This window comes from Protopterus annectens, chromosome 1.part2 (assembly GCF_019279795.1).
Source record: "Protopterus annectens isolate FY-2018-M chromosome 1.part2, PAN1.0, whole genome shotgun sequence".
In the NCBI taxonomy this organism is placed as follows: Eukaryota; Metazoa; Chordata; order Ceratodontiformes; family Protopteridae; genus Protopterus; species Protopterus annectens.
The window spans coordinates 1,043,935,354-1,044,079,532 of NC_056727.1; positions in this window are offsets into that span (position 1 = coordinate 1,043,935,354).

Below are 144,179 nucleotides of genomic sequence, written 5' to 3' on the forward strand. Positions count from 1 at the left end.
CAGTCAATAACTCCAAAAATGTAAGTTAGGACAGGAACAACAAATTGGTTTATAGCTTGAACTTTGTTCCTAGCTGTCAATGCTGTTTTCAGGATTAATTTAAGTCTTCTAAAATATTCCTTACTAAGTTTTATTCACATTTGTTTATGTTTTATTTTGGATCCTTCATCAATTCCCATATATTTATATACTTGTTCTTGCTCTACTTCTTTTATATCACATTTGTGTCCCAAACTAATGTTTTTTTGGTGCTGTAGCTTTCCTGCTTTAAATGTTGCTTTTTCACATTTATCAAGACCAAATAACATTCTTATATTAGCTGAAAAGGTTTTAATTACTTGCAGTTGTGCTTTCGGTTCCTCATCTGATGAGCTATACAGTTTTAAATCATCTACAAAGAGAAGATGAGACGTCTTTAACTTTGTTGCTTTTGGCGAACCAAATCATAGCCATAACTTAATCTGTTAAATAGACAGCTTAATGGGTTAAGGACAAGGTAACAGAGCAGTGGTGACTGAGAATCACCCTGGAATACCCCTCCTTGAATTTTTGTCCCTGGAATTATAATTTGTCCTTCATAATGGCTTAACTGCAAAGTGGTTTGCCATGTTTCATGGTTGCTGTGATGTGGTTTATCAGCATAGGGTGTATCTTATACATTTTAAGCACTCTTTTATCCATGAATGTGGGATACTGTAAAATGCTTTTTTGTAGTCTATCCATGCCATACTTAGATTCCTCCCCTTTTTACAGTTCTCTAACAAATTATCCTTTGTCCCATATGACTTTCTTTTATTACCTTTTTGTTCTGTTGCCGTAATTGAGTTTTCTTCTAAATGACTATAAACTGTATTGGTATCATTTCTGGTGTATAGTTTATACATGATTGGAAGGCAAGTTATTGGTCTATAGTTTTTAGGGTACCTTGCAGGTTTCCTCTTACGTAGGAGCATTATTTTTTCTGTTATTAACCAGACTAGTATCTGTTCAGGATGTACATATAATAAGTCATGACTAAATATTCGTGCAAAGATCTTAATACTTTTAGCCAGAAGTTAGGTACTGCATCTGGGCCTGGGGTTTTCCAATTAGAGGCTTTTTTAACTTTGTTTCAATCTCTCTGGCCACTACTTCATCCAATCTCATATCTTATACCTTTGAACTTATTATTCTTTCTTTTGTTTCTTTTATATATTTAGCATCTTTGTTATGTTCTACAGGATCTTCATCGACACTGTACTTCACCAAAATATATCTATTTCTTCCTTTTGTTGGCAGTCTTTTAATTCCTTTCACCTTGTTTCCCAATTCTCTATAAAACTTTTGGGGGTCATTAATAAATTGCTTATTTTGTACTTTTCCTTTATATTTATATATGTATCTTTTAAGCTTTTCTGCCTGTGCTGATATTTTTAGTTTATTATTTGCGATAGTGCATTATAAATCCTGAATTACTCCTAAATGGCATGGTATTTGCCCCCACAGTCTGCAAATACTGCATGGCTCCACCACGTATTATACATGGGAAGTTATCATATACTCTGTGCCCTTCATATTGTGATAATATGGCGGACTGTCATGGTCTGTTGTGCAAATTAGCTGTTCCTATATGATTCTATTCATTTTCAGTATATCTGCCATTGCATTTTATAATTAGTAGCACTAAGATATTGAATACTACTAATCTAGAGACACATATTGGGCTGTACTAATTTTAGTAAATGTACTTGTACATGTCAGTACTTTTATTTAGCTGTATGCAACAACTGCAGTTACTGAGATATACAATTAAATTAAGGGACTCCCAGCATAAATTTTCAGTATCAGGCTTTTTAACAAATTACCCCCCCCCCCCAAAAAAAAAGTATGACATTCAGATTACAGAAATGATTTTTTAATACTTTGCTAGCTTCCACCTTGAAACAACCTTCATATGACTAAATAGTTTCATATCATAAAATTCACATAAACAGTAACACACTTCTAACAGTAAAACCATATGGTGTCCACATGAGAGTCACAGAATTCATTCCACATGTTTTTAATGCAGATTTGATACTGAACTAAGCCTGGGATGGTGGCATGTGGGAAAGCTCTGACTCCTGCCCATGAAAATCATGTTTGATCAGTGGCTTAGGTATTTTATGTCTAAGGCAGAGGACAGACAGGCTACTCTTGGAGGAAGGGTAAGGTGAAGCAGAACACATAAAGGATACATCCCCTGGAAGCCCATTCTGTGGCAGCCTTTGGATCATCAAGACACTGAGTGTTGTTAACCTTTGATTGCATGTATTGCATGTATGTAGAAGCATGCACTTGCATGGTGGAAGACATAGTGCATCCCACTGGTGATGGGGTTGCTTGTCTCCCCAACCAGAGATGAGGATAAGGTCACAGATGTGCCCTCAGTTGCTGAAATCCAGGTGAGGGCACAAACAAGCCTCGCTGATACCTTATAATGCTTCCCTGGAGAGCTCTTGTCCCTGTACAGTGCTCAGTATGTCACTCATAAAGAGGAGCAAATGAGCCTAACCTGATAGAGGAGGATTTGACGGTCACCATGGGGAAAAAGACAAAGAGAAAAAATAGATTATATTCATCTAGTCATTAAAATCAGGTAGGTGATATGCATCTACTAATACATCATAGTTGTGTAATGATTAAGATATTTACGTTATAGATACAAGGTCCAGGGTTCAAGCCAGATCTCTGGTTAATCTCTATATTGAGTTTGAATGTCACTTTTATATCTGTGGAAAGTTATTCCCATCCCCCCTGAAACAAAATGCCATGTTTCAAGGACTAAGATAGCAGTCTTAGACCCACACCTTCCAGTTGAACTTCAGAGATCTGACTAAAGAATGCACACAAAACCCATGGAGAAGTGGGCAGCGGTGCTTCTTGGGGAAGCGTTATATCGAACAACTACCTTAGACATCAACTATTGTGTACAGTATCCTCTAGGTAGGAGAACATAGGCTGTGTGCCACCTCATTGCTAGCCACTATGTAAATATTGGTTCTAGGTGATTTAGTTTTGTTGCATAATGTTGTCAAAAGGGACATAGGCATTTGCTAGTGGTATGAGGGTTGAGGAACTTGCCTGCCTTGACATATGCCAGGGACACCTTTCAACTGAGTGATGAGTTTATGTTTTCTATTGGCCAGCCAATGCTTTCTGTAAAGAGCTGGGTAAGTAAACTGCTGGCTGGCTTGTTTACAGCGCTCAGGCTGGGTTACCTGGGATAGTTCTGCTGAGAGAAAACTGAACGTAAAACTAATCAACTCCCAAAAAAGAAGAAAAGATCACTACACCAAGAGTAGTTCATTTAAAAGGTGCACCTTGGAACTAGCTGATGTGATAACAAGGAGGACACAGGATATTCCATGCATCCAGGAGAAACAAAATGAAAACTCCAGCAAAGCTAGAACTTCCACTGAGTGACCTCCCAAATCTCAACTGAAAAACCAATCAGTAAAAACAAAATGTGTATCATTATGGAATAGCAGCACAGAGAAGTTTATTGACTTTGGATCCAGAGCCTATTCCTCAGGGAAAGGAACAACCAGAAATGGTGCAGCAATTGTGCTGGGAGTAAGTCTTCCAAAGACAGTGAGTGATGTCATCAGAATCTTTGATAGACTCATGACAATCAGAATACAGTGTAAAACAGAACAGACTTTTTAATCTAGGCTATGCTCCACAGATATGTGATGGTGAATTAAAGAGGGCATTCAGGTAACTGTTTTAGGATCTTCTCAATAAAGCATGACAAAAATTAGATGGCTTGAAAATGGGTGAATGATCGTATCAGGACAAACATCACAGGATATGATGATTGTCTGTCCACACGGTTGCAGCAATTAGAATAACAAAAGAGAGGCCATCATTCTAAACATTTCTTTCTCAGATGGATTAATGGTGGCCAACACATTGCCCAAAAGAAGAAGCAGTCACAAGATCACATACAAGACTGGCCAGAAAGAAACTCAGGTAAACTTCTTCCTGGTATGGAAAGGGCATTAGTGTAAAATTAGAGATTGCTAGAAGATCCCTAGTGAAATGGTTACCCCAAGTGTAAGCCAATGGTGACCTCATTAATTTAGAAGCAGTGGTCAGAGAAAGTTCTAAGGTCAACAGAGAACTGGGTGAGGATCTGGAAGTTGACTGGAGTGAAATCGCAGAAGTTCAAGAAATACTCAGGGCTGTAGCACCTCAGGAAGAAAAGACAATAGAAGGAGCTACGTAAAAATGGCAAGATATTAGTACAGCATGTGAGATGATGTTAGAACAGATCTAAGGCTGATCCAGATGTGGGAATAAGGTACATAAGGAAATCTGGTGGTTGAAAGCAGATTTCCAGGATGTTATTAAAAGAAAAAAACGAGTAGAGAATGACTTAAGAGATAGAAAAGGTGAACCAGACTAAGAAGGAATACTAGTTTGAGAACAAAATGATTCAGAGAGAATTCAAAATGAAAAGAAGAACAAGATGCCAGAGAATCTTTACCAAGTTCTGGAAAGTGACTTAGCATATGGCACAAAGAATCTCTATCAGGTTGAAAGGCATTGAAAGAAAGATGAAGATGGAGAAAGTTAGTAGACAAAATTCTTAAGGAATGCCGACAACAGTCTGTCCAGTATACTAAAGGGCATCAAAAGTATTTGGTAAGAGTCTTGAAGAATTTTTTGAATGATGCAAATCCCAGAGAAACTCTAATACACATGCCCAGGGCACAAAGAAAGGGGTTGGAGACCCCCATAAAAGACATAAGAAGTGCCCTAAGGAAAATGAAATCAGGAAAAGTGTCAGGCTCAGATGAACTCAGAGGCAAATATGATCAAGATGTTAAAAGCATTAGGAAAGAAAGGACTCTTGAAGATATTCCTCATATATATATATATATATATATATATATATATATATATATATATGTATATATATATATATGTATACATATATCTATATATATATATATATATATATATATATATATATATATATATATATATATATATATATATGTATACATATATCTATATATATATATATATATATATTTATATATATATATATATATAGTTATATATATATATATGTATATATAGGTCTACCTGATAACACCGACATGCCAAAACACCAACGAAATAACCGACTCGAAAAAAATGACAAAAAAAGAAAGTTCAAAAACACGAAACTTCACATGCCCGACAAACCAAAATCCCGACAATCAACAAAACAAATACCTTTCCCGAAAAACACACACACAACACAAGCACACCAAAAACCTTACAAACCTACACTAAACCTTACATACACAACTATCTATGCACTAACCTTAACCCAAATCCTAACCCTAAGGTCCGTCACTATCGCACACTTACCTTACCCGCACCCTAACCCTAACTCACTTAACCTGCCCCTAAACATGAAGTCCATCACTATCGCACACTTACCTGGCCCACACCCTACCCTAATGTCTGTCACTATCACATGCTTACCTTACCCACATCCTGACCCTAACGTCCATCCCTATCGCACACTTACCTTAACTTGTCTGTGTTCTCAGCGTCGGTCTTCTCCGTTGTCGATCTTCCAGTGTCGGTGTTCTCGTTGTCGGCGTTGTGCACTTTCGGCATTTTCAGGCAGACCCATATATATATATATATATATATATATATATATATATATATATATATATATTTATATATAAAGAGAGAGAGAGAGGCATATTTCTGAAGAATGGATAATAAAAATTGTCATGCCAGTGTGGTGCAAGGGGGTTATTCACAACTGTGGGCTGCATAGAGGTATCCAATATATGTTACATAGCATGAAAGTACTAGAAAGGGTGACCAGTAATGAATACACAGAATAACAGAAAATAAGATAGGAGATGAGCAGCTGATACTTATATCAGGATGTAATACAACTGACCGATGTTTGCATCGATGCAGGTATTAGAAAATAAGCTGGAGGTCAGGAAAGAGCCAAGTAGACATTCCTAGACATGGAGAAGGCATATAGCAAGGTCTCAAAAAAGCTGAATGTGGCAGTCCTGTAATGGTTTTGGATCCAAGAAACACTGATAGAATTAGTGCAGGCTATGTAAAAAAACTTAATGACACAAATGCTTTGACTCAGAGAGGGATTTTATTTTTTTCTTTTGTTGACCAGGTTAGACCCACTGGGCTAGTAGCCTCTTTTCAGGGGAGACCTGAGGTGGTATTTATACTAGTAGGGGAAATTTGGTCAGAGCATTGGGGAACCTCCCCTACTCTTTTTGATACGTGACATGGGATCTTGTATGTCCACAAGAGTCACCACCAACTCCAGCAGATGGAGGCTCAGTTTAATATCTCATTTGAAGGATGGTACCCTAAAGAGTGCAGCACTCCATTATACTGCACTGAAGTGTCAGCAATCAATCTATCTGGTATAGGAATTGAACCAATAGCCTTCTGCACCAACTGAATCCTGCACTATGGCACTGTACGAGCACATCCATTCATGCATGAATCATGCCATCCCAAATAGAACCAAGACGTTCTCCTCCAAAAAACGGAAGACAATCTTGTGGTCCCCTGCCATAAACAAACTATACAACAGAAGAAAGAAACTGTTGCAGAAAAGAGGAAAAGCCCAGGATACAAAAAACTCCCTTACCAGCCTCAGTAAGAAGCTGAGATCCCTCATAAAATCCTCCAAAGCTAGTTACGAAAATAAAATTGCCAAAGATTCCAAAGGCACCACAAGGCATTCTAAAGTTATGTCAAGAATATAAATGGCAATGCTCAGATATGCTCTGAGCTACAACAGAATGGCATTAAATATACTGATCCCAAGGATATTGCCAATATCCTGGCAGATCAATTTAGTGCCAACTTCACCACCCTCTTACCCCTAAAGGGCCCATCTCAATAACAAAAGATTGCCAAATTCCCGTAATCACGGCCACACAGGTAGAAATCGCACTCTCCAAAGTTAAGAACACAGCATCCATGGGACCAGATAACATCCCAAGCTGTGCACTACATGAACTACAAAATGAACTGGCACCTCACCTAAATGCCATGTTTAATCATAGCCTCACATCAGGCTTCATGCCTACTGAGTGGCGCACAGCGACAGTTATCCCACTCCACAAGGGAGGATCCACCTTGGATACCAGGAACTATCGTCCCATCAGTCTAACGAGCCTGATCTGCAAGGGCATGGAACCCATTATCATAGAAATTATAAACAAAGACATTGGCAACCTTCAAAAACTGGACCCCACTCAGTTTGGGTTCCTGAATGGCTGATCTTGCCTCCTGAACCTGACTGACTTCTTCGAATCAGTCTTCAGAGCTGTGGACGAGGGTAAGGCAGTCCACACAGTCTATCTGAACCTTGCTAAGGCCTTTGACACCATCCCCACTCTGGAATCATAGATAAACTTACTAAGCTGGGCATAATTCCTTATGTCACTCGATGGGTTGCCAACTGGATTACTGACAGAACCCAGACTATAAAAGTAGCAGACTCCAAATCCAGCTCCAGACAAGTGACAAGTGGGGTACCTCAGGGTTCAGTCCTGGGACTGCTCTTGTTTGGCATCTACTTCTCTGAAGTACAGGCCAACACTAAGGAACTCTGGCTAACAAATTTCACAGATGACTGCAAACTAGGAGCCATTATTGAATCCCCAAATGATGTGGATATTCTACAAAAAGGCCTTACTGCCAAGAAATGTATAGTTATCCCCTTTGGGAAAAAACATGTACTCATGAATTACCACATAGGTGGCAGTACACCAAACACCAAAAGTGTGATGATAGACTTAGGGACACAGGTGAACAGTGATCTCTCCTTCGATAACCACATCACCACAACAGTCAGGAAATCCTTCTATGTGGCACACCTCATCATTAAGGGCTTTTCATCCAGAAAAAAAGGAGGTCATTGTCCCACTGTACTCATACCTCATTAGACCCATTATAGAGTACAACGCCCCATTTGGTATGTACCTCCAAGACATCTGCAACAGCTGGAAAGGCTGCAGAAAAACCTCACTAAAAAAATCACATGCGTAAAGCAGATGCTCTATGCTGACCATCTAAAAAAACTCCAGCTATACTCTTTGGCATATTGTCTACTTAGAGGTGATCTCTGCTTAACATACAAGGCCATGTCAAACCCTGAGCTGTTGAACATGCTCCACTCAAAGAAATCCCAATCCCTCAGAGCCACATGCTCTAGGGATCTAAACCGTGTCATCACAATGAACAAAACATGCTGGAGGGATAGGTTCCTGACCCAGAAACTCCCCATACTCTGGAATAGACTGCCCATACATGTCAAGCAGACCGCCTCCTTGGCTCTCTTCAAAAGGAACCTTGACGATTGGATGGGAGATAGGAAATTCACCCTGGAAATTACGTCCGTTGCCCTGCTAGACAGGGCTCCAGGGAAGTAAATATTGTGGGAAGAAATATCCAGAGAATTTTTATGGCTAGGCATGTATAGGCCCTAGGGCCAATAGCCTAGTACCAACGTATGAACCTATGAACCTATGAAATGCAAGTGTAATAACTGTTGTGCAAGTGACACTGCTCCTCAGTGGGAGTGGGTGCACATTGGGGGCTCATCTCTGAGCTCACTGTTGTTCAAACTGGTCGGATGGGATGGATCAACAAACGTGTTGTATACAGACAATGACTACAAGCTGACTTTGATAGGGGACTAGAATGCAGAAAAAAGGCATAAGATGAAACAGTATAGACTAGTGAGTGATCATGGTAATACATGTGGGAACCCAAAATAAGATAAAAACTAAGAAGGATAAACAGTGGAAGAAGTTAACAGCTTCAAGTATCTGGGGGCCTGATTGAAGAGAAGGAAAATCTGCATTAACAGGTCAGAGCTAGAAGCAGGGGTCCTACAACCTGCTGGCACAAAATGTCAAGAGTCATGTGTTACTGAGGGATCCAAAATAGGATGAAAAGTAAGGTGAATTAAACAGTGATGTGACCAGTGTTCATGTACGCTACTGAAACCTGGGCAGCAACTGAGGAACCAAGACTTGATGAAGATGAAGTGTCTGAGATAGGTGGTAGCTTGCACAATGTGGGACAGACAAATAAATTGTCATAGCAGAATGGAACCTAAAGTAACCTCAATTGCCGATGAGTTTTAGTAGAACAGATTATGGTGGTTTGGTCACATCCAGGAAAGCAAAAGTAAATTTGGAGAAGCAGATTTGGGAGAGAAAGGAAGAAGGCTAAAAGAGCTGAAGTTCTCAAGTTGATACATGGATGGACTGCTTGAGAGCAGATCTGCCACAGTTTGGTATTATTTGAAGAAGCAAGGGAGTGGTTTTGAATCAGGATGGATAACAAGAACTGATGCAATACCCCACCCAGTGTAAAAATGGGAAAATTAGATTGAAATCAGTAGTAAACAGTTCTAGATTTGTATCATCTCAATGTGGTTTTCACATCAGTAATTAACTCTGTACAAAAATACACATTTGTTTAATGCTATATAAAACCTTGAAAACAGAACCATGTTTTTTTTTCAATTTTCCATCTTCATCATATGCTAAGACAACATTAGGGATTTTACATTGTCCAGTAAATGTATTCTGAAAAACAGTCCTACATTTCTCAGCTTCTGCACTCATAAAACTATAGACTTGAACTGAACAAACTTAAGTGAATTTATTGGTATCACTGATCCCTCCCCAAAAGAAAAAGAATGCATAGTATCCTGCCATATATGTTTCACATGTCTTCTGTGCGGAGTCTGCAAGTTCTCCCTGTGGTCGTGTAGGTTTCCTCCCACATCCCAAAGACATGCTGTAGGTGTATTGGACATGCTAAATTGGCCCTAGGTGTGAGCATGGGTCTGTGTGTGCACTCTGTGTAAGGTTGGGAACTGGGCTGGCAACCTGACACTGTAAAACTCCACTGCCAATCATGAGCGGACAGGTGATCTGCTGTGGTGACCCCTAATTGGGAAAAGCCAAAAGAAGAAGATCATGCAACAATTGATCATTCCAGTTATCTTTGTTCCTGCACACAGCTATTTCCAGCTATTTCCCTACATTCAGTATCAAAGAATCCCTCAAATTTCTTAATATTACTTATGTCATCAGCATAAGTTATAAAATGTATACAGTTACAAAATGTATGCTCCTCTAGTTCTGTATTTAATAAAGAGTTTGGATTTTTTGCAAACAACAGGATAAATCATTCAATTAGGATATCACTTATATAACAATAATTTGCAAATAATGGGATAAATCATTCAATTAGGATATCACTATATTAAGAGGAATGGAACAGAATGTATTTAATTATCTTCATAGCTCTAAGAAGCAAATGCTGTTGGTGGTATAACATAGGATATTTAATGCTATATACAATACAAAATATTTGGAATTATCTGTCCAGTGTTGTTCTGCTATCTTTTGGACATCCTTAATAGCATGCACCCAGGTCTGCTAACACTGCTTTTAATTGCCAGTACTAGATTGAATATATTCTGTCTGGTAGATTAAGAAGCTTCCAACCTGTACCACTGGTGAGTCCCAAATCGGACCTACAATTTTCACTTCTCTTTCTTTTTCTTTCTTTCTTCCTTTCTTTCTTTCTTTCTTTCTTTCTTTCTTTCTTTCTTTCTTGGAGGGTACTCCCTTTTTTAGCTTCTCAGCTACCTGGATCCCATATAGGGTGAATAGCAAAATCTTTCTTGTGAAATTTTAATGTAATATGCAGTAGAGTTTAGATCTCTTTCAAAATGTAATGATGTGCTAAAGAAACTCAGTCAGGCCATACTAATAATAGTATGGCAATTCTTCAGTACTTTTTGGAAACAGAAGAACGATTTTTGACAAGAAAGCTGTAGGTGGGGGTGAATTAAAAAAAAAAAAAACAGATATTATTATCCAAGCATTCTGAGACAATTACATTAGAATCAATGTTCCTGTTGGAAAACAACTTCTGGGTGGAGTTATCATTTTCATGGCTGAAACTCTGGCCAGAAAGAAAAAACGTTTTTTTTTTTTAAATCCCGAGTCATCTAGTATAGTTATTGTGAATTTTTTCTAGTGAGTGCATGGTCAGATACAACTATCCAGACAGCTATGTACTTAGGCTTATCCTTTAAGGTCAGTAAGAAATTTTGTTTGTGAGCCTAGAAAGTGACAAAAATCCTGACTGACTGCTTAGACAGCTGGCTAGTACACTTGAGATTACACCTCTGTGCTATATAGTTATCAGCCAATTAATTGGATTTATAGACGTTATCCTTTCCAAATGTAATTCCCTTTTGTTTCCATGGTTGTCTTTGGTATGTGGCCAGGGTTATTGGTTGCTAGCAGGACTAATGAGGGAGTGAAGGTAGCAGCTTACTGTCATACAGCCAAAAAAGCAAAAAGGCAAAATGTGGCATAAATGGTGCAGTGGTGCAGTGGTAGCATTGTCACCTCACAGCAAGAGGCTCTTTGGTTTGATTCTCAGCTGGGGTGCCTTCTGTGTGGAGTCTGCATGTCCTCCCTGCATTCATGTGGATTTCCTCTGGGTACTCCAGTTTCCTCCCATGTTACAAAGACATGCGTCTGGAGCATTTCTCCCCAGGCTTCTGCTGAAATTTGGCTCATTCCAAGTTGGACTTTCTCCGTTAACAAATGTAAAATAAATAAATGTTAACCCATTGGTACAGCTCTAGACAATGGGTTTATAGCAGCTCAAACATAGGTGAACATGGATCCTTGATGCCACTGTTTTTGATCAAATTCCATGAAAACTCCTAGAATAGTGTGTCAAATGATTTGTGAAAATCTGCTGGAGGGCTGACTGTGGTGTTTGATTCTACCCGGCAAGTTGTATAATTAAAGCCAGACCCATATGAGAGCTAGGTCCTCTTTCCTATGCATTGTAAAACCACATTTTGTTGCAGCTAAAGGATAAAAGTTTAAGAGTTAGATCAGGAAGAACATTCTGAGTTTTTAAAAGTATTAGTGAGATGGGATCATAACGGACTGAGAAGGATTGATCATTATTGGGGTATCACAGCATTCTCTGCTGGTGTGCAATTGACTATAATTCTCAAGTAGTACTAATTGTTACTGCAGAAGGGTTTTTATGATTTGCATTTGTGCAACGCTAGATAATTATTTTTTTTTTATAATTACTCTTTATTATATAATACTCTGTGAAAACATCTGCATGTCACTGTCTTTCTCGACTTTCTTTTTCCTGGGCTGAGTTTGAAATGGGTTCATTTAGGTCACTGCTTTATCACAGTAAACAAAAATATAAATAGACAATACATAAACAGACAGACCTTTGCTCTTATAAAAGACTAAAACCATTTGTGACAGATGTAAATATTTACTCAAGCTGGAGGCATGGCTTTCAATAGATGTAAACCTGTAGCAGAAACTAAACCGCCACTGTCTGCTGATTTTTTTTTTGTCTGGGTAGAAGAGGATTCCTCCTTTATTAACATATATGGGTTGTATAAAGGATCACCATAATATTGTCAACATATTGCAATTAGTAATGTGAACAATTACTTGTAGGCTCAGTAAGGTGCTACTGAGTCATACTGTCTCTGAATCAACAGCTCACTTATTTAGAATACATTTTTGGATATTTATTTAGGGATTTTTGTTTTTTATGACATTTTTTTATATATTAAGATGCTTTATTTTTAATAATAAAATATTTATAGCAATACCTTAAAAGGAAAAAAATAGCAATAGCATTTGTACAGGATAACATACCAAAATCAGTCCATTACACTATTTGGAGTAATAGGATCCTTATAACATATTCTAAAACTCATGAACATATGTATTGAGGGATTGTGCATTTCAGTTTGCTGTATTTTCTAATTGAAAACAATAGCCTTGGTGATGTGTGCCTGCGATTACTGATTGGCTAAAATTGGCAGCTAATGCTCAGCCTCAGAGATTGCTGCCAATCCCTTTGACATGCAGTTTTATATTTTGTTCTTCCTGCATCTTATAGTCATAATGATGTGGCGACCCCTATTTAGTTTTTTATCAGGTTTCTTCTGTATTTTAAAAATGTATGCATTTTATGACTTTTTTAATGTGATAATACTCATTGGAGATTTACCAGGATGGTCACAAACTTTGCACACATACATGAATTATCAAGATATCTCTGCTATCCCTTTATCAAACAGTTATAACAGTGAGAAACTTCTGACTAATTCTGCACATTCTTATTTGGGCAATGCTGACAGAATTGTTTTGTGTTTTAGCTTTATTATTTGATATGTAAACTTGTTTGACATATATATATATATATATATATATATATATATATATATATATATATATATATATATATAGATAAGGACTGTTTTTGATGCCTATCACAAGAACACACTGCATAAGTTACTGGTATTTGTCTAGTCCTATTTTTCATGTTATCTCATTAATTTGTATATTATATACTGTTACATGCACTGAACCAAGCCATGTCAATTTAGGCAATCTTTCATATTGAGAATGTGGGTTTCTGTCACATACAGCTTGAAGTTGGGAGGGTGGCCTAATGGTAAAGGTGTTTGTCTTACAAACACAAGGTGCAGGGCTTGAGTCTCACAAGGGATAATTTGCTAGGCTTGCAATGGCTCGTAAGGGCTGTTAACCTAGTACTAACCTATGAACCTAAGTTTCTTGTTTTTATTAAACAGACTGCCTATATGGCAAACCCAACAATCAGGCTTATTTCTCAACTTATTAATATTATGATGATGGATGGGAACAGACTCCCTGACCGTACCTTCCAGCTCTCTGGAATGTCCCTAATTTGGCCTCACATTTTTCCCCCCTACTCTCATAAATCTTTTGAATTTCTGGTAAATTACTGAGGATTACTGCACTTCCTACTGATCAGACAATGCATGTTGAAGCACAACCTGTTGTTGTTTAGCTTTATATGTGGATTTTAAGTGGACTGCAGTAATATTAAAAATGCCTCTTTATGGGTCTTTGTTCTCCTATCATTTTTGGATTTTTGAGCAGAGATAATGAGATGTATTTCCCTGATTAACAGAATTCAGAGGAGTATGAAACAGCTTTAGGTACTGAGTTACTTGGAGAACTATATCATTTGTAGTTGTCAAAAACATCTATAAAAAGGCAGGGGTTTAATTGCTTTGGGATGTTTATTTCTTTATGTGGGATTCAAAATGTGTTTGATGGGAGAGGGTTACTGCAAGGGATTTGGATTTTAATAAGGAAGTAGTGACCTGAGAGGTAGTAAAGGTATAAGATGAGTTGGATAATTTGCTACGTACAAAGTTAAGAATATTATCGCCCTTGCTGGAGAGGGGAATCATTTGATCAGTTTGATCAAGGGAATTAACACTGAGAAAATTAAAGAATTTGAACATTTATTTCTAGATGAATACATATGCCAGTTCATAATGGAGTAGATGAACTCACTCATAATAAGTGTATCCAGCTGGACAAAAAGGGTTTCAGTCTGTCTCAGAAAATCAGCATGTTCAGAGGGGGCTTACTAATGGTATGGTAGGCTGTTTCAATCAGGGTCACCTGGACCTGTACAAATTCCAGTACAATGTCCTGTATGATTTACCATGGTGCAACAAATTGCCCAATAAATATGGCTATCTCCTTCACTCTCTGTAGATGTAAATACATGTAAATGCATGGCAGGAATTGAACCCTGGCAAAGAACTACCATTGGTTCATAGGTTCATAGGTTGGTACTAGGCTATCAGCCCTAGGGCCTATAGAAGCCTAGCCATAACAATTCCCTGGCTATTTCTTCCCACACTATTTACTTCCCTGGACCCCTGTCTAGCAGGGCGACTGATTGATCCCTGGGGTGAATTTCCTTTCTCCCATCCAATCGTCAAGGTTCCTTTTGAACCATGCTTTCAGAACAAAACAAATATGCAGATTTTCAAGGAACAGGGAGACCTTAATTGTGGATTTTTGTGTGTTTGTTTTAACTTCTAACACTGATCTATACTGCATTGATACTGTCCAAATTAGATTTTTTGTGTACATGATCTGAGCTTTCCCTAAAAAAGGCACTATGAGGCAGCAAAGGCTTTAACCAATAAGAAAAGCCTTGTCATATACAGGCATATGCTGTAAACCCCTGAAATTACACAATTTAGCAAGAAAACTGGTGAAGCCAATTATTTTGACTTTGAAACTGGGAATCATTCACAGTAATGGTAGAACACAGCCTACCACCAGTAACTCTCCTTCACTGCAGACATAGGAGAAAGGCTCAGTAGTGTCTCTCTCTCTCTATATTCATCCATTGTAGAATGCCTAAGGCCATTTACTCATGCATGGACAATTGCAGTCACTATATCATACTTATATTTAGTATGGTAATAGGCCCTGAGAGTCCTAGTAGCATTCCTAATCCTAGCATCAGATAGATACCTTTCTGCAACCCTCTCTTTGTCCTGACTTGTGAGTGCAGTGTCAGAGTGCTTAATTATGAAATTATCAGTTGTATCCCTCTGCATTCCTATGGAACTTTATGTTGGCTTTCAGTTTTGGTTATTCATAGCACGCACCAACTGAATGGTTTTAAAGAACTCTGTTGAATTTGAATACAGCAAAAATGCCTAAACAAATTTGTACTGCATCTCTGATGTTTTAAAATAAGTAAGTTAAACAATTTTGCATTTCTTGCATTATTGTTCTTTTTGGCAGAATAGTTGTTTTTTAGTCTGGGGTTTCTGCCTTGGTATTTACTGGTTATTCATAAAACATACATGTGAAGCCCGGCATGACTGAGACTTGTTATCTGGGAGGCGTAGGTGACTTATCAAGAATTTTTAACATCTTTGACATATATGTGTGCAATGTTTGTTGCTGTTTACTAACATTAGGAATTCTTAAAGGACAGCCTCTAACCAAATATTTACAGCTGAAACATAATGAATGACAGGTATTCAGCAGTATTTTCTTTCATCATTTAAAATTATGGTCAAAAAGATCTCTGTACCATCTACTGTACTCATTTTGCCTGGTCTCTACAACTAAGACCTCATATTTAAGAAACCAGTTTTTCTAAAACGAACTTCAATAATTTTGGGATTTCCAATAGTGATATCTGTAGCCTATGAGAGAAGTTATACTAATACTTTCCACAAGAAATAACAATTAAATTCACTACTGTATCTTTCATCTAGTCAACTCAGTATATATATTTTTTATATTTTTTACTTTTATTTATATTTGCTGACCAGAGTTCAATCTTTTCTCTCTCTCTCTCTCTCTCTCTCTCTTCCTGTCTCTCACTCACCAGGATCGCTGTCACTTGTAGGTTGTTTCTCCCAGCTTTTGTTTTAGAGCAACCAGCTTATAACCAATTATTTCTAAATTTCCAAAAAAACTCCAGAATTTGCTTCCACACTATTTCTTTCTTTCACTTCAAGAGCATTATCTACACAAACCAGCTCAACATCTTTTCCTTCTTCATGATCCAATATGGGTAGAACATCACTCAATTTAGATTGAACGTTTTCAAACTGTAATAAACTCTAAACCAAACAACAAGGCTGGCGACTCCCTCGTCTCTAATATTGTTGGAAAAACCTGGAATCTCCTCACCAGTGAACTTTCCTCACTTCCTCACTATCACTCTTGAAAAACAAAATGAAATTGTTCCTCAGAACACACTGGTTATGGCCCTGTACTAAACCTGACTAGTCATATGTCTCTTCATACTTTGCTCTACCTACCCTATCTACTCATAAACTGTTTTTCTTTCCTTATTGACCACAATACTATCTCCCTCTAGAACTTTATATATTGTACCAATATGCTATATTATGCCTGCATTCTGCACTGCTGAATTTAGTGTGTTAACCTGTAATATGCATTGTAAATATGATTCTTGTTTAATGTTGCTTATTTATTAGGCTGTTGTTTTCATTGTTCTGTCTCGGAGCTTATCTCCCCGGGCCTCTACTGAAAATGGACATGTATCCAGTTAGACTAGCTCGCTCAACAAATGTAAAATAAAATACAAATAATAAAATAAATAATAAGACTATCGGCAGTGATTTCTCAAGAGTTACAGGAAGGTGGTCATATCTGAACTTGCCCTACAGTATGTTTATTTTAATTAAACACATTTTCAAATATGTGAGTCACCAACACGTTTGAGCTTTCAGTGCATTCAGTATCCATATTGTACATCTTTTATATTTCTGACGGATATCCCATACATACCGAACAAACTACACAAAAAACGCTTTTTGTTGACTTACATGAATATACATTATATGTTATATAAAATTTTCTGCAATCTTACTGGGGGCAACTCTACAAATGCATTTTTCCTGAAGCATTGCAGACGTCCTCCATTGTAAGATTTCCTTATATTTGTCCTCCTCAGGAATCTCCATATCTGACATCTTTTTTTGATCTCAGATAACAAACTTCCCTGGCAACAAAAGCAAAATCAAATAACAGTAAGTCATATTTGTTAAACTGCTGTGTTTCCATTAGACTTCTTATGTTTCCCCAGCATATTATTTCAGTCATTTACCTACATTTTGTTCAAAAACCTACATGAGACACCAGTCTCCTTAGGTTTAACTAGAATCTGTTTTTGACTAACTTAACCCATTCACTTTTCAGCTCTTAATCTGATTTTGTTTCCTCAATATTCCTTCTACTAAAGGTCTATGTCTCTGCTAGACTGACACCGATGAGCTCTTGATATTTAGATTTTCCTCTGAATTACATATAAATTCCAAATCTAGATTGTATGCCAGCAATAAATATTTACTTTCTTCCTGGATTAAAATGAATGAAGTTACACATCAGTTTCTACAGATTGCCCCACAGATGACATAGTGGGATATACCATTTCCATAAAATCTATTGATACTGCACCTACAGTTTTTTTAAAGTTTCTTCTCGACAGTCATCAAGGCCCTGGATGAGGGGAAAATCTCTGCAGATAGCTGACCTAGACTTAGCCAAGGCTTTTGATACTACCCCCCCCAATCAGGCATCATTGACAAACTTACCCAGCTAGGTATCAAACCTTATATTGTTAGATGGGTCCCTAACTGGCTCACTGATGGAACCTATATAGTCAAAATAGGGGAATCTGCCTCCAGCAGCAGACCTGTAACCAGTGGTTCTCCACAAGGATCAGTCTTGGGATCTCTACTATTTGAATCTATTTCTCTGAAGTACAAGCTAAAACTAAAGATCTGTGGCTGGCAACATTTGCTGATGACTGTAAACTGGGAATGGTCATAGAATCTCTAAATGATGTCAGCATCCTACAAGAGAGTCTTACCCAAACAAATGAGTGGTGCCAAAGTCATGGCCTTAAACTCAATGCAATCAAATTCATTATCATCCCTTTCTGTAAGAGTACGGTTCCTGCTATCTACCACATCAATCGCAAAACCCTAAGTATGTACTCAGTGATGAGAGACCTAGGCACACAGGTTAACAGCAACCTTACCTTTGATCACAATGTCTCCACAGTGGTAAGAAGACCATTCTATATTGCTCATCTCATAAGTAAGGGCAATGCCTCCAGAAACAAAAGAAGTTATAACCTCCCTGTACTCTTCCCTCATCAGCCCAATAATTGAGTACAACACCCCTTTTGGTATGTACCTTTCCAAACACCTGCAGCAATTAGAGATTCCTCATAAGGAAAATTCACGGTCTTCAGTATCTGTCCTATGTGGAACGTCCGAACTCACTTGTCACTTTATTCTGTTTCATACAGACTACTGAGAGGTGATCTCTGTCTTGCATATAAGGCAATCACTAACCCTGCTTAATTGGAAATGCTGCATATCTGCATGTCCAATGGTACATGGGCTACTCACTCTAAAGACCTTAAACTAGTATGTGACAATAATAGAACCTGCTGGAGGGACAGATTTGTCTCTCAGAGGTTACCATACCTTTGGAACAGACTCTCATTTCATGTTAAACAGGGCACTTCATTGGCCATCTTCAAACGCAGTCTGGAGGATTAGATGGGTAACCGTAAATTCACCTAGGGGATTCCACCTGTGTCCCTCTTGGATAGGGGCAATAGGTGCTGATCGTGGAAATAATGGTATAATTTGAATTTGGCAATGCTTGTAGGGCCCTAGAGCCATTTGCCTAGTAACTTCCTATGATCCTATAGTTTCCCCACTTTGTGGTAATTTCTGTATTGCTTATAATGAGTTCATATCACATTTTCAGGCCTAGGCATCTATATCATCCCAATCCGTCTCACATAAATTCTCACTTGCACTATTGTGAATTACCACTGAATAATGAAATATACTTTACTCACGTTTTAGACACTTTTAGACATTCTTGAACAGTGAAATCGACTTTAATCATCTCTTTTGACATTTTTTGAGATAATACATTCAATACTATAAAACCCTAGTCTTATTTTGAGCTCCTTCTTATGTCAAGTAAATAATGCCCTTTCCCTAATTTTGCATATTTGAGAAAAAGTGTCACAGCCTCCTCAATTTGTCTTTTCTTCCTTGCCTGTGCCGCCAACACTGTCAATAATCATCAGAATAACTAAACCATTATAAAGATTTTTTCTTGCCTCCTTGGACATTATTGCATTTTGCTAACAGGTGCTATATTACTGATTTATTCTTCCCTTTTTTTCTGCTTCCTTAACTTTTTGTTCTGTGGTCTCATTTTCATGTCTAATTTTCCATGGGATCCATATACTTCTCAGAGTGGCTTTTTGTCTTTCCTACAGTACTTGTTTATATCTCAAGTGACTTTTCCTCTTGGAAGACCTCTTATAAGGGATCCTAACCTTTGTAAGTTATTCCTTTCCTAAGACAACATTTGAAACACTCTTTATGTAATACTCTACCTTTTCTGAAGGCCTTTCCTTGATAAAATGAGGTCTGGTCCAACTGCATATGGTGATCCATTGGCTTTCTTTTGCAGCCACTGTGCACAAAACCACTACTTCCTCATCTGACTGTCAGGTACACTACAAGACATGATTTCTGTTACTCCAACTAGCTTATTCATTATAATAACTGGGATTAAGGCAGAAGGCATTTCTAAAAATCAATTGCTTACTTTCCAGTTAGTTTTGGTGTTTTGTTTGTGTCTTTCGGCTTTTCCCGGTTAGGGGTCGCCACAGCGGAACTCCGGTCCGCTAATGATTGGCAGTAGATTTTTACGTACTGGCTTGCCATGCCTAATGCACAACCTTCAATGAAGGAACGCCCATTCACGCATGTCGCTACACAGAAGACGCTCTAACTGAGAATCGAACGGGTAACATCTAACTGTGAGGAGACAACGCTAGCAAGTTGCATCAGTCCTTCTATATAATTTCATAAGCCTTCATCGTTTTGATTTTGGATTTTCCAGGTATTCGGAATTTTCAGTTTGGCACATCTACAAATGAACAATACTCAAGGCTGGTCCAGAGATGCAAGAAGTGATTGATTTATTTATCACTGGACTAGAAAGTAGATGCATCTACTGCAAGAATTCAAATATCAAAGTCAGAACCATGTATAACAGAAAATAAACACTCAATGTTTCAAATGTTAGAAGCCCATAACAATGAAAAATAGCAACATATCTATGGTTGGCTAGAAACTCTTTACAGAGAAAACACTAACATCTAATCTATTTTAACACACCAACTGATAACAGATGTTGTGGTTTTGAAGAGGACACTGCAGCCCTGATGTATGTGGGCAATTTGATATTTTTGCCTTTAATCGTCATATGAATGCACATGCAGACAAGCAAAAATAGACACACACACACACACACACACACACACACACACACACACACACACACACACACGCACACACCTTCTGATTTATTCTATTTATGCAAACATTTAGCTCATGACAGTGTTTCCTTTGAGTATATGTGATTTTAAAAGGAAACAGGGGGCACTAGAGTATGGGAAGAGTGCTTGACCTATCATAAAGCACAATGTACAATGTTTCCTAAACTCTGTATGTATGAAGTAAAGCTTCTGTTCATGGTGTCTTTCCTTCCTTATCTGGACTACAGTTGTTAACTGTTCATCTGACAACTGAAATATATGCTGTTATTATTTTAAATATCAAGCATATTGCTTCTTTTGTCTCACTATTGCATTTTTTTGCAAATAATATAGACCAAATGACTACTTCGAAAGATTTTGTGTCAAATAAACTACATCTAAATAGCAAAACATAATTATTGCATGCTCATTCATGTTGTTAGAAAATGCAGGTGCTTTAAGAAATATGGAGGTTTACTTGGACTGTAGGTTTTCAAGAAGTAAGTATACAGGAAGCTTGGTAATACTCCTGCCTGCTCTTTATTAATCTTTAAGTAGGAGCTTTTTTATTTAAAGATGGTATGCATTAATCAATGTTGTTAAATATTTCTTCCATCTACAGTTTATGTTTAAATGTAATAAAGCATTAACTATGAGATAGTTAAGTCTATAATAAATAGGTATGTCATATTGTGATATCACAGCATGCAGCTTTTGTGCTTTGCTATTTTACATTCTCTAGTATTTATTTTGAATAGAGCACAAATATAATATAGATATAACACACAAGAGTATAAAATCAGCAGTTTTTAAAGTTTTTAAACATATTAAAATCATCACCATAGTTTATAATGTTTCCTGAAAAAAAAGTTACATACATATATTTAAGTTGAATTGTAGGTAAAGAGATATCTGTACACTTATTATCCATTCTTTTCTCAAGCTAGAGATAGAAAGCTGTTGAATCAAATATTTAAGGTTGGCTAAGGAGTATCAGGAGAAGAACATTGCATTATACAGCATCACAACTTTAGACTGACATTTAAAAATAAAACATGCATACATGCATACAAACCTAAAACATCTCTGATGGATTCAGATCATGCATATATTACACATTCAGAAATGTAAATAGAAACCAGGCATTACCAGTTGGTGTATCCATGATACAGTCAGCATACTTCACTTCAACAAAATAAGTAGTTACACTGAAATATGGATATGAGTGGATATTGAAAGAAGGAAAAATACACCTACATTTTATTTCTCCACTAGTATATGCAACTAAACAATATCCTGCTAGTATAAAATATGGTCACAACAACGTCCAAGTGTGACCAAGAAAAATGTAAATCGCTACCTTTAACACTATTTCAGTTGAAAAGTGATCATCTTGCATGTACAACCCAATAATGCAAATACCATAAGTTAATAAAGTGGCATGAATCCCACTTAATGAGTGCTACTGAAAAGGATAACCACATGCAAAAAATATGCATATATGCATTGCACCCATAATCCATTCCCTACAGACTTGAGTCAATCAAAGAGGTATACTTAACAACAGAATCTAAAAGTACAACAGTACTATTTAAAAGAAAATATTCTAAACATATTGTCAGAAATTACATTGGCAGTATAGAGTATTAGCTTACATCATCAGTGTAACAAAGAAGAAAATATAAAATGTTTCTTAAAAAACAGGCATAGTAATTAAATGCACGAAAAATAAAATATTCATTATGCAAATCAGTTGGACTGCATGCTAACTACAATATTTATATAAATATTAAATGTTTATATTTTCTTCAAGCATTGAAGAACATTGAAGAAAAGAAAAACATTTATAATTTGACAATATAAATAGCACAAACGAATACAAATTATCATTATATAATGGCTATAATTCTTATCTGTGTTGTGGTTTTGGTTGGTGATTCAGGCTATACCCTCTTGAAAAAAATCACACTTGTTATTCGTCAGTCTTGTGTTATCTACTTTATAATGAAGAACAACTTATTGTTAACATCACTATCCAGATTTATGCGATTTAAAGGAATCATTACACATTATGTTTTTATGCTGGCATTTTTCTAAAGTTCTATATATTTCAGACTACAACAGAACTTAAGTTGATTATCTGATCAGCTGCACCAAGACCATGCATTGTCTGATTCAATGACCGTGAGCCTCTATGCACATAAATAGAAAGAGAGAGAGAGTGGGAGAGAGAGAGAGAGAGAGAGAGAGAGAGAGAGAGAGCAACAGAGCAACATAGCAAGAAATAGCAGCTCAGCAATAACCTGACAATATTTCTTTCAGTTGTATCCTATGTGGCCCCATATAAAAATACAACTTGTTAATCACAGCACTGCACTCCACCTGCAACATAATCCATTTCCACTGACAGACTACAAGATGATGCTTCGAAGGATATACATATCAGACGTACTGTTATATTACAAATCACACAGATATGGCATTGTCTGTGCACTGTCATACAAGTGCCTTCTACCATCAGGTTGCTGCGCTGATCCTCGCCATCAATGACATATCAATATCAGGAGTGTGGTAAGTGAGATCTGAGCATTCTTGTGCACTGCAGGAGATGCAGTGTGCTGACCCATGCCTCTCTTTTTCCTCACTGCATATGTGCATGTGTATTTTGCATTTTGGAATGAATTATGTGTCCATTGCACAGTTTTAGGGAGCTCAGTAATTGAAAGGTGCAAGCTCCCCAATGTGGGTTATTTCAAATTCTCCTCAGCAAGTCTTTCTGAAAACTGAAAGCATCATGTAATGACTTAAAAATAAGTGAAGCTGGTACTAGTTGGCTTGCTGGAATATAAATGGGCTCCCTCTGTGAGTGCAGTTGGTTGAGGGATTTCCCAATACTAAGGCTACATCTCTGATAAAAAGATAAAGATTTTGAAATAATTTTCCTCACAAGCCAAGTATTCTTCAATGGTAATGGACATGTGTTACAGGTCTCTTGTTTGGACCATTGTCACTGTGTCATACCTGTGCCTGGAATCTCTTCAAAGACAGTTCATTTAAAGAGTGGTTCTCTCTATCTGGTTGTATTCCATGGAAGTGTTTTGCAATGATCTTCTCCTACTCATACAGGCATGACGCTGCCTTAGCTGTTTATTTATACAGCATTTGTCATCTACTGAATTTAGACTTATTCACTAATATCCTGTTGTACCTTTCCTACTTCTTGTCCTTCTTTTCCTCTTCGTCAGGCCTAACTTTGCACCCAAACACTTCCTTAATCTCTTCTGATCTTGTCAGCATACCACCCCCTACTTAGTGCCGCTAACATCAAAGGCTGTGCTGTATAGGTTCTTTTTCCAGAGACATGCTAAAATTCACTTCTATGGGCTTCAGGGTTCTGTTTTAAGTTTGCCATATACATAATGAACCGCTTTGTGTATCATTCCATGGATGTCGAGTTATGATTGTCAGTGTGATGAATGAGCTGCCATTTAATGTCTGTGAGGAGGATAAATGCATGTCGTATAAGGCTTGTAATAGTGTCTGTATACCATGTGATTTCTCATTTGCATGTATGTAAGCCTCTATTATCCCTACCACTAATTACAGTTCAGTACATCTCCACAGCTTTACCCACTACTGCGCCCAACACAGCGTAATGTCAGCCCTCGTGCAATTCCATTACAGCTATCTGCTTGTCATTCACCCAGACAGACATGCTGTATCTGCATTTATCTTCAGCTGGCTGGTAGATGCACTAATCTGCTGTTACAGCATACTCTTTTGTACTATACTGAACTATTCTGACCTGTATTATTCATTCACATCCTGTTCACCACTTGACTCTTCTCACATACACTGACACTCACTGAACAGGAGTTTATGTAACCTTTTGTCACTTTATTGTTTGTGCCAGTGACTACTTGTACACTGTAAGTGAGCATTGTGAGTCTTTCCAGAGTATGTAGTACAAACAACTGTGATATCATTTACCCTACTGAAAACACAAATGCTAATATGCTACCATATGGAACTTGCATTTTGTTTGTTCTTAGCAGAATAATACAACACGTCAGCAGTGCAAGGTGGAACTGAGTGAGGGTAATACAGGGTCACACCCTGTTTACTTATGTTGCAGTGTTTAGTGGATGCAGAAAGGTAGCCATATGCAGCAAACCTCAAACAGCTGTTATTATGGCATCCAGTAACTTTAGGTAATGTTCTTCAGAATTTGGATAACTGCATCACAGATGAGTACCAGTTGCTCCAACTGGGCTAGTACTCATATTGCTACCTTTCATAGAATGAGTACCATTTAATGCCACCATGTTTTCTTTCTAGTCCCCAAACCATGAATCTCATTTAGTCAGTTTTTCCCTCAACATTTGATCTTTCTGCAATAAGACACTCCTTAAGCCATATAGAAAAGTTTGTGTGACTGACCAGTGTGTAGCCATAGTGGGTCCATTCCTGACACCAAAATCACGGATGAGGTTTGTGTGACATTGCTATGACTGAACAGCTAGTCAGTATGCCTTGTTTTATTGGCTTAAAGAGAGTTCAACCATGTGGGAGGGGGGCCAAGTGCTGTCCACAGGGTACTGAATAATAAGTTCTAAAACCATAGCAACACTTTTGGCTAGGTCCTGGGAGCATGGTTGTTGGCATCCTATTTGGGACCAATGTGCAAAGGAGGTGCAGGTTGCCAGGCTAAATTGGACAAATGCCCTGTCCTCTCTACTTAGTTCCAGGCACCCATTTCTTGGTATGGTATTACTGACTGTAGGGATGGGGGAGTTCATGTCTTAAAGCCATGAAGGAGAAGTAGGTAAATGGCCTTAGAAATTAATAATATTGGTAGTGTTTCTTAGACCTCGGTGCTTGTTGGACAAAAATATAATGTTATTAAAAATTATTTAACTGACTTGGCATTTTATTTTTCTTTCCTGTTATTATTGGGTGTACGTTGTAGCCTTCTAATCTATTTTCAGAAATTTGCTCTGAAATAAGCTTCCAAAGGTTTATTGTTTGCCTAATCATTTATGCCCTTCCAGTTGATGCGTTAATGGAAGAAGTTACATATTACACCATTTTAGTGCCATGGCTGTTTTCATGTGTATCATTCAAGACCTCCCATTGATGCCAACTTGCCTAGTGTGAATCCTTTCAGGCTTGCCCAGCTTGCTTAAAGTTCATATAGTCAAAACCCCAAATGAAATTGGTGGCATCTGCAAAACATCTCATTTCCATGGTGCTTTGAGTTGAAGGCACCAGATGTGCCTATATTGCAAGGAAATATGTAACCATTAGCATTAGAAGTATCTAACTTGACACAATCCCATTTTCAAATTTGGCATGCTTCTTTGAAAAAACTGTCTTGATTCATCAAACTCTGCATTTCCAATTGCTCTTTATCCCCTTCAGAAAAGAGTCAGGCCACCTATACTTCAGTTTTCAATCTGAGTGAACCCAAACTGATTTTTCTTTAATTCTTTTACAGTGCCATCTCCAGACTGACAAAGGTCATAGGTTGTCTTTTTCCTGTTATTTTTATTCATGGATCAGTTCTCATCATTATTTCCACTATCAACACCATCATCATAATTTTCCAAACTGCTGTTTTTATAGAGATGGTCACTGTAGAACCTGTACAGGGTAGAACTGACTCCACATTCCATAATAGCAGTCTCCATCTCATCTTGTGGGATCCCCCAGGTATTACTAAGAAAGATGAGAGACATAATCCCTCCAATGATCCTTGGTCTGCCCAGAACATTTTTCCAGCTGACCGTTCTTGTTACACATCCAGTGGGAAATACACAATGAGCATCATCGCAAGGTTCCCCAACCATCTCAGCTCCTCTCAATATGGAGGACCAGTGGGCATACTATAATATCCTTACAGATCTCCAGTGGGCATACTCTAACATCCTTACAGATCTTCATGCTTGTCCCCATGTCATGAAGAGTGTGTCCAGCAACCTTGATAATGTTGTCTGTATGCATGGTCCTATCCTTTGGTCACTGTGCAAATCTCATGAAGACAGGTGAAAAAAGAACATGGACTGCTTGGTAAATTAAAATTTTTGCCTTTGACTCAGCTGCTGTATGCCCATCATGGTTTTGTATGAAGCCTGTATTACAGATGAAGCTGCACTAGTCAGCTGGCCAATGTTTTAATCACATCACCATGATACAAGACCTCAGTATACTTAGACTCCTCCACCTGTAATATCTGGTCTACTCTCAACTGCAGATAGCAAGATAATTTTTTTCCATGAGAATCCGATCACTGATTTGGAGATGTTAATTTGTATAAAGACCAGTTCAGTCTCAGCAGTGAATTGTTCTAGTGTACATGGCAAAATGCAAAAACTTAAATTAAAAGGGTAATATCATCTACAAAAAACAAAGATGCAAAATCCTCTCATTTCCAAACAAGATACTACCCAGTCTCTTGGCTGGGCCTTCATATCATGCCAATGAGAATCACAAACAGGAAGGAAATAATTATACAATTGGTGAAATCCTTTGACTACAATGAATATATGCAATTCAATTCAGAAGGTGTGGGCACAAGTCTTTCTGCTCAAATACAGAGGCTGAGTAGTGGTGTAAAGAAGCAGCCCCAAGTCTACTACAAGAACATTTCACATAAGATATTATAGACTGCACAGTCTTATGCCTTCTCCAAATTTAGAAAGTACAAGTGGACAGCACTGATGAATTCTCAAATCTGTGCCATATCTGTGCAAGGACAAAGAGTTGATTTACTGTCCCTTAGCAAGTATGGGCTCTGGATTAGTACTCCCAAGTCAAAGGCTCCATTGTTAGATAAATCCCTTCTAGCACACTGGTGTATGACTTCTGATGAATGCTGAGGTGTGGGATTCTTCAATAAGTACAGTATACTCTACTGTTCCCATTTCTGAAAATGGGATCACTACTCCAGTTTGGTAATCCAAAGTTATTTTTGCCAACATACCCCACAAAGATGAAAGGCGTGTTATCCATTACAGCCCAACATTGTCCAGCTCCTTCAGCATTTCCAGATGGTATCATCTACTCCCACATACTTTGCAACAACACCACTCCTTAATCATTGCAGGGGTGTTTTGTATAGTAGTAAATCTAATTCTTTTCTCTGCTTCTGCTACTGCTTTCTCAAAGGTGGCTTGTCCACAGTAGTTAAGAGTTCCTCAAGTGCTCCTTTCATTTCTCAGCAGTGTCCCAAGTTAAGATTAGCATTTTTGCTCCCTTACAGAGAACAGCATGGACAATACTCTATATCTCACTCCTAAGACAGAAGATGATTTTTCTTAGACTCTTTTGAAGCTGTTCAGGAATTGTTATCCCTTGCCTTGTCAAATTCCTTTCACAGCCAGGCTTTTTGGTCTATGACTACTGCAGTATCTGCCTTCTTGGCTTGCCAACACAAATCAGTTAAATCAGGAAGCCCCCATGGTAGAAGTGCATGGAAGGCCACTTTTTTAACCTGGCATCTTTTTCTTACTGTAGATATTGGGATCTATGATTACATCTGTGATAAGCACCAACAGCCTTTTGGGGAAAGCTTCTTGCTGATGCCGCAACAACTGAAGCACTGACTAGGCTCCATTAACAATCCATATCACCAGTCAATCCTATATAAAGGAGAAACTATTCTGGAGGTGGGAGTTGATGTCATCCCACACATAAGTATTGGCTAGGCATTTCCATGATACCCTCACTATGTGTGACTTTTGTGGCTATATCCAGCTACCACTCATCTATCTTTGCCAGTTCTCCACCAAGTGCTGTTCATTTGACTTCTATACATCTGTTTTCACTCAGTGGTTAGGGGCATACAGCCTCAGGTCTAGTGACACAGAAACAAAGTCAGATGTTGGCATTCAGCATATGGTATGCAGGTAATAAATACACTTATGTGTGTGCTTGTGTTCATACATAGTGCTGTTATGGACAATCCATGGCAGAAACAGAAGTCCAACAATTTATCAATCAGGCTTAAATCTCTCCCCCATCCATAACCTTCAGGTTTCTCTATCATATCACACATGTTGAGTAAAGCTCTATGGTCTCTAAGAAGGCTGAATACTCAAAACAGCAATTAGGTGTAGGTGGACAAAATATAGAGTTTTTCTTCCTGCAAATTACAGAAGAATTGAGGTAACTGCCTTATTTACTGCCACAAACTCTAATTAAAAAGCACCAAGGTTTATGAGTATTCCCACAACTAAGTCGGACATCTTCTTTTGGTCATCTCCTAAACAGTAGATAGACTGCCACCATGAAGAATGTCTGTTGCCAGAACCACTAACTATTGAAGTGAGACCAACTAAATCTTTTTTAAGCTGCTGCAGAAACTCTTCATTCTTACCAGATAGTAAGATAACATTTCATGCCCTAAGATTCAAATTCAGTTGCCAAGGTCAGTCAACAGTAGCCCATCACCTCCCCCTTGCCACTCGGTTTGTATCTTAGCTAGCCCTTACCCATTCCATTTTGGATGATACAAATATATAACAGCTCCACACAACATTTTTCACTGAGTCCATGTGGACTACATGGGTAAAACAAACACTGCATGCTCCTCAGCAAACAACACACAGAAGCCTCATATCAGGGTGGGTTACAGTGTTTCTATTCTAGGAATTCACTGAGCCCATGTGGACTACATGGGTAAAACAAACACTACATGCTCCCCAGCAAACAACACCCAGAGGCCTCATATCAGGGTAAGTTACAGTGTTTCTATTCTAGGAATGTCTCTTCCATTCTTTGATGGGACCATCATGAGGAATTCTGAACTCTCTCCTATCAGTTTGCCAAGGGTGACCCTACAAGCTGCATAAAGCACAACCAAACATAGCTCTAAGTATCTGTAGGGAACCTGTTATCAGTATTGTCAATCTGATGTCAGTACATGGCAATATCAGTTGGAACAGTGCCATTATTTATAATCACCTGCTACTGTTTCACATATTACTTGCAAGAACAATTGCATAAATGCTGCAGCAAAATGAAAGAGAAGTAAATCTAATGCATATGTTTACCAATACTTTTCTCTTGTAACACGTTTTTATTGTCTTGCAATAAAACAACAGATATGGATCTGAATATGGAGAAGGTAAGCCTTTAGAGCTGTTTAATAACATTAGATCTCAAAGGCACCATAAACATTTGATTTCACTTATTCCATAAAACTGTTATGATAGGTATTGATGTATGTATTATTAATATGCCTCTTTGTACAGTCATTGTCACAGTGCTTTGTATTCATACTGTTCAATGACTAATACGTGTTTCTTTTCAACATTTTCTAGGATATATCAGAAATGGGAAGTCAATGTTTTTATTTTTGAACCACAAGGCCAGTACAAAACTTTCTCATTTCTAAAACCATAAACAACTAGAAACAGTAAAGATTTCAGTTTTACTTCTCTCCAATAATTGCCTGAAAGGATGCTTTTGTCATCTGTAGCAGATATTTTATTAGTTCAGTACAAGGCCATGAAGCGTACTGCAATGAGAAAAAAAGTGCAATACCTTATCAAAGAACAGAACTAAATCTATCAAAGTGCAGAGCAAAACCTGGAGAGATACTTCAGAAGTTTGCAGCATACTCTTCTAAGCAGACGTCTTAAATTTTCATTCTGAGAACTTTGATATAGTTTGTAGTTATGATTTTGGATGAAACTGCTTCCTGTAAAATTCAATAATATAAATTTCTTTTTGTTAATATTTTATCATTTTCAGATAAAAAAGCAGGTAGGTATGTATTCAGTACATTTGTTAAAAAAGCAGATTTTTGTTTGTCTTGTTATGAGGAATGTAAAGCAGAACATTTAAATTTTAATCAGATGTTTCTAAATTTCACTTTATTGAAATACTGCTGCAAGCAAACATTTTTACAAAGAAGGCAGATATAACAATATGTGTACCTATATATATATATATATATATATATATATATATATATATTCACTTTAGAAGCTCAAGATACTGAAATGTTGAATTTCAGTATCTCGAGACCAGAAGACCGAAACTGCAAAAAAGCAAAACCCCAAAAAATGACACCCAAAGTATCTAAAATAACAATCCAAAAAGAATACCCAACCCTCCTCCGACATGAAAACATAAAAAACAACACACATACTACTACCATATGTATAAGCAGTGGGGGAAGCCCCCTGCACCCCAAGCCCCCCCTGCACCCCCCAGCCCCCCACCCCCCGCTACTTATACACACCAACTCCAATGTCGCACTAACATAAAAAAAAAAATGATAAACCTAATGTAACGTGCCCTACTCTCCCATTACACACTATTATACCTATCTCACAAAACATACATACTACACATAGAAAAAACAAACCACTTTCAACACTTACACATATACAGATGCACAGCCATACACACACACACAAGCACACACACACACACACACACACACACACACACACACACACACACACACACACACACACACACACACACACACACACACTCACACCTACCTTAACCAACTTCTAAAAGGGAAAGAGGGAAGGAAGAGGGTGGAGGATGCATACATGTACGTGCACAAGAACTAGCGATGATATAGACTAGTGACAGGGGGTGGGTTTGGGGAATGTGTTTAGCTGGCTGCACTATTTGGGTGCTTTTACATTGTGCCTGCTTGAATAAGGGCTGTTTTAATTCAGAATAAGAAACTGGAAAAGATAATAGTGACTTTTAAATAAGTTGGGATTGATGACCAAACTTTTGGGATAAGTATGGAGATGAAGTGATGAAGAAGGCGCTGTGGGTTGGTGCTATGTATTGAAGGAATATTAGGTTGTAGGTTTTTTTGTTGGTACACTTAAAAACTAGGCATTCTATTGCAACTGTGGTTCTGTGTTATAGAGTGTTATCTTTCAGGGGATAGATAGTTTGCAGTGATTTACGGTTCTTTTATGATGCTGTCCCAACTTTAGGTGAATCGCTTTTGAGCAGGGATAGCAGAACTCCTTTACCAGTGACTGCACTTCCTTCTGGGGAAAGAAAATGGGATATTCTCTTGGACCAGGAGACATGACCGATTACTTGGTGTATCAATGTGTTTTTGTAGGTTGGGATTGAACTCAAGATAAACACCAAGAAATGTATATTGTTATACAGTTTCTATCAGTTTCAGGGTAGACAAGTAGTATTCAGTTAGCAGAAACTTTGGGCAATTTTTGAAGAGTTTGGAAATACATCTTTGTTTTTCTTTATGCTAAGTATTAGTTTGTGGATAAGTAGCCAGTTTAATAGGTTTTCAGGTCTGTTTCATGTTACATTTGAAAATTGAGGGTAAGGGTCTGGATATATAAATAACTGTATCATCTGTATAAACAAATGATCATGGGGATCTGTGCGAGGACAGTGAGAAATTTATTTAAAAAGATTGAGAATAGAATGGGTGAGATGATGGATCTCTGAGGAATTCTTACATTAAGAGGCTCTGAGGTGGGAGAGGAATACCCTAACTGTACTTTGAATTATCTGTTAGTGAGAAATCTTTCAAACCACTGTGCTACTGATCATATTGGTGTAACAATATTTTCTCTCCTTTGGTGTTGGGAGAGGATCCTGTGGGACAGAAGGTATTTACTGAGCTGGATATAGATACACTTTTCAAGTATTTTGTCAATGGTGTAAAGAAAGGTGATTAAGTGAAAGGCATTAACCTGAGATGCTTTGGATTCTTTGGGATTTGTTTAACAATGGCCATTTTCCACTGTGGTTGCTTGAAAGTGTTGATCAGACACATAATTGATAGATGTGTGAGTAGGCCAATGATGCATTTCTTGCATATTGAGGTGAACCAGGGTTGTAGGTCATCTGTGGTAGAAGGTGCATTGGATGGGAACTGTTTTAAGAAATGCATCTGTGACAAGCCCTCATTACCCTGGGCCCATAACTAAAGAGTCTCAATCCTCACCACTTTCTCTGATAAGGGAGTATCACTAAAAATGGGAAAAAATACACAATTTCCACTAAGAGTACACTGGGAGCAGGTTCTAAAACTTGGGACTGGACTACATGCTTCACTCCAGGTCCCCAAATGAGTCTCCACACTAATCACTGCAGAACACTGTGTCCCAGTTCTAGGTATCTGACACATTCACTCTTAAATGTCTGATATTCACACATACACACACTCTTGGGAAATATTGACACACATTTACCTGCTGTGTTTCTTTGCCCAAATTATAAGGTAACATCTGCCACCAGTCAAATACCACAATACCCTTCAAAAAGGGTGTTCAATTATGTTGGATAAATAGATATTGAAAGAAATTGTAGCATGTATTCCAAGTAGTAAGGCTTTTTGGAGTTGCCCTGGTGTTATCACAATAAGCTCTCAAGTTATTAAAATATATCTACTAAATAACTAGCCACAATGAGAGGTAGTAAAACATTTAATAATAAATAAAAGGCTTTAAAGCATGTAAACAGTCAATAACTGATTCCAGTAAACATCAGAGTCTCACACACAGGAAATATGAAAACAATACTGTAGGGTAGAGCTCACATTGCTTTTAGAAAACCTCTAACTAATTAGCTGTAGTTCCTTGACTATCTGAAGATTAACTGTCCCTATCTAATCTAAATACTTTAGCAATACAAGATTATACTCTTACTTCTTTCTGCAAGGTAAGATGAGAAATTATGTCCACACTCCAGGTTGTTGTCTGTCCTCGGTGACTGGAACAACTACTCTTCTGGAAACAGCTGGACTACTACTGCTGAACAGCTTTGGAAAACAATTGTATGATAAACTGAACAACTGACTCAGAGCCTGTTTTTATAGCAGATTATTTAAAAAGTAACAGGAAGCTAATATGAGAATTCTACTGTCTCATATCCGACTTTGAAAAGTAAAGAAACAGCTGCAGTGAAGATTCTGTTCTCCCACCACTGGCACACAATGAGATCACATCTAGGTCAGCTGACTCTGGCATAACCTGCATTCAGAATTCTCTTTACAAAGAACATGTACATTTGGTCAGCTAGAAGAATACTGTTCGACATTCAAACATCATGCACAAATCAGAGTGACAATCAAAAGACATAAACTTTTTACAAAATTATAGCCAGTCACGCTGGCATATGCAACACAGGGCAATTCACAGTCATCCATAATTATCTACAAAACTTCAGCCAATCGTGCTACCACAGACAGCAATATTCAATATCCTCACAGCATCTACATCATTATTTATAATCTTTTTGGAGTAGAATGGTGGGGTACATGTTTGATGAGGAAGAAGTAATGAAAGAGTTAGGTATAGCAGAGGTGATACAGGGGAAAAATGAGAATTCCTTTAGAATGTCTTGGAAGGATAAGACCCTGAGGCAGTGGAAATAGTTCTGTTTCATAAAAGTTATTAAGTTTTCCATGATCTGTGACTTTGTTATCCAGTTTCCAGAACTTTTTCTGATTAAGTTGAGAGTGAGCTTGGCTTGTCTGAGGAAAGCAGCTTTATGCCACCTGGTATCTTTTATGGAAAGATTTCTGTGCTGAGTGAACGGAAGATCATATTTTATATCATAGAGATTTTCCAGCATTTTGTATCATAGCTTATAAATGGATTTAAGATCACTAATGTGGCATTTACTTTGCAGATGTTTAAAAAGTCTAGAAATTTTCATGAACTGTTTACTCTGGAAATAAAGCAGGTACTTAGTAAATGCATGGGATAAGGTGTTGGGGTCTTGTTCTGAGATAAAGGTTTCTTAATTGATTTGTGTGAGTTAATTTCTGAGATTGTTTAGGTTATTTTAAGATTTAGGATGGAATACAACTAGGGTTGGAGGCAGTTTACTGGCAGTTGCAGGTTTTTCTTATAAAAGTGGTATGGCAATTGTCATGGATACTGTAGACGAGGGCAATAAGACCATAAATTAAGTTAGAGTTATCTGTTAGGATTAACTCATGCAAGAGTTGTTTTCTGTCTTGAAGTTTTATCCTGTATCTCCATTAATAAACTGAGCTAGATAATAGTTGATGATGGCATCTAGAACGCCTGTTTATGTGGCACTGAACTTTCATATTGGAAGTCACAAAGAATGAAAATGCTGGGCCTGTATTTTTCCTGGTTCAATAAGTTATATAGAATGTCTTAGAATTTCTTTAGGGATGTCCCAAGACTAGAGAAACTCCCTAAGCAGCCTCAACGAAAGGTTGAGATCCCTCATCAAATCTTCTAAAGCTAGCTATAAAAACATAATTGCAGCAGATAGTAAAGACAACCACAAGGCCTTCTATACTTATGTAAAGAATCTCCATGGCAATACCCAGGTTTGCCCTGAGCTACTATACAATGGTACCTCCTATACCGAGCCAACAGATATTGCAAATATACTGGCAAACAGATTCAGTGATAACTTTACCACTCTCTCCCCTACCAAAGGTCCAATCACAACACCAGTAGATTGCCAGGCACCGAATATTACTGCTGCACAGGTTAAAACAGTACTGTCCAAGGTCAAGAGTACAGCTTCTATCGGACCTGACAGTAAACCTGGCTGTATTCTACATGAACTACAGAGTGAACTGGCACCTCATCTGTGTGCCCTGTTCAATCACAGCCTCACCTCAGGCTTTGTCCCTACCAAATGGTGCACTACTACAATCATCCCTCTTCATAAAGGAGGAGAGACTACAGACCCCAGAAACAATCACCCCATTAACATGATGAGCCTGATATGCAAAGCTATGGAATGCATCATCATGGACCTAATAAGCAAGGCTATAGGGAATCTCCATACTCTGGATCCTACACAGTTTGGTTTTGTGAAGAGTAGATCATGCCTGCTCAACTTGGTCGACTTCTTTGAGTCAGTCACCAGAGCTGTGGATGAAGGTGACTTGATATGGCCAAGGCCTTTGATACCATTCCCCACTCAGGAATCATAGAAAAACTTACTAAGCTAGGTGTCAACCCCTATATCACTAGGTGGGCTGCAAACTGGCTCACAGACAGAACCCACAATGTGAAAGTAGATGACTCCAAGTCAGACTGCCAACCACTCATGAGTGGAGTCCCACAGGGTTCAGTCCTGGGTCCCCTCATGTTTGGTATCTACTTCTCTGAAGTCCAGGCTAAGACAAAGGGACTCAGGCTGACAAAGTTCGCAGATGATTGCAAGTTGGGAGCTATTATTAACTCCCCAAGTGATGTTCACATCCTACAGAAAGGCCTCAATGAGACCAACAACTGGTGTCAGAACCATGGCCTTAAGCTCAATGCCAAAAAATGTGTCTTCATCCCCTTTGGGAAAAACCCAGTTCCCTTGAATTACCACATTGATGGTAGTTCACTGAACACAGAAGGCGTTATAAGAGATCTGGGAACACAGGTTGACAGCAACCTCTCTTTTGACCACCACATTGCCACTGTGGTCAGAAAGTCCTTCTATGTGGCACATCTCATTACTAAGGGCTTTGCATCCAGGAAGAAAGACGTCATTGTCTCCCTCTACTCTTCCCTCATTAGGCCAATCATCGAGTACAATGCCACATTTGGCATGTACCTCACTAGACACCTGCAACAACTGGAGAGGCCACAAAATTACCTCACAAAGAGGATCTTAGGCCTTAAACACTTCTATATGAACAGATTCAAAACCCTCCAACTATTCTCTGTCTCATATCACCTACTTAGAGGCGATCTCTGCTTGAGTTACAAAGCCATGTGTGACCCAGCTCTGTTAGAAGTGCTACATCTAAAGAAATCCCAATCCCTCCATACCACACATTTCAGAGACCTCAACCTCATTATCACAATCAACAGAACATGCTGGACGGAGAGGTTCATAACTCAGAGACTGCCCATGCTATGGAATAGACTTCCCATACATGTCGAGCAGAGCACCTTACTGGCTCTCTTCAAGAGAAATCTTGATGAGTGAATGAGAAATAGAAAATTCACATCGGGGATCACTCCAGTGGCTCTACTCGAAAGAGGCACTAGGAACTAAGGTTGGGTGGCATGATGCCAGGGTAATCCTATGGGCTAGGCTTGTAAAGGCTCTAGGGCCATTAGCCTAGTACACACCTATGAACCTATGTAGAAGTGGTAAGCTGGGCTTTCATAATGGTTATGACAGTGCTCTTATGAGCTGCTAAGTAAATGGCTAACTGATTAGGGTCTTGGTCATGTAGAGAGGTGTTTTTATGTATAAGCATGGATTTAAAACATACTTTGAAAAGAAGTAGGATTCATCTTCATGTACTATTTCCAGGCCTGTCATAAAAAAAATGTAGGTTTACCCTGACAAGTTGGCTCTGAGGTATGAGGTGCATTGTTCTACCTATGATTTGGTGATGGCAGTGATGCCTGGGTATGAGTGGAAAGGAAAGCCTGGATTTGCTCAAGTTACTTTATCTTACTCTTCAAATTGAGAGTGGCAATACTGAGCCTTTTGAAGTTATTTCATGAAACAGTGTATGTGGGGGATGTGTAATGGGCTGTCTGAGGCAAGAGCTAATTTCAGTGTAAGAATGGGTAAGCAGGATGTTTAACAAGGCTGGAGATGAATCATAAATCAAAGAGATTATGGGAGACAGTGTCAAAGAGTTGTTTTTTTTTTTGCTGCTGCTTATGAGGTATGAGTGAGAGGAGGAATTTGAGTGACTTTATGTGTAGGCCTAAGTTTGTAAGATATTTATGTTATTTGGATTTTGTTTACCAGGATTGTCCAACTACCTTGCAAGAAACATTTTTCAGTGGACGCCCAAAGATAAACTCTCCAAACATTTGACAATATAGATTTAAAACAGTAGAGAAAATTATAATAGTTGTAAACATTTACAAGAAAAGAAAGCAATTGTTGTACAGTAAGATGATAATGTTATACACAAGATTTACAGTGTGCACCATGAGTCTATGCCTTAGCACAAAAAATATATAATCTAATTCAACTATAACCACAACAAACACAAGAGATTTAAGAGGGAGAGAAGCTATAGGTGAACGAGTGTAAGCTAGAGATGCAGAGAGAGACAGATAAAAAGGGTCTGGTAGAGGGAAGTAGAGTAGAAAAGTAACATGGAAAGCATTACTGAGAGATGATAAGAGGATGAGATGAGAGACTATGGGAGGAAAACAGTCAAATAGATAAAGATGGGGAATGGAGAAGAGAGGAAGCAAAAAGAATTAGAAGAGGATAAAGAGAGTGTGATGACACTTAGGTAGAGACGAAGAGAGAGTAAGATGGTTAGTTGTAAGAAGTAAGAAGATTAAATAATGGTACAGATAGGCATAGTAGAAAATACAGTCATTTGAATGTGCAATTATAATGGTATAGGCACTTAATCAAAGTTGAGGTTCAGAAGAGTAATTACAAATTCAGAATTTGAAAAATTGATAGACTGGGGATGTACAAGAGCAGAGCCAATTGTCTGTTAGCTATGTCTTTAACTATGCTTTGAAAATCTTTTTCATGTTGAATTGTTTTCAATGAATCAGAGATGTTTAGAGATTTTTTTTAGAATATAGAGATTTGCCAGGATTACTGCAGGACTTTGGTATTGTGAAGATAATTTTGTCTTTAGATCATAAGGCTCCAACAGTTTTTTTTTAGTCAGGCAGTTTTCTAGCTTGTAGATGAATTTACAAATTGCAGTGAGCTGAAAAAGAGATAAATAGCGAAGAAGTTCTAACAACGTAGTTTAATTGAAAGGTCTGCAGTGATGAGTTATTTAGCAGTGATTAGCTGCAAATGTGGTGGTTTTATTACAACATTGCTCCAGTTTACATAGAAGGGTAGTTGTCAGATTAGTGAATGAGGGATAGCATGCAGAAGAGATGGTAGTAGGAAGGTCGAGGGAATGCATTTTCTTGCTGACTCAGAGAGGTAGGCTTTGGCTCTGTATAAAGGTCCTAGTTTTTTTTTTTTTTTTTAGTGCATGAGGATATGTGTTGGTGATATTTCAATCAGTCATATATAGTGATGCCAAGTAATTCTGTCCAGCTTATCTGTTCACTAGTGGTATTACTGGCAGAGGTTAGGTTAAAAGAAGATTTTTGTTTTAAGAGTTGCTTAGAGTAAATAATATTAATTTAGTTTTTTGGCATTTAGGTGGAGATGAGAGTTGTTTATCCATGCCTTTACAGAGGAGAAGGACTATTATGTAAGGTCTTTAACATTAGCAAGAAGTTCATCTCAGAAAACCAGGGCATGCTAGACTAAGGTGACATGGTTAACTGCAATGTGGAGGTGATTGATAAAGATGTTGAAAAGAAGAGGGCCTAATATAGATCACTGAGGAACACCACTGACTACTGAGAGGAAAGAAGAGAACTTGTTTTGCCACTTTACAGTTTGAGCTTTATCAGAGATGTAACTTGTAACCAGTGAAAGGATGGACTGGTAACTCCACTAGGAGAGTTTGATGAAGAGTTTCTGGCAGGAGGCAGAGGCAAAGAATTTAGATACATCAGGGAAGAGTGTTGAGACTGTATTACCTTCATGTCTATGGATGTTGAAAGTGGTAAAGAAACGCAACATGGAAGTAGTTGTACTATGGTGTGACCTAAAACAGTGGTGTGTTGAGGAAAGGGGCACATTTTCTGTTAAGCAATTGTGGGGCTGGGAGTTAATTGATTTCCCTATAATGTTAGGTAAGGGAGATAGTATTGCTATTGTTCTGAAATCTGTAAGCTCTGTGGAGATACCACCTTTAGGCAGGGATATTATAAAGGATTTTTTTTTCAAGAAGAATGGTATACTTTTCTCAAATATGAGAATTTAAATATGGTAGGCAATGGCTATAGCTGCAAGTTTAAGATATTCTCCTGTTAGGTTGTCTGGGGTGTTAGATGTAGTTTTAGTTATTAGAAATGCTTTTTGATATCCAAAGTGAAAACTGGCTGCAAGAATAAATGGGAGGGGAGGTTTCTTATCTCATGTGGGATGCTGAGTGTTTGTTTGGGCAGACAGTAAGTTAAGGATAGAACTATCATTAGTTATGATACCAGGTATCTGGTTATTGAAACACTTGGGCTGGTTAATGCATTGGTTAGCTATGCTGTTCGTTTGGTTCTGTGTGCTGGATGTTGGCTGTGAGAATTGGCCAGGGTTCAGTAATTTGTTAAATGAGGCCCAAATAAGTTTGGGGTTATTGTAGTGTGTATCTTGGAGTGTAGAGTAGTAAGCTGTTTTGTCTTTCATGATCTACTGTAAAGCTCAGTTTCTAAGTTGCCTATATGTTTGTACTTTTGCAACTGTTTTGTTTTTAGTCCATGTCTTCCAGGATTTGCCTCTGTGCTTTACAATTAGTTTTGCTTCTGTTGATAGGCATGTGGTTGGATTGACCTTAACTATTTTGGTTCTTAGGGGAGCTTGGGAGTTAAGCATTGTAAAGAAGATGTTACTGAATTTGGCAACAGCAGGATCTATAGAAAGAGTCTTGAGTGACTGCCAGTTGTAAAGTTTTAAGGTGCTATAAAAGTTTCTTTGTGAAACACAGAGAGTTTCCTTACACGATTATAGCAGTGTGTTCTGAGATTACTGTTTAGATGCCTGACTACATGGTTAAGTAGGTGATCACTTAGGCTATCAGGCAGAGTTCCATAATGGAGGCTTTTTTCAGAGAGGAAGGGTCAAAATAGCATATTGTAGACTGTCTAGCAGAAGCTTTGTTGTATCCAGTTGGTGTGGTGATAATCAGGGTGAAAATATAGAGTTGTATGTTATCATTAGCATTATCAGACTGTATGATTTGCCAGTCTATATTAAAGTCACTAAGTAAGATGCTTTCTTATTGAATTTTAGATGATGCCCAACAGAAGAGGTCTTCCAGGTTGGTAATGCTGTCACTTGGAGGTATATGGTTGCCCCCATTAGCTATTATCTTGTGATTGTTGAGTTTAAGCAGAGTAATTACAAGTTCAGAATAAAAAAAGTATGGGATGGTGTGGGAGAAGGGGAATTACCTAAGAATTTTTTTTTTATAAATAATTGCCACTCAAACAGATTTTTTTGGATCCTGTCAGGTCTGGTAATTTTATAGCCAGGAGGAACTATTTCCGCATTCTGAGTGTCTGGGTGAGGCCAAGTTTCTGTAGTGACTAGGATACCTCTGGTGTACAAGGTCATCCAAATATGAAGTTCAGGGAGTTTATTGCAGATACTTTATAAGCTAATATGAAATAGACAGAGACGAGAGAAAAACTGTGGTTGCAGTGGAGAAAATGAACTGACAGTGAGTGATGTATTAGCTGTTGGAGTGAGGCTGGTTGATCCAGAGTTTGGGTAGATATTACCGCTAGCTTTTATAGCTGTGGAGCATACCTCTCAACCTCTTAGAGCAAGAAATCTGGACAATGCCATTAACAAACGTGGGACAAAAGCCCAAAAATAGAGACAATTTTTAAATATTGCTCTTACAAACTTAGAAAGTTGATAGAATAACAAGTTTTGCATTATCGTGACTTTTCTGAAGGGTATGAGGCCTGAAACTCAAATGTCTGTCATTATTTCCTAACTTCAATCTTCAGTGATTTGCCACTAATTTGCCAGAAAAACACAATTTTATGAAAAATGGGCCAAAAATATGAGGCAAAAATCTGTACATTCTGTGAAAATCTGTACAGTTGAGAGGTATGCTGTGGAAGGTATGATGGTGAAAGTAACGGTATTTAATTCTGACTTTTTGTTTAATAAGATTTTAGGTGGGTGATTGTGACTTCATGTAATTGTACTTGAATAGCTGAGGGATGGCAGCAATAAGGGAGAATGAGAACATGAGATTTGGTTGTGTGTTGTGGTAGAAAGTACTGTGTAACAGTTTTGTAAGTATAGTATTGTATGATAGGAGTATGTTGGTAAGATGTTAGGTGAACTACTATGGAGGCAGGTATAAGTATTATCAGTTGCAGTGAAATCATGTTTATGTTGAGCTTGAGTCTGAATAAAAATGGAGGCATTGAAAGAAGAAGATGTCATAAGGGAACACACATTTTAATATAGTGTTAATTGTGGAGTGTGTGAAAAAAGATGGCAGCATGAATACTATCAGTACTATCTAGGTGGAGAGATAAAATAGTAAGGGTTTTCAAGTTGTAAAATTTGAGTAAGGTTAGATATGGTAATCTCTTGTGGAAGGTAGAGGCGGATGGTGTATAGTTCTTAGTAGGAGGGTGTAAGTAAGGGTATTGCCATGTAATAGGTAGCACTTTATGAGGAATGGGTCTGTGGCTAACATAAATGTAGGGTGAGAGGTGGGGATGGCTCAGAATTTGGGGTAGGGTAAGTGACTAAACTGAGCCAGAGTACAGCGAGGGTAAATGGAGGACATTTCACCCAACAGAGAGGCAAAAGCTGCAGAAACAACCTATCTCTGAATCACCAACTAAGTACATGCAAGCATGCAAGACTGTAGCTTAAAATGAGCATTGAAAAAACTCTGCTTAGAAAGTAGGTCAGAGGGATAGATAGGATTGTAGAGAAAAGCTGTTCAGAAAAAAGCTACACTGAAGAGTTCACATCTAGCTATATTACAATTTATCAAACTCATATTTATGTCTGTGAGCACATACATAAAGTAAAGAAGCCATTACCAGAGATTTATATATACTGTGAGTAGATGTCATTGTAGTGTCTTAGTGTTCTGCTTCCTACTTGTAGGTTTTACTGTATGGGTGAAGCTTTTAAACTTTATATGCTGTTTCAGAGATACTGGTACTAGAATTGGAGAAGGGGACAGAAAAAAAACAGAGCTTGAGAGAATGATTTGGGATTGGAACAGAATAACATTAAAGAAGTTTAATATCAATAAAGAATATGGGACCAAGATTGTCTAGAGATCAGAAAACTGTGGGAAAAGCCACTTGAGTCTGTCTTTCGTATTTTAAATATATACACCAGGAAGGTGACAAAGGATGGCATGTTCACTAAGTAGGTCTTAGTAACGCTGTAACTTGTAACAACAGCCACAAATTATGTTAGTTACAGTGAAAATATTTTGCCTACATGTTTTTCTTAACAATACATACACACCACAGCCCTGAAAAAGTTGCAATACATGTAAAGGTTTAAATTACAGTGAAATAATATTTTCTGCCACCTCTTCTCAATGCTGAACTAATTACAGCACATAAGACAGATTTGATTCCTTGAGGATGACTGAGATGGGAGAATTCTAAATGTAAAAGTGAACAGTTTATAGGCAAAAGTCGGTAGGATGGAGTGAGATCTGTGTTTAGCTGGAAGGTTGCAGTGTTAGAATATAAAGAATAAACAGAGGAATGAGGACTGTTGCATTGGTTATTGTGTATAGCTTGGTGGTTGCAGTTGTTCTGCAGGGGGAGGTTAAGCAAGATATGAGCTATACAACTGGATTGGTTAGTTTAGTGGAGGTATACAGAGTTTGTCACTGAGGTGGAAAGGGTAGTGACTACATATGGAGAGTGGGTTGTTTCTTATGCAAGTGGGTATTGCAAGGCATATAGATAGAAGATGACTGAACTGTGAAAGGAAGTAGTGAAGATGCAAATGTTCACTGCAGTGAATATAAATATAATAGTTCTGATGGAAAGTGCTTTAAGTAGCAGTGGAAGTGTAGAATAAATGGGCAGGGAAAAGAGGTTATAAAGCATATGATGGGTGGGACTGCTGGGGAATGGGATGGAGAGGAACAAAGTGGGCCCCTACTAATGTGTTTGCAGTAGTCAGTCTGCTCATGTGCAGTACTGACTACATACAGATGGTTTGATGAAGGAAAGGGTAGAACAGCAAAATTAAATTCTTGTAAGGGTAACCAGAAAAGGTAAAAACTGTGTAATGGCAAGAGGAAATGTGTGTCGTTATCAAGACTTCAAAGTATTACAAAAGTGGATGGTCCAGTCACACAAACAAACCCTTTGATCCCCAAACTAGCAGTAACAAATTACTCTTAATACATGTCTTTGTCAGCTTGTAGCATCTAAAACTCTTTACTTAAAGAAACTAGGCAATACAGCTAGAAGATTTAGCATGCATACAGATATAATAGTTCACAAAAAATATAAAACAAATGTTTTGAACAGACAGATGGTGCTAGAAAAAACTTTCTGATGATGAATTTTCCCTCACCTCAGTGTGCTTTTCTAACCAGCCTATGTTGTTGTTGCATGAGTTAGAACCATCACTGTCTCACATTTATTCTCTAACACATGCATCCATTCCCCAACTGCTGGACCCATCACCAGGTAGGACAAGTCCTGCCCATATCTCCTGTTGGGCAAGAAGACAGACTGAGGTGAAACAGAGGGAGGGTTTTACAATTTGCCAGTCAGGGACAAGTCCCAGAACTATTTCTCATTTGGAAGAGTTTTGCCTTGGAAAATGCACAAGCTCAACTGTATTCTCATTGCTGCAGAGTGGGTATGCTGTTATTGGTTGCCATGCTGTAGCTGGTTCTTTTACTTGAAGTTATAAACCAGGCGAATAGAATCCCCACCATCCACATGTGTGCTATGTTGCCAGTGATGGGTGATCGACAGACTCTTACAAGGGAAATCCCTATTTGTAAGAAGAACATCTTCAGGATCATAGCATCTTCCCTAGAGAGATGCTATGACAATTTCCTATTTTCTAGTGGAAAATCTAGCACTGTGAACATACTAAGAGTTAGGTGACCAAATCCAAGGGAAGATAATGGGAAAACTCTGTTCTCTAGCTGTACATTGAAGGTGTCTTTATGAGGTGGTTGGTGCTGGTGATAGCCTGGGGCTGCAATTTTCATGTGCTATATAGAGTCATGGTCAAACACTTTCATGCATATTGTTTTTAATTGGGGCAGCAGTTTAGATCAAAGGGCATAGCCCCCTCTCTACCATATTACTTGACAGGAAGAGTAGTATGATTTAATGGTTGTTTTCACACATATTCCCACTAATAGTAGTGGTATTATTTCAAATTGTATTTATATATCCTGCAAAACAGTTTTGTCAATAAACACTGTGTGCATTCATGCGGCTATGCGGCAAATGCACATTGGTATACATTATGCAATAATTATTTTACTTTTAGGCAGAGTAGTTAGGAAACAGGAAAGTGAGTTCAGAATAGTATGAGAAAATGACAGTAACACAACTAGGTAAAGAGTGTTAATCAAAAACATTCCCACATGCTGGGCTGACTAGGAAGAAGTTGCTAGCTTCCCTGTCTATAGTCAAAGTTCAGTCAATTGAACCTGTAGTTGCAGAGCATGCCACAAAAGGGCAGCCGAGTATATTTCAAAATGCAACCTGAAAGGTAAAAACTGGATCTGGAATTGCAAATGATACACTTGGAGACTGAAATAGCTATGAACATGAAATGGCTTAATGCCATACAGGAAGAAAGGAGGCATAAGTGTGAACTGTTCATGGTACATGAGAGGGACAAAAATTGATAGAGTGAGAAACCCAGCACCAACATGAGAATGAGGTGCTTAGTGTTCACCAGTCCCACATGAGTAGCAGGGATGAAAACCCAGCCCTGGATACCAATATCAGTACTAAATATTTGGTCTGTAAAACAAGGGGGGTTGACACTGATATTTCATTCAGGCTTTTGGATGTGTGCAAAATCAGCAGAAATAGACAAGGAATCAATGGTGAGGTCTGTATTATTTTTATTTAAGGATAACTCAATATCATATTTATTGAAAATGGGTTATATTAAGTGTCTTAATTCTGAAATTGCCAATCATGGTATTTTTTTTTTGTATAACAACTTTATCAGTTACATTAATTACATTCTAATGCCTATTAGTGTGAATGGACTGATGTCAGTGGAGGGGAAACAAATCAAGCCAAAATAATAGATATCCTGTTATCCAGTACTTGAGAAAATTCATCTCATTTCTAGAGACATCTGACTATTATATCAGAGTCTGTTTAACATATTGGACAAGTTACAAACAATTTATTCAGAACTAATAATTTTTGTATTTTACATTCAAAACCACCCCAGTCCCAAACTTTCTTTCACTTTTCAAGGTGACAGACCCAGCCTTGAACATGCAAAATGTACAACTCTAGAAGTACCCAAAAATAGAGTGGAGATACGTTCAAGCTTGTACAAATTGTGTTTGGTCAGCAACCTGGGCATATGCACTAAGGCTGAGAAGCCCCAAATCATCATGTCATCTTGAAAACGTGAGTTTCTTTCTTGCGATTCTTGGCTATTTATTGTCCCAGATGAAACTCAGAAATTATTTCTGGAGTTTATAAGTAAGACAATGGGAAGTAAGTGATGGGATACACTTTCCCCCTGTAAAAGAAATGATGGCAATAGATAACTGCAAATTTCTGCAGTTATTGCCAAGTATGGAATATTTATTCGAAACCATATATGCATTTTGTTTTGAGAAAAAGTAGCCAGGGGTCAGACTTTGTAAGAGGGAAAATTATAGACATTTTGTGAAATCTTAATGACAAGGTGAACATTAGCTGTGACCCACTGAATTCTACTTTTCATTAAAAGCTATCGGTGTTACTACCTCCAGTGGCATGGAGGGATAAAGCAGTGACTACAGCCCAATTGACCTGGATTCAACTAATGGCTCAGGTGGCTGATGGAGCAACAGTGAGAATGAGCATACCCATCCTAGGAGGGTGGGTGATGTGTGAGTTGGCCAAGAAGAGCAATAGGAACTTCCTGGCAGAGGCAGAGAAACCAATTGCAATGAGTGCAACTGAAGCAGTGGGGCAGATTGCCATTCACAGAACCATGCAGAAGTGTTGAGATGGGGTGGTGCAGTCTGTCTATTACAGTCCTCCATAAATGATAATTTAAGTAGATAAAGTTAAATGATGTACTGAAAACAAAGACTTTAATAAAAAAGGAACTAGAACCTTGAACTAAGAAGTCCTTCAAGGTTAATGTAATAAAAACAATCAAGTGTTAATATCAAAATCTAATAGACTGATTAAGACACATCAACCAATCACAACAATATGGCAAAATGCAAGGAAAATGGCCCCATCCACAGTTAAATGTATACTCTCCAGGGAAGGTCAGTATTAAGTTCCATAGGCTATAGTGTATTAGATAGCAAAATGAGCATAACTTCCATTTTATGTAGCATATTTAAAAAAGTATTGCTAACTATTCTCTGATGTAACCCATACCTGTCTCATGACAACAATTTGTAAAACATAAACATTCCCGCTATGTTTACTCCTCACATGAGCAGTAATAGAATTATCAACATTTGTATGCCTACAGTCTTTTAGGTATTCCATAATTATGATTTTCACCATTCTGGACTTCTTTTCTATATAAAACAAATTACAAGAAAATGTAACTGCACAAATAACTGTAACAGTTTTACAGGAAAACATCCACTAATGTAGAAAGTCCCTTTAGGGTAATGCCAAATAGTCCCTCTGTCCACCATCAGATATACATTACAGGAAACACATAGTTTCATCTCTATACTACTACCTAATTGACTACCATGTCTTACAGAAACAAATCTGGAATTTACTAATGTTCATTATGGAATACCTGAAAGAATGTAGGAATAAAAATTTAAAAAATTCTATTTCTGACTGTATGTCAGTGATTTGCATGTAGAATTAAACACTTTAAAATGTGGGTGGACTGATGTCATTTTACTGGCTTTGAAATTTGGTAAGACCATATGATAATGGAACAAGTATTTAGTACTTTGCCTGACAATATGATAATCTGGTTTGCAGACTGGGAATAAATTATAGCTGAATAAATTTGTAAAAAGGGTTATGTATATTTAGTAAGCATGGCACAACTGCACAAGAGAAGTTTTGTTAGCGCTAGATATGGATATAAAATAAACCATAGAGGCAGTCTAAACCATCACAGGAGGTTCTTCAAACAAAATGGTAAGCCACTGGTTCCAGTGCACTTCAATGTCTAGGGATTAAATGCTTACAGTGCAGCTTCTAACGAATACATGTTTACAGTGTAGCCTCTAGGGAATAAATGTTTACAGTGCAACCAAGTAGAGCATGTAGTGTCCAGAGGTACACTGCAACAGGGTAGGGAACCAAACCTAGATAAGGGAGTTAACTGAAGTCCTACCATATCACTGCTTCAACCTACCACAAGGTCCTGTTCTCTATCCTCATAGCGGAATAAAATACTAAGTGGGATACTGCATCAGCCAAAACTATCGTTAAGCCTGCAGTTGTTATAAAGGAGTGATATTTGCCCAGGTTGTTCACTCCCCTTGGTGCCATGGCATGGACAACTTTTAAGGTAAAATGGACTTAGCTTATTTGCCTTAAGAAATGGAGTGAGGCATCCACGAAGGTGGCAGTGCTTGACAGCGTAACATTAGATGTTCTAATAGGCAATACCTTTGAAGATATAGTGCCTTTTGTACATGCAGTTATTTATAGCCAAGAATGGAGACTATCACACAGGAAGATAAGAGGAGTGAAAACAATCCAGTTTACATAACTCTTACAGATGCTGGTGATATTGTTCCTCTGGGAAAGGGGTTAGGTAGTAATGCAAAACCCTGGTCTGAGATGAAACTGTCAGAAAGTACTGTACTTCCTCTGGATGGCAGAGGAGATGATGGTTGATATCACTGCATATACATTTAAGACACAGATGTTTAAAAATACTAGATTACCAGTTGAAGGGGAACTGGGAAGGGTCAAAAATAGAAACTTCAGACAGACATAGCTCTTGCATCCCACCCTACAAAACTTGAAAGAAATTCTCAAGGGAAGTCCTAATCCTCATGTCAAAGGTAGTCTGTATACTGAGACAAGGGATTAATGTACAGAGAATGGAGTCCTGAAGGAATTTGATTAAAAGAAGTAATATAGCAGCTGGTGGTTTCAAGGTACTGATATCAACCCATGATATTATTTTTCCAGGCCATATGGCCATAAAACGTACAAAAAGAGTTATGCACAAAGTTCAGTGTTATGAAGTATTATAAGCATGATAGAATTCAAATTATTTTGTAATAGACATTACACTGCCTTTGGTATTAGATAGGAGGTATCAGAACATTTTAAAGATATCTGGATAAAGTGAATTATATAATCGATATATAAACTATTAGTGTAATGATTAAATTTAACTAGATTACTGCTTATTTTCAAGATATATTTTCTGTTTATTTACCACATACAATGTCTTTTGAGTTATACATTTCAGTTTAAGTAGGTGTGCCTTGGTTATAAGTGGAATTTAAATAAATCTATAGTGTGCAAAGCTTAGCATCATAATACAATATTTGCTTTCAAATTTAAGTATTCAATAAAGTGCCCATTTGAGGTATGGAAGTCTCAGGCTAACTGTATAACATGAGTTTTCCATTTCAACCTCAGTCTAGTGATGGTCATGATGATACTAAAACTACTGGGAAAAACTTTATGTAAGAAGCTATATGACTACATACAAAACTGGTTTAAAAAGTGATAGTTCACATTATGGACATTCTACTGTCAATCGGCAACCATGCTTGATCTCATTATTAACAACAGCCCCCCCCCCCAAATTTTTTTTTTTTTTTTTTAAGAAGAAACATCTTTATTGAATATTCACTCATAATACAGGGAATCATACATTTATATAAATTAAAACTAACCATACTGACATATTTTCAGTTGCAAAGATTATACATCACATATAATATTCGATACAGTCTTCGTCAGTCAACCATTGCATAGCTCATTCAATTCCTGCCTTCCCTTAAATCTCATTCCTCCTCCAAAACATTATTCTACATGTATTTTTCCCATATTTCCCATTTTTCCTATATTATTTGATTCTACCTTTTTCTAATGATCCAACTTCCACTTCTTAAAATCTTATCTCTGTCCGTTTATTTTCATCAATCGTGGACCTTTCTCCTTCTCTTCTTGCACACTCCAGGGCAAATCTTTCCCTAAAATCTGTTCACATTTAGAACATGAGAACAGAGCAAATGTGAGCAAAAGCATCAGTCTTTCTTTTCAACAACCCAAGCCACTGTTTACAATACTAAAGTCATCAATCTAGCTGCCAGTAGACATAAAGTAATAAAATCATAATGTGTTTCCAAATATGCCTATACCCGCATAACATCATATTGGATAAATCTAAAAATAAGTTGTTTCTCTGCTAACCTAAGAGACAAATCTGCATCTGAAGAAAGCAATCATTATAATGAAGCAATCACATAAAGGTTTTCACTCTTTAGAAACCCAGTTTATAAAGTCACATACTGCCCAGAGTCTACATTTTCCATAATACGCACACCCTTGCTATCCAAAGTAAAGTACTTTAAGATGGAATTAAACTCCTAGATCCGAAGAAACTATAAAAACTTACTCTGATATGGATGATATACAAATAACTGATGGTTCTGCAAAACCAAGTAACCCAATTTACTACACTTCTAAAATTCTAAAACTCTCAAAAAAGCAGATGAATAGACCCAATGTATTTCATACAGAATGGATTGTGGTACATTGAGCTGGTTGGCAGAAGCATGTTCAGTGATGTTGTCAGAACATAAAACAAACCTACATAAACATATTAGCCATCATGCGGCATTCATGAACTTCAGCATGCCTGTGATGTGTACCATATAGTAATATTTCAACAACAGAAGCACTGTGACATAGATGAGCACTTTGCCTCTTCAATTTAAAGTAAAATCTGTCACTTAGTTATACATTGAAAGAACTACCAGCATTACATTGTATTCTCCCCTAATAACTGTTCACAGTTCAGAAATGTGTGTGCTTAATGCACTGTCTAATGTAAGGTCACATATTATATACTTCAGTCTTGTGGAAAACCACTGTTATTTCTTTCTTTTGAGCAGTAGATGATGTCATGATGACTTACCTTGTCTGTCACCTAATCACAACCTCCTGCAGCACTGCTGGATTTAAACTTCATTTCATAACATTGCAGACCTAAAGGTCAGAGAGACAAGCAACAGACAGCAAGTGAACATCTATATGCTTTACCATCATTGCAAGAACTATAATGCATCTCTGGGTCACATGACATCCAACATGCATGCTTAGCCTTATAGGATACATTTGCATGTACTGCACTATGCATTGCATCCCAACATGTACACTGAATACTTATCAATTATGCAGTAAATACTGATTACACTATATTATATTATACTATACTATACTGTGTACCTCATATGATGTACATACAGTCAACATGAAATGGAGATATTTAAACAGAAACAACTATGCAATGAACAAACTGTATTAAGAATTTGCAAAAACTAGACTGCAGCTATGTACATTGAGATTCACCATCAGAAGATGTTACAAAGTCACTCCACCAGGATAGCTTTTTATTAACCTAACAAACCTATATAATTAGAAGATGAAGTCACATGTTGTAAATAGTCATCAGGAGGTGCTACAGATGAAATATATTAGCAAATTTAGTGTTAAGATCAGGATAAGTATCCAATCTGTGAATATTTTTTTTTTTTGGATTACAAAACTTCTTGGCTATAACTATAAATTATTGTCAGGCTGTGAGAGCCATCATTGTTGTGAAACTAGAATGTTCCATCCCTGTACAAATGCCCTCTGCTACACAGATGGTTCAGACTATCCTTAGTTTCAGCAGTGTACAACCTCAGTATATTTGCTTGATCAATCTCAGCTGCTTCCTATTGTCCCTGGCATATGTCAGCTGGATTGTGGATTCTCACCATATCTCCAGGCTTCAGGGTAAGCAGTGTTTTAGCTGTACTGTCACAACTTATTATTATGATTACTAGTTGGTCCAGCATTCTTACAAGCTGTTTAAACGTTTAGCATTTTATATGCTTGAGGTAGAAACAGATAGTCTTTATTCTTCTTCCAATGAACACTTGATAAGACAACAGCCCTCCTGGTTGTTATGTAGGGTTTCAGTATTCAGATGGAGCTAGACAATAGTCTTATTTAGAATCTGCACTGCATTTTTTAACAACATATTTTACAATTTCTGTAACTTTTTCAGCCTGTCGATTGGCTGAAGGGTACATTGCTAAAGACATTATGGGCTGAAGTTCACAAGATTATGAAAATGTACAACATTGTTGACTGACAGACTGCAGACCATTGCCAGAGATGAGATTCTTAGGTATTCCATGACATGAAAAAATCCATTTCAAAAGTGTAATGACAGATTGTGATAATGTGTACCTTAGTTTATAACGTCAGGTTATTTTTGAAGTCTAATTGACACACATGAGATGAGAATGTCCCCAAAAAGAAACATAATAACCATTACTTTACACTACTGGTGATTCAGGAATGTTTAGTATAGGTCAGAGATATGTCAAATGTGTGAATCATGGCAATTACCTGGCTGGCACATAGATATATTATATATATATATATATATAATGCTCTGGAAAATACTAATTGCTTGGCAATTAAATGAATTAAAGTTCTTCCTGTGGATATATTTCAAGACCTCTGAATCTGGTGAGGCCATTATGGCAATGTATGTGCAATCTTTGTATTCCAAGACATGAGAGAAACGGAAAATATTGTATAATGCTCTCATGGTGATGGTTCTTTCTTCTACAACACTGGAGAACTGGATATGCTTTTTCACATGGTGTGGCATAATGCCAAAGGGCTGCTTTTGGATTTATGAGGCTGACACCTACAATATCCCTAGTGTGCTCACAGCAGTTTTTTAGAACAGCCCATTTTGCCACGATTGTTAAGGCTACATATATTTCCATGAATGGGTATACTGCACATTCCTTTAATACTGCCTGTGTACTATACACGTTGTCTGTGTCCTTTACAGTGTCCTTGTCCTCATAGACATTATCCAAGAGAGCTGGAGGTATATCAATTGCTCAGTGTTCCTTCTCCATTAGTACAGACGGTCACAATGTGACACTGGAGGCGGTAGCTCCATAGATGACTGCTAAAACATGCTGCTGTTATTCCTGCTAAGAATCCTGTCATTGCTCACGTCATTTATGCCACAAATGTCAGTGTTCAAATTTTATATGCACCACTGTACAATAAACCATTTTATACATTTCTGAATTGGTCTGCCACTTTGGATGTAATGTTTACATATTCCAAGTGGCTGATTTGCATGTGGCCTTCATTTTCATGTCATTATGTACTCATTAGCATGTGCTGCCTAACATGCTAGTTTACTTCATGCACAGCTGCACTATCTGTGTCTTAAAATCTCCCACGCCTTTTGTGTTGTTCCTCACCTACACTAATTGGTGCTGCTCTGAGTATGAGCCATCGTAAATCCTGGCCTGTGACTTTATTTTCTCTTGGATATTTCTGCCTATCTTCAGATGATTGATTGTATTTATATAAATGTAACTAAACCTACTTTGGTTGTTCTCATTTAAAAACTGATAATTACATATACATATTTTAGTAAAACAAACTACATATGAACTTTTCAAGTCACTACTTTCATCAATAAATCACCAAATCCATACAAATAACATAAAATCGTAAACTTTTAACCTTTCTCCTGCCAATGAACATGACAGCTGCACTATATAAAAAAATGTTATCACTTACATCAAGGAAAAACCTACCGATAAATTTATTAACCTTCAGACTTACAACTGAGGCATATTGCTTTCCACTAAAAAAACAAGATAATGAGGAGTATTTAGAATTTGCTAGTTCTATATTGTAGCACTAATTAATATGACCCAGTGTTTCCAGTTCATTCATAGCTACAAAAACATTCATTTCAGATTTTTACGTTGTCGCCTCACAGTAAGATGCTGTCCAGTTCGATTCTCAGTTAGAGTGTCTTCTGCGTGATGACGTGCGAATGGGCGTACCTTCGTTGAAGGTTGTGTGTCAGGGCTGGTAACTCGGCACATAAAAATCAACTACCAATCATTAGCGGACCGGAGATCTGCTGTGGCGACCCCTAACCGGGAAAAGCCGAAAGACACAACAAGACACAACAACATGCAGCCTCATAATACACAACTAGGAAAGAATTAAAAGCAGTGGCTCACGTTACTTACCTCCATGCTACGGTGCTGGACAATTTTACATACCACCCATATTCAAGCACCACGTCTTTTCATTAAGGGATGCCATGCACATGCCACAGCAACATGACATGTCCTGACAACATTCTTGCAGCAAATGAAAAAATAATTCTATAATATAGTTCGCATATCCTGCAACAATTTACAAAATATGATTTGTGGCATTGAAACTGTTGGGGCATTTAAGAAAAAATTATGGAAACAATGAGAAAATTGTAATTATTTATTTATGTATTTATTTTACATTTGTTTACTGGGAATATTCAGCTAGGCCAGTGGTCCTTTTTCAGTGGAGACCTGGGGAGAAAAGCTCCTTTACAAAAAACACAATGCAAACAATACAAACAATACAATACCAGAAAACACATTGCAGAATAATACAAGAAATATAGGCAATAAAATAAACTAAACAAATAACTAACCAAAAAAACTAACAAAAAACATCTAATTAAAAAGCATCTACTTAAAAATGTATAACTGAAACTCACTAACTAGCTGTCTGACAGATAAGCCAGCATGAAATATCTTGTGCCATTATAGAAAAATGGTCGATCTGTAGGTGAATATCGTGACATAGGTAGTAAATATTTATGAGGTGCATGCATGGTATAAAAGCAAAAAAAAAAAATAGTTGGCCATTGTTGTGTTAGTGTTACTAGGGGCAGGATTCACAAAGGCTTGCACGGAGTCTAAGAGTAGTGTAAGACTCCATGCAGCCCTCGCGATCCAGGAACAGCCCGAAATTCCATGTAAGAGACCAGTTAAAATGTCTCTTACACAGAGTGGGCATGGATATGCTAATCACCTCACTTGCAGCCAAAAGGCATGCAAATGAGGTAGATTAGCGATCCAGGAAGCCCAAAGCAGCCCATGTAAGAGCCGTTTAAGCTGCAGAAATGTACTCAGTTGACAACTGAGTACGTTTCTGCAAAAAACACAATGGAGCCATGTCAGCTCCAAATAAAGGGTGCATATGTGTCAGGCAGCATGCCAGTGGCCAAATATGTGGCCATTGGCAAGGTACCCCGATGCAAATATGAGAAATAAATAAATTTTTTTTCCGGCAGCGCAGCCCCGCGCAAATGAGCTGCGCTATATAAAACATAAAAATGAAGGTTATAAACCCACAAATGTGGGTTTTATGCAATAAATGGATTTACAATGCAGGGACCAGCAGACCAAAAACAACATGGCCACCGTTTAGTGGTTGCTAAGGGGGGAAGCTGAGTCTAAGACATGTAACTAAGCATTAGTAGGCAATCTGAAGTAAATGAGTGTTAGGATACTGAATTCCACTGTCACATAGCAAATGAGCACATTCTGAGTAGTGTAAGAGATACATAAGGGGGAGGAATAGAGTAGGAGATAGGTGACATCACAGGGGGGAATGGCAGAAAGAAATGCAGTTCATTGGAGGTCAGTGTTACATGACAGATGTCAGACACATATCATGGAAAGAGGAGTGCCACAAGATAAGCATGGGAAAGTCAAGAAATGGAAGGTGTACACTGTTGCTTACACCAAAGTTTCTTGCTGGGCGTGCATGCGCACGTGTGCGCGCCATGAGGCGCAAGTAGGGCAGTGTGCGCGCGTGTAAGGCAGACTGAGCATGTGGGAGCCTGTTGGCAGACTTGTAAGACTGTTTGCACTGGTGTGCGCACATTTTAACCCGAATAACAAGATTCTAAACCGTGTAAGCATGTGTGCGCGCGTGTAAGCCACTGTGAGCATGTTTCTGCTGGTATGCATGTTGCTCCCCTCTGAGGAAACAGAGAGGAAACAGGAAGCAACATAATTAGTAGGAAGCTAGCAGGGAATACTGCTGGAGCTAGCAGGTGAAAACAATTAGAAGCAGGCAATTACACAGGCAGAATAGTAGCCCAGCCAAGCACTTAAAACTCTGCAAACAGCAGTGCAGGATGTTTCTCTCAAGAGACACTGCAAGACAAGAGTAAGCTATTAGAAGTGAAAACTGAAAAAGCTGAACTCAGAGCAGAAATGCTAGGGGCTGCCATAGCTGTCATAAGGAGACATAGGCTACTTGCTGAGGGTGGTGACAATGCAAATGGTGCCAGACAACCCACAGTGAGGAGACGGAGAAGAGTGTACAGGCCCAGGGTCACCTACCATGGGTTACATGAGCTGGAGATAGCGGAGCACTATAGAGTGGACAGAGACCTCCTGCAGCAAATTGTCGAGCTGTGCAGGCTATGCCTCACACACAGAACCAACAGAGGGGAACCCATCCTAGTGGAACCCGAGGTATGTGTTGGCCTAAGAATACTAGAAATAGGTACCTTCCAGAGACCAACTGGTGATATGATGGGGATATCACAGGCATCAGCCTCCAGGGTACTGCACCAGTTCCTGGATGCCATGTCAGCACATGTCGGTGATCATGTATATTTCCCCAATTCCCGTGAGGTATTGGCCAGCAATATGTGTCTCTTCCAGCAAATAGCGGAATACCCTGAGGTAGTTGGTGCAATAGACTGCACGCACATATGCATCAAAGCACCAGCCGGTGAGCGGTGTAGGGCCTACATTAACCGCAAGGGCTTCCCCTCCATCAACTGCCAGGTCATATGTGATGCCCAGGGCATAATAATGAATGTCTGTGCTGGCTGCCCTGGGAGCTACCATGATTCCCATATCTGGCACTTGATGCAGCTGTACCAGACATTTGCCAATGGGGACATCCCACATGGACACCTAGTGGGGGATGCAGGTTATGCACTGGAGCCGTGGCTGATGACACCCATCAGAAACGCGCACACACCTGAACAGGAATGCCATAATGAGGCACACGCACAAACACGTAATGTAATATAGCATGTGTTTGGGCTGCTCAAGTCACAGTTCCGGTGTCTGGACATATTTGGTGGAGCGTTGCAGTACTCACCAACTACATGTACCCAAATTGTAATGGTATGTGCTATGCTACATAATATTATCTTGCAAAAACAGCTGCAGCAGGACCAGCATAGGGCCGGGCCAAACAGTCCCCCACCATTGCCAAGGCCATCACAGGCAGAGCGTGACTCGGAGGAGGAACAACCTGAGCCTGCCCCAGTAGGCAGAAGGAGGCATGCCCAGTATGCCCTGGCCTTGGCAAAGAGGCAATGCATAGCACATACACTGGCTCAGTAGGAACCCTGGGAATGATACCCCTCTCTGACTCACTCATATAATAACAGGAATGCCTAAAATGACATAACCTGCTCTCAAACATGTACAGGGAGTGTAGTATGTGCTTCTAACAGAGGCAGCCCTGCAGCACCACCTGAGGCATGAATGCCATGTGTTAAGTAATGTAACACCATGTACTATATGCACACCTGAGGACCCTGACTAACATCCTACCCTCACCAAGCATCATGCCACAATATGACAATGAGATGATCAAGTGCAATAATTGGCTGAAGTATTGCAGTTAGTCAAAGGGGATCCAATGTGTGCCAACCTGGGATGACATGCTGAGCATGACATGATGCTTCACCTGCTAGGGGTGGCATGCACCTATAAGTCCAGGCCTTATGGATACTGGCAAAGGCTGTTGTTACCCACAGCATGCCCTGAATAGGTAAGGCTCAAAACACAAACCCACCTCCATAGGTATCACAAGGGATAAGAACCTAGATGTAATGCTACCCAATGCCAGAAGTCTAAACAGCAAGATGCATGCAGTCTAAACTCCCCCAGTATGGAGAATGTTGATATTTGTCCTGTAACAGAAAACTGGGTCAAGGCTCACAACAGCACCCTAACACTACCAGGTTACACCTCATACTGTGCTGTACAGCCTCAAAACATGGAACAAGCTACAAAAGGAGGGTGACTAGCAATAATTGTCAAGGATAACCACACCCCCATGTTGGTACCACAACAAGAAGCAGCATGGACTAGCCATGGTCAAGTAACAGTGGCTAAAACTGCCTCCCAGTTTATAGCCCGCTACAGACTACCGTCCTAACAGCAGGAACTACACTTGGTCTATGTTGGAATACATGAATATATCAAGCCCTCCAAACCACATTATATTGGGTGACTGAAAATACCCAAACATAGACTGGGAGCATTATACTAGCTCCAACACTGTAGGACAAAAGTTCCTAGAATCCATAAACCAAAATGCCCAGGAACAACGTACCACTCCCACAAGAGGGGTAAGCATACTGGATGTGATAATCAGCAACATGGGTACTGGATGGCAAGATGAGAAGTGTATCCCTCACTGGTAAGACCAGACCATAGAGTAATCACACCGGATATACACATCCTGACCACAGTCCCTGGCCAGAAAACTACAGTGAAAAACATGTGTAAAGCAAAAGTTGCACTCCTCCAAACTGATGTGGAATCCATTAAATGCCCTGTGCAGGCCATACACACAGGCATCTGGCATGGTGGACTCCAGCCATTACCAAACCATGCAAGAGAATGAGGAAGCTACTACATGACAGAGCAAACATAAAAAGGGAAGTAATCACTGATCAGTAGTATGGCAATAAAATATGTCCACACATACAATTCACTAACGCCAGCTACAACAATTTGAATCTGTGAATCTTGAGGCAATGTTACACCTGCCCCAAGTACACAGGCAACCCTCAACTCCCCCCAAGAAATACAAATATATGTGAGAGATGCAACCATTTATCCAAACCGGAGGCTGAGCTCCCTCAACTCAGTACTGTCAAAACTAGTCAGGAGGAGAAGGTAACAACACACACCACAAACCCAGTCCCACATAGACCTATCACAACTGCAAACCAAAGACATAAACACAGAAAATCATTCCCGGAGGCCCTAATTACAAACACACCACATCAACAGAGGCCTCCAAAGCAGACACCCAAGCAACCACTACCTCCAAACATAGCACATGCAACCCATAGTACACAAAGCTGGTGTGCCAAACAGTCACAGGCCAGAAGGAGAAACAGCATGCCTGATACAGTTGTAATAGGTGACTCCATAGTCAGACACACTGCTGTCCCGCTCACCAGACTGAACAAGGGAAAGGGTACAGTAAGCTGCCTGTAGGCTGCTACAATACGCCACATAACACAAGTACACAGGTCACCCCAAAGCAAGTAGAAATATGATGCAGTCATTGTCCATGCTGGCATGAATGACCTGAGATGTACCTCCCCAGGCTACATGAAAACAGACATAGATGAGCTCTCTGATTATGTAGTCCAGGCCGGTATGACACTGACTGTTTGCAGCATCCTACCCTCACCAAGAATGATGCCACAGTACAAACACAGAATGATCAGCTTTAACAAGTGGCACAATTACTGGTGTCATTCCAAGGGGATCCAATGTCTGTCTGCTTGGGATGTCATGCTTGACAAGCCACACTGCTGTTCCAGGGATGGCTTGCACCTGTTACCCCTGGGCGTCTGGATATTGGATAAGGCTTTTGCCACCTCCATAGAGCCTTTCATAGGCAAGGCTGAAAAGACTAACCCACCACCCTAGAAAACATAAGTGGAAAGAAATATAAGGGTAATGCTGACCAATGCCAGATGTGTAAACCTCAATATGCATGCTCCAGAGGCCCTCCCCAGTATGGAGAACATTGATGTCCATGCAGTGACAGAAACCTGCAGCAAGGCTCCTGACAGCACACCATCACTACCAGGTTATACCTCATATCATGCGTTATGGCCCCAAAACCTGGACCAAAACATAAAAGGAGGGGGAGTATCCATATTCAGCACAGACACCCACACGTCCAGGTAACTGACAATGCACGAAGCATCGGAGACCACCCATGTGCAACTAACCATAGGCAAAACTGCTGTACAGTCTGTAGCATGCTACAGACCACACTCTCACACACAGGAACCCCACCCAACTATCCTGAAGACACAGGACAGTATGAATGTCTCACCAAATACCAAACACGGTACTCACAAATTACCACATAGGTGATCATCCATTATGTATGGAAGGAGTAATCAGGGACCTAGGGACACAAGTGGACAGTAACCTGTTATGTGACACTCACATTGCCAACGTGGCTAGGAAGACTGTATATATTGGACACCGTATCATGAAAGGATTCACATCTACGTCAATAAAGGTCATTGTGCCCCTATACTGTTCTCTTAGCAGACCTATAATCTAGTACAATGCCTCATTTGGGATGTACCTTACCTGACACCTGCAGCAGTTAGAAAGACCTCAAAGGTACCTCACCAAGAGGATAAAGGGTCTCAAATATATGTCATATGCTGCCTGGCTGTAGACACCCCAGCTGAATGCCGTCACATACTGCCTACACAGAGGAGTTGTATGCCTGTTGTACAAGGCCTTGTCCAACACAGGAGTAATGGACATGCTCCACCCCAGAAAACCCAAATCCATCGGAGCTGTGAGAGTGAGAGATGTCAACCTCAACACGTAATGAAATAGGATGTGATGGAGGGACAGATACATAACCCAGAGCCTCCCTACACCCTGGAACAGAATCCCATTCCATGTTAGCAGAGCCCCTCACTGACACTCGTCAACAGGAATCTTGCCAAGTGGATGGATGATCGTAGATGTACACTGGGGGTCTTCACTGTGTCACGTCCAGACAGAGGCACAGTAAAGTAAATCATAAATGTCCATAATATTCACATAGCAAGGGGTGGCGAAAGCCACACACACTCTGGCTAGGCTTATAAATGCCCTAGGATGGATAGCTTAGTATGAACCTATGAACCTATGAAGATACAAATTGTACAGGACACTAAGGATAATCACAAGGCTTCCTTAACTGATTGTAGGAACCTTGTTGGGAATTCACAGATATGCTCTAAATCACTCAAATATTACTAACAGCATACCAAACACACACACATATTGCCAACATCCATCCTGACAGGTGCAGTGCAAACCCCCCCCCCCCAAAAAAAATGCAAAATATCTATCCCAGCAGACTGCTGGCCCCCTGACATTGCAGATGCTGAGGTAACAGCCAGCATCTACAAAGCAAAACACACAGCATCAATGGTATGAGATGGTGTCCTGGGCTGAGTCCAACATGGACTCCAAGAAGAATGGAATGCCAAATAACACAACTGCTCAATGTCAGCCTTACCACAGGATATGTACCCAAAGAGCAGTGTACAACAACAGTGGCCCTTCTCAACAAAGGTGTTGCCTGAATGGATACTGCAAACTACCACCCCAGAATCCTGACAAGCTTGGTCTGCAAAGCTATGGAAAGGATCAGCATGTACCGCAGACATAAAGATATTGGGGACCTACTGACACCGGACACTACCCAGTGTGGCTTTCTTAAGTGCAGATCCTGCCCCTTAAACATGTTTGACTCATTTGAAACAGTCATTAAGGTCATTGATGAGGGCAATGTGGTCCACACAGCGTAGCTGGACCTTGCAAAGGCTTCCATACAATACCCCACGTGTTCATTATAGATAAGCTCACCAGCTTAAATATAAACCCCTATGTCAGTAGAGGGTTGCAAACCAGACCAAGGACAGAACTGACATGGTCAGACATGCTGCAGCCATGTCAGACTACAAACCAGATATAACTGGCATCCCAAAAGGCTTGGTCCTGGGACCTCCCTCGTTTGGTATATATGTCCCATAGGTACAGGCCAACATGGAAGGACTGTGTCTGAACAAGTTTGCAGAGGACTACAAACTGGCCACCATATCTGACCCTCCAGCTGACACAAGCATCCCACAAAAGGGCCACATAGAAACAGATAACTGGCGCCATAGCCATATTAGCAAGCTAATTGCAGAAAAGTGTATAGTCAACCCCTGTGGATATACAGTAAGTGCCCACCAATTACCACATAGGTGTTAACCCATTAAGTACTTAACATGTAATGAGAGACCTGGGGACACAAGTTGATAGATATCCTGCATTGGACAAGCATGTGGCTGTAGTGGTTACAGAAACATACTATATACCCACCTAATCATGAAGGTTGTCAGATCTAGATCAGGGGAGGTCATTGTGGCTCTGCAGTCATTCTTCATCAGTGTCACAATTGACTACAATGGCCCCTGTGGGATGTACCTCAGCAGACACCTCCATCAACTGGAAAGACCCCAAAAGTACCTCACCAGGAGTATCAAAGAGCTTGAACAGATGCCATGTGTTGCCTGATTAAACAAACTGCAGCTCCACACACTGCCATACTGCCCACCCAGAGGCAAGCTGTGCCTGATGTATAAAGCCATGTCCAAGCTGGAATCAATGAACATGCTGCACCTTGTACAATCTGAATGGCAGTGAGCTATGCACATGAGAGACCTGAACCCCAGCACTGACATAAATAGGACAAGCTGTACTGAATGATCCATAACACAGAAGCCACCCCCACTCTTGAGTAAACTAACAGTACAGGTTAGCCAGAGAGTCACTCATCGACTCGCCTCAAGAGGAATCTTGATGAGTGGATGGGAGATGGTAGGTTTATCCTGGGTATCACTGTTATGTCATGGGTAGACGGAGGCACAGTATACTAACCATGACATATGTCATGGCAAACTCCACTTACAATGTGTGTCGAAGGACAAACACACTCTCCGACTAGCATTAGAAATTACCTAGGGTACATCGCTAGTGTTTGCCAATGTACACCTATGTTGCGGAATACACTACCAATGTTGGACAAGCCTGGTTTAAGTAGTTCATATCTGAACATAATGCAACATGGTCAGATGTGCACAATTGGCCCCTAACCAGTCTGTTGTGCTCACTATGAAAATGTAAAGCAGTGATAGGACTAAAGCCCAGGATACTGTCCACCACAGTGAAAGTACTGAACCAGTACACTATACAGTACTACAGTGTTAGGTCAGTATGAAAGGATGTTGACAACTGTATGCAAAGTATCCCATGCACCCTGCAGGCACAGTATAATCCCTGTTGTGTTCAGACACAAAGCAGTTGGACAGTAAGTACACAACATGACACACAACACACAACCATAAACGTGAGATATTGTTGAAGTTCACACTCATCCACAAATGTGGTGGGCTGCAGAGTTCAACATATGGAAAGCTCACACTGGGCATGCTCGCACACTTTGATAAATGAGACATATGTCAGACAACTTGCCATGGAAAGCCTGAACTGGGCATGCTCACACAGGCCAAATCTCAGTTTAGCAGTTGGCCACACATATATGGTATTTGTACGTGTTATTCCAGGAACCAACCACATTACAGCAATCTGCCCAGTGCACACAGTTAAATGACTACAGAGACATAAGTGATATAGTGGATCCCTCTCATATTCAAACATCTTCCACAGATACACAAGTTGTTCATAGAAACAGGGAATGCTATGGTAATAAAGACCTGCAAACAGTCTATCAGCAACAAATATTGTGCATCTGACAATTAAACATATGGGTGTAGAGGTCAAAACTAGGCTGATTGCCCTAGGGAATGACAGCTTAGCCAGAGTGTGTTTGGTGTCTGCCTCCCCAGTACAGTAGGCTACTGTGCCACTGTAAAGTAGGTCACATAAGGTACCGTGTGAGGCTAGTGTGCTGTGCCTCCATCGAGCAGGGACACAGTGGAGATCCCAGGGGTTGAATTTGCTAAGCCACATCCATGTTGTTGGTGTGTGCTGGAAGAGGGTTGGTGAGGACCTCTAACAATAAGTGGGCGTCAATAACAGACGGAGGGGAGCCTTATCTGCATTGTCTGGACAATTTCACTGTCAACACTCTGTCGTGATGATCATGAGGGATTGAAGTGTCATGCCAGTACTGTTCAGAGATGTCCTCCCTCTGTGGGCTACTGCTCTGCAATGTATTAGCTCACTCTGTCTGTTGGACAGCTCATATATGGCTGGTGTACACCTGACAAGTGTCCTGTTGTGGAGGAGTCATGGGTATATTTGGGATAGCATGATCAATGCAAACCTTCCACATGCTCATAGAATGCAATTGTCAAGGATTATACAGAGTGGCCTGTATACTCCCCCAGCATGGGTCCTTTGAAGTCTTCCACCCCAGTCTTCACAAGTGTAAAGTCTGCTTTTGATAAATACAGTTTGTTTGCAGTGACAACCTTGCCTGGGGGTGGGGATGGGATATGGATGTCCAGGGAAAGGTGGGTATGGTCAGATATCAACAATGGTGGTCTACCTCTGGTGAGGAACAGTGAGTACCCATGTTGCAGATGGTCAGGTGCAATATGTATTCCCCCTTGTGACTGTGGTGAGTGGTTCTGCCATAGCACATGGACTCACAAATTTTAGTGGCTGTAGGGTAATGTTGTAGAGGCCTGAGCAGTTCCAACACACAATATACCTGTACCTGACGTTAACAACTGGAATGGTGTATGTGAACACTTGCATATCTTGGCACTGTTCCCAGGGAAGCAAAGTGTGTGTCCTGGATGTGGGAGGGGTGGTCCGAACTGGTTGTGTTGTGTGTTACAGGTCCTGTGGTCACGAAGCATGGTATAGAACATAACCTGTCAGTGCTGATGTGCATATCTGACCCTGAAGTAGGTGGCTGCAAATGCATATATATGCTATCCCCCACCTGACAGGTAGTACTAGATGTACATACCTCTGTAGAAATAATGATGTCAGCACCCTATAAATACTGCAGGTGCAGAACAGATGCCCAGTAATTCGGATAGTGCGCACTGTTAATGCGTCTCCCTCGTGTCATAATATAGTTAGGTAGGGTTTTGAATCCTGCAAATGCTCAGTGTGTGTGTTTGGGTGAGGAGGGTTAGTGTGTGTCCAATTCTATGTGAGAGAACTGTCCCTTTTGGCAACTAGGAGAACACACTACAGGATGCACATTCCTCTTTCTAAACACTGATGATGTCAGCACCCTATAAGTATAGCCGGAGAAAGGAGCACTCCCAGTAACGCGAATAGTGCACTCCGCTAATGCGTCCATCTCAAGTGTCATAACATATTTAGGTAGGGGTTTGAATCCTGCAAATGCTCAGTGTGTGTTTGGGTGAGGGGGGGGTTAGTGTGTGTGCACAATTCTGTATGAGGGAAAAGTTCCTTTTGGCAACTAGGAGAACACACTACAGGATGCACATTCCCCTTTCTAAACACCAATGATGTCAGCACCCTATAAGTAAAGCAGGGGAAGGGAAACCTCACCATAATGCAAATAGCGCGCTCCACTAATGCGTCCGTCTAGAGTGCCATAACATAGCTAAGTAGGGGTTTGAATCCTGCAAATGGCAAGTTTGGGTGAGGGGGATTAGTGTGTGTGCAATTCTGTGTGAGGGAAATGTCCCTTTTGGCAACTAGGAGAACAAACTACAGGATGCACATTCCCCTTTCTAAACAAAAATGATGTCAGCACCCTATAAGTACAGCAGGAGAAGGGAAACCTCCCAATAATGCGAGTAGCGCACTCCGCTAATGCGTTCATCTTGAGTGTCATAACATAGTTAAGTAGGGGTTTGAATCCTGCCAATGGTAAGTGTGTGTGTTTGGATGAGGGGGGTTAGTGTGTGTGCAACTCTGTGTAAGGGAAATGTCCCTTTCGGCAACTAGGAGAACACACTACAGGATGCATATTCCCCTTTCTAAACACTGATGATGTCAGCACCCTATAAGTAAAGCAGGAGAAGATAAACCTCCCAGTAATGCAAATAGCAAGCTCTGCTAGTGTGTCCATCTTGAGTTTCATAGCATAATTAAGTAGGGGTTTGAATCCTGCACGTGGGGGGGGGTAGAAGTAGGGTGTGTGAGAGAACTGACCCTTTTTGCAACCAGTACAACACACCAGATGCTGCATATTCCAATCTCTACACAGAGATGATGTCAGCACCCTACAAGTACAGCAGAAGAGGGAAAATCTCCCAGTAATGCAAATAGCATGCTCTGCTACTGCGTTTCTCACTACTGTCATAGCACAGTTAGTTATGGCTTTGAATTACACACATGCCACGTGTGTTTTTGTCACACAGAATGCCCATGTGTGTGGGTTGTTGTTCACAATAATGCATGACATCTATTAAACCAGTAATGGCAATGGACACAGAGGATGTATGTGTGTGCCAAATACACATATGTACCTATGAACTTCAATAGTTCCCATGTCTGATGCCTGCCACATGTGAATACATGGTATTTGCACTGGATAACATTATGACTGTGGTCTTCTGTGCGGGTGCTGCATGTGGTATGTGTATATACAGTGTGAGTTGTATATGGTATCATCCTAGCAGCGAGGGATACACATCTGGTCTGGGGCATATAGTCTACATGTTGTTGACGAGCAGGTGCTGCATGTTTTCACCTGTTGTGGGAGTGGTAACAAGTTGTTACATAGCAATGCAGTGACTACATGCTAGGAACCTTTCAGCTAGGGTGTTGTAGCTACAGTAATTCATCAGCATTCAGTAATACGTCAGCATTCCTGGTGAGGGTATGATGCCAACCAAGGTCAGGGTCATACCAGACTGTGCCACATGCTCAGAGAGCCCTTCTATGTTCCCTATCATGTAGTCCAGGGAGGTACATCACAGGTCAGCTATAGTGGCATGGACAATGTCTGAGTCATATGTGTCCATGCCTCTGAATGACCTGTATGCTTGTGTTATGTGGTGGACCATAGTGCCCCACGGGCATATCACTGTGACCTTTACCTTGTCCAGCCTGGTGAGCGGGATCTCACTGTACCAGACAATAAAGGTACCTAACACAACTGTAGCAGGTGTGTTATCTAGCCGTACAGACTGTGACTGTTTGGCACACAGGATTTGTGTGCTATGTGTTGCACGTGCTGTGTTCCGGCTTAACGTATGCCTGTGTGCCAGCTGCAGAGGTGTCTGCTGCTCAGGCAGGATGCTATTCTGAGGCTCCACGGATGGCCCAGTGTGTTCACATGTTTGGATTGCTGTCAGTGTAGGTCTACATCAGACTAGTATTGTAGTCACTGTAGTATTTCATGCCACCTGACAGGTTATGCCAGTACTGGGTTCAAGTGCTTAGTCCTCAGTTTGGCTATGTGGTTGCATCTCATACATGTGTTGTACGTCCATGTGTAGGGGAGAGGGTTGACTGTGTACATGTGGCAGCTGTGACATTGCCACATGACCCACATATTCCACAACTGTACCATAGAGGGGACTGACAAGTGGCCTTTGCACAAGCTACCATAGTATTGTGATTGCCATGGTGATTAACAACACATAGGGCCAATGGGGAACAAGGTACAGAAGGTGAGTATGTGAGGGTATAGTGCCTGCAATTAGTTAGCACTGGCATATATGACTGCTCACGTGGACAAATGCCAGGTAAGTTATATGCAATGTGTCACAGGCAACGTACATGTGAACAGGACAAACAGTGATGTTCTGTCAAGTGAGACATGGACATACATATAGTAAGCTATGCAGATGTCACTAGGAGTCCGCAGAAGCTCCATAACTCTGCATTGCAGGTGGGATCAGTGTTCCAGGTTAACTGCAAGCAAACATGCATGTAAACAAAGCTACAGTGAGCAGGGCTGCATGTAGTCCATTGTACAACAAACAAGCTGTACCACTTCCAGTAGGTAACAGTGCAAATATGCAGGCACTATACACATGTACATGGAAATACACAGGTCAGATGGCTAGGGTCCAGTCTCAGGGCACACAAGTGTACAGACCATGTACCATCAGGATGTACAATAACTGGATGGAAACCAAGGTGTTCATACCTGCAGTAATACACATGTCAAATAACAGACACTGAGCCTTCACTCAGTGGTTCCATACTTAGTAGGATGTATGCTACCTGTCCTGCCACCACAGTATCCCTGACATTTATGGGGACTCTCCCTCCTGTGAAAGTTAGTTTTGTGTGTTGGGGATGTCTAGCATGGTATGAGATGTGAACTTGCAGTGCTAGGGTGCTCCTGTGTGTCCTGTACCAGTCGTGTAGTACTGCACACATATCAACATCCTCAAACATCCGCATTGCAGAGTCCAGTGTGGGCAACATGCCACTTGCAGTTTACATGTCCATCATTGCATATCAATACTGTCATTACCTTATCCCCTGTGCTACCTATGTATGTAGCCTTCTGTTGACATCCTTACCACCAGTATGCCAACATGTGCAGATGATACACTATGGTACTTACCATGGGTGTAGACAACAGTACAAGACAATCATACCCTTACTGCATCAGGCATGCTGGGATATACCCACAATTATATCAGCACACAGTACTGTTAACAACATGATACCATTACTACACATCTATGTAGTCACCCTGTGCATCAGCAACATGTTAACCTGTACCTGCACTGATGTTACAGATTGCAGGAGGTGTCACAGTTTCATCATATGCACAGGGTGTGAACTTGGTATGCCTGAGTCTGCCACTGATACCACCAATTGACATGTATGTGTATGTGTGTTGGTGAGGGACAGCAGTACAAGGTGGGGCAATGTTGATGCAGTGTGTGCGTGTATGCAGTAGCCCTAGGTGTGGTCAATTCACATGTGTGTATGGATGCACACAGTTCCACCTCATGGCTGCCATATACTGGTGTTTGTGGACAGCCACAGACTGTACCTGCCAGGTCATACAGATCAGTGTCTCTGGCCACGGACATGGTACCTGTGCCTTGCAGGGGTGCTACGGACCGTATCCGGTACCAATCTAGACTGGGTACTGTCATCAGAAGCAGGTGTTCATTGACTGGACACAGATCCCTGTCAGGCCTGTCCAGAGCCACATGCACGTGGTCTCCTGGGGCGGTCTGATGACAGCACAGACCCAGCATTGCTGGGGCTGTTGCTGGCACTATGGGGGCAGCTGCCACCCTGTTGTCGTCCGCGACAACTGCCAGCTGCTACTGCTGCTGGCATACGCCCATGTCAACACCTCAACCGTCCACCATTGCCCTGGCTCATGGACATGTAGTTGTGGATCCGATCTAATATGTCCCCACAACGTCTGTCTATGACATCGGTGAAATTACGGATGACAGCCGCAATGTCATGCATACTGTCAGTCATGGCTGTGTGACATGCTGTCAGCTCCCTCAGACCCTGCCTGGTGTACTGTTCCATACGTGACTGTGCCTGCATGACAGCCCGAAACATATCTGAGGTTGTAAGACCTCTGTGGGCACGTCTGACAGGGGCAGTATGCCTACGGATACTCCCACGAGAACCGCTGGACATCTGTCTGTGTGGTGCCATCTCAGGGCCATGCCCATGGCTGCTGTGTGGGGAAGCATGTGCCACAGATACCACATTACCCTGGTCAATGCCCACTGTATTCTGTCCATCACCTAGGGACATTGGTGACAAAGGGTGTATTGGCAGGATGACTGTGCGCATTGATGGGGTTGACAGCTGTATACTGTCAATTGGCTGACCAATGATGGACCCTGGCATACCTTCCTGTGCCATTACACAGATGTCATCATTTTCAGTACCCGTGGCACCTGATTCAGACTCCTGCTGCATGACACCAGAGCAGCACCAGAACCTGTGGGAGGGAAAGAGGAAACACAGTTTACAATGTCTACACAATGTTGCCAGTGATGCACACATGCACACATGCACAGGTGCACACATGCACACATGCACACATGCACAGGTGCACACACATGTGCACACATGCACACATGCACAGGTGCACACATGCACACATGCACACGTGCACACATACACAGGTGCATACATGCCCACATGCACACATGCACAGGTGCATACATGCACACATGCACACATGCACACATGCACACAGTTGCACACATGCACACTTGCACACAGTTGCACACAGTTGCACACTTGCACACAGTTGCACACTTGTACACTACTCAGTATGCGAGATATCAACACACAGACACACCTGCATGCATACACAGTGCACTACTAAGTGAGCCTAATATTACTATTACTATCAAGACTATTAAAGGTATTGTTAATACACACTCACCAGCATGGATAGGCTGCATTGCTGTTACACCAGAGGGACCTGCAGAAGTGAGGAAATTAATGTCAGTGGGCACAACTGTGCCATTGTTACTGAGTATGATACATGTCAGTAGTACAACAGTTGCCTTTCACAGGTCAGCTGCTGATATTGAGAATATCACACTTGCACATTAAATACTATGATGACAGCTACAAACCAAGGACACACCTCACACATGCATTAACCACCAGTGTACACAACAGTCAACTATACATATGGCATATTACCTGCACACTCGTAGTCTTGCTGCTGTGTGGCTCCAGCCTCCATCATAATGCAGGTCTGCTGCTGTTGTTGTTGTTGGCGGGCTGGAGCCACAACACTTATGAGTAGTCCCTCCAGCCTGGTGAGTGGGGGATGTGTAGCCACCCCACCACCTGTGGCAACCTGTTGCCTGTGGATATCCGACGCACGCTGACAGACATTTCTGATTAAATCACTGCAGTGATGTCGTACCTGCTCATATGTCCTATTATGCGTGCCCATGTCATTTACCTGACAGACCAGGTCTTGCCACAGTGCAGCCCTCTCCTGCTGATTCTGGCTGGTGCGGGAAAAGAGTATTGCATAATCCTGCACCAGGTTCTGGTGGATTTCCTCATCCTCAGCTGCAGAGTACGCTGGATTGCCCTGGTGAGCCATGGTCCTGAAAAAGGAAATAACATGATATCAGCAAAATATGTCAGCAGAATTTGGCACACATACTACACATGCTACTCGACTGTTGTGATACAACATATCTCACATATATAGCATCTGTCTGTCTATTGGTGGATACACATGTAAATGGCCAGGTATCAGTGCTCAGCCAACAACTGTGCAACAGTACCTGGCACACTCCATACGACATACTACCAAACCCCAGCAGTCAGAACACTGATTCAGGTCCAAAGCACCTCCTCACTCTGGGGGTTTGTATCGAGGTACTGTATGGGGTACATCGTCAACTACTGTGTGCTGACCACAAACTAACTGCCCTGGATATACATATCCCACCTCCACCACCAGCACAAACGACTACAGTGAATAACATTTCAAATGCAAACTTTACACTTCGTAACACTGACATGGTATCCTTTAAGCCCACTGGGCCAGTGGAAGACACAACCCACAATGCTGACCCCTTCACAAATGATTTCTACGGACATCTCTGAGAATGCATGGATCATGCAATCCCATATAAGACCAAGACACTCTCCACAAAGGGAAAGCATCCTGTCTGGTGGACCCCAACCATAGACAGATTGTATAACAAAAGATGTAAGCTACTGCAAGAGAGAGCATAATTCCATAAAGGGAAGGCATGTCTGATCAGCACTAGTAAGGAGCTATTTTCTCTCATACAAACATCCATGGGAAACTTTGAGAGGGAAATCAATGGGGACGCTATAGATAACCACAAGGCCTTCTTCAGTTATGTTACCAACCTGGTCAGAAACCCTCCAATATGCTCATAGTTAGTACACAACAACAAATAATTCACTGAACCCACAGATATTGGCAACATTGTGGCAGACAGGTTCAGTGCAAGTTTCCCCCCTCCCTCTCCCCCAAACTAAGACATACTTATCCCAGCTGACTGTAACCTCCCTGTCATCACAGATGTCCAGGTGACAGCCCCCCTCAGAAAAGCAGAAAACACAGCATCAATGGGACCTGATGGTATCCCCGGTTGCATGCTACATGAACTCCAAGAGGAGCTAAACACACATATAGAAGTGCTATGTAACACTAGCTTGACTACAGGATATGTACCTGTACACTGGCGTACAGCAGCAGTGGTTCCACTCCATGAAGGAGGCACCTCTACATACCAATACAATACAACACAATACAATACATTACAATACAATACAATACAATACAATATGCTATTGCCCCTGGGACTACAGCAGCATACTGTTCTGCTACCCTGACCATTGTGACACATGTGATGTGATGGTACCTGCTCCTGTCAAACAGTTACACAGGGTGACTCATATGGCATATTACGTATCTGACTAACATTCAGCAGGTGTATGTGTGACATGTACTCATGGGGAGTCTTGCTTCTTAATGCTGTGTGGTTTATTGCAGGGTATGTCTTATCTGTGGGTAGGAACCTGTACCTCCACCATGTGCTCTCTACTGCAGTGTCACGGATGACACACAGCAGTCATTTAGGTTGTGGATGGTGTGAGGTGTTACTATGGATGTTGGACATCTGTCATGGGTGTGACTTAAGTATGTAAATCCAGGAGTGGTAACGTCTATGTTGGTAGTATGTGTGTACTCTGTGGTGTTGTCAGTCACTGTGCATTGGTAATGTGTTTGAGTGCATTGTCACAGTGTTGCACATGTCACTGTGTCCTTCTCCATATCTGTAGCTGTCATGTGAGGTACATACCGTGGCAGCCATTGTGTGGTGTGGAGGGGTACACTGACCTACATGTCCGTAGCTGACACACCATGTCTGCTGACACATACCATGTGCAGGTATTCCAGGAATAGTGTGCCACTGTGACTATCATTGGGGGGACTATTGTACACATTTCTGACCCTGTTCACCCCTGACACATGCAGTGGCGGGCAGCCAGTCACATATCTGGTGGTTACTGGTGTAGGTGATTTGAAATGGGGTATGGTACTCCAGTTTTGACACTGGTGTTCACTCCATGACTTTGTCACCAGGCACCTGTTGCAATACATCTGTACATATGTACCTCACTCAGAATATATATACATCTCTCTCTCTCTCTCTATATATATATATATATATATATATGTATATATATATATATATATATATATATATAGATATATGTATATATATATATATATATATATATATATATATATATATCTATATACATATATATATATATATATATATATATATATATATCGATGTACATCTATTGCTATAGATATGGAGAGAGGGGGGTGTGTGTGACAGAGAGGGGTTGAGAGTGACAGAGGGGGTGGGACAGGGGGACTGTGAGATCATCATATACAGTCATATCTGTAGATAGTCAGATCTGTCTGTCTATGTATATGCATCTACATATATCTATATCTGTATGTGTGTATTACATATATATGTTTCTACATATTCTATCTACATCTGTCTATGTATTCCTACACCCCTCTCTATGTATGTATACATATATGCATATTATATATATATATATATATATATATATATATATATATATATACACATACATATATTGACATACATACGTATCCATATGATAGATAGGTATATCAACATGTTTGTTTACAAAACTGTATACACATACTAACATACTGCTAAACATACATAACTGTGAAACCTACTTTGTACATTGCACTACTACCTGCATTCAACCTACATTGATATGTGCACATAGATGCCCTCACATACATATGTATGTACAGCCTTCACTGATAGTTGCTGTATGTCCCCTGCCCTATGCACATCTTCATATACATATGGATACAGACCAATGACACATATGGAGGGTTCACAGTATGTAGACTTTTAAAGTATTACTTTACATTACCTGTGTTTGTCACAGCTGCTTGCGTTGCCGTTTGGTTTGGTGTCCTGCTGCTCCAGTTGGCAGTTGGCAGCTTTTGCGTGGATTTTGATGACTGGTTTTGTTTGTGTATGTTTTCTCTCTCTCTCTCTCTCTCTCTCTCTCTCTGTCTCTCCCTACCTCCACAGGGTGCAATGAAAGTATTGCATGTGTGGACTGGGAGTACAACATGCTTTTGTAGGTAACTGCATATGTCTATGTGATGGCCTCTGCACCAATTGTTAGCCAGCATTTGCTAATTGCATGCAGCCAGTTGTGTATTGATTGCAGTTCTCACTGTGATTCCAGGACAGTGCTATAAAAAGGTATGTGAGATAGGCATAGCCCTTTCAGAGTTTAAGGGCAGGGACCATGCTGGTATGCTGTGGACACTGTTCTGTGAGTGTAAAGGTTAGTATCTCTCTCATATTTCTGGCTGTGTTGTAGATTAACATTTCTCCATTCATTTCTCCAGTTTCCTGTGCTAAGTGTGTATGTACACTGACACCTAAGACTACTACTACTGTTAATGTGGGTGTGTGTGCTTTCCTGTGGGACATGTGGTGCAACTGGTATATAGCAGTGGCTCTTGCACTTTGTTGCTATGGCTTTAATATTTGCCCTTTACATTCACTACTTGTATGCCTGCTAGGTGGCTTGACTGTAGAGTGTTGCTGTGGCTTTCCTAATTTCCATGTACATTCACACCTTGGAATGCTTGCTATATCTGCTAGGGTGTTACTGCATGCAGTGTGGTCTGGCCATGGTGTGGGCCTTGACATCTATTAGGGTATTTGAGGATGCTGCTGAGCAGGCCCCAGAGACTCTCAGGTGCATCTTTTATCTGCCTCATGGAATGGTACATATCAGTGGGGTACACCCATTAAATTGTCTGGTATTCTGCAGTTGTGACTGTGGGATAGCATGAGCATATGTATTACTACACTATTTCTGCGGTAGAAGTGGTGCATACTTTCAGTACTTCATAGTTACCATTGCATGTGTTGTAACACCTTTTTGCCTACTGTTTGTACATTTCACAGGGAGTCTGTGGGGCATCCCTGTAACTCAGTCACTGTTGCTATGTCTAGTCTCTTAACTATTCAAATATGGCAGTGTCAGACCTCTCAAGTGTACAGATATTTGCAGGTTGTCCACATTTTTGCCTCATATTTTGGTCAATATCTCATAAACAGCTTTTTCTGACAAATCACTCTGGGCTCAAGTCAGACTATAGTGACAAACATTTCAGTTTCAGACTTCATACCCTTCCAAACATCCAACAAAATGAAGAACCTGTTACTCTCTCATCTGTCTAAGTTTGTTGTAGCATTATTTGGAATGTGTCCCTGTTTTTGGCCCTTTGCTCCACATTTTTTATTACTTAGTCCGGTTGTGTTCCTGTAAGAGGTTGTGGGGTATGGGCAGTGATTATCCTGCTGTGAGTATGTGTGTGGCTTGCAAGGTGCTACAGTGACATTATTACCTACTAGCTACCAACTAGCATGGCTGTTTCTGTTCACACAATACTATTCTAGAAATCCACTACATTTGATAGTAAATATACATGACATGCTTTGTGTACTACACATCCTATATTCCCTTTACATTCATTCCTACTATGACATGATATATTTATTGTAGCACAATGTTCTTATATAACAGTCATGGCTTAGTGGTAAGTCATGCAGACTACTATTTACAAGGTCCTGGTTTTGGGACTGACAGTGGGATTTTATTTTGCTTTTGAGTAGACTACAGGACTTGTCATTCAGAGTGACTAAGGCACTTTTAAGCAGTTGTAACTGGGTTAGCGCTGGTTTGCGTGGAGCTCACGCATGCACACTGGCGTTCAGCTCCGCGCACACCCGCTTAAAACTGCTTAAAAGTGCTTACTCTTGTGCACACCCGCGCTATTTTCTTTGAAAGAAATGAAAATGGGAAGACAGGAAAGTGGTGAAAAAGGGGTCACAAAGTGGGTAAGACAGTACGGAAACAAGCTCGGGTTTTGCAGGAGGGATGCAGGTAAGGCCCATAGCTGCCCATTTCTTCATCAGCAACAGCTGTGCATATGTTTGTAATTTGGTGTGACATTTGAAACCTTCCACCCCTGAGAGAGGTGTGAGGACAACAATAATACTTGTACAGCCAATTGTAATTGACAGTTTCCATGTCCAGCAGACATGTGTGTGAAATGGGCAGCTATGTATGGGGCATAATTTTTTTGTGGGTACAGAGTGCCCTTTTTCTTTTTTTTTTTTTTTTTCCAGGTGAGAGTGGTATGTCAGGTACAGGAAGTCGGTATAGCTGGGGAGGTAGGTTGGGTAGGTTAACAGACAAGACAAACAAGACGCATACAGGGGCGGTGTATGACACATGTGGGGGGGTTACACAATTGACGGAGATGGATGTTTGGATATCTAGAGCCCATGAGCCCACAGATGGCAACAGTGGAACTGATATCCCTACCCATGGGCAGTTGCCACTGTGCCTTCATGGCCCAGGACGGGGCTGTGCTGGAGGCTGTGTAGGCCGGGCAGCAGGCATGCCCGTTAGTTGTGCCACCTGTGCCTCAAGCTGGTGTAGGGGCCCAAGAACAGCTTCCTGGATCTCCCTACACATCACAGTCTGGACACTACAGAGGGTGAGTGATTGTTCTCCTCTGGCCACACTTGCAGAGGGGGGACAAGCCCCATCCCCTGCAGCGCTTCCACCCACAGGTGGCATAGGGCCACCAGAGTAGGGTCGGGCCTGGGCACTACTGCCAGGAGCACTCGCCAGCTGAGGAGGGAGAGGTGGGTCCGCTGGAACCCGCCTTCCCTGTCGTCCTATGTTTTGCATTATGTCATGACAGTTTGGGTTAGTAACGTACAATACCATTCACAATTAGTTGTAACAGCATGCATTAGTATTCCCATTAACCAAACACCCAGATATTCAAACTATTGAACAGCAAGCAAAACACATGCATATTTTGAACAGCAATACACAGTCCAACAACATGTAGGGTTGATTGATGGCAACAGGCCATCAGGTTTGGATGTATGAACAGGGCAGATGCATCAACGTACATGCAAATATGTATGAACCAGCAGGACAAATGTCCAGGGGTGTTACTTGTGATTGCACATACCAATTTCACGTGGAATGGATTATATGTGGTTATAGGGTAGGGTGAAGAAAATTTAATTAACAACTTCAAATACCAATACATACGCTGTACATTTCTAATAGCTGCAGATATATACACACTACAGTTCTGCCTACAGTTTCCTATGTGATAACTACTTCAAGTTGGTGATAGGAATGTTACTGCTACATCAATATACATTTTCATTTTTATTCATACATTCATATCTGGCTCTGTTCAGCTACATCATCCTGCTATATTTGCTTTATATAGCTATAGACAACTGTGGATGTTTGGTATTTCAGACAACCATACTATCTGCATATTGCAGAATGAGAGCAACATATCCAGATGTTGCGATACACATTCCAGCTGCGGTAACATTTTCAAGACATTTTACTGTTTGGTTCTGCTTGTCACATTCATTTCATTCTGTAATGACTGCAGTATACTTTATTCAGGAGTTATTACTACTTTATTGGTGGATTCATAATTCTTTCTCACACTCTCTCACTTGTTTTATTTTTACAATTCAGGATGGTTCTTAATTCTAGGCTTTATTGACATGTTTTACCTGTAGTTATAACAATCCTTTCCAACAGTCTCACTTCTGTCATGTTTCTGTATTTCAACAGGGATATATTTCACACGTGTTTTACTCAGCTTCTGCAGCTGTACTTTTCAGCCTGCTGCAGGTTATGTACTATTATATTACAGGTGGGACATCTTTATTTCAGACTTAATTTCAGACTTGTTTCATTTTTCTGTTTGGATTACAGACTGCATTATACTTTTGTAATCAAGCAATACTTGCAAACACTCTTACACTGTTACTTGCACATTTTATTACTTAGTGACTACACTGCACTCTTATGCTAACTGTCATACTTATATATTTATTTACAGTTACAGGAAGAGGATTACTGACCTGCCTGGTGGCGCAACCATGCCAGCCTATCGCCATAGGCTCTACGGTTCGCAGAATGGACACCTGCAGCTGTAATATAAATAAAGTAATATTGGAATACACATCTCCATAATATCAGCTAGATTAATTTCTTACATAAATAATTAGATGTAACTTACTCAGTAGTGGGGCGTTGGGCATTTGCCGGGCCTCCTGGATCCAACGGTTCAGTTGGTCTTGCTTCTGTCTCTTCAGGTCCGCATGGTGGTGACGGACCTGCTCACCAGTCCTTGGTATCCCTGTGGCACTGGTGAGATCATGAGCCAACCGGTCCCATGCCTCAGCCCTATATGCTCCCCACAGGACCTGGCCCTGCATTAGTTGGGCCTCATGATTGTGGACAAGGAGCCAAACCATATATTTGGACTCCTCAATGCCCCACCTCTGTGCTCGAAAGCAACTACCCTCACCTACACCTGACATTCTGGCTGCAAGTTGGTTCTACAATCGGTTATGCTGTGTTTTCCCGCCTATGGGGCCTATATATGCCGGTTTTCCCGCACTTATCTGTGATTGGCCATTTTGGAATTGTATCAGCTTCACAAAACCTGCTTTGTCATGCTCCTCTTTCTATTCATTCCTATATATATATGCTGTTACTGCATTTCTATGTGCATCTGTCATGGCTTAGTGGTTCAATACCTTGACTATGGTGTATGGCATCCTGGGTTCAAACCTTGGCACTGCTTTTTATATGTACCGTGGTACCAACGCTTTTTTGTTGCTGTTTTTAGTCGTGAGAAAAAGTTTAGTTACTGCTTTTTATATGTTATGACTGTCTACACAGGCTATGAGGTGTGTCTGTGTAAAGGCAGTTTTGTTACAGCTTGCTCAATGTTGCCCGTTGGTTAGCTTGTTGGCACGGTGCGCAGCTCCACACAAATGGATCACACTGGTTTACACGTCATTTGGCTGTCAGCATCCATATTATGCTCAGCTCAGCTATGGGCACACAGTTTCAGCGTGTTAAACCACTGCTCACCTACGGGCACTCATTTTACACCTGTTAAACCACTGCTCACCTACGGACAGATGCACTCAACTTGTTAAACTGTAGCTCAGCTATAGGCACATCTGACATTTTTTATTATTTTGTTATCTCACATTTCTTCAAAATATATGGCCCATTTCATTACATTTTACATAAAATATAATTTTATATGTGTACATATATGTCAGGAACTTGTTTCGTGCTTATTTCACTAAAAATAAAAATTGATGTTGGGGGGGCTTGAACCATGACTGCCTGCTCTTCAGCAAACGTCTCTACTGCTATGCTATTGCTTCTTGGCTTACTTGGCATATTTAGCTCTTATATGCTTTTCCTCTGACTGCTAACTGTGGCTAAGCTACGGGCATCCCACACAAACGAGTGCACTCACGGGCAAACATCTTTACAATTTAAAAAAAAAATTTAACATGTTCATTTCTACATTTTATGTTCATAGTCTGTGGGGGCATGTGTTGTGTTGTATTTATTCACATTTACAAGGGCTCTGTTGTGGGGGTTTACTTTCGGGATTTTTACTCTTCTGGGGGCATGTCCGTTTGCAGGGCTCGGCCTACGGAGACGCCCCCTACTGTCTTCCACGGACCGTGTAAGCCTTAGGTGTGATTCAGCATGCCCTCATGCATATGCATGACATGCTGACATCACACCATTTAACTGCAGCCTCCATGTAAACCTTGTAACTCTTACATGGAAGCTTTGTGAATCCTGCCCAATGTCTAAATAAATAAGCAAGAGAGAACATGATGCATTATAAGATAACTGAGATAGGTATAAGTGGTTAGTGCTGTTGCTTCACAGCAAGAGGTTCTCTGGTTCGATTCTTGGCTGGGGAGACTTCTCTGTGGAGTCTGTATGTCCACCCTGTATTCATGTGGGTTTCCTCCAACCTTCCAATGATCTGCAATTGGTGGATTGGGTACTATAAATTGGCTGTAGGTGTGAGTGTGTTGCACACTCTCTGAGGAGGCTAGTAACTTGATCCCATAAAATCCATACCTGCTATAGAAACAGCAGGTGCTGAAGGGTGCTCATTGCTCAATGTACTGAATGCATGGGAGTGGACCCAAGTCTATTTCTAGCATAAAAATTGCATTGTTACAGTCCATTGTTATAAGTATTATACTGGTGACATTACTGACAGTATCATGTTATCCTTAATTTTTTTATACTTAGATTAATTTGGCAACATTTTAGTGCCAATATTTAACACATTTTCATCCATTGAATAATGCTGCATCTTTGTATTAGCAATCACTACCTGATGTCATCTCTGTATTGTCTTTGTCACTTTGGTATGGGTCATAACCAGAAAGGGTCTTTTGAGAAGCAAAACCTTTGCTAACACAATAAAGAAAAAATTACACTATCTGTATGTGTCTCACAGATTTCCACAGCAGGAGAATGCTTAAAAAGCCATATTTATATATATATATATATATATATATATATATATATATATATATATATATATATATATATATATATATATATATATATATATATATATATTTCAATAGTCTGTGTTGCGTCAGTAACATGATTGACAACAAATCTTCTGCAAATAAACACGCACAAGAAGAAGAAAACAAACGCAAATGGAATAAATTGTTTTGCACAATACTCTCATCATAGCTCAGTCTTAAAAAAAAGGCATTTAATTGTTTTGAGTAAGTGCTATTTAGTTCTTTTGTGAAAAAATACACCACAAGAGCTAGGTCTGGATTTTTACTGCTTCAAAGAAAATAAAAAACAGCAAGTATCAGGGCTGTAGCAGTCCTGGTGTCAGCAATATTTCTCATAACACAGATGAAATGTATATTTGCTCTTACTGCAGTATATATAGTTTTCTTTTTGGTTTTAGGCAGTGCTTAAGCAGTATTGTGGAATAGACTGGGTGGAATTCTTTGACATTTGCTTAGAGGGCAGCATTGATCATCTAAGGCAAATGCTAACTATTGATGTTTAATTAGTCGGTAGGGCTTCCTTACAATCAATACTGCTGAGTCAGATATACAAATGAGCAATGCCAGAACAAAACAAGTTCAGCAAACTGAGCGGATCACACAGTAAGCAGTCGAGCAGGATAACATACAGCATACCAAGTACTTGTCAGTAGAGCACTTAGAACTTGAGCATTCGAGTATAAAACTGAAGTTAAGAGCATGGCCGTAAAAATCAAGGGAAACTGAAGCATTTCGTAGGATCATAGCATATTAGCAAATACAAGAAAGTTGAGTCCTAAGACTATTTCCATCTTGCCAGTACCCACTGTTAGACTGAATCTGGAGGAGGGCCAGGTCAGTCGAGCCAGGGGTAAATTTGTTAGTACCTATCCCAATCATCCATTTCCCATTTGAAGGGAGATAATGTAGCATACTGTTGCAGATACAAACAAAATAATTTATTCCAAAATAAGAATCTTGTTTTGGAATAAACATTTTTGTTTTTATCAGCAATGGTGTGTGTCCAGTTTCTTTCTCCTTCCGGGGCATTACTTTATATTTGCTTCTTATTTTTTCCTTGGTATGCCCATTTCTTTCTTGTTGATGTTCCTCACTGTTTAATTTGGGTCTCTTCCAAAGGCATATAAAGTGCAGTGGAATGGGCCTATCTCCCTACTTTTTTTATTTATTGTATTTAGAATTCTGTAACATAGTGTAGAATATGGGCATATTGAAATATACAGTGCCACAACATGCTGTGATGCACAGCCTTCTGGTAAAGCATGTAAATAATCCTTCTGGGTTGGCTGAAGAAACAGCTATGATGTCCATCATAACATGGGTTGGCAAGGGAATGTATGGGGTATTGAGGAAGGGATTAAGAGCAAGCAGTGCAAAACACACCAATGGAACACATAGAGCGCCTGGTGGGGGGAAGGTAGAATACATTTCATGTTTTTTGAGGAGATAAAACCCCTTTTTTCTCTGAAAAGAGACAATGATGAGGAGGAAGATATGTAAGAGAAATTGAGTATGGAAAGAGACCGCAGGATAGTTTTGTCAGGCACCAGACAAACACAAGCCAACATAAACCAATATAAATATGGTGGGGTTTGTATACACAAGGTTAAGATGACAAGAGATTGACAAATACATACAAAGGGTGGACAAGCAGTGATGCAGAAGTTTGAAATATATGCAAGATATGGGGCATGACCCAGTAGGCAGGGGACAGATGACTTTCCAATGTGATTTGATCTGGGGATCAGTCTGATAGGAATCAACAATTGCTGATGATCCGTGTTGGTGATAGCTGTGGCTTCAGTCTCTTCCCATAGCCCAGCAGTTGGAGCTTTCTACTCCAAAGAATCTGATGCTCATTGCAGCAGGTATTTAGTATGGTAAAGACATTGTCCTACCTGATGTTTCACCATTGTCTGAAACCACATAGCTCAGGGAGCAGTGTATTTGTGTTGAGAATCAGAGTTCGGAGTTTGTGAGTGCTAATCTCCTTAACGTCTGATTGTGTGTTTAAAAAATATAATGGAATAAGTCAAAAGGGTTAATCCTTCAATCTCCACCTCATGAGATCAGTTTGGACCGAGTACTTTAGCATTTTGCTTTCAGCATTCTGTGATGCTAAGATGACTTCTACCACTTCAAGGCATTGAGCTCCTGTAGAATGTAGGAAAGAGATAACTATTTTTCCTAATTTTCTGCACAGATACTGCAAGAAGTATCTTCTGGGTCATTAAGATGGACATTAGAAAAACCTGGATACTAGGGCAGAAATTAACTACAGCTACAGGCATTTCATTGTCCATAGAATAATGCAAACACTATTACCAGCATTACTGTATACATTTTCCTCTTTCAGTTTGTAAAAAGATACAGTTCAAATAGCTGGACTAATTTAGAGATGACTGTATTCGCATGACATGTCACACTTGACAACTTTGCCATTGAAAATAAAAGTTCAATAGTCTGAATCCACAATCACCGAACACACTTTGATGAAAGCGGTTTCATTAAAGTGTGCTAAAAAAAAAAAGAACAATAAATTTACTTTTATGCAGGGGGGCAAGCCCCCCTGCACCACCCACCCCCCCTACTATAATATTCTCACTCCAAGATCGCACTACAGTGAGAAAAAGAGAATATTCCCTTAACCGCACCATAGTATGATCTCCACAATAGGCATACTTACGTGAAAGTGCTTCTTCGGTGAAAAGCACTTTCGCGTAAGTATGCCCGGCTGATAGTGATTCGGTGATGTTGTCATTTGGTGATCAGTACAGATGCCATAGATATATATATAGATATATATATATATATATATATATATATATATATATATACATGTATATATATATATATATATATATATATATATATATATATACATATATATATATATATATATATATATATATATATATGTATACACACACACAACCATATATATATATATATATATATATATATATATATATATATATATATATATATATATATATATATATATGTATATATAAAAAACGCATTTGCACAGTTTTTGCACTTGTATTCCACTCAGCAAGTGCCTTCCAGGTGTTCTGCGGATTCTACAGCAGCAGAGAGACAAAAGACTGACTTTGGAGTGATTAAGTATCACTTTTCTGCTTTTCTTGCTCTCTTAACTAATTCCACCTAAAACGCCAGTTGTTTAAGGGAATCTGTGATTTAAAAAGTTTGTTATTGCTACATATTGTACTTATTTGCTGCCTGCACTTGAATTAAGTCATTTTTGTGTTTAAATAATCTGTGTAACTGTTGTAGGCTACACACTTAAGTGTGATAGCCTTTTCTGTGCATTTAAAGTGTTGTTTTGATTGTATCTACTCTATTTTCTGGAAAAAATATATATATATATACTTGCTACCCGCCTTTCTGAACTAGTATAGTTCAGTTTTCAGGTTATTGCTGAATCCAGGGCTGAGTTACAAGTTTCTGTGTTGCCCATACCTTAGTTAGATAGAAGGAAGTTTCTGTGTTCACCTGTGAGAGAGGGGAGCTTTGAGCAGCCTATCTGTCCCTGGAGGAGTGGTTTCAGCCCAGAAGTTAATAGTTTATTGGCCATTTTGGGCTAATTGTGATTGTATCTGCTCTATTTTCTAAAAAAAAAAATACAACCCCCCCCCCAAAAAAAAATATACTTTTTCACGCCTTTCTGAACTAGTATAGTCCAGTTTTCAGGTTATTACTGAATCCAGGGCTGTGCTACAAGTTTCTGTGTTGCCCATACCTGTTTGGGTACTAATATGATATGTTGCCCATACCTTACTTGGATAGAAGGAAGTTTCTTTGTTCACCTGTGAGAGAGGGGAGCTTTGAGCAGCCTATCTGTCCCTGGAGGAGTGGTTTCAGCCCAGAAGTTAGTAGTTTATCAGCCATTTTGGGCTAATTTCTATCTCTTTCACTTCCCTGCTATAAAAGAAATGCATTTTTGCAGTTTTGTGCACCGGGCAGCGCCATTTAGCTAGAGTTAAACTATTCTCGGCTCCACAAAGTCTACTCTTTAATTTTTCCCTTGGAACTAGACAAACCTTCAACTTTAGCACTCAAACCATTCATTTCACAGTCAAATACTTGCTTAAAACTCATAGCAAGCACTAATTAACCATAGCACTAGACCCCAAATACTGTCCAGAAGGACAAGGCTCTCTATTCATCCCCACCAGCCAATCAGAAAAACAGCTTATTCTACCTATTCAGGCATGTCCAAAGGGCAGTTTCCGGTGTACTTTCCAGTCCAACTGGTGAATGTAGGCATTTTGAAGCAATGTTACAACTGCCTCATGTACACAGACAACCCACTCCTCCTACCACCAAACACTAATATATGCGAAAGATGCAATTATACAACCAAACTGGAGGCAAAGCTCTCTCAACCCAAGACTGGAACTGACAGTCAAGAGGAGAAGCGTAATACTTGCAACACACCACCATTCTCACATAGACCTAATATACCAACACCAGCAAATAACACACATGAATACATGAAAACATACTCAGTGGCTCTAAATAAAAATTTGCAAAAGCAACAGAGACCTCCAAAGCAGATATCTAAGCAACCTCCACACCCCATCACCAACCATGAAACACATACTTCACATAATCAGTGTGCCATGCAATCACAGCCCTTAACACAAAATAACATACCCAACACGCTAGTAATAGACGACTCTATAGTCAGGCACACTGATGTCCCACTAACTAGGCTGGACAAGGAGAAGGTTACAGTTAGCTGCCTGTCAGGTGCCAGGATCCGCCACATAACACAAACACTCAGGTCACTCCAGAACAAGTACAAATACAACTCTGTCATTGTCCATGTTGGTGTGAATGACCTGAGACCTACCTCCCTGGACTACATGAAAAGAGACATGGAAGAGCTCTTTGATCATGTAGCCCAGGCCAGTATGACCCTGACCCTGAGTAGCATCCTGCCCTTACCAAGAATGATGCCACAGTATAAAGAAAAAATTATCAATTTCAACAATTGGCTAAGTTTATGGTGTCATTCATAGGAGATCCAGTATCTGTCCACCTGGGATGACATGCTCGACAAGCCATGTTGCTTCGCAAGTGATGGCTTGCACCTGTCACCCTTAGGCTTTCGAATACTGGCCAAGACTCTTGCCACCCCCATAGTGCCTTTTTAGGCAAGGCTCAAAAGACAAACCCACCACCATAAATAGCACAAGTAACCAAAAACTGAGGGTAATGCTACTCAATGCCAGAAGTCTAAACCTCAAAATGCATGCACTCAAGGCACTCCTCAGTATGGAGAACATCGACATCTGTGCAGTAACAGAAACCTGGTTTAAGGCTCCTGAGAGCACCCCGGCACTACTAGGCTATAACTCACACCATACCTTTCGGCCACAGAACCTGGACCGAAACACAAAAGGTGGGGGTATATTCATATTCATCAAGGATACCCACACCTCCAGGTTAGTGGTGCAGCACAATGCATCAGAGATCATCCATGTGCAACTAACAATGAGCTTGCTACAGATCACCCACCATGGCCTAGGGCCCCCATTCCGCATTTCTGGAGACACTTGGAAATATGAAGGTCCTACCAAACACCTTAATACTGGGTGATTTCAATTACCCAAACATAAACTGGGAGAACTACTCAAGTACTAACTCCCTTGCCCAACACTTCGTAGATTTTATAAACTCGAATGCCCTGGATCAACTGGTCAACTCCCCCACCAGAGGGAACAACATATTGGACCTGGTCATCACCAACATGGGTGACCGGTATTCCACACCAGAGGTCAACCCCTCGCTGTTTAGATCAGACCTTAGACTAATCACTCTGGATAGCCACATTCCTCCCGCACCCCCAATCAAGGAAACCACCATGAAAAACTTTTTAAAAGCAAACTTCATGTTACTTAAGACCAAGGTGGAAAGGTGCACAGCCCCCATGCTAAAGAACGATGCTGTCCAAGCTGCTGAAACCTTTACAAAGGCACTCTATGAGCATCTGCAGGAATGCATGAATCATGCTATCCCAAGTAAAACCAAGACTCACTCCTCCAAGAAAAGGAAACCAGTCTGGTGGACCCCTGCCATAAGCAAGCTATACAACAGAAGGAGGAAACTAGTACAGAAAAGAGTAAAATCCCAAGAAGGAAAGAAATCCCTGATCAGTATCAGCAAGTAACTACAATCCCTCATTAAATCATCCAAGGCTAGTTTCGAAAAAAAATTGCCAATGACTCCAAAGATAACCACAAAGTGTTCTTTAGCTATGTCAAGAACCTAAGTGGAAACTCTCAGAGCTGCTCTGAGTTAGTGCAGAATGGCACAAAATACACTGAACCGACTGATATTGCAAACATTCTGGAAGAAAGGTTTAGTGCAAACTTCACCTCCCTCTCACCCCCAAAAAGGCCCATAACCATACCAGACGAATGTAGGGCCCATCAATCACTGACAAACACGTTAAAACAGCCCTATCCAAAGCCAAAAACACAGTTTCAATGGGACTGGACGGTGTCCCAGGCTGTGTCTTACAAGAGCTCCAAAATGAACTAACCCCTCACCCAAACACACTGTTCAAACTCAGCCTCTCTACAGGCTATGTACCCACAGAGTGGCACACAGCAACAGTTATCCTGCTCAACAAAGGTGGAACCACAACGGACCCCGGGAACTATCGCCCTATAAGCCTGACTAGCCTGGTCTGCAATGCTATGAAACGCATCATCATGGAACTCATTAACAGAGACATTGGGAACCTCCAAACCTTGGACCCTACCCAGTTTGGCTTTGTTAAGGGCAGATCATGCCTCCTAAACCTGGTGGACTTCTTTGAGATGGTTACCAAGGCATTAGATGAGGGAAAGGAGGTCCACACAGCCTACCTAGACCTCACAAAGGCTTTCGACACCATTCCCCATTCTAGTATTATAGACAAGCTCACCAGCTTGAACATAAACCCCTACATCATGAGATGGGTTGCCAACTGGCTCATGGATAGAACCCACATGGTGAGAGTTGCAGGCTCTATGTCCGACTCTAAACTGGTTACAAGTGACGTCCCCCAGGGCTCAGTCCTAGGGCCCTCCTGTTCGGTATATACTTCTCAGAGGTACAGGCAAGCATAGGAGGACTATGGCTGACAAAGTTCACAGACGACTGAAAACTAGGGGCTATAATTGATTCTCCGGCTGATACAAACACCCTCCAAATGGGTCTCACTGAGACGGATACCTGGTGTCAATATCATGGCCTCAAGCTAAATTCCAAAAAGTGCATAGTTATCCCCTTTGGAAAAACCAAAGTACCTGCGAACTACCACATAGGTGGCAATCCCCTAAATACAGAAAATGTAATAAGGGATCTGGGGACCCAAGTAGATAGTAATCTCTTCTTTGATAATCATACAATGCCCCATTTGGGATGTACATTACAAGACACCTGCAACAGCTGGAAAGGCCACAAAAGTACCTCACCAAGGGGATTACTGGCCTCAAACAGATGCCCTATGCAGCCCGACTCAAGAAACTCCAGCTGTACTCGGTTGCATACCGCTTACTCGGAGGTGATCTCTGCCTGACATACAAGGCCATGTCCAACCCAGAATTGATGGACATGCTCCACCTAAAAAAAAAAAAAAAAAAATCCCAGAGAGCCACATGCTCTAGAGATATAAACCTCACCACAACGATAATTAGGACATGCTGGAGGGATAGATTCCTATCCCAGAGACTCTCCATGCTTTGGAACAGGATTCCAATATACATCAGGTGAGCCCCTCAATAACACTCTTCAAGAGAAACCTTGACAAGTGGATGGGAAACAGAAAACTTAACCCGGGGATCACTGCAATGGCTCTGCTGGACAGTGGCAGAGGGAACTAATTGCTCTGCTGGACAGAGGCACAGGGAACTAATCTAAGGGGGTGGTGAAAGCCAACACATTCTGGCGAGGCTTATAATTGCCCTTGGGCAAATAGGCAAATAGCCTAGTAATTACCTATGAACCTATGAACCTATATATATATATATATATATATATATATATATATATATATATATACAGATATATAGAGAAAAGCTCCACATAGACAAAACATACATTGATTATAGAAGAAGTTGAAAAACAAAACTCCACATAGAGAAAACATAAATTGTTTACACATGAAGATAAGCAAAACCAATAGAATATATGAAAACAGAGTGATTATTTACATTATATACATTGGATATGTAGTGTTTCCTAATAGGGAGTTCACAATTCTTATGGACAGATGCTGTTACAAGTTAGTTTGGTTACAGAGCTAGGTGGTGTAGTTACATGTAATGATAATTACTGATTATGCTATCAATTTATAGTTTAGTCAGGGTTGGTGCATGGGCATAGCCAGTTCACTTTGAGATGCTGTTTGAAGTTTATTTTGAAGAGACTTTTGGAGGATTGTAAAGTTATATAGTTTGGCAGCGAGTTCCAGGTTTTGCCAACAAAGTTGGCGAATAGGGATTCACCAGCTGAGGTTTTAGCTTTGTGGTTTGGACCAGTAATTTATCGGCTCACCGAAGGGATCTTAGGTTGTTATATGGCTTAATAATATTTATTAGTGAGGGGGTATCCTCAGGGTAGTACAGACCTTTGTGTACTATTAAGAGTTGATTGAATTGTATTAAGCTGGGCAGTTCCAGCCACTCTAGTTGTTTCAGGTTCTGGCAGTGGTGGGTTTTATAGGTGGAGCCAGTGACAAATCTGACAATATCATTGTAGCTATGGGATAGCTTACTTAGTTTGGTTTTATTAAGGTTTGAGAGTTCAGGCAAGGCATATAAAAGAGTAGACAGTAGGTGTGTGATCGGACGATTGCCGTCCTAGCCAGTGGGGTTAAAAATGTCTTGTTTTTATACAGTGATCCTAGCTTCTTATTGAGGCTCTGTGTGGTTTTCTTGACTTGTAGGTCAAATTTGAGATTGTTATCTATGAAAACCCCTAGAAGTTTAGTGTTTTGATCTGGGGAGATAGTGGTTCCATTGTTAGATGTGACAGAGAATGACAGTGTGGCAGATCTACTAGTGGGGGTGAAGAGTAGAAGTTTAGTTTTATTGGGGTTCAGTAGTAGGCATTGGTTTGTGAGCCAGTTCTCAATGGTGTTAAATGTATTTTGGGTTAAGATTTGCAGTTTTGATGGGGAGGTGGCTGAGCAGATCAAAGTGGAATCATCTGCGTATTGAATACAGGTAGCTTTAGGGATAGCATTGTGAAGGTTGTTGATAAAAATAGAGAAGAGTAGTGGTCCACGTATGGAACCTTGAGGGACACCGAGTGTGACAGGTAGCTGATTGGAGAGTTTACCCTGCCATAGTACTGCCTGTTGTCTACCAGTCAGGTAGGACTGGAACCACTGGGTGGCGTGCTTATTGAGGGAAATAGATTTTAAAGACATTATGAGAAGTTCATGGTTGACCATGTCAAAGGCTTTTGATAGGTCAAGGAAGAGGGCAGAGGTTAGCCTGCTGTCATTTCTGTTTTGTTTTATGGCATTAGTAAAGGAACGGAGGGCCGAGGTGGTACTGTGGTATGGCCTGAAACCATGCTGGGAGTTGGATAGCAGTCTATTCTGTATAAGATATTGCATTAATTGTTTGTGTACACATTTCTCCATTATTCTGGCTAGTTGGGAAAGAATGGCAATGGGTCTATAGTTGGATATGTCTGTAGAGCTACCACCTTTATGGAGTGTGATGATGTGGGATATATTCCATAGGGAGGGGATAGCGTTTTCAGATAAGGTTCTGTTAATAAGGATGGATATTCAATAGGCAATGGCATCTGCAGTTATCTGCAGGAACTCTGCAGGGAGGAGGTCAGCAGCGAGGGTGGTAGGTTTTAGTTTTTTTAGAAGAGTTTTGATAAAACTAGTGGATATTGGTTGGAAGCTAAGTTCAGTGTGATTAGTGGATGGATTAGGCATGCGGTTTAAGTTTGTGGATGTTAGCTGATTTGCTAGGGATTGGATTGTCTCAGTGCAAAAATTGTTGTAGGTGCTGGCTATGGCCTTTGGGGAACTATGGGTGAGGTTAGCTGGGGTTGGAGTAGTGGAATGACCTGGATGAAGTAGTTGATTTATGCCTGTCAAGAACTTTTGGGGGTTGTTTTGGTGTTTTTGTAAGAGATTGTGGTAGAAGCTTTTTTTATCCAGTAAAATAGATTTTTTTGTGTCATTCCTGAGTTGATGATATTTTAGATGGTCAAGTGGGGCTTTGGTTGTTCTCCAGCTGGCCCAGGCTCTGTTTCTAGTTTTGATTTTAGATTTGGTATCTTTTGTGAGCCATGGTGCTGTATTTGATCTTGATTTTATTGTACGTGCTGGAGCATGGGAATCAAGGATACTTAGGAATTTATTGTTAAAGTAAGCTATAGCCTCTTCTAATGATAAATTTTGCAGAGCATTCATATAGTTATGCCTAATGTACAGCAACATTTAGAATTTGTGAATGAGATAAGGCTCTCTTGCACCTGTTCTATAAAGCTTTGGTGCACAAAAACTGAATTATGTAAGTCATACACACAAACTGATTATAAACTTGTGGAGTTTGGAGTATTATCACCATCTGGTTTGCATTTACCTGGCTAAGCACACAGTACTGCAGATCGGATTAATATGTTTTATTACAAGTATATTACATATCTGAATTTTGTTGCTAAAGGATATAGTTTCTATTCTGACAATGGTCTTAAACATCAGAGACATAAGATAACAGTTGATGTGCTACCAACGTGCATTTATATGTTGAGAATGGTTACTTATGTTAGCCTTGGCTGCCTAAATTTAAATAACTACAGCTGCACTTAAAATAAGGGTGATTTGCCACACTACATCAGCAGACCATTTGATAGGCTATCCTCTATGAAGATGTATTACAATGTACTATACCATACCTTATAGAATGTGCATGCTGTGAATATGTGTGCCAGTCGGGAAGGTGCATTTTAAATACCTGCATATCTCTCCTTAGTAGTATGTTTTCATATTTTCTTAATGTCTAAGCAGAAGCCAGAACGTTAACAGGGCAAGACAGCCAAAGGCTGAAGAATTTCAGCAATGCTTGAAATTATGTTCTGCTGAATGGACTCAGGCAGCATGGCCTGCAAGTAATGGAAATAGAGGATGCAGACCAACCCTTTTGGATTCAGATGTGGCAGTCCATGTTATGGGACATAAATACAGTGGGTGGCCACAATCACACATTAGCTCAGTGTTATCTTTGAATGACCAACATGATCAGCTTTATGAAGCTGTAAATTGTGATTGAAATATTCATCACTGGGTGTGGCCCTACAGGGTCCACAAGACTGACTGATCTGGAGGAGTTTCTTGCATCACTTGGAGGAGTATTGGTGGCATGGATGTCAAGGCATTGAGGTTTACACTGGTACACACTAATTTAGCACATCCATGTGCAGGATTCTCAGCTGGAGCACCTTCTGTGTGGACTCTGCATGTCGTCCCCGTGGTCGAGTGGCGTTCAAAAGGCATGCATGAATGGTCGTGCCTTCGTTGAAGGTTGGGCATCGGGCTGGCACCTCAGCACCATAAAAATCTACTGGCAATCATTAGTCGACCAGAGTTCCACAGTAGTGACCCCTAACCAGGAAAAGCCGAAAGAAGAAGAACAACATATGCAGGATTGCCACTGCCACCATGTCAGTATTATCCATAGCTGGGAAAAATTAGTTGAACATGCATGTGGGCCTTTGCAAGTGGCATGTTCAACAACTGTGTCTAGAGATGTCATAATGCCTGCCACACATCATCATTGATAGTAAAGAGTTCCTCCCGTGAGAAGTAGAATTCATCATCAGCAAAATCCATCTAGGTTCATGTCCAGAAGCAGCACACCATCTTTCCCATGTGAAGTCTTGAACCATGCCTTGTCTTACTGACAAAGTGACATCAGGTCAAGATCTCGCAGTAGTATATCATCCCTGTCAAAAGAGGACATTTTTCATAGCACCATTTATTGTTCCCACTATAAAGTCCCATGCATTCTACTTTGCTACTATAATGCTTGGCCACACATGCCCAAGTATATATACTCCCCAAACCTTTGGAAATCAAAATCAAATTTTACTCAGAAGCACAGCGAGACTTAAAAAGGCCTCTTGGGTCGATAGCCTAGTATTCTGCTATGATGTGGTTCCCTAATCCAGTTTGTGTCGACAACTTATGTTCTTGTATGCAGCTCTTTAGCAGTGCAAATAATGATGACTATGCCCCACAACACTTTTCTCCTTTGTTGGAACATGGTGATGTTTGATGCACAGTGAGAGCAGGCCAATGCAGTGCTTAACATAGCCTGACAGGAACACTGCATGCACTATGTTTCTTCTATGGATGCACAGTGAGAGAAGGCCATGCAGTGCCTAATACAGCCTGATAAGAACACTGCATGCACTATGTTTCTTCTATGTAATAATGTCACTTTATAAGTATCATTGACCAGATATTGTTACATTGAATGTACTGTTGTGTATTGTATCCATTGCTGCATAGGGAGCTTTTTCTGATCAAACATCATCTATCTATCTCCTAATAGATGCCATCCCCTTCTGCTGCTGCTGAGGTGTATGACAGATGGTATCATCTAGCAAACTAGTCTGGATGTTGATTCTGCCTATAGGTTCATAGTTAGGTGATAGGCTAGCTGCCCCTGTGGGCCATTTTAAGCCTAGCCAATTTTCCTTTGCTTGTGAGGTAAACATCTTGACCATTTATATCAACCCCTTAACCCATGATATATATTATAATATATACACAACGAAGAATGGCCCTTACAACAGATGTCCTACTGAGTGTCTCAAAGTAGTACAGTATACACCCACTAGATGCATCCAGGCAATAAAACGATGCTTTCTTCAGCCCAGACACATGTTCAGTTATGTTACGTGTCTGGGCATGGACAGAGCTGTCATGCATTTCTGCCATGGTTTCAGGATTATTCATGGAGTAGGCTCATTTGCAAGGGCTCCAGGGGTTAACCAACAAAACACATTAAGGGAGACTGAATATTTGCATAGTATTTGTATTTCTCAGCATTTTTGCTACATTTTGTAGCAGCCTTTCATATTTCTATACCTCTCTGAATGTGAGCCAGGTGAAGTCCTTTTTGCCACATAGGTGGTCCCTGTGGTACATAGTACCTTAGGTCAATGTGCAATGCTTTAGAAGAGATGCATAGTGCTGGGTCTGTCTAGTAGAGTCCAGACAAACCATATATTTTGTTTTCCATGCATCAGCACGGTGTTGAGGAACTTACTAAGTATTCAGGAGACACATTCCTGTTAAATAACAAAAGTGTCTGCAGTAAGTCACTAAAAGGTCCTTACACGTAACTGGGAAAAGTTACACTTACTATAGAAACATCATGCATTTACATAGATTAAACATGTGCAAAATATGTTGATTATCTTGTCTTCAGTCAGGATATTGCATATCATCTGCTGTCTGGATTGTCTCCAGTCCCTAAGCCTGTGGGATGGGTAACTTGGTCAGCACTGATGGTAGCTACAGTAATTAATTGTTGAGCGAAGTATTGAATATGTGCCCATAACTAGTACAAGCTCCAAGAGTGACATTTTCAAAGTATGTTCTCACTCTACATAAAGAAGCGTGTTGAGGCAGATTTGTTAAATTCTGGGAACAGAAACATTTTTTATCCCTTTCATATAACTATAATTATTTATTGATTTATTTATGCTATATCGTTTCCACATATTTATGCAGTCATTTGCATGTACTGCATACTACATTGGACATGTTTTGCTGCGACTTTGTAACTGACATCTATGAACTGTCATTGTTCTGTACATTTCAGAAAAGGCTACTGTATATTACACAGATTGTATATGAATTCCTCTCATTGCCATCATTCTGTGTACATCACTTTCTGCAGCTGTATGATTATATTATTATTATTAACATTATTATTAGTATTAGTAGTAGTATAGTAATATAGTAGTATTACCCATCCAATCATCGAGGCTGGATTTAAAGGCAGACAAAGTAACGGTTTGCTTGACCTGTAGTGGTAACTTATTCCATAAGTTAGGAATGCATTGATTTTGGAACCTATCCTTCCAGGACATCTTAATATTTGTTTGTGTAAAGGGTCCTAGTATGGATATTTGTAGAACCACTGGTTTTGTGAAGCAAGAGGAGGTCAAATAGGAGTGAGTCTTTCATTGTTCAAAAAGCAAGACACTGGGCACTTTGGAACAGCCAGCACACTACAGAGTATAAAGAGAGATGTGCTAATCTATCAAGATATTAGAATGATTTTAGGCCTTTATTTCTGTTCTTGGTCAGAAACCACTGGATCCTTTCCAGCTGAACAACATGCTTAGATTTATACTTACCAAAGGTGACACTTTATTTGATGATGGGTCTGATAAGGGAGGAGTACAATGGTAAGATGGCTTCTTTGGATATTGAATATACTCCCTTGGAAAGTAACTGGACCAGACAGAAGTATTTCCTGACTATAGTGGAAACATCACAGCAAATTAGACAGAGCTATCCACATAAGTACTCAGGTTTCTTATGACTGTATCCATTTGAAGGCTTAATAGATAACAGTGACCAGGAGAGGAAGAAAGAACTGTCCCCTTGTTCAGTGTCCTATAGACTCCTTAGGAGTAATCTGTGTGTTGCTTTTTGGGCCATTAGGGACGCGGGAGTCCAAGACCTCTTATATCTCCACAGATCATACAGTCCCACCAAGGATCTAAAAATGCTACAGCAAATAAATAAAACAAGATAAAGCAACACATTTGTCAACCAATGCTTACATCTTCTCTTGAACACACTTATACTCCAAATTAAATAATGTGGCATGCTATCTTTCCTCAGAAAGAAGTTAGACAACTATATAGGGAGCTACATATTCACCTCTGATATGACTGGCCTGTTGTTTCTTGAAAAATGGAGGTAAGCCTAAGTGGGATACTGGCAAGATCCAGATGACCACAGGGCCCAGATACCTTGTGTTTTCTCTGATTCTGTGAAGGGGAGTATCACTTATAATGTATGAAAAGGGAACAGCTTTTTTGCTGCACTCCACTATGTTGCACATGTTTGCATTTAGCTGCTTAATATTGTTTTCAGTGCACTAGGTATGTACATATTCCATGCCATTTTGGATCAGTTTAGAATCAGTAGATGACCAAATAATAGTGTCTATTGGGAAATCATCAGAAAACTTGTCCTGCAGTAACCCACTAGTTGTAAGGTTACTTTTCAGAGAGGGTACCAACAGCTTTCACTGCTTGGCTTCTACTGTATAGCCAACTTGCAATCCAGCAAACAACAAAGAGGCTTATATTGCTTGTCTAATGTTTTACAAATACCAGCACAAGGGATAATGTCAAAAATCTTGTCCAGGTCAAGATAAGCAGCTTGCACAGATAAGTATTGTCTACAGCCTCTGTAACCTTTTCAGTGAAGATTACTAGGATCAGGAGACAGGATCCACCCTTCAAAAGTCCAAGTTGAAAGTTTTTAGACTGGTTAATTCAACTATGTCTGCATAAATGTGTTCTGCTATGATGTACTCCATGACTTTGCATATAAGGCTGGTGAGGCTGATGGAACTATAATTATCTGGGTGTGTAGAGGGACCACCCTTGTGTATAGCAGTTGCAGTGGCTGTTCACCAGGCATCAAGAACACACCCTGTGGATAAGCTGAAGTTGAATAGTTAAAGTGTTAATGCATACTTCTCAATGATGACAATGCAGCCTGGTATGTTAGCTATTCCCAAGGAAATATTATTTTTAATCATCAACAGGGATTCTAAAACTTGTTCTAAGATAATTGCAGGAGAAATTCATTTTTCAGGGATAGTGTGCAACAACAATTTGGGCACGGGTAAAGTCAACACTGAATTTTAATAAAACGGACCACCAAGGCAGGTCGCTACACTTTAATATATAAACACTAAATAACAAACCAAACGGGAAAAGCAGGAAGTCCAACAGCTTCAGGCAAGTACTTTCAATAACCTCAGATAAAAACTTTAACGTAAAAGAAGTTTAATATACGAAACTCTCACATTTTCATCATTCTGAGTAGAGTAACTTCTTCAGAAAACAAAGCGCCGGCTACACAGTAACCGCTAATTTAAAAACTGTTACATAAAATCATGTGATGGTGGCAACCAATCACTCAATGCCAAAATAGTATATGAAATACAAAATTCAAGATTTAATTCCAAAGTGATATATGATGCAAGAATTAACTAGAGATGCAAACTCAAGTATTAAAATATTTAGATATTTAAATGTTGTTAAAAGACTACATAACAAACACATAACCGTAATATTCTGGTGCAAAAGCAATATATAAATAGTACAGGTACTATACCAACAATCGCTGTAAAAATCAGCGGGTATCTATAACCTCGGAAAAAACAATCATCAGTAAATTACAGATAAATAGGTGAATGACAACAATCAACAGCATACAAGCAGACTGGATGGTACTAATATGAGGCCACTTATCGATGGTAGAGGCTCATTGACATACCTATGTGCGAAGTTAGTTGATTCGATACTACAAAAATACCTTAAATTAGAACCACAGGTATGCAAACATTCATGGTCCTTTTTGCAGAACTTAAACTTTTTAGAAATTAATCAAGATGACAATTTTTTAACTACTGATGTTATTGATTTATACACTTCTATCCCCCATTTAGAAGCAGTAGCGTGGATCGCACTATCTCTTAAAAACAAAAATGCATCTCAAAGAGATATTGACTTGGTGACAGAACTCATAGATATTATTCTTACCAATAATTTTTTCATGTTTAATGGTAAGATTTTTTTACAAAAACATGGGGTAGCTATGGGCTCTCCTTGTGGGGCTAGCTTAGCAAACCTTTTCATGGCACAATGGGAAAAGTTATTTATCTTTGATAAACCTGAAATAAAAGCCTCTCTGGTATACTACACAAGATTTTTAGACAATTTTTTTATTATTTTTAAAGGTAACAAGACTAAAGCACAACAGCTTGTAGATTATTTCAACTCTACTACAACATTCTTCAAGTTTACGTATAAATTTCATGCTGTTAACATTGATTATTTGGATGTTAACTTGACGAAAGACTTAACAAATGGGAGATACCTTTCTAAGATTTATAGAAAACCTTCTTACTGCAATTCCTTTTTGCACTATACTAGTGCACATCCTTACATGCAAAAATGATCTATAGTTAAAGGACAACTTATTAGGGCAGCAAGAATGTGTTCAACTGAATGTGATTTCACAGCCGAATGTAAATTATTAATGGATATGTTTCACAATAGGGGTTATCCTATCTCCCTAATTGACGACAACCAAAGAAGTAAGTAGTAAATGTCACAGAGGAGTTATTGCATCACTCTTACCACCATTTATAGTCGGTCAAGAGTTACAACAGGAGGAGACTCTTCTAATACCTAGAATTGTTGATACTAACCAACTGGTTTTGTCTTTGAATGACACCCCGATTAACAACATGGAAAATGACATACATTACCAGAGTAGGCAGACTCTACCTTGTAGGGCATATTTCATCACTACCTTTAATAATGACAGCGAACAAGTAAAATCTATTCTCTATAAAAACTGGTCATTTTTGCATAAGGACAATTCATTAATGGATAGAGTTGGACAGTTGCCCAAAGTTGTTTATAGAAGAGGAGTAAATTTGAAAAGCTTCTTTGAAGCTAAAAACACTAAGCTAAGTACGAGACTTAATGGAACATTTACATGTGGGGCATGCAAGATGTGCAGGTTCTGGCAACTCATTTAGAGTAAGAAATAAGGGCAAGTTTTACATCAACCATAAACTGAATTGTGAATCCAAAGGTATTATTTATTTAGCAACCTGTAACATTTGTCCAGCGTTTTACATAGGTAAAATGGACCGGAAGTTTCATGAAATAATTTACGAACACTCATATGCAATCAGTAAAAACAGAAAAGAAAATGCTTTAGCTAAGCATATTTCTTTAAATGTTGGACACACTTTTGGATTCCAAGCTATTGATCAGCTAGTAGCAGACATTAGGGGTGGTCCTCACTCTGTACTCCTTGAAGTATGTGAAATTGAATAGCAACTACCTTTGAATGCATTTGCACCCCTTGGTCTAAATGAGAATTGTAATATTTCATGTTTACTCAAATTAAAAAATCTTATGAGATGAATCTACTGGCATTTGTCAGTATGATTGCATCACACACAATTGTATTTGAGTAACGGAATATGCTAATGACATATTGTAATTTCTAATTTTAACACCATGAATCTATATACACATGTGAAGTTTCTTATTTTGTATATCAGCAGACTGTTCAGTTTATTAGTACCATCCAGTCTGCTTGTATGCTGTTGCTTGTTGTCATTCACCTATTTATCTGTAATTTACGGATGATTGTTTTTTCCTAGGTTATAAATACCCGATGATTTTTACAGCGATTATTGGTATAGTACCGGTGCTATTTATATATTGCTTTTGCACCAGAATATTACAGTTATGTGTTTGTTATGTAGTCTTTTAACAACATTTAAATATCTAAATATTTTAATACTTGAGTTTGCATCTCTAGTTAATTCTTGCATCATATATCACTTTGGAATTAAATCTTGAATTTTGTATTTCATATACTATTTTGGCATTGAGTGATTGGTTGCCACCATCACATGATTTTATGTAACAGTTTTAAATTAGCGGTTACTGTGTAGCCGGTGCTTTGTTTTCTAAAGAAGTTACTCTACTCAGAGTGATGAAAACGTGAGAGTTTCTTATATTAAACTTCTTTTACGTTAAAGTTTTTCATCTGAGGTTATTGAAAGTACTTGCCTGAAGCTGTTGGACTTCCTGCTGTTCCCGTTTGGTTTGTTACACTTTAATATATACCAAATAATTGAGCGCTTTTGCCAGAAACTAAGTCTGGCTTCTTCAGAGTCATCTGGTACAACTACACTCACAGTTTAAATAACAGTTCATATTATCAACACTAATCAACTGTGATTAATTTCATGACATCATCCAGGTGTCTTAACCATGTAAACAAACACCAATACCAATACAAAAAATATATAAAAAATAATATATATACATATATAATACAACTTCATGTCATGTCACATAAGCACTATAAAATTATTCTTTAAAAACAATAAAGTACCATGAAAAATATAGGATATGGATTGAAAAAAATTATAAAATATAATTCATCATAGTATTAACAATATCCTGAACATAATATAGCCTTTAGATCTTATTAGCCCTTAGTTTTAAAATGGGCATTAAGTTAGTGCTGTTGTTTAACCCTGATGAATTGCAGGCATTTAATCTCAATTACAATTGTAATTCCTTTGCTACTACCTCAGCATTAAAATCCTCTCCTCTTCCACCGTTCCATGTCCTATCTTTAACAAAAAATAAACTTTTTTTTTAAATTTACACAGTTTTTACTGTGTAAATAAAGTGCATTGTGTTCATTTTTATTTTTAATGCATCTTAGGTACTCAGAGATTCTATCACGCAGCCTGAGAATGGTTTTACCAACGTAAAAAACATTGCATGCTGTGCACGTTGCCACATGGAAGAGGGGGGGGGGTTAATGCTGAGGTGGAAGCAAAGGAATTGCAATGGCAATTGAGATTAAATGCCTGCAATTCACCAGGGTTAAACGACAGTAATATCTTAATGCTCATTTTAAAACTAAGGGCTAATAAGATCTAAAGGCTATGTTATGTTATGGATATTGTTAATACTATGATGAATTGTATTTTATAATTTTTTCTTTCCATGTCCTGTATTTTTCATGGTACTTTATTGTTTTTTAAACAATAATTTTATAGTGTTTATGTGAAATGACATGAAGTTGTATTATATATGTATATATATTATTTTTTTTTATATTTTTGTATTGGTGTTTGTTTATATGGTTAAGACACCTGGATGATGTCATGAAATTAACCACAGTTGATTGGTGTTGGCAATATGAACTGTTATTTAAACTGTGAGTGTGGTTGTACCAGATAACTCTGAAGAAGCCAGACTTAGTTTCTGGCGAAAGCGCTCAGTTATTTCGTATATATTAAAGTGTAGTGATCTACCTTGGTGGTCTGTTTTATTATTTTTCTCTTTACATGTGTTTTTAAGTCCCCTGTGGACTAGTTTGTGTTTTATTCAACACTAAATGTGTCTGCCTAAATATTGGCTATATCCTTGGAACTGGAATGTGTAATATTATTATGGATGAGTTCAGTGCATTGTTGATCATAATTTCCTAAGCTTCTGTCATAACTGAAGAAATATTTGTATATTCTTTTCACATCTGCACCATCTTTAAGTTCATACTCTGCTTTACACATATTCTAATAGTGTTTTATTTTATTAATATGGTAGTTACACCAATTATAATTATTTATAAAGTTACCATTATATTTAGGTTGGATTGGTACAGACTTTTCCATGCAGCTTTTTTGATATTGGAAAAGACTGCATTTGAAAATGGTAGCACTCTGAGTTGAGCCCATTTGCGGTAGATTGTTGTTAATTTTGCACAGTGCATCTTTGAGTTGAAGTAGATTTACCCTGGAGAAATCTGTAAAGATGGCTTCATTTGATGGTGTGGAGGTATCCTTAAGCCTGATAGAAAAGGTAATGGATTTAAGGTCCACCAGGACCAAGGAGAATCATGATGGAGTACTGATGGGGGAGCTAGATTGGTAAGAAATGGGTCAAGATACTAGAGCCTCTAGTGGGTAACCAAAGTCCTTTAGCAATAAGATATTTGGTTTGATATTTAACTCTCAATGGTTTAAAGGAAAGATTCTTTATCTTTGGAGCACAGTGATGCAAATCTATAGCTAACAGTGAAGCAACAATTGGCTTTTTTAAGAGTGCTTTGGATTTCTAGGTGTTCCGCATTAGGATTGTGGGTAATTTGACATGAGGTGGTGGTGTTTCTAACAAATATAGCTACTCCCCACAATTACTCAAGGGCTTGAAGGCATGATAGCTGCTAAGTCATGATATAGAGGGAGTGCTGATGTTGCACAGACTCATGGTATAGAAGGAGTGCTGATTTTGCACAGACTCATGGTAAAGAGGGAGTGCTGATGTTGCACAAACTCATGGTATAGAGGGAGTGCTGATGTTGCACCGAGTCATGGTATAGAGGGAGTGCTGATGTTGCATAGACTCATGGTATAGAGGGAGTGCTGATGTTGCACAGACTCATGGTATAGAGGGAGTGCTGATGTTACACAGACTCATGGTATAGAGGGAGTGCTGATGTTGTACAGACGCATGGTATAGAGGGAGTGCTGATGTTGCGCCAAGTCATGGTATAGAGGGAGTGCTGATGTTGCACAGACTCATGGTATAGAGGGAGTGCTGATGTTGCACCGACTCATGGTATAGAGGGAGTGCTGATGTTACACAGACTCATGGTATAGAGGGAGTGCTGATGTTGCACAGACTCATGGTATAGAGGGAGTGCTGATGTTACACAGACTCATGGTATAGAGGGAGTGCTGATGTTGCACAGACTCGTGGTATAGAGGGAGTGCTGATGTTGCGCCAAGTCATGGTACAGAGGGAGTGCTGATGTTGCACAGACTCATGGTATAGAGGGAGTGCTGATGTTACACAGACTCATGGTATAGAGGGAGTGCTGATGTTGCATTGAACAATGTGCTAGTGTCTACAGATATATGAATGTATATGAGTTGCAGCAATGTCTCAAGTTCTAGCATAATTTTGGTTAGACTGCTGTAACGGAGTAATCCCACCATAATGTTTTCTGAATATGGGTTTGAGTTTGCTACACAGGAATTACCAGTAGGGAGATTCTGCCTAAAAAGGTTATGGGATAGCAAAAGCTTTAGCTAGTAAGTGAAGCCTTGGTTTAAGAGGTGTAAGCCATCCCTTGCAATATAAGAAGTTGTATAATATACCATCTGATCCTAGGCTGACACATACCAGATCCCCTTAAAATGACACCAACTACTTATCCGATCATTAACGCCAATTACCTTGTTTTGATATCTTCATCATTCTTTGTAAAGGCAAAATTCTAGTCAAGACCAGCTACTTTCCTGCCTTTAACATATGTATAGTAAATTCCTACATGTCTGTTTGCATGTTGCTAAGCATTAAGTGCCACAGGTTACTCATGCCAGCATTGACTACCACTAGGTTGTGGTCATTATATGTCTGGACAAGAAACTTACAGTCACACTGTTGTTGCCCGATCTTCTGAGTGTGGAGACTATATGCTTAACTATATAGTTACTTATGACTAAGACATTTTCCCATGTGACATCAGAATTATTGAACCTTAGTGACATTAGCCTGCTTTTTTGTTGACCCTTGGGTGATCTGTGTGTAGTTGCAGTAAGTGGGAGTGAAGAAGGGGTAGGTGTTGCCTGGTGTGCTGAAGGCTGAGATCTTTTAGATTGTGTTCTAACAAGCTGTGGCAGAATTTTCTTTATAGTCTCAACATACATTATAAGCTTAGTGGAGTGTTATGACAGATGTGTTGTTGTAACACATAATTCTTGTTTTCTGCTAGATCTGTGTGTCTATTTCTGTATGCTTGGCACATTTCTGTGTTGTATATTAAAGCTTCTCCCCTTGGGCTTCCATTAAAAAAATATTCATGCCCTGTTGGATTTTCCCCATCAGAAAAACTTAAAAAAAAAATATAATAAAATATGCAATAGCAAGTAGATAGATCAGTTGCACTTTGGATTAAGTAATGAAAGTGACAACATATTTTTAATTGCAGTTTCTTTATTCATTTGTCAGCATACCAAGTACAACTGCTTCTTTTTAGGCTCAATCTAGAAATATTTTCTGCTTATGTTACTTGATCAGAGTCAGGGAATAAACCAGAACTGTAACCTATGACTATAGGAAGGAACATGTTTGTAGGTTATAGATACATTTTTGTAAGTGCTAACCTACCATACCATATCTGAAAAAAGGGATCACTGGGAGAAGTCATATATAAACTCAAAGAATGTACATGTAATGATCCACAATAATTGAGGAAAACATTGCCATGGCTGCAAAACACAACACAACTTATCTTTTTTTTCCTGGTGGGGGGGGTCCACCTATACCCCTATGTGAGACTTTGCCACAGTAGCCCTTATTTAAATATATTAATTTAACTATTGTACAACCATAGGGAAAAGAGAAACAATACAGAGGAGAACAGATAGCTACATGTACTAGTATAGTCACATTAGATTATAGAAATATGGTTAAGGATTGTCAGTTTTCCAGGAAACATGACTGTGGAGTTAGTTGTCAACTAGATATAAGACAACCCTAAAAGGGAAACATTTATCTTCATTAGGATAAAAATGCTGTCAACTTCATTGCTGTGCCCATAAAAACATTGCTTACAGTGTTACTAAAACTGCTCTGTTGGGAAAATGCTTTACTAATATCAAATACAGCTTTTGTAGCACCTAATTTGCATACTGCAATGTCAGTGAAATATGCACTACCAAAAATAAATTTTCCAATATGAATGATATGTTAAGAGCATCTTAGGACACTGTAAAATGAATGCAAGTATTGCTCAGTCACATAGAAAATTGCATTTTTATGGAAACAGTTCTCTGACATGATGAATTGGAAAGATGTATTATAAATAGCTGATGTGAAAATAAATTAAGGCTTCCTCCTTCCTTGAAGTATTAAAGGTGTGCCAGAATCCCATTCATTGTGTATATTAAAACAGAACAGAGCCTATTTTAATTATGGTCCTACTGTCAACAATATCATTTGCTTAAAAAAGTGGATTGTTTTCTAGTATGCAATTTAAAAAGACAATGTTTGCATTTTCAAAGCTGTAGAGAGTTTCTTTCAAAGCTAATATAAATAAAAGACTTTTGAAGTAGCTGCCAATAATTTAAAATGAACTTCTAAGTAACTAGACTACATCATTTGAGGAGAATTTAAAATAATCATTTATATTTATGTCATTCTGTGCAGTCTGCTCTAAAATTCATTTAACAGAAAGACTATACAAATAAAGGTTAGACACTTAGGATGTTCGAAGTGAAAAATATATATCAAATATATTAAGGTATTAAAAAAGACTTAGGCTAGGCATTTTGTTCTGATCATTTATCCCTCTATTCATTTAAGATATAGATGAAATTAATAAATTGTACTACTCAGTGTTAAGCAAATATCAGTTATAAGGGAAGATATTTACAATTGCTGTTTTCACAATGTCAGCTGTGCATAAATGTTCATTTGCTCAGGCCAAGTTGTTTTTATTTTTACTTTTCTATCAAGGTAATATGTAGGTACTTTATATTTTAAATCTTAAATTGTAAGTGAGTAATTGCTGTTTCCCTAATGTCTGCTGTATATAAAGATTAATTTCTCCAGTAAAGTTGTTTTTATTTTATTTTCTATCTAGGTAATATGTAGGTGCTTCAAATTATAATTTTTCATTTTTTACAACTTCAGTGATAAATATGAATAACAATCACAGTCACTTAATGCTACTTAGTTGTAATAATTTTAATTTTTACAAAAGAGTAACTTTAAGAAATTAATATAATTACAAGTAACCTAAGTATTACAACAGCTGACAATCTGCTTGTTCTATATAAAGAATTAAAAATATTTAATTACACAATCTCAATATGCATGATGCTAAAGCCTCTGGCTGATGTTACCATATTCGAAACTGTGCACTATGAAACCATGAATGAGAAGATATCAAGGAGCCACATCCCTAAACCCCAAAGCCCAAATTACCAAAAGAGGAAAACGCAAGCACTTTTGCAAAGGGAGGGGGTTAATTGATCTGAATGTACCCATACTGACTTAAAAAGTAAAATAAGTCTATGAATGATCTGTCGCCACAGCAAAGATATAGGTATATATAATTATTAACTAAGCACAACTTTTATGTCCTCAAAAAATATTTAGAGAGTGAAAGCACACACACACACACACACACACACACACACACACACACACACACACACACATGCAAGCACGCACACACACACACGCACGCACGCACACACATGCACACAAACACACGCACGCGCACACACACACATGCACACACACGCACACACAAACCACAGCCTAATACACAAGAGATTATTTAAAAATATATTGGAGGTGAGAAGTAACTTTTCATAAGAATCTTGTTTACTTTATTTTTAATCTGCTTTAGTTAAAACTTTGTAAAGTGTTTGGAATGATATGTGCAGTATTTATTTTATTTATTTTACATTTTTTAACAGGGATTGTCTGACTGAGCAAAAGCTCTTTTTCAGCAGAAGCCCGGGGAGAAAATCTCCAAAACATAGTTACAAAAAATGTAACCGTTACAAACACAGTTAACATTATAATCATTCATAATAAAACTGTAGAACAGTTATCATATATATGCAGTTACAATTATCTATAAAAATGTTATGAAAAGTACTGTAGCAGAAGGAAAGGAGATAGTGTTAGGTAAAAAATGATGAAGTAGACTAGTTTAAGTTGTAAATGTTTTGGTATAGAGGAGAAGAAATGATGGTAAGACAGAGGAAGTTAGGTTTGTTATTTAGTGAAGGTATATTCAAGGAGGCTGAGAACAGCTTCAAATCCAGTGACTTTTTAAGTACTCTTTAGTGGCTAGTTTAAATACTTTATGATGTGAAAGTGATCTAACTTCTTGTGGGAGTGTGTTCCAAGCAATAGAGGGGTGGTAGGTGTATGTAATGGCTCCTATTTCGGACTTGGGCTTGTAAATTTGTAAAATGTCTTGGGTGGAGCTCCTGAGTAGTCTGGATGGAACATAATGGGAGATTATGGTGCCTAGTGCTGGACAGTAGGATGGCGAATAAATAATGGAATGTATAATTTGGAGCTGAGAGAGAGTAGGAGGAGTGGTAGTTTTACCCAGTTTAGATGTTTGAGAGAAATTACAGTGGTGAGATTTGTACATTTGTTGTGCAGCAAATCTTACTATTTTGTGGTAGGCTGATTCCAATTTGCTAAGTAAGGTGGAGCTAAGATTTGTGAGTATTTGGGAGCAGTATGTAAGGCATGGCAAAAGATAAGCATGTGTGATTTTGGTTCTAGATTCAGGGTTAGGAATTTTTTATTTCTGTAGAGAAGTCCTAGTTTTTGATGGGTTTTCCTGATACAGTTATTTATATGGAGGTTGCATTTTAGCTGATCATCAATGGTTACACCAATGAGTTTAGTATTAGAATCGGCAACTATGAGAGTGTGATTTAATGATTTTATTTGAAAAGTAGATTCAATATGAGTAACAGTTTTGGGGAGAGAGTACGAGTTTGTTTTTTTTTGGGGATTAAGGATGAACTGATTATTGGTGAGCCAGGTTTCAACAGAGTTGAAAGAAGAGTGGGTAGCTGTTAGATGTTCAGATAATGAGTCAGCAATGGTAATAACTGTGGAGTCATCTGTATATTGGACTAATGAGGATTGTAGACAAGAGAAGTAGAGTGAGTTGGTGAAGATATTGAAAAGTAGTGGTCCAAGGATGGATCCTTGGGGAACACCCATTTTCACTGGAAGGGGAGATGATAGTGAGGAGTGCCACCTTACTGATTGCTGTCAGTCAGTGAGATAGCTGGAGAACCATGCTATTGTTGTAGTAGAGAAGTTGAGATCAGAGAGTTTATTCAGTAGCAGAGGATGTGAGACAGTGTTGAAGGCTTTTGAGAGGTCAAGGAATAAGCATGAGATAAGTTTATGATTATCTCTAGCTATAGAAATGGTGTTTCGAAAGGAAAGTAGAGCTGTAGTGGAACTATGTGTGGGTCGGAAACCATGCTGATTGGGAATGAGGCATGTGCCCTGTATAAGATATTACATTACTTCTGTATGTATATGTTTTTCTAAGACTTTAGACAAATGGGAGAGGACAGCTATTGGTCTGAAGTTTGAGGGTTCAGTGGAATTGCCACCTTTGTGAATTGGTATGGTGTAGAATTGTTTACAGATAGCAGGTACTTTAGCTTTAGAGATGGAACGGTTGATTAAAATATAGATATAGGCAAAGCAATAGAGGGAGCAGCTATCTGAAGAAAGTAAGATGGGATACTGTCAACAGAAATAGAGCATGGTTTTACTTTGGAAAGAAGGGTTTTGATGTAAGCAGTAGGGACTGCTTTAAGGAAAAAAAGAGTTTGCCGAGTTGACCGTGGGTGGAGGTTCCAAGCAATTTGGAACATAGTTACTGAAGTATTTTAGATTAGGATTGAAAAGTTCGACCATTGTCTAATAGGCATTGAAGATGTTAAGAATCTTTTTGGGAGATTTGTCAGGAGATGGATAAGGTGAAGTAGGATTAGCAGGATGAAGCATTTGGTTTATGGCATTCCAGAATTTTTTTGGATCTAATTTTAGGGCAGCTGGAGGGTTATAGTAGAAGTCTTTTTTGTCTTTATCAATAAATGTTTTGCCTTATTTCTCAGTTCTTTATACTTTTGCAGATCTGCTGGTAGTTTAGTTTGGGTCCAAGTTTTCCAGGCTCTGTCTCTGGCTGTCATGAGACTGTGAGTATTCTTAGATAGCCAAGGGGATATAGTAACTTTTATCCTTACTTTCCGTAATGGGGCTAGTGAGTTTAAGATATTTAGGAAGGTTGAGTTAAAAGCTTAAACTGCTTCAAGTGGGAGCTGGGTGAGTAAGTTCCAATTTATTTCAAGTAAGAGATTATTAAAAGTTTCTGGGTTGAATATGGATAATTTACGACAGGTTATGTATCTATGTGGTTTAGATAAGTGGGAGGTATGTCTAAGTACCTTTATTGGAGAGTGGTCACTCAGGGAGTCAGAGAGTGTTTCAGGACTATGGTATTTAGAGGGATCTGAGACAAGAATCCAGTCAATGAGTGTACTGGTAGAATGAGTGTTATTGATATGAGTAGGCTGGGAGATAAGTTGTGATAAACCATATAGATTTATATGGTATGTTGAGTTAGGACTGGTGAGTGTTTTCCAGTTTATGTTCACCTCTCCAAGGAGGAATATTTTCATTAGGGATGTTTTGGGAGAGGTAGGAGAGAATGCTTTCCAATAAGGGAATGTTGTCCCCTGGTGGAATATAGATAGATACGGCAGTAATAGTAGTATAGTCAATGAGCTTAAGGTTTGCTTCCAATAATTTTGGGGAGAAGGAAGGTATACACAGCTTTGGGTATGTAAAAGTGAGGTTGTTGGAGTAAACAATTGCAGTCCCTCCTCCTTTTTTATTAGGGAGACCGAGACATATTATATTATATCCAAGAGGGAGTATGTCCTTATCTAGGTTTTGTGGTTTAAGCCATGTTTATGTAAGGAAAATAATGTCTGGGTTTTGAGCAGATATCCAAGCATGAAGTTGGCTAACTTTATTAAGTATGCTTTGAGTGTTTATAGAGTAAAAGGAGATTTGTTTGTTTCTTTTTTGGTAAATTACATGTGGTTGATAAGGTATTGTGAGAAGTGGTAGAGTTAGACATGGGTCCTGGGTTAGGGCGGATATCACCTGATGGGAGGACTGAAATAGGATAGTAGTTAGGTTTGATAGTTATTAGGTAGTATTTAGTGTATCTTGATTTATTTGTAGATATTATGGAATGGGAGAGGGGATTTTTATTTTGGGGAGTTGTGCATTCATGGGAAGGTTTCATTTTTGTACAAAACCTCATTGTGTCATATCATATGACTCTTTAATGAAGTGTTGGAACTTGTATTGCCAAGTCATGACAGACCAAACAAAAAAAGACTGAAAATCCAGGAGAAGAGCAAAAATCAAATCACACCACTGTTCTCATTTAAACTTGTTTTTTTTTTTTTTTTTTTTGAAGGGGGCATACCATCCTGCACTTCCAGTTGAGGGACAAGCCCTCATGCACACTGAACTTACATATACCAACTCCAAGATCACCACGCCTCGCAGAAAAAAAGAATATTCCTAGAAGTGACAATCTCGTACACTACACACTGAGTTAGGAAGTACCCAGCCTATCATGCAATAGAAGAATTACACCACTTGCATTGGTATGCTGAGGTGGTATTAGTTTAATTTAATTTGGAAATGCTAAATGTTTTCCTTTTTTCCTTATTGTTGCATAAGCTTATAACTAAACATATTGGAACATGCCAGACCTTGAGTATACTTTGGTTGTTATAAGCATGGTATTCTTTAGATGGCAATGCTACAAGTCATTATAATTTGTAAATGTGGTTAAAAGTTAATCTGATATATATATATATATATATATATATATATATATATATATATATATATATGTATGTATATATATATATGTGCATGAATACAAAAATAGTATTATGTTACATACCATGAGTTATATATCTGTAGGAGTAACTCCTGGCTAGACAAGTACTGGAGACTGATAGTTGTGTTGCAGTGTCATGCACATGTTTACTGTTACTCTGCATTTATAATGCTTGACTTTAAAAAGAAATGTGCTTTACACGTTTTTTTCAGGAGAGGAGGAAGACCACATACTTTGTACCTGGCATCATTACTTTTGTGTCTGACATGTAAACAGTCTCCAATGGCATGCAGGGATGGAAAATAGAAAACCAATGCTTTTCTGCCCCATGGCTTTACAATATATTAGCAGCTACTACTGTGTGTGAACTATGATAAACATAGACATATCGATATAAGAAAGAGAGGTCTGATCTGAGGCTTATAGTCCCTGGAGGATACATTAAGAGTTAAAAACAGGGACAATTAGTAAAGATGTGTCATTACAGCAGGACTGCTATGACACTGTATGTCTTATGGGAAGTCTGTACATCATCATAAGAGGAGGAATTAATATATGTAGATAGGAAGAACCATTTATTGCTGGGTAATTTTTTCACTTTCAAACAACAGATAAGTTTATCTGGCAATGAGATGCAATGGCATCTTCTGGTATACAGTGCAGTACATATGAACTCCTCATATCCATCACAACTGGCCCACCCACTGCTGTGATATAGCTTCTACCAATGGGAAAAGTCTGTCTACCAGATCATCTCTATTAGCATACATGATAATTAGCTTCCAATGGAATTGTGGACAATAAGCTACATATTTTTTATAAGTATCTCTTTCTCATAACTACTGAGGACCACATACAGCAGTCCTTGATACTGCAAGATCTCATAACCAACACTTGGAATTGTTTTGTTTGTTATCATCTATAGCAGTGCATTTGTCTGTTTGCTGAAGTATTTTGACACCTGAATAGATGATCACATTACTAGCAGACTCAGTGAGAAACAGTGCAATTAAACTGCCATTTCCTCTGTAGTCTGTATACATTCCTGTTATAGTGGATGCTGCCTGCAGCAGCCAAACAAACAGAACAATGGCAAACATGAAACAAACTCCAGGACATTGAGTATTCTAACTACAGACATGTACTTCACTCTACTACATACATTTTTATAAGAAGCTTGCACGTCTTCCTCTACAGTCCACATATCACCTGACCCCTAATCAGGTGACTGCAAAGTTAACACCTGACTTGTTGCCTTGTGCAAGCAGCTTTATAGTTATTTTATGATGTACAGCTGTATGCATCACTACTTTGATATATTTTACAAGCTATTTTACTGCACAACCAAGCACATCTATTGTATTTTTAGGTATTCACTGTTCAGTATAACAGTGTTGCATACTGACTTAATAATTACTGTAAAGTAACATTGCTTTTATTACTATCTGCATTACTTTACTATACTACAGTGCATTTGTTAAAGCTTGACATCAGCAATGCCCAACATATGTATGGTGAGATATGGAGGGCACTTTCCATTAGTATCAGTCTCCTCTTGAAGTATGTTAATGTCCAGTGCACAGACCAGCACATATCACTACAACGAATGCACTCAATAAATTGTAATGGACTCAGCTTTTAAGCTAAGAGTAGTACTATAGATCTAAATGGGAAGACATAAAATAATTTTTGAATCATAAAGGTTATATATAACTATATAAATATATGTATGGTCTACTTCCAGTGGCGGCTGGTGACTTCAAATTAAAGGGGGGCTGCAGGAGACAGCCAAAAGGGTGGGACCAATGGGAAGGGGTGGAAATATGCTCAAAACCATAACAACTGAAACTTTAATTAAATATGCTGCCCTGGCTGCCAAACAGTCATTACGAGAGTCCAATCAAGACAAAATGAAGTGAGAAGAAAAAAATATTTCAATGCATTGGCTACATGGCAACTTAATTAATATCTAGATGGAAGCACAGGTTGTGAGGCATGAACAAATAAATTACTTTTTAAATACATTACTGGAATGCCAGCCAAAATCAAGTAAATAAAAAAAGAATTCAACTCAAACCACTTCTCCTTGCACTGCAGTTCTAATTATAATTTATATTCAGCTTTATAAAATTACCAAGTAACAAGTAGCAATCTCTGATACCCTCTCTTGTAAAAATGTTTATTATCCAAAAAAGACCTGCTGCCTGACAACTATCCACTTGTTTCATGGGGAAGACATGATCAAAGTAAAAAATGAACAGCAAACAAGAAACAAGTTCAAGATAAATTGCTTAAAGGATTCCTGCACAAGGTATAGACCACATATGATAGATTGGCATTCTGTTTAGTTTACGGGTAAAGCCTGCAAAGATGACTGCAAGTCTCCAACAAAAGTCTCCAAAAAATGTAATGAGCTTCTGAAATTACTGTAATCCTGTCCTTTATTACAAATACTGTCATATGCATTTCAATACCCAAGGCTTATACATTATAGTTATGTAAATATTCTCTGCACGGCAACAACAAAAAAGGCTTTCAATGCTGGTAATTCTTTGACAGTATGCTTATTAAAACTTACTTGCATCTTACAATCTCTGACAAGCTTACCTAATGATCATTAAAGCATTGCTACTTAAACACAGAGCAACAGGGCACTGCAACAGCATGCATTTCCTGAATAATAAGAAGCATAAATCAACAATATAAAAATATGACAGAAAACCAGAACATTCTGCAAAATCAAGGACAGATGAAAAGCCACAGTCATACTTGTGGTCTACCTTGGATGGGGGAATACTCTGCACACTTACACTGCATAACTACTCTGCATTCCTTGGACACAACCAGAGCCACTACAATGGGGATTGGGGTGCAACAAGTATGTCACAATTTGAAATTTCTCTGGCTGATGGTGATGGCTCTGACACTCATACCTCTCAACTTCAGAGCAAGAAATTTGGACAAAGCCATACATAGAACTAGAAGTGGGACACAGGCCCACAAATAAGGACAATTTTTAAATATTGCTCTTATAAACTAAAATAATAGAACAGTAGTAGGTCTTGCATTAGTATGAATTTTCTGAAGGGTATGAAATCTGAAACTCAAATGTCTGCCATTATTTTCTAACTTTAATCTTTAATGATTTGCCACTAATTTGCCAGAAAACCACAATTTTATGAAAAACAGACCAAAAATGTGATACAAAATTATAAAATTGTCACACAATACAGCTGGGAACCTGTCAAAGAAGGGACACCTTTTTAATATTAACACTGTTAACGTGAGCAACTAACAAAATAAGAGCATCTACATGCATTTCTGAAATAAAAGTAATCTATAACTCTAATCATTACAGTTATATATAATTGTAAACCCTTCACGTTTTCTTCTAAAATTGCCATTTTGAGGAGGGATTATTAGTGGGAGAGCAACATTTTGAGCCAAAATTGGGGACATTTGAGAGGTTTGGATATTCCTAATTCTATAAAGTGATTTGCACTTACCTCTCAACCTCTTAATTCAGGAAATCTGGACAAGGCCAAATATATTGGGGGTACATACAAACACTACTAAAAAGTGCTCTTGTATAAACTTAAGACAGTTGATAGAATAACAGGTCTTGCTTTAGCATGCATTTTTCTGAAGGTTATGACATTTGAAACTCAATGTCTGTCATTTAGCAACTTCATTCCTAAATGATTTGCCAAAAAAAACACAAATTTTATGAGGAACAAACCAAAAATAAGAAGCAAATATCTATTCATTCTGAAAAAATATGGACAGCTGAGAGGTATAGTTCAGCTGGGGCTGTCTGAGTTTGCTGCCCTTCCCCCCATACAAAATCATGGTCGAATGGAGCCTCCCCCCCTGCGGCAATTCCAATGTCTCATTCCTTGGTTATTTCACCTCATTTACCATAAATACTGTAATGTGCATACTGGTTTACTTCTGCAATTATTTGGATTTCATTTGAAAGTTTTATTTTGCATTTTATAGCACAAACCTAATAGATATCTGCTAAACAAAGCAATGCAGTCTCACAATGAAAATAGACTTAGCATTAAAACTTCTCTGCCCTTGAAACTCACATGTATTGAAACAGCATTGAAACCCACATTCAAAGAAAATACATTTTTCCAGTGGCAGATAAAGATTAACTTTGGGCTGTTTTCAAATCATAGGTCCCTTGAACACAAAACATACACATGCTCTTTGATATACCTTCCTGATTGTATTAAATTATATTCCTTGTACAATACAGTACAGTTGTTAGAGGGCATTTTAAATTTATTGTTTTGAACATTTTTCCAGTAAACAATGAAACAAAATGCATGCACCAATGACAAAACTGCCCAGTTCAGAACATTTCCATCATAAATGTCTACTCAACCTTCTACAGTCCAAGAGTAGGACAAACTGTTTGTCCTACTCTTCAGTTTTTTTATGTATTCATTTAACATATTTTAAAGAAACTGCTTCTTTACTACAAAAAATAAACAAATAAATATTGGAATAGCTCGCCTGTTAGAGTGGCGCCCTAGGCGGCCACCTAGTTGGCCTATGCCTAAGGCCAGCTATGACATCACAGTAAGTCTTTCTAATTCAGACACTTTTCTTTCACTGTTGTTATTTCCCAGTGAGGGCCATAGTGCAGACAGCATTCTAATTGGGGAAGCCACATGCTAATGCATCAGTCTGAGGAGCAGTTTAAGATAATTAGTCTATGCTATCTGCCATTAATGGTGGCAGCATTAGTCATATGCTATCCCCCATTATTGTCAATGGTATTAGTCATATGCTATCTCCCATTAATAGCAATGGCTCCTGACTAACTCAGAAGACTAATCTGAGAATTGCTCTGTCAAGTTAAAATTGTTGCTTGGAGGAAAACTTGAATGCAATCTTTTGAAGTTGTTCACCCATTCACTTCCATGCCAGTAATCATGGTACTAGTAAATACCTGTAAATATAGCAGAGCTGTGCGTGCGCGCGCGCGCACGTGTGTGTGTGTGTGTGTGTGTGTGTGTGTGTGTGTGTGTGTGTGTGTGTGTGTGTGTGTGTGTATCTGTAGGGGTATGGATTACGCTGACTTGATATATGTGTGTGTGTGTGTGTGTGTGTGTGTGTGTGTGTGTGTGTGTCTGTGAGTGTCAGTTCGTGCATGCATGGGTGTGTCATTAAGTGTTTCTGTGAGTGTGTGCAAGTGTGTGAGAACTTTTTTGTGGGTGCTTTCTGAATCCAGCCCTACATCTGAATCCCAGACAGTTATTTAAACAGAACTGCAAACAAAGCGATACAAAGTTATATGGCTCAAACTTAACTTTACATTTTAAGACCAAATCATGCTATTGTCTTAAAAAGGCAAAAATGTTAAAGAAAAAATAAAATTTAGAAAACTCTAAGAAATTATTTTGCATCTATTTTCTACTTATTAATCAGTGAAACTTCTGAAAAATAACATGGGACTTTGTGCTGATCAGAAACACAGAAAGTAGATTCTTAACAATTGAAATTTCTTGTAATTTGTTCTTTTGCCAGCTGTACCATTTAATGCAAAAACACAATCATATGCTTTCATATGTGTATCTAGTGTGCTACTAGCACATTTGCTTAATAGGGTAGCATGGGAGGGTGAGACCCCAAACCAGCACATGGGACCATATATCTGAAGGGAAAAATGTAAAAGGAGAGCTTGCCTTCAGGTATTGGTATATTTAAGTAGAGGGGTGTGGGGGGCAGAGCCACCCACATGGGTGAAGCAGGGGGATGTAACTCCCCCCCACAAAATAATAGAGATGAGCTAACTGCCGTTTCTAGAAGAGGAGAATGTGGACATTATGGAATGCACTTTATCGTGCAAACTATGTTCGACATTCCTCTCTTTTGATATGTTAGGTTTAGATGTTATTTTTCGGTCGAATGCACGTTTGATGTTAATGCATTTGACCTTATCATGGTAAACCTATATATATATATATATATATATCTATATATATATATATATATATATATATATATATATATATATATATATATACATACACCTATTTTTAGGTTTGGAAACCTCAAAATGCTCTACTTCTTTAGTAGCATTGCTAGTCGTCTCTTGTTCACAACTTGATCAGGCACAGTATCAATAGTATGATAAGCTTAATTAATATTGTGTTTGGAAGAATTGAGCCATGTTGAACTAATTTTTTTTTCATGTGAAATATTCACATTTTCAAAATTCCAGATTAATTTAAGAAGTCTGCATCATAGACAAGAATTCTTCATTCAAAAAGACAATAATGTTTAAGTAGCCACATTTAGTTCATTGATAATAAAATATGTATAGCTTAAATCTGATGTTTTGCAGCAGGTTATTTGTAATATATGGGGGATTTTGTTTGAAAGCAAAGACCTAAAATAAGTATTGCTTATTTCATGTTCTATAAGAGAATTAAGGGCTTAAAGAACTTGTTTCAAAAAGATAATTTTAATATTGAAAAAATATGCTAAACAAGAAAAACAATGCTTGTTAAAGTGGCTTTTGTTCACAAAGCAAATTTTGTCAGCAACAATTCATACTAGCTTAGTATCAGTCTAGGTAAAGATTTGTGTGTTCTCTCTCTCCACTTTTAACTGCATTTCATACAATGGTATATGGGTGAACATGTGTTAGTTTTGTCATGTCATCTATAATGAAAGGGTCACCACAAAATTCAGTGCTATAATTTAGGACTATATGTGTTTGACCAAGAAAGGGAATGTCCCTAACAGTCTTTATAAACATTCTATTGTCTATCACCAAAGCAAAAAAAGGTGTATTTGTTGAAAAAGTAGTAATGGGCACAGGATAGGTGATTTACAAGCATTTTTATATGACAATTTAATTTGCAAATCATTTCAATATTGAATGATGCCATAAATTTAAAAAAAAAGCATTCTTTATAGAAGGCATTTGAAACTCTTGTTTTCATGTGCTGTATTTTACTATTTGCAAAATGTAGTTTGTTTATCTTTCAGGTAGTTAAACATTGAAGGTGAACATATTTGATAATGCCGTGTATCTTTTAACTAAAAAGCTTTGCATTGAGTGTCATGTATTTTTCTACTTTTTAAATATGCTGAATGCAGTGCTTGCCATTAGTCTGAAGATTGCCCGGTTTATTTAATGGAAACAGCAGTCTGTTTTTTAGGATACGGTTATACATATAGCTTTCATATCATCCTTGTGTAGTGATACTACAGCAAGCACATGTATAAGTAAATAATGCCATTATAAAGGAAAGAGAGTTCCAATCACCAAACAATGGTATCTGCAACAGAGACACTTCTTGAAAGTTACATATTACAATTACTATATTTTGTGATATTTATTAATATAGTTTGTACACACCCCTCTTCTCTTAATGTGCATTAGATATTACAATTACTATATTTTGTAATATTTATTAATCTAGTATGTACACACCCCTCTTCTCTTAATGTGCATTAGATATTACAGTTACTATATTTTGCAATATTTATTAATATGCCAATACTATCAGAAAGTTCTGAGTACAGTTTAACACCATGAACTTTAAATATTCTGAGCAGAAAGCAAATGAATGTATGCAAACAGTAGGTAGATTGTCCTACAAATGTTCCATGTATTAACAATGTACTTCAAAACATAGAGAAAAACAATGTCCTAAACAAGTGCAAAGTGCTGAATAAAGATTTCAAAGCAAAGCAGAGTTGAAATGTTTTGCTTAAATTTATATCCGGCTTATGAATTACAAGAAATCGATAAAACAAAGATTTGTTTGATGCATTTACTCTTTTTATTTTGATCATCTGGCTATCACAAATATCCATCCAGGCTTCTGCATGTTGTACTGAATAAGTACAGCAAACAAATATTATCTCAAAGGACTGATAAACATAGTTTGATTTTTCCACTTAAAATAACAGTGATATTGCTTTCATTGTATGGTGTTAGTTTGCATCAAATAATCTATGAAAATAACTGAAATTATGTCCTTGGTGTGCTTTTAGCAAATGGAATGTAGTCTACATTAGTATTAATGTGTGCAAAGGGAATAAAAATAAAAGGCATTAATAATTATTCTTGACTTGAAGGTAGCTTTTGGGAACTCATGAAAAGCCAAAACAAGTTATGCAGCAAGCCAGCTAGGCTGTTGTAAGGACACTTCAATTAGGCTTCATGTGAAAAATCATTTTAACGGACTAAGGATATAAGAAGGTACAAATAACTGCATCCTAGAATTGCCATAGGGGAGCAATAAGAAATAGAGCAGTTCAGTGTAATAATAAATAATTTAAATTCTTTTAAATTCCCTGCCTGATTAATTTTTACCTGTCACTTTTAAAAATGAGGATAAAGGACATACAATTTTTAAAGGCTATCAATTTTTCAGAAACAGGGAAAGTATAGAAATAAAGCTGAGAATGTTCAATTCAAATTATGTCTGTAGTTCACATATTCAGATAAATAATATGTATCAAACTTGCTACATTTCCAAGGGACAGAGAGTACAATGCAGCAGTAGCTTTTCATTATGGAGGCACACACTGGAAATCTACCATGTGCCTTTCAGCAAAAGTAATATTCATCCTTACAAGTAATGTATACCAAAATATTTTGTTATACTTATTTGTAGATGGTATGTGATGAACGTGCCCTGGCCCAGCAATCAAGGAGCCTCAATCCTCACCACTAACACCAAGGAGGTCTTCTCATAGAAGAAAGGAAATGATAACTAATACACACAGTAAAGTACAATTTCCCTTAAGTGCACACAGAGATCACAGTCAGTCTGGGGCAGGTTGCTCCTTTGCTCACCAGTTCCCCAATAAGACTCCCCACTGGCACAGCTATAGGGTCCAGGTCTCAGCCTAGCTGGGCAAGCTAGAATCTCCAGTACCCTCTCTGTCCAACCAGTGCTTCGTGTCCCTGCCAAGTAGCTGAAACAATGCACACACACATTGAGATATGTATACAACTTCACAGACACTCCTGGGAAAGGCTGACACAGATTCTCCAGCTATGCCCCTTTACCCAGACTATATGGTAGTAATTGCTGCCACCACCCAACTAATAATATCAGCTACTAAAAAAACCTTAAAAGGGTGCAATATTATAAGCCAATGGTAGTATAACTAACAGTCTAGGTTTACTTTAGAGTGACCTATTACAATAACCTCCATAAATATGCAATGTACTCTAGAGCTTATCTCTACACAAACCAGCCACAGGTAGACGTTTTAAAATATTTAATAATACATAATTAAAACACAAGACAAAACTACTACCCCACAGAGATATCTAAGAGTTCAGAGATCACACAGAAACTTAAAATAAAACAGTAGGACAGGTCTGATTTCAAAGAAAAATACCTAATTAATCTTTACTAGTTTTAACTATTCCTACAAGAAATCACAGTGCTAAAACTTACATGGGAGCATAGGCAGAGTGCTGAGTTAGATATCTAAGATCAAAATGCTCTCTAGTCTCTTGTGAGAAATAGTACTTAAACATTACTAACAAACATGTTTGCTGTGTCTCCCCCAAATTACATCATGTTGACACGTAGGCTTTCCCAGGCAAACAAACTGCATTATTTAACAATCTAACACCTGCTCAGAAACTTACAAATAGAAGACATTTCACATGTATATTCTAACAGAAACTAGGGCAGTAAATCACCATCCACATGTAAATTCTGGTAATAAACTTTAGCCTTAATACAATGGGCATGAAACTTTTATCCAGATGCACTGGAGCCGAATTCTAACATGAAAGGGTCACAACATGCTTCACTGGGCCAGTAGAGTGCAATGTTGTCACATATTTTTCAGTTCCACATTTGACAATATTCTTTTACATTCAAGAAAACATGCCTGTATTTTACATTTATTTACAAATGCCAGAATTATATATCAAATTCTATTTGACTAGGCTGGCAGCCTTTGCCCATCTCTCCCCAATTGTCACCCCCCCCCCCAGGGAACTCAAGTAAGTTTTTCAAGTGCCCCTTGAGAAACATCACTTGAGAGTGTCAGGTCTATCTGTGTGTGTGTGTGTGTGTGTGTGTGTGTGTGTGTGTGTGTGTGTGTGTGTGTGTGTGTGTGTGTGTGTGTGTGTGTGTTTATGTGAGTGTGTGTGTGTGTGTGTGTGTGTGTGTGTGTGTGTGTGTGTGTGTGTGTGTGTGTGTGAGTGTGTGAGTGTGCGTGTGTGTGTGTGTGTGTGTGTGTGTGTGTGTGTGTGTGTGTGTGTGTGTGTGTGTGTGTGTGTCTGCGTGTGTGTGTGTGTGTGTGTGTGTGTGTGTGTGTGTGTGTGTGTGTGTGTGTGTATGTGTGTGTGTGTGTGTGTGTGTGTGTGTGTGTGCGTGCATCGGTATGTCATTAAGTGTTTCTGTGTGTATAAGTGTGTGAGGACTTTTTTGTGGGTGCTTTCTAAATCCAGCTCTACATCTGAATCCCAGACAGTTATTTAAACAGAACTGCAAACAAAGCAATCCAAAGTCATATGTCTCAAACTTAACTTTGCAATTTAAGACCAAATCTTGCTATTGTCTTAAAAAGGTAAAAATGTTAAAGAAAAAATAAAACTTAGAAAACTCTAAGAAATAATTTTGCATCTATTTTCTACTTATTAATCAGTGAAACTTCTGAAAAATAACATGGGACTTTGTGCTGATCAGAAACACAGAAAGTAGATTCTTAATGATTGTCTGAAAATTCTTGTCATTTGTTCTTTTGCCAGCTGTGCCATTTAATGCAAAAACACAATCAAATGTTTTCATATGTGTATCTAGTGTGCTACTAGCACATTTGGTTATTGGGGTAACATGGGAGGGTGAGACCCCAAACCAGCATATGGGACCATATATCTGAAGGGAAAAATGTAAAAGGAGAGCTTGCCTTCAGGTATTGGATACTCCAAGAGACACTGTCTTTCTTCTGTTGTGCACCATCTGGCATCCAGTCTACAGGGGATACCTACTAAGAGACATTTTTTTCTCTGGAGTGTCCTACAGATTCAGTATTTGCTTTCCTTATAACTTTAAATAGTTCTGGATACATAAGTTGACTGTCCATTAGAGCCCAACCCATTACTCCTGATGCATGTTTGTGCACAATTTCCATGCTTGCTCCACTATTCCTTTGGCTGACAACTTCTGCATTTCTTACCTAGCTTTCCTCCTTTTCCACCTTCAGAGTCACTCACATTCTATTTTCCTGCTAGAGAATGAGCTGCCTGATAGTATTCTTCTGTCTGATCCAACTTTTCCAGATCAGAGATAATCCTCAAGGAATGTTTCAAAGTAGGAAGCCCTTACTACTGCGTCCAACTCCTGACATACCTGATACATGACTACTGTTCTTAATATTCCACATCTCTTTACCTACAGCATCATATTTTCAGTCTAGGGCAATCCTTTCCTTCATTACTATAATCTTTACAACTTTTTCCCTCCTGAATTTTAGTTATTGCATTCAATCCACTGTGCCAGTATTCATAGGTTTTACTTTTCTTTTTTTTTTTTTTTTTTTGTGTTTACTGCTTTGTACCACTGAAATGTATTGTTTTTGTTTAATGTATGTGTGTTAGATGTTTGCAGTATATTTACTCGGATAAAGGACACTCACACCAACACTCATCATACAGGCTCACACAGTCACACATAGGCATGTACACACACACACATACACACACACCGGATCTCACCTGCTGTAGAATATCAGTCACCCCTGCGATAGCGAGCATGTAGAAAATCCAGCTTCAAGTCGCTCACACTGTAGATATCAGTCACCCCACTAGAAATATTCAACGAGCATGTACTACATCTAGCTCCAACTCGCCAGTGCAGTCAAATCCGAATCCAGCCCCGCAAGAGCTCAAAACTCACCTCATCTCTCTCCTGATTGGTCTAGCATGCAGATGCAGCAGTCCGGAGCTCCTCTGTTCTGTGTGGTCATCACCACACAGACCTCTGGCCACTTGCAGGGCAGAGATGACTTCCCCTCTATCCGGACTGCTGACAAAGGCAGTCTGGAGTTCTGACTGAGTTCCTAGTGCGTGTGTGCATGCGCGTAGTTACGGGACTTGCAATTTTTTAATGTTTTTTTTTTTCTTTTCTTTACTTTTTTGTTTGTTTACTTTTTGTTTCCTAGGTGGGGGGGGGGGCTGCTGTCCTGCAGTCCTATAGCATGAGCCACCCCTGTCTACTTCATAACATTGACATTTCATAACATTGAGACCATAACATCAAAAATTCAAAACACTGAAAACCCAAAACATTGAAAACTCAGAACAGTGAGGTTAGGAAATTTACTTTTTTTCCACTGTAGTATGATCTTGGACTTGGTATATTTAATTTACGGGGGGGGGGGGTGCCAGGGGGGGCTTGCCCAGTGAGGTTAAGAAATTAACATTGTCCCACTGTAGCGCGACCTTGGAGTTGGTATATTTAATTTACGGGGGATGTGGGGGGCAGAGCCCCCCCCCGGAAAGTGCTTTAGGTGTTATTATAGGTAGAGAGGATGTTATTTACATATGCATTGTAGTTTTCAGTGCTATGAAGCACTCTTTCAATGTTCTGAATTTTCAATGTTTTGGGTTTTCAATGTTTTGAAATGTTTTGGATGCCAAATGGCTCTCCTCATATTCTCCTTTCCTGCCTATCTCTACTGGGGTTCCACAAGGTTCCATCTTAGTCCCCCTTCTATTCAATATCTTCACTAATGACCTCTTCACCTCTTGCAATCATTCATCCTTCATTCAAAATGCTGATGACTCCTCTATTATTTCTACAGCTGACAACATCTCTGACCTACACACTTTAACCCAAAAAGCTCTACTCTCTACCGAACAATGGCTTTCAAAAACGTACTAATCCTCAATCCCAAAAAAAAGCAAACTCTTGCTCTCCCTCCCCCATTCTCTTGCTCAACATAGATCTTCCTTTGTCATTAAGCCTTGTAATAATACAGCCATTCATCCTGACACCCACTCTAAACTCTTAGGGGTTATCATTGATGATGAACTAAAATTCAATCAGCATATACAGCAATGCATAAAGAAAACCCATCAAAAACTTGGTCTCCTATATCGGAACAGGAAATACCTCACTCCTGAGGCTAGACTCGCCCTTGGACAAGCACTTCTCCTCCCCTCTCTTCCCTATGCTGCACCAGTTCTCACACATATTCAAACTACTACCCTGAACAAACTTCAACAAACCCACCAGAAAATAACCAGATTCATTACTAACTGCCCAAACAACACACACCACTGTATTGCCTTAAAGTCTCTGCAATGGCTGGAACTCCCACAATTACTTCATCTCTACCACTTTCACATGCTGTACTCTATGCTGTTTAAACTCTCCTGCTGTCCTTCCCTATCTCTCCTTGCTTCCATCTATACCCCTTCTCGATCTCTCCACACCTCAAATCAGCAATTGCTTGATGTCTACCACCCTAACAGGTCTGTTGGTAAGCAACTCTACAAGCACTCTGTGGCCCAAGTTTGGAATAAACTTCCCCTGGATATACACTCTATCTCTCATACTCCACTATTTAAACAAGAACTGAAGACACATTTACTCAATTCCAGAACCTATCCCTGCTATGACCCTACTTAGGCCTCCCCTCCTCCCACACTCACATCTCTCTCATTACATCCTACTATCACTCTTGACTCTCCCCATTTGTTCAGCAACGAAGAATTTCATTTTGTGAAAGAAAGAAATGATTAGTTGTTTATTTCTACACAGGTAGATGTTTATTTCTATTGCTTGGTATTATTGTTTGTGATACTTGTTTTTCTTGCTCTGTAATCATATATTGTATTATCTGGAGCTTTTCTCCTTCGGTCTCCACTGAAAATGGGGCAATATCCCAGTTGGATTAACCCGGTTAACAAATGTCAATAAATAAATAAATAATTTTGGGATTTAGAAGTTTTCGTCTCAACGCTCAATGTTATGAAATTCAATGTTATGGAATTTCAATGTTATGAAGTAGACCCATATATATATATATATATATATATATATATATATATATATGTGTGTGTGTGTGTGTGTGTGTGTGTGTGTGTGCGTGTGTGTGTGTGTGTGTGTGTGTGTATGTGTATAGGCTTGATATCACTCACCCGAACTGCAGGACATTGAATGGCTGATGTGCAAACTCATGGTTCCTAAGGGGCAGGAAATCAAATGATGAACGGTCGAACGAGGTTAGTCGAGAAAGCAATGCACAGAGACTGTTGGAGGGAGGTCGCACTTCAGTGAGGAACAGAGAAGTAGCCGATTTCCTCACTGTAGTGTGATCTCGGAGTTGGTATATTTAAGTAGAGGGTTGTGGGGTGCAGAGCCCCCCACATGGGTGATGCAGGGGGATGTAACCCCCCCTGCAAAAAAATAGAGGTGAGCTAACTGCTGTATCTGGAAGAGGGGAATGTGGACATTATGGAATGCACTTTATTGTGCACACTATGTTCGACATTCCTCTCTTTTGATATGTTAGGTTTAGATGTTATTTTTTGGTCGAATGCACGTTTGATGTTAGTGCATTTGACCTTATCATGGTAAATATATATATATATATATATATATATATATATATATATATATATATATATATATATATATATATATGTATATATATATATATATATATATGTATATATATATATATATATATATATATATATATATATATATATATATAATACCCATTTTTAGGTTTGGAAAACTCAAAGGGCCGGATTCACGAAGGCTTGCAGAGTCTAAGAGTAGAGTAAGACTCCATGCAGCCAACATGTCCGCCGAGCAATCCAGGAACAGTCGGTAGGGGCGTGCAACAGAGCTCCTAAAATGACTCTTACATGGACAGGGCTAGGATATGCAAATTACCTCAATTGCAGGCAAAAGCTATGCAAATGAGGTAAATTTGCAATTCAGGAAACCCGAACCTGTCCGAGTAAGAGTAGTGTTATTTGCAGAAATGTACTCAGTTGACAACTGAGTACGGTTCTGCAAATAGCAAAACGGAGCCATGACAGCTCCAAAAAAAGGATGCATCCAGTTGAGGAAGCATGCCAATGGCCAAAAATATGGCCATTGGCAATGTTCACCGATGCAAAATAAAAATAAAAGAATTTTTTTTTTTTATCCCGATCGCCAATGTTTAAGCGTAGCGCAGTGCCACGCAAATGCACTGTGCTCTAAATACCAGGGAACCAATAATTAAAATCCACAAATGTGGATTTTATTGTAATTCATAATATACAATGCAAGGGAATTGCAGGCCGAAGACAACATGGCTACCGAGTAGAGGTTGCTAAGGGCGGAAGCTCAGTCTAAGAGATGTAACCAAGCATTAGTAGGCAATCCTATGCAAATGAGGGTAAGGATAATGAATCCCAAGTTTACATAGCAAAAGAGTACAGTCAGTGGAGTGTAGGAGTAGGATAACGGGAGTATCAGAGTAGAAGATAGGTGACATCACGAGGGGGGTATGTATGAAAGAAGTGAAGCTCATTGGAGCAGAGTGGCATGTGTTTGCTGTCAGTTACTCATCACTGGAAGAGGTGTGTCAACAGGTACCCTAGCTAAAGGCAAGAAATTGAAGGTGTATGCCATGGATAACACTAAAGTTTCTTGTAGAAGTGCTTGCAACATGTTTGCACATGGGTGCACACCCGTACATCCAAGTAAGACTGTGTGCGTGCGTTTGCGCCTGTGTGCGAGCGTTTAAGCCAGAGTAAGCATGTCTAAGGTCGTTTAAAGTTGTTTAAGCGTGTTTGCTCCTGTTTGCATGAGTTTAGCAAGAATAAGCAAGTTTTAGTCCATGTAAGCATGTGTGCACGCGTGTGAGCTGGTGTGTGCATGTTTGCACTTGTGTGCATGGTGCTGCCCCCCTGAGGAAATAGAAAGGGAAAGGGAAGCACAATAAATAGTAGGCAGTTAACCAGGGAGTACTAGCAGAGCTAGCAGGTGAAAACAATCAGAATCAGGCAAATACACAGGCAGTACACTAGCCCAGCCCAGCCCAGCACTTAAAACTCAGCAAACAACTTTCCACTATATTTTTCTCAGATACACTGCAACACTGCAGTAAGCTAATAGAAGTGAAAACTGAAAAAGCTTTACTGAGACAAAGAAATGTTAGGGGCTGCCATTGCTGTTATAAGGCGACATATGCAACATGCTGAGGGTGGTGACAATGCAAATGCTGCTGAGCAAACCACAGTGAGGAGACGGGGAAGAGTGTACAGGCCCAACGTAACCTACCAGGGGCTACATAAGCTGGAGATAGTGGAGCGCTATAGAGTGGACAGAGACCTCATGCAGAAAATTGTTGAGCTGTGCAGGCCATGCCTCACACACAGAACCAACAGAGGGGAGCCCATCCCAGTGGAAACCAAGGTATGTGTTGGCCTAAGAATACTAGCAACAGGTACCTTCCAAAAACGAACTGGTGATATGATGGGGATTTCACAGGCATCAGCATCCAGGGTACTGCAGCAGTTCCTGAATGCCATGTCAGCACATGTCGGTGATCATGTATATTTCCCCAATTCCCGTGAGGTATTGGCGAGCAATATGCATCTTTTCCAGCAAATAGCAGAATACCCTGAGGTAGTGGGTGCAATAGACTGCATGCACATACGCATCAAAGCACCAGCTGGTGAGCGGGGTAGGGTCTACAATAACTGCAAGTGTTTCCCCTCCGTCAACTGCCAGGTCGTGTGTGATGACCAGGGCATAATAATGAATGTGTGTGTGCTGGCTGCCCTGGAAGCTACCATGATTCCCATATCTGGCATCTGACACAGCTGTACCAGACATTTGCCAATGGGGAAATCCCTCATGGTCATCTAGTGGGGGATGCTAGATATGCACTCGAGCCGTGGCTGAAGACACCCATCAGAAATGCACACACACCTGAACAGGAATGCCATAATGAGGCACACGCACAAACACGAAATGTAATCAAGCGTGTGTTTGGGCTGCTCAAGTCACATTTCCGGTGCCTGGACACATCTGGTGGAGCCTTGCAGTACTCACCAACTACATGTACCCAAATAGTCATGGTATGTGCTATGCTACATAATATGATCCTGCGAAAACAGCTGCAGCAGGAGCAGCATAGGGCAGGGCCAAACAGCCCCCCACCATTGCCAAGGCCATCACATGCAGAGCGTGACTCGGAGGAGGAACAACCTGAGCCTGCCCCAGTAGGCAGAAGGAGGCGTGCCCAGTATGCTTTGGCCTTGGCAAAGAGGCAACGCATAGCATATACACTGGCTCAGTAGGAACCCTGGAAATGATACCTCTCTCTGACTCGCGCATATAGGAAAAGGGATGCCTAACTTGACACTACCTGTTAACAAACACGTATAGGGAGTGTAATATGTGCATCCGACATAGGCAGCCTTGCAGCACCACCTGAAGCATGATTGCCATGTGTTAAGCAATATAAAGCAGTGCTAAACAGCTTTTACCAATATTTAGTATATGTAAACAAAATTGCACACACTAAGTAGCACAACTTTGGGCAATGTTGAGCAATATTGGGTAGCGTTCAGCAATGTTGGTTAACACTGAGCAATGTTGTGCAGGTTTGGTCAAAGCTGGGCATAGTTGATCAAAAGCAGGTAAACATGGTCATATTTGCTTTACTGTTCCTTAAGCAGTCTGGTCTGCCCAGCATAAACATGTGAAGCAGTGACAGTCCTCGAACCCAGAATACTGTGCACTATAATCATAGTACTGAACCACTAAACCATGACAGTATTTCAGTGGTCAGCTTGTATGAAGAAATGTTGATAAGTCTATGCAAAGTATCTCATGGAAACCCTGCAGGCACAGCATAATCCCTGTCGAGTTATGACACAAAGGTGAGCCCTGCAGTAAGAATAGAACCTGATTTTCAACACACATATACTATAAATGTTAATATTTGTCATGTTCATATTTGTCATGTTCACACACATCAACAAATGTAGTGGACCTCAGACAGCAACATACTGAAAGGTCACACTGGGCATGCTCACACACTTGAATAAATGAGACAAATGTCAGGCAACAAAACACTGAAAGGCCTAACTGGGCATGCTCACACACTTAGGCCATGTCTGAGTACAGCAGTGGGCCACACATATCCGGCAGTTGCATGTGTTAACCCAGGAACCTCTCACTATTCACCAATCCGCCTTGTGCACACAGTTATATGACAACAGACACATATATAATATAGTGGAACCCTGTCATAATCAAATATGTTCTGCAGATACTTAGGTTGTTCATAGAAAGTGGGAAAGCAAAGAAGAAACAAAACCTGCAATCAGTATCATCAATAAACAATGTGCATCCCGAACTTTATCATAGGTTCAGAGGTTGATACTAGGCTATCTGCACTAGGGCATGTATAAGCCTAGCCAGGGTGTGTTTGGCTTTCGCAACCTTGTTAGATTAGTAGACTGTGCCTGTGAATAGTAGGTCACACAAGATAGCCCATTTAAGTTTAATGTATTGTGCCTCTGTCTAGCAGGGACCCAGAAGATATCCCAGGGGTAAACATACGATCACCCATCCACTTGTCAAGATGTCTCCTGTAGGTGGTCAGTGGGGGGCTCTGCGTATGTGGGACTGGGATCTCATTCCAGAGTGAGTGGAGCCTCTGGGATAGGAATCTGTCCCTCCAGCATGTCCTATTAATATCTGTGCTGAGGTTTACGTCCCTCGAGTGTGTAGTTCTAAGGGATTCGGATATCATGAGGTGGAACATGTCCATTAATTCTGGGTTGGACATGGCTTTAAACAACAGGCACAGATCGCATCCGAGTAGGTGGTAAGCGACTGAGTAGAGCTGGAGTTACTTTAGCCGAACTGCACAGGGCATCTGTGTGAGTCCCTAGATTTACTTGGTGAGGTACTTTTGTGGCCATTACAGTTGCTGCAGTGTTGGGTAAGGTACATCCAAAATGGGGCATTGTATCCAATCATGGGCCTGATGAGTATAGGGGCACAATGACCTCACTTGATCTAGATATGAAAACTTTTGGGATAAGGTGGGCTATATAGAAGGTCTGTCTAACCACTTTGGCAACGTGATTGTCAAAGGTGAGAGTACTAACTACTTGTGTCTCCATATCCCTAATGACACCTACCGTACGTAATGGATTACCACCTATGTGGTAATGTGTGGGCACGTTGTTATTCCCAAAGGGGATGACTATTTATCTAATGGCATTTAGCTGTAGGCCATGGTTCTGGCACCAGTTATCCATCTCTGTGAGACCCTTTTTGAGGATGCTTGTGCCAGATGGAGAGTTGATTATGGCACCCAGTTTGCAGTCATCTGTGAACATGGTCAGCCATATTCCTCCTGTGTTAACCTGTATGTCAGAGAAATATATACTGAACAAGAGAGGTCTCAGGACTTAGCCTTGTGGGATGCCACGTGTAACTGGTGTATAGTCAGACATGGCACTTGCAATACTGACAATGTGGGTGCTATCCCTGATCCAGTTAGCAATCCATCTTGTGACATATGTGTCGATATTGAAGCTGGTGAGCTTATGTATAATGCCCGAGTGGGGTATTGTGTTGAAGTGTTTTGCGAGGTCCAGGTAGGCTGTGTGGACAACCTTCTCTACATCTATGGACCTGGTAACTGTTTAAAGAAGTCAAACAGGTTCAAGAGGCAAGATCTGCCCACAAAAAAGCTGGATTGTGTAGAATCCAGTGTCTGTAGGTTCCCAATGTCTATGTGTATGAGTTCCATGACGATATGCTCCATAGCTTTGCAGACCAGGCTAGTTAGGCCTATAGGGTGATATTGTCCGCGGTCATTTGTGGCACCACCTCTGTAGAGCGGGACCACTGTTGCTGTATGCCATTCCTTGAGTACATATCCTGTAGTAACTCTGATACTGAACAGTGACTTAATGTGAGGGTTATGTTCATCCTGAAGCTCGTGTAACACACAGGCCAGGACACCGTCCGGTCCCATTGATGCTGTGTTGTCTGCTTTGGAGAGTGCAGCACTCACCTGTTCATCTGTGATGTCAGAGAGCTACACTCTGTTGGGATGGACATTTGCTCTTTGGGGGGATGGGGGGAGACATTTGCACTGAACCTGTTTGCCAGGATGTTGGCAATGTCTGTGGGTTCAGTGTATGTTTTGTCATTATGCAGTAACTCACAGCATATCTGGGAGTTTCCACCCAGGTTCCTGACATAACTAAAGAAGGCCTTGTGATTGTCATTAGTGTCTGGTGCAAGTTTCAGTTAGAAGCATGCCTTAGATGAATTCAAGAGTGATCGTAGCTTTTTGCTAGTATTGATCAGAGATGCCTTCCCTTTTTGGGATTGTGCTCTATCATGTAGTAGCCTCCTCCTTTCGTTGCATAGCTTATTAATGGCTGGGGTCCACCAGACAGGTCCCCTGCCTTTGGAGGAGTGAGTCTTGTTGTTATTCGGGATAACATGATACATGCATTCCAGTAGGTGTCCATAGAATGCGTTTGTAATGGATTCAGTGGTCTGAGCCGTATTTACCACTGTCCCAGGGTCTTTGAAGGATACCACCTTGGTTTGGAGAAGTGTGACATTTGCTTTTGAGAAGTTCTTCACTGAGATTAGCTAGGATGGGGCTGGCGATGGGATATGGATGTCCAGTGAGATAAATATATGGTCTGACCTTATAGAGTCCCCATGTTGGTGATGGTCAGGTCCAATATGTTTTCCCCTCTTGTGGGTGTGGTGACCAGTTGTGCCATAGCATTTGAGTTTATAAATTCTAGCAACTGTTGGGCAAGGGTGTTGGGGCTTGAGCAGTATTCCTAGTCAATGCCTGGGTAGTTGAAGTCACCCAATATAATGGTGTTTGGAGAGACCTTCATATTCTCCAGTGTTCCCAGGAATACCGAGTGGTCTTCCTGAGTTCGGGAGGGTGGGCTGTAGCAGGCTACAAACTGAAAGGCAGTTTTTCCCACTGTTAGTTGCACATGTATGGCCTCTGATGCTTTGTGCAGTGCTACGAACCTGGAGGTGTGTGTATCTGTGATGTATATGGATACTACCCCTATTTTTGTTGGCCGGTCCGAGTCTTGTGGCCAAAAAGCATGGTATGAAGTATAACCTGGTAGTGCTGATGTGCTTTCAGGAGCCTGAACCAGGTGTCTGTTACTGCACAGATATTGACATTCTCCATACTGAGGAGAGTCCTGAGTGCATGCATTTTGAGGATTAGACATCTGGTGTTTTTTTACCTTGTAACGTCTATGGAGGTGGGTTTGTCTTTTGAGCCTCGCTTAAAAAAGCCACTATAGGGGTGGCAAAAGCCTTAGCCAGTATTCGAAAGTCTAGGGGTGACAGGTGCAAGCCGTCCATAACAAAGCTACATGGCATGTTGAGCATGTCATCCCAGGCTGACAGACACTGGATCCCCTTTGAATGACACCAATATGTTAGCCAACTGTTAAAAGTGATAAATTTGTCTGTATACTGTGACATCATTTTTGGTGAGGGTAAGATGCTACACAAGGTCAGGGTCATACTGGCCTGAGCTACATGATCAGAGAGCTCCTCTGTGTCTCTTGTCATGTAGTCCAGGGAGGAACGTCTGAAGTTATTCACACCAGCATGGACAATGATGGAGCAATTTTTGTACTTGCTTTGGAGTGACCTGAGTGCATGTGTTATGTGGCGGTTCCTGGCACCTGACAGACAGCTCAAAGTGACCTTCACCTTGTTCAGCCTGGTGAGTGAGACGTCAGTGTGTCTGACAATAAGAGTCACCTATTACAAGTGTATTAGGTGTGTTGTTTAGCCCTAAGGGCAGTGACTGTGTGGCACACTGACTTTGTGAACTATGTGATATGTGGGTATTGTTGTGAGGTAGCAGTTGTTTGGGTTTCTGCTTTGGAGGTCTCTGCTGCTTAGGCAGAGTTTATTTAGAGTCTCTGAGTATGTTTTTGTGTGGTAATGTATTTTGTTTGCTGTCGCTATAGGTCTATGTGAGACTGGATATATGGTGTGTGTGGTTACCTTCACCACCTGATAGACTGTGCCAGTCACGGGTCAAGAGAGCTCAGCCTCCTGTTTGTCTATATAGTTGCATCTCTCACATATATATGAGTTTGTTGGGAGGAGGAGAGGGTTGTCTGTGTACATAAGGCAGTTGTAACATTGCATCAAAATTTCAATATTCACCAGCTGGACTGGAGAGTACACACGGAATAGACCTTTGGACACGCCAGGATATTATGATGACATACTCTGTTGACTAATCACAAAGGATCAGTAGGTGTTAAGTGTGTAAAAGAGTATAACAGGAGTTTAGTGGTCAGGTTTGCCGGTGTTTTGGAAAGATTATCTGCGAAGGAGTCCAGACAGAAGCATGACACCTCCTTCAGCTATGTCATAAATAGCAATGCACACTCATATATGTCCTGAGTCAGGGCCAACTGTACCTGACTGACAATGCCGACATCCTGTCAGACAGGCCCATACATACATACCCACCTCCCACTGATAAAAGGCCCTATCATCATACCAGGAGATATCACATGTAGAATGGGTAAACAGCTCCTTCCAAAGCCGAAAACATGGCGTCAATTGGATTTCATTGTTTCCCTATATGTGTCATAAGTGAACTGCAGAACAAACAGACCCTGCACCTGAACAGTCTGTTGAGCCTCACCCTCTCTACAGGATCTGAAACTGTTGAATGTGTTACAGCAACATATGGCACACCCCACAAGTGTTGGTGCACAAAAGACCATGGGAACTATAGTCCTATAAGCCTATGAAGTCTGAATATAAGCCTATGAAGTCTGAACTGCAAGGCCATGGAGTCCATCATGATTGAAGTCATAAACAGAGCTATTGGAAGCCAACAAACACACGACCCTACCAACTGTGGTATGTTCATGGGCAGATCATGGTTCCCAAACCTGCTAGACTGTTTGCAAGGCAGCCACCCAGGGCATACATCACTGAAAGGAGCTACACACGTCCCACATAGACTGTGAATAGCCCTTTATCAACATCCCAGACACATGTCGTATCCACAAAATCAACAATCTGTGCATAAATATGTATTGTCATATGTAAGAATGGCAATTTGTCCACAGATAGATCACACAAACTAAGAATTGTGGAGTTCTGTTCAAGCAGTTAACACCTGCTGAACATGGTTCATTCCTGGGATTGCATAAAACAAAGTGCACACACATTACCATGTCCAGTCTGATGATGTCAGCATCCTACAAATATAGCAGGAGAAAAGAGGCCACCCAATAAAGCATATAGCATGTCGTGTTAATGTGTAGTTCTCTAATACCATAGCATAGTTATGTAGGGGTTTGAATCTTGCAATTGCTGAGTGTGTGTGGGGGGTGTGCGTATGTGATTTTCTTTGAGAGGACTGGCCTTTTTGAAGACTGGGAAAACACATTAAAAGAGGTAAATTCCTCTTTGGCAAGTCTGATGATGTCAGTATCCCACAAATACAGCAGTGGAAATGAAAACTCCCAAGAAAACATACAGTGCGTCATGTTAATGCATATCTCTCTAGTATCATAACATAGTTAAGTGGGGGGTTGAATCCTGTAATTGCTGAGTGTGTGTTGGTGGGGGGTGTATGACTGTGCATGATTTCATTTCAGAGGAGTGTGCTTTTTGGAGACTGGGAAAACACATTAAAAGAGGTAAATTCCTCTTTGGCAAGTCTGATGATGTCAGTATCCCACAAATACAGCAGTGGAAATGAACACTCCAACTAAAGCATATAGTGCATCATGTTAATGGGTAGCTTTCTAATATCATAACATAGTTAGGTATGGGGTTTGAATCCTGCAATTGCTGAGTGTGAGTGTGTATTATTTCCTTTGAGAATAGTGGCCTTTTTGGAGACAGGGAAAACACATTAAAAGAGGTAAATTCCTCTTTGGCAAGTCTGATGATGTCAGTATCCCACAAATACAGCAGTGGAAATGCAACCTCCCAATAAAGCATTTAGCGTGTTGTGTTAATGCATATTTCTCTAGTATCATAACATAGTTGGATAGGGGTTTGAATCCTGCAATTGTGGGGTGTGTGTGTGATTTCCTTTGAGAGGAGTGGACTTTTTGGAGACTGGGAAAACACATTAAAAGAGGTAAATTCCTCTTTGGCAAGTCTGATGATGTCAGTATCCCACAAATACAGCAGTGGAGATAAAAACTCCCAGTAAAGTATATAGCATGTTGTATTAATGCATGTCTTTCTAGTATCATAACATAGTTAGGTAGGGGTTTGAAATCTACAATTGCTGGGGGTGTGTGTGTATGATTTCCTTTGAGGGGAGTGGCCTTTTTGGAGACTGGGAAAACACATTAAAAGAGGTAAATTCCTCTTTGGCAAGTCTGATGATGTCAGTATCCCACAAATACAGCAGTGGAAATGAAAATGCCCAGTAAAGCATATAGCGTGTCATGTTGATGCATATCTCTCTAGTATCATAACATAGCTAAATAGGGGTTTGAATTCTGCAATTGTTGAGTGTGTGTGTGTGATGTCAGTATCCCACAAATACAGCAGTGGAAATGAAAATGCCCACTAAAGCATATAGCGCGTCATGTTGATGCATATATCTCTAGTATCATAACATAGCTAAAGAGGGGTTTGAATCCTGCAATTGTTGAGTGTGTGTGTGTGATTTTCTTTGAGAGGAGTTCCCTTTTTGGAGACTGGGAAAACACATTAAAAGAGGTAAATTCCTCTTTGGCAAATCTGATGATGTCAGTATCCCACAAATACAGCAGTGGAAATGAAAGCTCCCAATGACGCATATAGCATGTCGTGTTAATACATATCTCTCTAATATCATAACATAGGTAGATAGGGGTTTGAATCCTACAATTGTTGAGTGTGTGTTGGGGGTGGTGTATATGTGTATATGATTTCCTTTGAGAGGAGTGGCCTTTTTGGAGACTGGGAAAACACATTAAAAGAGGTAAATTCCTCTTTGGCAAGTCTGATGATGTCAGTATCCCACAAATACAGCAGTGGAAATGAAAACTCCCAGTAAAGCAAATAGTGGGTCGTGTTAATGCATATCTTTTTAGTATCATAACATAGTTAGGTAGGGATTTGAATCCCACAATTGCTGTGTGTGTGTGTGTGACACTGTTGATTAATGTGTTGTGGGTTTTGCTTTTACTACTGTATACCATATCAGTAAAACAACAGTATGTGCATTGCACACTTCAGGTATCTGTGTGGCAAATACACATATGTACATGTGACCTCAAATGGTAACTGTGTGGCAAAGACATATAGGTACATGTGACCTCAATCACTTCATAGGTGTGAAGCTTGCTTTCTACATGAATACATCTGTTACCATTGACAGTTGGTGCTTCTGCTTCTCTCTCTATGTGACAAGGCCAGCCACTGTAGTGATCTGTGCCCTAGGTCATCTGTGTCACACACACACATGACAGTCTCTATAGAATAGTGTGAGTCAGGGTTCATGCCTGGGACATATTTCAGACATGTTCAAACACAACAACACAGTCTGTCAATAATGGGCATTCATTATAGGTGTACAACAACTCAGTGGATATGCATACAGACCCCTTATTGCTTATGCGATACACTGAGGGACATCAGCATACCTTTGGGAATGTGAATATCAAAGGACACATGACATCACATGTGGCTGTATGTACACATCGGTACCCCTGCTACATTTTGTGGGCTACTACACATGTGGTACTGTCAGGATACTATGTATAGTAAATGTGGATGACTATGCTATAGTTGGCTTATAGCTTCACAGCATGGGTTGGTCAATAGGTATCTGTCTGTATGATACCCTTGTGGAGGATAAGTGTCTAATCCGGAGAATGCATTGTAGGCCACTGTATGCATTACCAGATGTGGACAGACATATCCTTAGTGTGTCTGCGTGTACCTAGGATGGCCACATGCCAAACAGGAGTGGTCATGGGAATGTGTGGTGGTCAATACCACTGGTAACTGGTATAGTATAGTATCGGAAGGATTCAAATGCTACTGTGTATCCTACAGCTGTGTGTCAGTTGTAAAGACATCATCTAACAATTTAAAATCAGGCTGTTGAGGTTATGTACACTACCTGAATGCAAACCAATGACCGATATTAACAGTATCACCCACAGCATAGTGTCAAACCATGTCATACACACATATGTACCCAAGTTGTAACATATGTGTAGTAAAATGCATACTGGCCACCAATAGGAAATATGAAGTGTTAACACTGTGTAATACAGGGCATGTCACCCTTCCCATGTGTCCACCATGCACGTACATGCAGGCAGTGCACCTCCACCATGTTCACAAATGTACACCTGCAAATCTGTACTGCACACATCACACATGTACTGTCCACTCATCAACACATGCTGCAAGTACCACACACATCAGCCAAGTGGCACATGTGTGGACAATCCATGTTTGGAATTAACACTGGTGTAAATGATACTACATTGATAATCATAGCTTTGATGCATCATGCCTGCTCAGATATACCTACAAGGATATCATTACACTTTACTGTTGACAACATGCTAACATTGCTACACTGCTATTAGGTCACCCTGTGCATCAGCACCATGTTAGCCTGTTCCTGCATCAATGTCACAGATGACAGGAGGTGGCACAGTTTCATCATATGCACAGGGTGTGTTATTGGTTTGCCACAGCCCGACAATGACCCATCCAATCTACATGTATGTGTGTGTGTGTGTGTGTGTGTGTGTGTGTGTGTGTGTGTATGTGTGTGTGTGTGTGTGTGAGGGACAACAGTACAGTATGTGTCATTGTTGATGTAATGTGTTTGTGTATGTGTTAGCCCTAGGTGTTGGGTTTATGTGTGTGTGTGTCTGCATGCACACTGTTCCCCCTTGTGGCTGCCAAATACGGGAGGTTGTGGGACAGCCAAAGACTGTACCTGCCAGGCTGTACATATCACTGTCTCCGGCCATGGACACAGTACCTGTGCCTGGCAGGGGTGACACGGACAGTATCGGGTACTAAGCCAGACTGGGTACTATCGTCAGAGGCAGAGGGATGTTGACTGGACCCATGTCCCTACTGGGACTGGCCAGAGCCACATGCACGTGGTCGTCTAGGACAGTCTACTGACAGCCCAGCCTCAACATTGCTGGGGCTGATACTGCCACTACGGGAGCGGCTGGGACTTGTGTGTCATCCGCGATGACTGCCAGCTGATGATGTTGCTGGCATACGTCCACGTTGATGTCTCAGCCATCCTGCACTGTCCTGGTGCATGGACATTACATTAAGAGGATATCTAGTGTCTCCCCCCAACGTCTATCAATGACCTCGGTGTAATTACGGATGGCACCAGCAAGGTCACGGATACTGTCATTGATAGTGGTGTTATGAGCCCTCTGCGCCCTTAGTCACTGCCTGGTGTACTGTTCCATACGTGCCTGTGCCTGCATTACAGCCTGGAACATACCTTAGGTTGTAAGACCTGTGGGGGCACGTCTGCCAAGGGCATTACGACCAGCAGTGCTACCACGGGAACCCCTGAACATATGCCTATGTGGTACCATTCCAGGTGTATGGGCATGGCTGATGTGTGGGGGGTTGCATGTGCCATAGATACCACACTATCCTGGTCAATGCCTACTGTATGCTGTTCCTCAGCTAAGGCCATTGGTGTTGAGGGATGTATTGGCAGTATGTATGTGCACATAGATGGGGTGGAAAGCTGTGTACTGTCGATTGGCGGACCAACGACAGACCCTGTCAAACCTGCCTTTGCCACAACACATGTATCATCATGTCCACTATTTGTGGCAGTGACTTCAGGTTCCCTGCTGCACTCATCCAACAATACCTCAGCACCTGTGAGAGGGAGGCAGGAAACACACTTTACCATCTGTACAGGATGTTAGCACACATGCACACATGCACACATGAACACATGCACACATGCACACATGAACACATGCACACATGCACACATGAACACATGCACACATGCACACAAACACGTGAGCATGAACACATGAGCACATGAACACATGGGCACATGCACACATGCACGCATGAACACATGCACACATGCACACATGCACACATGAACATATGCACACGAACACATGAACACATGATCACATGAACACATGCACACATGCACACATGCACACATGGACACATGAACACATGCACACATGCACTCATGCACACAAATACACTACTCAGTCAAGTTGACACACACACACACACACACACACACACACACACCAACAGCAATATGGAACATATTCATTAGTGGTTGATGGTGGAGTACAGTATCACAAGCCAATGAGTCCTATCACACGTGTCAGCATGCAGGATGTGTGTTGCTCAACAGCATGCAGTGTGAGTGTAGAGAGTCCTTGTTGATAACAGTATAAATGTCGCTGATGCATGTGTGTTGTTCAATGATTGGTCTCATCCTGGAACACAATGTGTACATGGACACAACATTGCAGTGCAAGTCTGAAACGCTTTCCAATGTCCTGTGCACCATCACTCATAGGTATACATAGCATGGCCAGATGCACACAACTGTCAGGTGTATAGCAATGAATGCTATGTGTAGTACTGTAGTTACTGAAACTGGATGTAATGTAGTACCATGAGCCATCATCAGGCAGCATCATTTGGTCACTCAAGGCCACTAATGTATGTCACACTGGCAACTATCTTGCTGTACCTGACCTGCACCACTTTGGCTACATTAACCATTTCACAGCCAGTTGTTACATGGGTATGTAAGGTGTTCAATAGGGAGCATTACCACCCCATGATAGGCCTCTACCCCTCAGGTATAGTATGTGTGCTGTGTTGATGACATTTGGGATACTGGAGTATGACCTTACAGCAGGTGTCTACATACACCATGTGTATCATATTAACACTTACTGCATATGACAAAGTGGTGTATGGTGTGTGCATGTGTATTGAGTCTGCCTATACAATGTCCACTACAGTGTACCACAATTGGTTGGGATGCTCTGTGTATTGCATGTGTTTGTGGCAGCTACTCATGTTACTGGGATGTGCATAGTCCCACAGAGAACATGCAGAGCATGCACTATGTGTAGGTGTTTAACATGTGTATATGGCCTGCAACTCTCCTATGACATGCACATGTTATATGCTATATTAAATGTAGAACACTCACCAGCATGGGTCTGCTGTCTTGCTATCACACCAGAGGTACCTGCAAGGATATGAGACAGTTTGTCAGTGTCAACAACTATGGCATTGCTGCTGTGAGTTTGCAATTTTACAGTAGTATAAAAGGTGACAGTCACAGGCATACAGAATATGTCCCAAATTATCAGTATTTCATGACACCAGGCTCCACAGCTTCTGAATACACAGTACACATCTGATAAATATATGTTGTAACAATTGAGCTAACAGTAGTCTACAGATATGCCATGTTACCTGCACCCTCTGTATCGACATGCTGGGTGACTCCGGCCTCCATGTTGACACAGGTCTGTTGTACTGGTTGGCCAGGAGCCACCACGCTTGAGGAGCAGCTCTTCCACTCTGGTGAGGGGGGATGTGTTGCTGCACCACCACCTGTGGCAAGCTGTTGTCTGTGGACATTGGAGTCATGCTGCTGGTCATGTCTGATTAAATCACTGCAGTGATGGCGTACCTGCTCATAAGTCCGGTTATGCATGCCTACATCATTCACCCGATGGACAACATCCTGCCACAGTGCAGTGCGGCCATGCTGGTCCTGGCTGGTTCTGGAGAACAGCAGGTTGTGATGATGTATCAGGGCATCTACGATGACTTTCTCCTCATCAGGGGAATAAGCAGGTTTCCTGTTGTGAAACATGTCCTTGGAAGACAATAAAACAGTAATTGTGAGCAAGTCATGTGGCACACTTAACATTCTAAAGTACAGACATCAATGAAATGCCATCTATACCAATCTGTTGGCTGTCAGTAGATACACACTTTTAATACCGCATATGACTGCTCAGCCCACAACTGCCTGAAAGTGCCTGGCACATACTATATACCAAACCATGTTTTGCACAGCAGCAAAGTGAAACCAGTATGTAAGACATACAACAGTACATGGCACACTGTATGTGACACAATGCACCACCTGGCCACAAGAGGTGTATATGAAGCTAATGCATACAGATATTTGTCATCCATTGAAATGAATGTAAAGTACAGTTACAGTACTACCAGTACACCCTGCTACTTGTTGATAGCAAACCCCTCAGTAACATATGTGCACATTCATCACTATAGGTGGCATACTGCTGTACTACACTATACATGTTACTAGATATGCGCTTATATCTTGTGACATACATACCACCAAGGCCATGTTGCAGGCATACCCACACACACATCAGACATACCTACAAGACACAGAGGTATGGCAACCCAGATTAGTTTTACCTGTGTACCATACAGTACTGTGTGTCAGCACCTACAAAACCTCATGCCTGAGGAATGTAATGTGTGAGGACTACAGGTAACAAACAAAACAGTGTTTCCAAGCAATGTGGATATAAACCATACTGTGCTGTTTAGGCCTACAGCTTCAGGTAGTACTACAGTTCATACGGGATTTGTATTCACATGTGTTAACAATCAATAAGCATACATGTACTGCTTTAGCCTACAATGGCACACTTCAGTCAACACCATTGGACTACGTCACACCGTATGCCATACTGCTTTTCCTGCCTAGCAATAGCATATGTATCTTTTGCTGGGATTAGAGCTACAACACTACATACCATGATATACCAGTTTCCCACTAGGCTATCACACATATACACATCTTTGACACATTCGCCTACACATTCTCCATCACACCCAGTCAACCTCACATAGCAAGTAATGCAACAAGTACATGTGTATGTGTATCGGCTCCTAGGTAGCTAATAGGCTATTATCCATAGGGCCTATGGAAGCCTAGCCATATGGTACCCTACCCTTCAACAACCATGTAATGTAGGTTCATGTGCCCCTGTCATGCAGAGCCACAGAGGTGATTCCTGGGTTGTGTTTCCTATCTCACATCCAATCATCATGATTATCTATGGCAAATGCTAATGAGGACCTTCATTTGCTATTGATAGGCAGTTAGTTCCAGAGTATGGTATGTGTCTGAGATGATAATGTACCACTCCAGCATGTTCTGCTTTTTCACGTTACAAGGTTTAGATCAGTACAGTTTGTAGCTTGTATGGAGTTTCATCTGTTTATATGGAGCATGTCCAACACCTGTGGGTTTGGCATAGCTTTGTATGTTAGGCAGAGGTAGCCTCTGGGTAGGCAGTATGCGACACAGTGCAGCTGTGGTTTTGTAAGACAGTCTGCATAGGGCATCTGTTTGAGTCTGGTAATACTCTTTGTGAGGTATGTATCTGGTGTCTACAGTTGCTGTGGATGTCTTCTGAGGTATATACCAACAGGGCCATTGTACTCTATGATGGGTGTTATGACTGATGAGTAGAGTGGAACACTGACCTCTTTTTCCATGGATGACACACCTTTTCTGACGACATGTGGACCATACTCAGTTTACATGACTAGTGTGGCACTGTGATTATCAAAAGGGACACTACTGTCCACCTGTGTCCCATAGTCTCTTATCACACTTTCGGTGTTGAGTAGACTACCACCTATGTGGTAGTTCATGGGTACAGGGTTTTTAACAAAAGGGATGGTAATACGTGTACAATATTGAGCTTGAGCGTACATATGAACATCCATTGGTGTACATATAGATATACATATAGGCACATATACAGTCCACATTTCATGGTGGGAATATCAATTATGCAAAGGTTGAGAGGGATACAGTTATGTAATGATATTGTACAGTCTTGTGCAGAATGCATGGAAGGTATTCTCAGCCCATGTATCTTTAGCAGGACCCCCTATTTGGAAGACTAAATACTAACAAATCATACCCATGTTGTTTAAACACCACATGTCATATGCCAGCACTGTATGCTGTCTTGTTTGACACACACTACAACCTACATATAAATATGCACATAACAACCTGCACCAACATATAAATGTCCACCCTTCACAAACAGTTGCAGTATGTCCCTTGCTCTATGCACATGTTCAGATGCTAATAAATCAGACACATATATATCTCTCCATAAGTGTGTGCCATACACACACAGGGTCCACACTGTTGTAAGTCCGTACACCTCACGGATGACCTGCTTGGCCTTGCTGCAACATGGACAGTTGTCACATGTGTGCATGCAGTAATAGTACAGGGAGTATATATAGCTGCAAATGCTACATTACTATACTAGCCTGGTACAGCAGTTGCCAATGCTAAGCTACACATTATGTGACTATCATGCATGTCTTGCTCTGTCACATCCAAGTTTATATAGGTGTTTGCACTACTCCCCCAAACTGCCATTATATGCAGTACTGTACAGACCATAGATAACATGTTCAGATGTTTGACATATAATGCTGAGCTACATATGTCACAGTTATGTCCCACTGCACACAGCTACACACTAATTTCTCTATGGCAGTAGTTATGCCTGGCATCAGTGCATACATAACTACTGCTGCCACATATGCATGTTTCAGAGTATGTACAGTACTATTCATAAACATCTACTACTTGCCGGTAACTACAAATCTGTTACATACCTGTTTGTCTCTTTCAGGTCCGTCTCTGTATGCTTTGACAACGTTTTTTTTTTTTATTAAGTAAAGTTTTTTACTTAAGTTTTATTTTTAATTATTAATTAAGTTTTTTTCTTAATTAATATATTTAGGTTATAATTAAGTATATATATGTGTTACTTAATTAGATATTTCTTTATTAAGTACTACAGTTTGTCACTACTCTCCAGGAGTTCTAGAGTTGCTGACACGTGCAATGTAATGATTGCATGTGGGGATAGCAAGTAAAATCTGCTTTTATAGGTATCTGCACATGTGCATGTGATGCCCTCTGCACCAATTGGTGCCCAGCATTTGGTAAATGCATACAGCCTGCTGTGTGGTAATTGCAGTACTCACTGTCATAGCAACCCAATGCTATAAATTGCTAAGGTATGTAGGCATAGCCCTTTCAGATTTCCAGAGTGGGGCCCATGCTTGTTTGCTGTGGACACTGTTGTGTAAGTCAGAATGTTGGTATACATCTTTCAAATGAAGCTAGAGGTGTAGACAGTGTTGTACATGTTGTACTCAGACCTAACTGTTGCCATGTCCAGTACAGAGCTGTCAGTGTAGAGTTTAACTCACTCCTACAAATGCTTACACAACATTTATGTGACTATGTAGTTTCTTTTCTACTCATATAGTTAACTGCCATACAAATGTAGATACTGAGAAGTATTATTTTGGCACATGAACTGTTTGTGAACTGTTATACAGTGAATATTATTGTACTCACTTCTGCAGGGTTTGTGTTTTTTATTGTGGACATTAGCACGGGGTTCTCAGGACAACTGGACAATTCCAGTACTGAGTATGCCTACCTACACCCTTGGTAGACCCTAAACACACATGTATATTTTAATTGTGGGGGATGCTTACATATAGAGAGCATTATGTATTATTGTGTGAATATTATCTTACTGGACTTAAAGGATTGATGTGTACCTGTTAGTTTATCAAGGTAGGTGGTCTGTCTGCATAGTTCCCAACTGTGTACCTATCCAGATGGTAGCCAGAAGTTACACTGTTATTCTTTGTCTGTGCAACTCACAGGTGTTTTCAGGACTGGTACAATGGCATTGTTACAGTCAGTTGCTACCAGTACATGGCTACATCCTTTGGTATTTCTGTGTTGTACTCCTACATAAGGGTATGCTTGTGGAGGTCCTACCAAAGCTATTTGCAGAGTGTGTAACAGCAGAATAGCTTATATGCCTGTGTGTTTGTGCCTCTGCCAGGCCTATGAAACACTCAGATACATCTTTGCATGGAGTCAGGGATAGGTAGTTAAAAGTGAGGTACACCTAACACATAACAGGGACAGTAAGTGTAAACTTGAGTGAAGCAGTGCATATGGATTAGTACTCCTTTTTTGAAGTACAAGCGGTGTCTACTGTTATTATTGTCAGTATTCATTGTGTAATACCCCACCTTTCTGACTGACGTCAGTACTTTTCAGAGGGATTCAGAGGGACACAGCTAAAATATGTTTCACAATCAGGGACATCCCTGAAAAGTAGTCACAGTTAGGAAGTATGGCCTCTGCCCTAATCAGATATGCCACTGTTTGTCCTGCTATGATACTGTGTGGGGGTTGTAAAGTGCCTCTGTAACATCATTTGCTGCTTGAATGGCTGCTTCTCACATCACACTCATGTAATGCAATTCCACAACAATTGCTGGTAAAGATCCACAGAACAAGCTTTGTGTTATGGCCTTCCTATTTTTCCTTTACATTGTAATGCATGATATATTTATTTCAGCACCAAGTTCTTGTCTATCTGCTGAGGCTTAGTGGTACTTCATGCAGTCTAGTGTGTCCAAGGTCTGGGGTTCGAGACTGACAGAGATGTTTTATTTTGCTGCTGAGCAGAACAAGGGCCCTGACATGCAGAGTGAATAAGGCACTTTTAAGCAGTTGTAAGCAGGTTTGCACAGGTTTGCGCAATGCTTAGTGATGCTTAGCTTAGCGCACACATGCGCACACTCACTTAAACCCGCTTACTACTGCTTAAAAGTGCTTACTCCCGCTAAACCCCGTGCTAATTTCTTTGAAAGAAAAGAAAATGGGGAGATAGGAAAGTGGTGAAATAGGGGGCACAAAGAGGGAAAGACAG